At 34.6% G+C, this 109,405-nt stretch overlaps 1 protein-coding gene, 1 long non-coding RNA gene and 2 other non-coding genes across 6 annotated transcripts; 1 reads left to right on the top strand and 3 right to left on the bottom strand.

Annotated features, from left to right (window-relative positions):
• Positions 1 to 19,071: 19,071 nt before the first annotated feature.
• Positions 19,072 to 19,178, bottom strand: LOC124108807 (U6 spliceosomal RNA). The gene has a single exon (XR_006856785.1). It is a non-coding gene; the product is annotated as a U6 spliceosomal RNA (small nuclear RNA).
• Positions 19,179 to 22,352: 3,174 nt separating this feature from the next.
• On the top strand, positions 22,353 to 104,085 carry LOC131425070 (uncharacterized). Of its 3 annotated transcripts, XR_009228925.1 has the most exons (6): positions 22,370 to 22,432; positions 32,706 to 32,746; positions 72,725 to 72,802; positions 83,405 to 83,453; positions 94,422 to 94,497; positions 103,792 to 104,085. It is a non-coding gene; the product is annotated as an uncharacterized LOC131425070 (long non-coding RNA). The 3 variants fall into 3 exon arrangements; XR_009228923.1 differs by lacking the exon at positions 32,706 to 32,746 and having other exon boundaries at positions 22,353 to 22,432; XR_009228924.1 differs by lacking the exons at positions 32,706 to 32,746; positions 83,405 to 83,453 and having other exon boundaries at positions 22,353 to 22,432.
• Positions 35,633 to 56,690, bottom strand: LOC124108470 (caspase-1-like). Its single transcript, XM_046466916.2, has 8 exons — positions 56,655 to 56,690; positions 55,736 to 56,002; positions 53,004 to 53,110; positions 51,881 to 52,054; positions 45,747 to 45,981; positions 44,409 to 44,552; positions 42,935 to 43,041; positions 35,633 to 36,134 (listed from the first exon to the last, which is right to left on the bottom strand). Exons 1-8 carry the CDS (start codon positions 56,659 to 56,661, stop codon positions 36,036 to 36,038), a joined length of 1,140 nt encoding a protein of 379 aa, XP_046322872.2. The 5' UTR covers positions 56,662 to 56,690; the 3' UTR covers positions 35,633 to 36,035.
• On the bottom strand, positions 62,979 to 63,051 carry Trnaa-agc (transfer RNA alanine (anticodon AGC)). Its single transcript has one exon. It is a non-coding gene; the product is annotated as a tRNA-Ala (tRNA).
• Positions 104,086 to 109,405: the final 5,320 nt, after the last annotated feature.

The following is a 109,405-nucleotide window of genomic DNA, read 5'->3' as shown; positions in this document are numbered from 1 at the left end:
AGAAGGAAGTGCGACACTAGTGTAAGGATATAGCAGCAAAAACAGTAAACCACAATTCTAGATTCCCACAGATAAAGTAGATGTTGAACTAACCAAATACATAAAATGGCAGTATAAAAGGAATGCAAACACAGGAAGCAAAAAGAAATTATTTTATAATAAGGGACAGTCAGAGATATTTAATGAAAATAGGGTATGTATCCAAAAAATAATCAATTCTACTTAACAATGGACAGATTAAAAGGCAGACACTCCAAGTTTGTGAAAGCTAAGTCATTCAGCAAATGTATCCAAATAGCTTATCTAGAGTGCAACAGAGGTGAGGAGCTGGAAAATTTGCAAGAGGAATTCAGAGATAGGAAGAATAGAGGGAAGAATTCTTAGATATCTATGATCAAAATTCCAGAAAGACAGAATGGAGAGTGTAGAAAAGAATTTTCCAGAGCTGAAAAAGAATGTAAATCCATTGAATGAGGAAGCAAAATACATGACCCACATAATAAGTTTAAAGAGTAACAGCATTTTTTCATTTTTCCTATTTTTATTGGTGCGGTTATAATTGTCCACAATGGTAGGATTTGTTGTTACCTATTCATACATGCATATAACAGAGTAACTGCATTTTAACAGTCCAGTGAGTTAGGCATGATTCTGGGTTGAGCTGTGTCCCACAAAATTATATTGAAATCCCAACTTCCAGTGACTCAGAATGTGCCCTTATTAAGAAATAGAATCCTTGTGGATGTATTTAGCTGAGATGAGGTCATGTTGGAGTAAGGCAGGCCTTTAATCCAATAAGACTGGTGTCCTTATAAAAATCAGAGAGACTTGGGGACAGAAGCAGACAGGACAACATATGAAGACACAGGATGATGAAAGCAGAGTTTGAGGAACATGCCTGCAAGAATGGATAATGAAGCATAGCAGAAAAGACCAGCAGTGGGAAGAGAGAGAATGGCCCTGCTGACACCTGGACCCCGGGCTTCCCACCACAGAACTTTGACCGACAGTTCCATTTTAAGCCTCCCAGTTGGTCCTAATTTGCTTTGGCAGTCCTGGAAAATGAACACGGGCATTATTGATTCCATCTTGCAGAGGAGTGCATGAAGTTGTAGAGATTAACTACTTAGGCAAGTGACTGAGGAGCATGTTAATGTCGTGGATTTAGATTCCAATAGTAGAGGAGAGAACACATGTGATAGAACAGAAATTGAAAGCTAGGTGACTACAGACAATCACAGATATATTTTCTCTGACCTTCACAGGTTTAATTAATTTGACTGTGAATTATTTATCAGAAGTAAAAAATTGTGAGATTCCAACTAAAATTTTGCATTGCAGCCCTGTCTTGCCTGAATTTGCACATGGCAATAGAGACTGGGAGGCTCTAGTGCTGCATCATGCATTCACCTGTTTTTCCATTTTCCCATGGCCACCTAACCTGGCTAACTCAACCTACGTTCCCTGACAATCTTGAAGGGATGCTTTTATTTTGTGACATCTGCTGGGGAAACTAGAAACCAAATACTGGACTCAACCCATCTTATAATGATTAATAATAATTATTTAATTATTATTAATCTCAACACTACATAAGTGTAATGACTGGCAGTGATAATTATTTACCTTGAGTCTCAATCTTTCTAACTAGAAACCCCCTGCCTTGGAGAAGTTGTTGGATTAATTTAATGCCTGAGAAACAAAAACAGCTCTTGAACAACAGATATCCAGAAATGTTATTTATTACCTTAATATAGCCCTTCAAGTATCTATAATCTAGCAAAGTATGAAGTGTCATAAGAGAAAGGTTTTCATAGGAGTAAAAGAACACATTTCCACAAAGAGTCCAAGAGTGAGCAATTACAATAAAATAAATTTAAGGGATAAAGACCGTAAGTTTCATTAGCAATTAGTAACATTAATTTGCACTATTAATCTGAAAAATATTCATTGCATGATGCACCACTTGCCCACTTGCTTTTAGTGCTTCTAAGGTGAAGAGTTGTCATGTGGTCAGTGTCCCACATCAACACATTATATATCAGTTTCTTTCCATTATCTTCCTGAAGATGTTCACTAAAGTACTTAGGGCTACTCCACTCCATGCAGGAGGACACAGAAATTTAATAGCAGCCTGACTCTGTGGGAAAGTTTCAACCAATGGATGGCAGTAATCACTTAATAAATATTCCTACTCCTAATTCCCCATCATCTAGTAAGGTAGTTTCTACATGATTACACAGGCTTCTTAGCAATGATTAAAATCTGGTTTCTCAAAGCAGCAGTGAATCCATCAATGCAAGTCTTTATCATATTAACTTCCTTTCAGTCCAAATAAGCTGTTAAAGTCTCTGACCCCATCTCTACTTTCAGATGCTTCCAAAATCAGTCATTATCATCATCATCATCATCATCATTGCAAAGGTCTTCATCATTATCATCTTTATTAAATAGTTTCTTTGAGGAAATAAGTATGCTTAATTTTCTATATACATCATATCATGAAATTCTTACTACAGTATGAGATTGGTAGGATTAACTCTCCTCACTGACAAAATCTGTAGCTAGCTAGGATTAATTACACATAAAGTCATACATGAAATAACAAGTATGGGACCTAGATGGATTTGGATACATACCAAGATAAGTTTCCTTATCCAAATCTAGTCTAAAAAGAGTGTCAGATTGGGGCTGGGAATGTGGCTCAAGTGATAAGGTGCTTGCCTGGCATGTGCGGGGTTCTGGGTTCGATCCTCAGCACCACATAAAAATAAAATAAAGATATTGTGTCTACTGAAAACTTAAAAATAAATATTAAAAATTCTCTCTTTTCTCTCAAAAAAAGAGTGTCAGATTCATGTATTTTTAATAGTCCATATTTCTCAGCAATAGCCTATATTACCTCAGCTTCTTTTCTTTTTTAACTTTATTTTATTTTTTTGTTTTATTTTATTTTTATGTGGTGCTAAGGATCAAACCCAGTGCCTCAGACATGCTAGGCAAGTGCTTTACCACTGAGTCACAACCCCAGCCCTTACCTCAGCTTTTGAAGCCTTGGAAATATGTTCCTCATATATCTTATTAGTCTTATCTCCCATTGCATCCCCCAATATGAATTTGTTAACTTTATTACACAATCCAAATTATTGCATAATCCCTAAATATTTGTTTTGTCTGATTGGTCAGGCTACAAGCTTACTGTTTGGGGGTTTGTTTTCTTTTAGTCGGAGGAGGTTCTATTCCTTTGTGATTCCTCCACTACTCTTTGAAGAGACCATTAAATTAGAGTTAAATGGCATTTGACAGGGATAATATATGTAATTTTTTAGATAAATGGAATATGAGACAGAATAGGAAGGAAGCATGAATAATATACAAAACTCCATGTAAACATTGAGACCTTCATTTGAGCTTTCTAAACTTCTTCACTTAGGTGATAGTAGCACATGACTCCCTGATCCTTCCATTTTTTGTTCTGGGTATTGATGACCTTTGATTATAAAAGCTGTTTAAGAAACTGCTTCCTTGGTATTGAAAAGTAGAAACAAAAATATAAACATAAAAAAAAATTCTCTGTTGGGCTTTACCAATTATATCATCAGGGGCCAATTAGGAAGTGTCCCTAGTGAATTTTTAAAATATATTTATTTATTTTTATGTGGTGCTGAGGATCAAACCCAGTGCCTTATACATGCAAGGCAAACACTTTGCCACTGATCCATAGCCCTCTATCTTTATCCAAGCATAGTCCATAGTCTTCTTTCATAAAACACTGTGTTTATGTTGCTTACTAGCACTGATAAGAAGTAGGTCTTGGCATAATTATTCTCATCTTTTATTTTTTTCGAAGTCTCCTTTCACTCTCTACTATTCCCTCCCCTGACACACACACAAAGACACACACACACACACACACACACACACACACATTTACTTGAACTTACTCAAGACCTACTGCCCCATGGTCCCACCTTCCACCAGTCACCAAGACTATATTTAGCTTTTCCTGAAAATAATGCTCTATTAGCACAATACACTTTGAAAATGATAAAACAAAATTAATGCTAGTAGTAAAATATTGGATTAAAGATTCATTTTTAATTTTTCCAGTCACCTTACAGGATAATAGATGCAGCACCCACTTGAATCAAATGTATGAAATATGATATGTCAAGAGCTTTGTAATGTTTTGAACAACCAATAAAAAAAAAGAAAGATTCAAAAAACACTAGAAACATGTTTTGTCTCTCATCAGGCTTCAAGCACAATTGAATCCAATGAAAACAATGACAAGAAGAAAGTTATGTTTGTTATGTCCCCTGTACTAAAGTAACACAAGACTTACCCAGTGGTAGTACTAGATAACGAGGACCTTCAGTTTCTCCTTAAAATCAGTAACAGTTCAAAGTGGCCCATATTTGGAAGATGGTACTACAGCAAGTTTGGAGCATCCATTAGATCCATGAAAATTTTCCTCATTACAATAGCATTGGGATTAACTCTAGCTCATGAGAAGTACAGGTTTTCAAGCCCCACATATACCTGCCATTAAAAGTAGCATTTATAAGATTACAGGTAGTTTATCTGTATATTTAAGTTTGAGAACAGTGTTCTAACTGTTTCTTCCAGTTAATACCTTCTGAGATACAACAATATATCAACACAAGAAAAGTTACCATCAGCAACTCAAAATTCTGGGCAGGGATTAAATGATTTCACACTGAAATCCTATACTAAAAGGTTTTAGAACTACTAAATTTGGGTTTAACTGAAGGACAGTTTACTCATTATAGCAAGTTGAACAAACAGTGATGAATCTTAAATTGGCAAATCCTCTCTTTTCATCTCAAGATTTCACTGACTTAATTTCTCATGGACAAATTGTATTTCCTACCAAAGAACTCAAAAGACAAAGAATTAATTTGTTTTATGTTTTATTGGAATAAAACAAGGAATAAAGTTGGTGAACTTGCTATTTTACTTCTAGTATGTTAAGACTGGGTTGTTCTTTCCTATGAAAATGAAGGAGAAATGAGAGTTAAACCATTGCCTGGAGTAACAGTAGCTTCATTGTTCATACTGTTAGTGTCTACTCACCAAATATGCCTTTATTTGTTCAAGAATAGTAAGAAGTTACAAGAAATGTTGGCTGTGGTGTTCAGCAGCATTGCCCTCAAACAAAGAGGAATGGTCAATGAATCTTGAGATGAATAATGATGGATATTCTGCTTGGTTGATAATCTCCATGATTATGCAATTGATGACAATACTTGATGTCAAAATTAGGTGGCTTAATCATTGTCATACTCTATATTTCAGAATACTAATAGTAAGTATGCTAATGATGAAAATAATGTTTTTGCTCTAATATCCAGGACAAATATATTTTCTGTATTAATTCATCACTGATGTAAATCTAGTTTGCTTCCAAATACTACCTATTGTGAATAGTGTAGCAACAAACATGGATGTCAAGGAGTGTCTTTGATACACTGACATTATTGCCTTTATATGTAACTGATACTGTAGAAATACAAAGGGTCATTTCACACTATTATGAATTACTATACAATAATGATTGGAGAACCTAGAAAATTGTATATTTATGAACACATATGTTCCAAAATTGAGCTATGAAGACATAGAAAACCTAAATAAAGCAATAATGAGGAACGAAATTAAATAAGTAATAGAAAGTCCTCCAACAAAGATACCTTCACTGCTAAATTCCACAAAACTTTTAAGAAAAAGTTAATACCAATTCTTCTGAAACTACTTCAAAAAATAGAAAGCCATGTATTTCTTTAAAACCCATTCTGCAATGTCAGCATTAGTCTGAGACCCAAACCAGACCATGACACAAAATAAAAACAGACTGTAGACCAATATCTCTAATGAACATACATACATAAAAGAATTTCTAACAGAATCCTAGCAAATTGAATTCAGTACTATATGCCAATTGAGATAAGCTCCAACCTATAGAGCTACTGGGAAGTAATGGTGCCTTGGAGAACTGGGGCCTAGTGAGAGAAAGTAAGGTCACTTGGGACATAACATTGAAAGAGATTGTGAGTCTCCAGTCACTTTCTCTTTCCTCAATTCCAGGCTGTGACAAGGTAAGCAGTTTCTTCCTCCATGCATCCCTTCATGGCTTGTTACCTCACCACAGGACCAAAGGCAATGTGACCAATTGACCATGGACTGAAAGAACCAAAACTGTAATCCAAAATAAATCTTTATTTTAAGTTGGTAATCTCAGGTATTTTGTTGCCATAATGGGAAGCTGACTAACATAGTATATCAAAAAGATCATTCATTATCATCAAGTGAGATTTATCCCAGAGATGCAAGAAAGGTTTAATATCTACATATTAATAAATGCAATACATTACATTACCCAAAGGACAAAAAAAATCATATGATTACAGGAATAGTTGTAAAAGAGCATTCAACAAAATTCATCATACCTTCATGATGAAAACTGAAGAAATTAGTTGTAGAAAGGACATATTGTAAAATATATAAAAAATTACAGCCAATTTGTACCGAAATTGTAATGCTTTCACTCTAAGATCTGGAACAAAAGGATGTCAGCTTTCATATTATTCATCAATATAGTACTGGAAACATTGGCCAGAACAATTAGGCAAGAGAAGAAAATAAGAGGTAAACAAATAAGAAGAGAGAAAGTCAACTTATTGGTAGATAATATAATTCTCTAAATAAAATACATGAATCTCCATACTGCTTTCCATATTGGCTGCACCAATTTGCAGTCCCACCAGCAGTGTTTGAGTGTACCTTTCTCCCCACATCCTCACCAATACTTACTGTTGTTTGTATTCTTAATAGCCGCCATTCTGACTGGAGTGAGATGAAATCTTAGAGTAGTTTTGATTTGCATTTCTCTAATTGGTAGAGATATTGAACTTTTTTTCATATATTTGTCAATTGATTATATATCATCTTCTGAGAATTGTCTGTTCAGTTCCTTGGTCCATTTATTGATTAGGTTATTTGTTTTTTTTTTTTTTTGATGTTTTGCTTTTTGAGTCTTTAAATACCTTAGAGATTAGTGCTCTATCTGATGTGTGAGTGGTAAAAATTTGCTCCCAAGCTGTAAGCTTTCTATTCATCTCACTGATTGTTCCTTTTTCTAAGAAGAAGCTTTTTAGTTTTAAACCATTCCATTTATTAATTCTTGATCTTAATTCTTGTGCTATAGGAATCTTATTAAGAAAGTAGGGGACTAATCCAATATGATGGGGGTTTGAGCCTACTTTTTTCTTCTGTTAGATGCTGGGTCTCTGGTTTAATTTATAGGTCCTCGATCCACTTTGATTTGAGTTTTGTGCATGCTGAAAGATTTAATTTTTAAAATTTTAAAATTTAAAATTTAATTTCATTTTGTTACATATGGATTTCCAGATTTCCCAGCACCATTTGTTAAAGAGGCTATCTTTTCTCCAATTTATGTTTTGGGAACTTTGTCTAATATATGATAACTGTAATTATGTGGGTTTGTCTCTGTGTCCTCTATTCTGTACCATTGGTCTACCAGTCTATTTTGGTGCCAATACCATGCTGCTTTTGTTACTATTGCTCTGTAGTATAGTTTAAGGTCTGATATAATGATGCCATCTGCCTCACTCTTCTTGCTAAGGATTGCTTTAGCTATTCTGGGTCTCTTATTTTTCCAGATGAATTTCATGACTGGTTGGGAGGGGGAACAAGGGATGATTAGATAAACTCTAGATAGGGCAAAGGGGTGGGAGGGGAAGGGAGGGGGCATGGAGGTAGGAAAGATGGTGGAATGAGATGGACATCATTACCCTAAGTACATGTATGAAGACACAAAAACTGTGAATATACTTTGTATACAACCAGAGATGAAAAATTGTGTTTTATATGTGTAATATGAACTGTAATACATTCTGCTGTCATATATAACAAATTGGAATAAAAAAAGAAAAGAAAATACATAAAGATTCTACTAAGATATTAGCAAAACTTATAAACAAACTCAAAAATATTTCAGGATACAAAATCAACATGAATAACTCAGTAGCATTTTCATGCACCATGAATGGGATTTCTGAGAAAGAAATCAGGAAAGGAATCCCACTGACAATAGTTAACAAAAATAACAATACCAAGGAAAAAAATTGCTTGAGAAAGTAAAAATTATAAAACTCTGATGAAACAAATTAAGGAAGACACAAGAAAATGGAAATACCTCCTATGTTCATGGATTAGAAGATTAATATTGTTAAATGTCTGTGCTACCCAGAGCAATCTACAGATTGCAATCTGCACTAAAATGCCAAAATTCTACAGAATAGAATAAAAAGTCCTAAATTTTATGTGGAAACACAAAAGATTCTGAATAATCAAAAAGAATAAAAATGGAGATATCATACTACCTGATTTCAAAAGCTAGATCAATCAAACAGCATGGTTTTTGGTATAAAAACAGATGCACAGAGCAATGGAACAGAATAAGGTGCTTAGAAATAACCCCAAGCATTTATGGCCAACTGATTCTAGATAAATGCACCAAAAACACATATTGAAGAAAAGATGGTTTCCTTGATAAATTGCTTGAGAAAATTTGATATCTATAGGCTAAAGATTGAAACTTGACCCCACTCTCACACCCTATACAAAAATAATCTAAAAATGAATGAAAGACATAAATATTGTCCCTGAAACTATTAAAATACTCAGAAAAAAATAGAAAAAAACACTTGAAGACATGAGTATAGGAAACCAGTTTTTGGATAAGACTCTAAAATCATAGAAAATAAATGGAATTATATCCAACTAAGAAACTTCTTTACAGAAAAGGAAACAGTCAAAAAAGTGAAGAGACAATCAATCTACAGAATGGAAATAAAAATTGCACACTATTTATCTGACAAAGGAATAATATCCAGAATCTATAATGAAGTTTAAAAACCACAACAAAAGAGTCTACTAAAAAATCCCTAGGATATATAAAGAATTCAAAAATCTTAACACACACACACACACACACACACACACACAGTTAAATAACCCAATCAATAAATGGGCCTAGGAACTCAGAGATTACATATAATTAATCAACAAATATATGAAAAAAATGTTCAATATCTCTACCAATTAGAGAAATGCAAATCAAAACTACTCTAAGATTTCATCTCACTCCAGTCAGAATGGCAGCTATTAGGAATACAAACAACAATAAGTGTTGGCAAGGATGTGGAGGAAAAGGTACACTCATACATTGCTGGTGGGACTGCAAATTGGTACAGCCAATATGGAAAGCAATATGGAAATTCCTTGGAAAACTGGGAATGGAACCACCATTTGAACCAGCTATCCCACTCCTTGGTCTATACCCAAAAGACTTAAAAACAGCATACTGCAGGGACACAGCCACATCAATGTTTATAGCAGCACAATTCACAATAGCTAAATTGTGGAACCAAACTAGATGCCCTGTAGTAGATGAATAGATAAAGAAAATGTGGTGTATATACACAATGGAATATTACTCGCATTAAAAGAGAATAAAATCATGGCATTTGCAGGTACATGGATGGTGTTGGAGAATATAATGCTAAGTGAAGTAAGCCAATCCCCCCCAAAAAAACAAATGCCAAATGTTTTCCCTGATATAAGGATGTTGATTCCTAATGGGGATGGGGGTTGGGGAGCATGGGAGGAATAGATAGGGGAGGGAGGGGAAAGGAGGGGGCATAGAGGTAGGAAAGATGGTGGAATGAGTTGTATATCATTACACTAAGTACATGTATGAAGATACAAATGGTATGCTGTGTATAACCAGAGAAAAATTGTGCTCTATATGTATAATATGAATTGAATCACATTCTGCTATCATATATAACAAACTAGAATAAAAAAATTTTTTAAATGGTCAAAGAAGATAACTTGAGTTGAAAATGTTGATGGAATTTTCAAGGAAGAAGAGTTTTAAAACTCCAAAAGAGATCTAGTCCTCAGATATTTTGAGGATCACTCAGGCCAGGCCATAGCAACTCTTTACTGATCCTCTTAGATTACACCCTGTACTTTAACTTGAAATAAACTCCTCAAATAAAGATTCTTCAAAATGTTCCTTACCTCATGTCATGTCTTTCTCTAATTACCAGATTGGGGTTGTATGCCATCTTTAGGAGTCAAGTAATTGGAAATATTGACCTTGTCCATCCTCAGTTTTCATCAAGGGCAGAGTTCTTCAAAATTTAAACCAGTTGCAGTTTAAATCCGAAGTTCTTATCACTGAGTTGCTTAGTGCCTTACTTTTGCTGAGCCTTAATAATAAGGACACTGGCCTCGTAAGAAGGAAACATCATTTCTACTTTATGTGTCTAGTTCTCAGTTTATTTATCAGTAATTAACATTATTAAAATAACATATAGAATGAGGGAACAAACATGCATTAAACTCTAAATAAAATTTTACCCAATTTGTTAATAAATATTATAATTATTACTGGTTTCCCTCATGAGAAAATAAATTTCTAACAGGCACTGTTATCTTCAGACCCAAAAATGTGCAAGCATATAATAGGTGTTCTATGACTTTGTTGAATATGGTATACATAATTAATTAATGAATTAATACTTTCCATATACCAAATTATTAAAATTCTCCAAGATTGATACTATCATTTTGGTAATATAGTTTGAAGATGGGCATTTCCACATATTATTGGAAATTATTGGGAATATAGGGAAATCTTGACTATTGACTATATAAATACATAGACACTTTCAACTAGGAAATTCACTTCTAGGAAATTACTCTGCAATTACAGTTGCATACATCTGCAAAGGTTTCTCTACATCATATCATTTGTGCACTGGGCAACTTTGGAAACAAATTAAATATTCACAATACAGGAAGAAATTATATGAACTTGGTACTTTTTAAATGTACTTATATAGAAAAATCTTAAATGATTTAAATGAAAAAGTTAAAATACCTTACAGTGCTAATTATGCCTTACCTGTTTAAAAAATAGAGATAAAAGAAAGTATATATTTGCATTGGCTTATATATTCCATGAAAATCCTGGGAGGTTAAACAAGAATTATATAATAATGGTTGTCTAGGTAGGGTTGAAGATAATTACTGAGAAGGGCAGAATTTTGTGGGAATCTCCTACTTTTTACTTAAGCTTTTTGATGTTTGAATCATTTTAAATTTATTTAAAAATATATTTAGATTTAAAAGGTTAAAACACAATAAAATGTATTTGAAATAACAAAGTAATTAATGATTTATTATGGAGTCTAGGGTTTAAAGAGTATTTCTGGTGTCCTGATTTTCACTGGTGAGAGTGCAGTTGGGTCAGGGTTAATGATTACTAGATGATCTCTTTGGAGCACTCAGGTCAGTTTCAGATGAAAACCATTAGACCTTGGTAAATGTTGTTCAAGGCCATACACGAAGGCATTGAGGAACCAAGGACTGTGCATTTCCCATCTTGGCTGCAGAAGGGAGAAAAATGTACTATTTTTAACATACTCTGTTGTTTGCTCCACTGAGGTATTAGTTAAATTTGACATTTCTCCCCCTAATACCACCTCCGAATCAGAAACAGGTTTCCTGCCAAGAAACAGCACACACTTTCCATTCTATGTGCCAAAACAGGTACTTGGATTTGCTTTTTTCATTTGTGAAATGTTCCATGTCTTCACTGTTGGAATCTATATTATTTTTCAAAATTCAAAATTCTAAAATGACCACACCTAAATAAAAATCTCTCCTTAATTTTCATTCATGAGACATAGTTCCTGGTTTTATAGCACTTATTACAAATTATGAAAATTGATAGATGATAGATTTCAGACAGATAGGTAGGTAGATATAAATAGATTGACAGATGGGTCCATTATTTTATCATCAATGCTCCCACTGCATATAAGCTCTATGAAAGCAGGGAATGTCCTTCATGTTACCACTATATTTGCACCACCTAGCACAATGCTTGCATAGGACAGACACTCTAGATGTTTGTTTAGTGGATATTTTAAGGAAGTGTTTTAAGTGACTTGTGTTTCACAAGTCACAAACCTGTTTTTTTTTTCAATACCAGGGATTGAACTCAGGGGTATTTGACCACCGAGCCATATCTTCAGCCCTATTTTGTATTTATTTAGAGACAGGTTCCCACTGAGTTGCTTAGTGCCTCACTTTGGCTGAGGCTGGCTGTGAACCTCCAACTATGATGTTTTAATTTGTGATTGAAGACCTGATCTTTCAACTCATTCTTTCTAGTTTTTAAACTTGTCTTGATTATGGAAAAATACATATGCCATAGAATTTCACATTCAAATAAAATTAATCATATAATTTAGTGGTTTTAATTACATTTATAATACTGTGTAACAATAATAATATATATGTATATGTATATGAAACTAAAATTTTTCATCATCCCCAAAAGAAACTCTATTAAGTAATAACTTCTATCCCAAACCCTGGTAATCCCTAATCTATTTTTTGTCTCCTGTAATATTGCTCATTTCAGACATTTCATATGGAAATATATAATATTTTGTCTTATTATATCTGGCTCATTTCACATAGCATAAGGTTTTTATAGTATATCCATGTTGTAGCAAGTATCAAAGCTACATTCATTTTCATAGCTAAATAATATTCCATGGTATTATATAATGCATTTGTGCATTGATGAATGCTTGTATTGTTTTCACTTTTTGGCTTTTGTGAATAAGGCTGTTGAAATGAACATTTAATTACAAGTATCCATGTCTTGTTTTAAACTTCTTTGCTGAGTTACATAGTTTTTTTGGAAAACATGAATATATAGTCTTTTTAGTTATATAACACATTAGGATTAATTTTGCAATAATCGCAAAAGCATAAAAAATAATTTGCTATAATTTAGTCCTCAGCAATTCCCCCCTTAATCCTTATCCTCCTTTTATTCCTCTTCTTCTGCTCTACCAATTTTCTGCAGTTTACCTATGGTTTTACTTTGTTTTTAATTAGTGTCTTGTAGATGTACTTAATATTGAGTTCACTGTGGTATATTCATATATGTACATATGAAAATTCATTCAGATTTATTCTATTATTCTTCCTTCTATAGTAGCTGAATAATGTTATGATCCCATCAGAAATATACAAGAGTTCCAATTTACCAACATCCTTGCCAAATTTTTTATTCTATGTTTATTTGTTTGTTTGTGTTTATTATTGTCATCCAAGTAGGTTTGAAGTAGTAGCTTGTTGTGGATTGATTTGCATTTACCTTGTGAGTAATTGAGCATGTTTTCATGTATTTATTATCTAGTAGTATGCCTTCTTTGGAGAAATGTTTAAGATCATTGTTCATTTTTAAATTGGTTGCTTAGAAATTTATTGTTATGCTCTAGGAGTTATTTTTATTGTCTGGATATTAAACCCTTATCAATAATAGAAGTTAATATACAAAGTACATATCTAAATATACTTAAATTTTAGTGTCATATCTAAGAATCTGTTCCAAATCCAAAGTCATGAAAATTTACCCACGTTTTCTTTAAGATTTTAATAGTTTCAGTAGTGGATTTGTTTTATTTTTTTTTTTTTTGGTATGTGGTATGAGGTAGTGTTTCCACCTGCCTTCTTGTCAATATGAAAATCCAGTTTTGCCAGTATCAATTTTTGACATATTTTCCTCCACAATCCTGATCTCTGGACCCCTATGAAAAACTGCCACCTCTTCAACTTAAGACAATAATGTTATTTAATGAATATTTTTTTATTCTACAAAATTATTCTATTGCCTTAATTTGGGGGTAGTTATACTCAGGAACATATACTATTACCATATATTTGTCCTAAATTTTTCTCTTGATTTTTTTCTGTCTTTTCTATCACATTCTCTAATATTAAAAATTTATATCTGTAATAAAAATCTGTACTATATTTATTTGATTTCCAGAATGTGTAGTATTTTCACTTCTAATACAACTGATCATATATATACATATATATATATATATATATATATATATATATATATATATATATATATATATATATATATGACAGAAACAAAGAAAAGGAAGTCTGTCTCTTTAAATGTTTCCTGAATGCAATAGCCCTGGAAATATTTTCAGAAAAGAAATACTTGATAAAGAGATCAAATTACAAAGATAGAATCTTTTTTGTTTGTCTAAGATAAGTCATTTGTAGACAAAAATAATGAAAATTTTGAGTGATAAATTTTGCCTTTCAGAAAGGAAGTTTACAAAATCCTGAATTTAAGCAAATAGGAATTTTGAAGAATCAGACTTTGTACCTAAATTCACACACATACTCCATACCATATCACTTTCTGTCACCTAGATGAGAGAGAACTTTGATCTTGGCAACTAGATGCTGAAAATGTTCAAGCCCAAAATAAATAGAGCTTTGATTCTTGAATCACCTCTTGGAGGACAGCCAGACACTGAATGGAAATATTCTCTTTGGAATTGCCATGTATAAAAAAATACATGTTTGTCACATTTAAGCCATCATACTTTTTTTTTTTTAATTTTTTATTGTTGGTTGTTCAAAACATTACATAGTTCTTGATATATCATATTTCACACTTTGATTCAAGTGGGTTATGAACTCCCATTTCTACCCCGTATACAAATTGCAGAATCACATCAGTTACACATCCATTGATTTACATATTGCCATACTAGTGTCTGTTGTATTCTGCTGCCTTTCCTATCCTCTACTATCCCCCCACCCCTCCCTTCCCCTCCCCTCTTCTCTCTCTACCCCCTCTACTGTCATTCATTTCTCCCCCTTGTATTATTTTCCCCTTCCCCTCACTTCCTCTTGTATGAAATTTTGTATAACCCTGAGGGTCTCCTTCCATTTCCATGCAATTTCCCTTCTCTCTCCCTTTCCCTCCCACCTCTCATCCCTGTTTAATGTTAATCTTCTTCTCATGCTCTTCGTCCCTACTCTGTTGTTAGTTACTCTCCTTATATCAAAGAAGACATTTGGCATTTGTTTTTTAGGGATTGGCTAGCTTCACTTAGCATAATCTGCTCTAATGCCATCCATTTCCCTGCAAATTCTATGATTTTGTCATTTTTTAATGCAGAGTAATACTCCATTGTGTATAAATGCCACATTTTTTTTTATCCATTCATCTATTGAAGGGCATCTAGGTTGGTTCCACAGTCTTGCTATTGTGAATTGTGCTGCTATGAATATCGATGTAGCAGTGTCCCTGTAGCATGCTCTTTTTAGGTCTTTAGGGAATAGACCGAGAAAGGGAATAGCTGGGTCAAATGGTGGTTCCATTCCCAGGTTTCCAAGAAATCTCCATACTGCTTTACAAATTGGCTGCACCAATTTGCAGTCCCACCAGCAATGTACAAGTGTACCCTTTTCCCCACATCCTCCCCAGCACTTGTTGTTTGACTTCATAATGGCTGCCAATCTTACTGGAGTGAGATGGTATCTTAGGGTGGTTTTGATTTGCATTTCTCTGACTGCTAGAGATGGTGAGCATTTTTTCATGTACTTGTTAATTGATTGTATGTCCTCCTCTGAGAAGTGTCTGTTCAGGTCCTTGGCCCATTTGTTGATTGGGTTATTTGTTATCTTATTGTCTAATTTTTTGAGTTCTTTGTATACTCTAGATATTAGGGCTCTATCTGAAGTGTGAGTAGTAAATATTTGTTCCCAGGATGTAGGCTCCCTATTTACCTCTCTTATTGTTTCTTTTGCTGAGAAAAAAACTTTTAGTTTGAGTAAGTCCCATTTGTTGATTCTAGTTATTAACTTTTGTGCTATGGGTGTCCTATTGAGGAATTTGGAGCCCGACCCCACCGTATGTAGATCATAGCCAACTTTTTCTTCTATCAGACGGCGTGTCTCTGATTTGATATCAAGCTCCTTGATCCATTTTGAATTAACTTTTGTGCATGGCGAGAGAAAGGGATTCAGTTTCATTTTGTTGCATATGGATTTCCAGTTTTCCCAGCACCATTTGTTGAAGATGCTATCCTTCCTCCATTGCATGCTTTTAGCCCCTTTATCAAATATACGATAGTTGTAGTTTTGTGGATTGGTTTCTGTGTCCTCTATTCTGTACCATTGGTCCACCCGCCTGTTTTGGTACCAGTACCATGCTGTTTTGGTTACTATTGCTCTGTAGTATAGTTTGAAGTCTGGTATCGCTATACCGCCTGATTCACACTTCCTGCTTAGCATTGTTTTTGCTATTCTGGGTCTTTTATTTTTCCATATGAATTTCATGATTGCTTTCTCTATTTCTACAAGAAATGCCGTTGGGATTTTGATTGGCATTGCATTAAACCTATAGAGAACTTTTGGTAATATCGCCATTTTGATGATGTTAGTTCTGCCTATCCATGAACAGGGTATATTTTTCCATCTTCTAAGATCTTCTTCTATTTCTCTCTTTAGGGTTCTGTAGTTTTCATTGGATAAGTCTTTCACCTCTTTTGTTAGGTTGATTCCCAAGTATTTTATTTTTTTGAGGATATTGTGAATGGAGTGGTTGTCCTCATTTCCATTTCAGAGGATTTGTCGCTGATATACAGGAATGCCTTTGATTTATGCGTGTTGATTTTATAGCCTGCCACTTTGCTGAATTCATTTATTAGCTCTAATAGTTTCTTTGTAGAGCCTTTTGGGTCTGCTAGATATAGAATCATGTCATCTGCAAATAGTAATAATTTAAGTTCTTCTTTTCCTATTTTAATGCCTTTAATTTCTTTCGTCTGTCTAATTGCTCTGGCCACTGTTTCGAGAACTTTGTTGAACAGAAGTGGTGAGAGAGGGCATCCCTGTCTTGTTCCAGATTTTAGAGGGAATGCCTTCAGTTTTTCTCCATTCAGAATGATGCTAGCCTGAGGCTTAGCATAGATTGCTTTTACAATATTGAGGTATGTTCCTGTTATCCCTAGTTTTTCTAGAGTTTTGAACATAAAGGGATGCTGTACTTTGTCGAATGCTTTTTCCGCATCTATCGAGATGATCATATGGTTCTATTTTTTAAGTCTATTGATGTGGTGAATAACATTTATTGATTTCCGTATATTGAACCAGCCTTGCATCCTAGGGATGAATCCTACTTGATCATGGTGCACAATTTTTTTGGTATGTTTTTGTATCCGATTCGCCAGAATTTTATTGAGGATTTTTGCATCTGGGTTCATTAGAGATATTGGTCTGTAGATTTCTTTCTTTGAAGTGTCTTTGTCTGGTTTAGGTATCAGGGTGATGTTGGCCTCGTAGAATGAATTTGGAAGTTCTCCCTCTTTTTCTATTTCCTGAAGTAGCTTGAAAAGTATTGGTATTAGTTCCTCTTTAAAGGTTTTGTAAAACTCTGCTGTATACCCATCTGGTCCTGGGCTTTTCTTAGTTGGTAGTCTTTTGATGGTTTCTTCTATTTCCTCAATTGATATTGGTCTGTTTAGGTTGTCTATATCCTCCTGACTCAATCTGGGCAGATCATATGACTTAAGAAATTTATCTATGCCTTCACTATCTTCTAATTTATTGGAGTACAAGGATTCAAAATAATTTCTAATTATCTTCTGTATTTCTGAAGTGTCTGTTGTGATATTGCCTTTTTCATCCCGTATGCTAGTCATTTGAGTTCTCTCTCTTCTTCTCTTCATTAGCATGGCTAAGGGTCTGTCGATTTTATTTATTTTTTCAAAGAACCAACTTTTAGTTTTGTCAAATTTTTCAATTGTTTCTTTTGTTTCGATTTCATTAATTTCAGCTCTGATTTTAATTATTTCTTGCCTTCTACTTCTTTTGCTGTTGTTTTGCTCTTCTTTTTCTAGGATTTTGAGATGAAGTATGAGATCATTTATTTGTTGGTTTTTCCTTTTTTTAAGGAATGAACTCCAAGCAATGAATTTTCCTCTTAGAACTGCTTTCAATGTGTCCCATAGATTCCAATATGTTGTGTCTGTGTTTTCATTTATCTCTAAGAATTTTTTAATTTCCTCCTTGATGTCTTCTATAACCCATTGATCATTCAGTAACCTATTGTTCATTCTCCAAGTGATGCATGATTTTTCCTTCCTTCTTTTATCGTTGATTTTCAGTTTCATTCCATTATGATCAGATAAGATGCATGGTATTATCTCTACTCCTTTATATTGTCTAAGAGTTGCCCTGTGACATAATATATGATCTATTTTTGAGAAGGATCCATGTGCTGCTGAGAAAAAAGTGTAACTGCTTGGTGTTGGGTAGTATATTCTATATATGTCAATTAAGTCTAGGTTATTAATTGTGTTATTGAGTTCTATAGTTTCCTTATTCAACTTTTGTTTGGAAGATCTGTCCATTGGTGAGAGAGGTGTGTTGAAGTCTCCCATGATTATTGTATGGTGGTCTATTAGACTCTTGAACTTGAGAAGAGTTTGTTTGATGAACATAGCTGCACCATTGTTTGGGGCATATATATTTATGATTGTTATGTCTTGTTGGTGTATGGTTCCCTTGAGCAGTATGTAGTGTCCCTCTTTATCCCTTTTGATTAACTTGGGCTTGAAATCTATTTTATTTGATATGAGTATGGACACTCCTGCTTGTTTCCGAAGTCCATATGAGTGATATGATTTTTCCCAACCTTTCACCTTCAGCCTATGTATGTCTTTTCCTATCAAATGCGTCTCCTGTAGGCAGCATATTGTTGGGTCTTGTTTTGTGATCCATTCTACTAGCCTGTGTCTCTTAATTGGTGAGTTTAAGCCATTAACATTTAGGGTTATTATTGAGATATGGGTTGTTCTTCCAGCCATATTCGTTTATTTATGTTACTAAACATGGTTTGTTTTCCTCTTTGATCATTTTTCCCCCCTTTAGTGTCCTACCTCCCATTGTTGGTTTTCATTGTTATTTTCCATTTCCTCTTCCTGTAATGTTTTGCCGAGGATGTTTTGAAGAGATGGTTTTCTAGCTGCAAATTCTTTTAACTTTTGTTTATCGTGGAAGGTTTTAATTTCATCTTCCATCCTGAAGCTTAATTTCGCTGGATACACAATTAAAAATATGGAACGCTTCACGAATTTGCGTGTCATCCTTGTGCAGGGGCCATGCTAATCTTCTCTGTATCGTTCCAATTTTAGTATATGTGCTGCCGAAGCGAGCACATACATTTTTATTTTATTAATTATATCATACAGAGGGACTTTTAAAGATCCTCCCATCTTCAGTGCATAATTTATTAATTTGTTTATGGATAATATACGTATGTGAGCAGGACCTTAATTTGTCTTGATCATCCCTGTATTTTTAGCCAAGAGAACAGTGCTTTTGATACAGCAGATGTGCAATATGTGTGTGTGTGTGTGTGTGTGTATTGGAAAACTACATTTTATAGTATTAATCATTTCATTCAGCAACTATTATGTATATCTACGATGAACCAGATTTGCTACATTAGGTATCATTGCAAATAAGGCATGCATGTTCACATGTTCACTGTTCTCATTGGAGAGAAAGAGCAATGCACTTAGAAAATAAAAATACAGTGAAATGATACAATGGAAATTACAGTTGCGGAGACAATGCACGATACTGGAGGATCAGTGGTGTAAAATAGGATGGTGGCACGAGGGATAGAAAATGTTCACTTGATGAAAGAACCGAAAATTTTGCCATTGTTTGAATGCTGGGGTCCAGTGCCAGGAAAAGAGGAGTGGGGGGTTAACTGAAATCACTCATATAAAAGGCTGAGTGGCTTTGTTGCCATTTGCAAATGGGACAAAGTAGAATAGGAATCTTGTGGAAAGATGATTTTAGCTTTGGACGTTGAGTTTAAAGTGACTGAAGATTTCAGTAGGCAGTTAGGGGAGAAGATGGGAACTCGGGAGAGTTATCTAGATTTGAGAATTTGATGCAAGAAAAATCATGCTGTAGATAAAACCTAAGCCGTGGAAGTGGAAAAGACAGCCCAAAGAGCATCTGAGTGTGTCTAAGAATCAATTTCTGAAAAATCTCCATTATTCTCTCACTGTGGATCAACTTCATGGATGAGTGTTTAATACTTAAGGACATAGACTCCAAAGGATGTGCTTGCTTTGGAAACAACATTTATTACTGACAAAGGAGGATCATTTCTAGATTAAGAGGATTAAAGTTATTAAAACAGTCACTTATCAGTCCTAAGGATTATTTTCACAAATACTCTGGGTATTTGTCAGTAACAATTCCTTTCATAGGCTGGCTGTTGATCCACTTTGAGATGTGATTACCTGGAAACAAAGACACTTGCTGATTGATGTCTTAAAGTGAAACTCATCTCTCGAAATGGGCATGCGCTTAGGGATCCCAGACTGGCCAGCATTGCATGATAAGTATTTCCAGCATGAAACTCTCCAGCTCAGAGCTGACCAGGATACAGGGAAATAGAAAAAAAAAAAAAGTGTGTGTGTGTTTTTAGCTTATACTATTTGATTAAGATATATGTTAACTAGGGTGATTGAGGGTTTCTGAGCTGCAGGGATCAAGTCAGTAGATACGAAAGGGGCAACTTGGAGTGTGCTACTCCTTTAAATTAGTCATTTCAGGGACCATCTCAGACTTCAGAGCTGCTGTTCCTGGAGCCTTTAATTTGCTTTAACTCTACCTTTAATCCTCACATAAATCAAATGGACTGAATAAGTTTTCATCATCTTGACTTGATCATTTGTAAGTTTCATACTCTTAATAAAGTTAAAGAAAAACTGTGAACTCTACAATTTGGGTTACAATTTGGAATTTCTCTATTTTACTTGGTTATGATTTTGTATCTCTACGAATAAAAGTTTCAATAAAGTAATTCTACTTAAAGCAAAATGCGTTGCTTCTTCACTTGTTGGCAAGCTCTAGGCTTAGCCTTTGCAAGCTCACTTGGTTTTGTCAAGGATTCCATGTGGATTATGTCAATTCAGTTTTACACATAAACACACTGTGCCTGAGAGAGATCAGGAAACTTTTTAAATGATCATAGAGTTTATGATAGACCTGCCTTGACCTTAACCTGTGCTCTTATCACTGAACATACTGACAAACCATCCTCAAAGTGTGTTTCCTCAAAGCAATCCAAAGAAATCGTCTGATTACTATACAAAGAGCCCTGAGCCAATCTCTGATACCTCACAGGCACATAGAAACTTCCTGGTCAGTGGCATATGTGTCGCTGCAGAAGAAAATATTGAAGACCCTCTCTTCCTGAATTTGATGTCAACCCACAATGATTTTTGCCCCAATTTATGACTGACAAATAAAAAGAAATAAAGAAACCACCTTAGATTTCATTTTAGCTTTAAAAAAAGCACATCAAAAGTGAACCAACCTGAAAAATCCAGTCAATACTTTTTCTTCATTCTGAGCCCTCAAACCCTTGCTGTAGTCTTTCCCAGAAATTTTTGGAGTTGGCCTGAGCTAACAAATTAGGAGCCCTCCTGAGCCTTTAGGAAGATAATACTTCATTATTTATTACTATATATGCAAGGGAAAGACAGCCTAAGCAGAATTAATGGCCATTTCCTGCCATGAAGTGTCCAGAGCCACAGGGTGTCCTCATGCTGTGCTGACTCCACCAATCCCCATTCCTCAGGCAGCAAGCCACATCTTGTTGCAAGCTGCCCATTTGGACTAGAAAGGCTACATTTACTATCAGTGTTTTCATGAACATTTATTTGAGGAAGCTTTGTTTCTGGCAATGAAATATCTATCCGTGGGTCTTCTCTATTGTTTTCCCAGCAAGAAAGGTTTGTTTATTACACTGAGTAATTGTAGTTCTGGCTCTGTAAAAGCAGATGAGAGCATTGCAGTAGAACAGATAAAAGCATTACAAAGATTCAATGCTATTGAAAACTTTGAGTAAGGCTTCATTTGGTTCCCCTCAGAGCAGATCTCTGGTGCTAAAAGCATCAAAGTGGGCTATTTGTGTATCTACTGGACTGTAGGGGGATCATGAGCAAAAAGCAAAGGGAATGGAAGAGACTGACTCACTTACATTACAATCATCCATGACTTTCATTGCCCCAGATGGATTGATCTTGTTTGGAATGGGGAGGAGAAAAACACTAAAGAAGCAATGTAAGAGATTTATTAGAAATAGATGGTCACTGTTGACACTAATCAGCTTCGTCTGATGCAAATTATTATTATATTTTTCCTCTTATAAGAACATTTGTCCTCCTGAAGCAGCTTGGAAAGTGTCAGAAGTCCACCAGCAATCCCATCTTTACTCTGTGGACTTGTTACTGAACTCAGGTCCTTGGATTGAGAGTTAATAATTGAAAACTGAACCCAGAAAGAATTTAATACAGTTAAGGCTTTACTGGGGACTTCTGTTCAAGTCAGAAGTGAGACAGCGTGGACCCAGTGTTTCAGGCCAGCTCTCACAAAAGACAAGGTATGCAGCTTTTATGGTGTCCTTGGGGTAGGAGGAGTTCCTTGGTTTCTTGATGTGGTCCCATGTGGAGGTGAAATTTCTCTTCTTCATGATTGCACATGGCAAGTCTTACTATCTGTAAGTTTCCACATAGAGGGGTGTGTTTTACTATGTAAAAGGTTAACTATGCTTTACTTCAGAGACAATGCTATGTATGTGTTTGCCCCTCTCTGCCTGGAATTTGCCCTTCATTATCTGGGTAAGTCTCTGATATTATTTTCAGAGTGGGGCACACTGTTATCCTGTCTCAGTGGCCTTGTCTTGGTGATTTTGCTTTGTCTGGCTCCAGTTTCTCTCTGCTGACCATATAATCTCAAAAGCTGAGCTGACTTTTCTGCCTCCTATCTCCACTCTTGTTATCTACTCCCATGATAATAATCAGAAAGGGCACGCTTCAGAGAATGGCCCACAGGGTGGCACCATGCCAGAGATCATCCACACACATACACATATACAAAGTGGGAGAGTTGACCATCAAACAGAACCCATATGTGATTTGTAATGCAAGTATGATTATTTAATGCACAGTTAATTTTATGCACATATTTTTTTTATTCTCTGACAAACCCACCATCACTATATATTTTAAAAAGTTCCTGATAGGGTTATGGGTTAGGAACAGTGTGGTAGGTAGAAAAAGAGCTCGTGTCTTCTCATCCAATAAATTCATGGTCTTCTTAGGCTCAGGAAGACATTATGCATTAGTTCCTAGGGACATCAAAAGGACTCCAATGAAGACATTCTGATTCAGCATGAACTATCACTATCAAAAGCAACTGCCTACCCAGAACCAGAGATGATGCACTGTAATAAGCAGAGGAAATAGAGAGATAAAGAAGAAATGCCACAGAGGAGGAAGGGCAGGAATAAATGCCTTAGGGCCACGAACACGCAGGAATAGGGGATGAGGTTGAGATCTAGGAAACCTCCTCTACACTGACAAGACTAATGAGGATAACAGTAATTGGGCTCAGGATACAGGAACTACTTAGGTGTGAGGTTGAATCCCTGGACTTTCCCTGGGGGAAGGTCCATCTTCCATGCAAGTCCAGGCCCTTCTTCACAGTGGTGCTTGATGTGGCAAGCCTGACTTCCTTTTCTAATCTCATGACCAATAAAGAATGGAGCCTTTTCTGTGACTGTGGCAGCATCATTTCTCACTTTTGTCTGTCTCCTGGCAAATCACTTCATGCTCTAACAGGTCATGCAGCCAGCATTGACTGCACCTTGCTCACCAAACCAGTCAACAGCCGGTTTATCTACCTGGTGTGAAAAGAATCCTTATTTGACAATTTCACTCTCAATTCACCAACAGCAAAGCAATTACTTTTGTCTTTCCTAGTAAAATTTCCTTTCCACAGGGAACAGTAATCTCAAGGAATAATCTAATACCTTTGAAGTTTGAGGCTTCTACTCCACAAAATTTTTTATGATCCTAACATTATCTACGTATGTTTGCTAATTGACATAGGAGATTGACTTCAGGTTTTTTGTTTGTTAACCTCCTAAATATCAGAAGTCATTCCGGTCTGATACTCCTCGATATTTTTAACTCTTAGGTGGGTTGACCAGCAATTTCCTTGGGAACAGTAGTTGTTGATACCTATCTTGTGTCCGTTCTTATACTCAGCTAATTCTTGACTCTTGACTCTTCAAATTCAGATAAGAGAAGCAAAACAACCAATAGAGTCTCAGACTCTCCTCAGCTATATCTTTTCCTTCAGAATCTCTGAAGTTTGAAAGTGCTTGAAATATCCACCTTCCTTCAGGCCTGACAGGAGGGCCTGCAGGATGGGGTGAAACCACATCCTCAGCACTTGTGGTTAGCATTGCCAAGCTACTGGGCCAGGAAACCAAGAGCCAGGGGCTTCAGGGCATGAAACCCTGACTCAGTAAGGGCCAAAGACCCTTCCAGATTGCTTTCCGCCATGACAGCAATATTTTAGAGTTTCCTCACAATGTGGTTACATCAGGCAGAAGATGATTGGCTTATGGATATTGTCTTGCTTATGTATGATTGACAGGAACACCCCACTCGAACCCTATAACAGTTGTATACATTCCAAAAATAAACTGAGCTACTGGAAGACGACCTGAGGTGGGTCTCCAGCCAGTTCTCTCACCAGCTCCTGGAGTCTGTATGTTGATTCTGTGTCTCTACCTCCCGCGACAAGGTAGCCGAGTGACCATCGGCCATGAAGGGACTTAGGAACACATACACTTTCTCAGATTAGTTCTTCCCCATGACCTTTCCTCTGAGGCTGTGCATCACCAACCATGGCATCTCACACTAGCTCTGGGCGTACAGTTGGAATGACATGCACAGTGGTGCTATTTTATAGGCAGGGCATGTGCACAGGCTTAGAAGTAATGATTACACCTACTTATTTGTGTTTACTAGTATTATTTCCTAAGCAGTTTCTAGTCATTTTCAGTTCCCAAGACACTTTCAGGTCACGGAATCTTAGATTATAGCAGGAACTCTGCCCATAAGAAATTTGTTTTGCGATTCCTTGAGGGTACAAAGTGAGAATAAAAAAGAAATAAGAAAGCCTATACAGAGTTAAATTCATGCAAATAGAAACTTCAGTTCATTGAGGTTTAAATGGAAAGTCAAACCAGATTATAAGATAGTTTTGCCACCTAAGTTATATATAAAGGCTTTTTAAAATGACTGTGATAAAATATAAAAATGCAAAATTTACCATTTAACCATTTTTTTCTGTACCATGCAGTAGTGTCTGACTACAGATGATGGCAAAGACATACCTCTAGGAAGAAAAAGGGTGGGCACTAAGATTCCCAGACTAAGCCCTGGCTTCCTTCTGCATGCGCTCCTGCACTTGCTTGCTTGTTCTCTCTCACTCTCTTTGCTTTTCAGAATTTGTTTACAAAATAAGAAGAAAAAAAAAGAGAAGATTTGCAGCATTTGCAACATTAGAAGAGAATTTTGTACTATAATTATTTAAAATTTTAAAGTATATCTGCTCTGTTTCCATGTTTGCACTTAATGATTCTGCCATATTTGGATATTTCCCTGTTAGGGCAGATCTGTATTCAAGAAAAATTTGAGACTTGCTGTTTTGGTTTTAAGATCTTTATTAAAACATTTTATTACATTTACTAATGCATATGAATTGTTAAAATGCATTGGTTTCCCAACTACATGGCCATACATGCACTTGTTGGGCTCTGATCACATACACCCTCCCTACTGTGCTCTCTTATCTTCTCCTCTTCCCTCTCCTTTTCCTCTCTTGCAGCCCCCTTCTCCTTCCTTAATAGACCCTCTATTATTTCCAGGATGTTTTAAATTTTGCTTTATTCTAGTTCCCCACAAATGAGAGAAAACATGCAATCTTGTCTTTCTGTGTGTGTGTGTCTGTGTGTGTGTTTTCCCCACTAAACATGATGACCTCGGTCGCATTCATTTCCCTGCAAAAGACATGATTTATTTTTCTTTATAGAGAAAAAAAAAAAAAAACTCCAATGTGAGCTGGGAATGTGGCTCAGTGACAGAGCGTTTGCCTTTCATATGTGAGGCACTGGGTTTGATCCTTAGCACCACATAAAAATAAATTAAAAAATAAAGACATTGTGTCCACGCATAACTAAAAAAAATTTTTTAAAAATACTCCAATGTGTATAAATACCATATTTTCTCTACATATGTAGCTATTGATGGGTATCTAAGCTGACTTATAACTTGGAAATTGTGAATGGTGTTGGAATAAAGTGGGTTTCTCTTTTGTATGCTGACTTCATTTTCTTGGGATATATACACAGGAGTCGTATGTCTAGATCCTAAAATAGTTTCATGTTCAGTGTTTTGAGGAACCTCTATTCTGTCTTTCATTGCAGCTATACTAAATATATTTCCACCAACAGTGTATAGGGTTTCTATTTTCCTGCATCCTCACTAATATTTGCTACTTTGTTGTTGTTGTTGTTGTTTTGGTAATATCTATTCTGACTGGGGTGAGATGGAATTTCAATGCAATATTAATTTGCATTTCCCTAATGGCTAAAGATGTTGAGCACTTTTTCATATATTTATTGTTTATTGTAGTGTTAATTTTTTTAGTTCTTTCTTCATTCCATATATTAGTCCTCTGTCAGATGAATCTCTGGCAAAGATTTTCTGCCATTCTGTGCAAAGGCTCTTCACTTAGCTGATGGCTTCTTTGCTGCACAGAAGCTTTTTAAATTTGATGTAAACCCAGTTCTAATCTTCATTTTTATTTCTTAAGCTATTTGAGTTCTGTTCAGGAAATTGTTGCTTATGCCAATAATTTAACATATTTCCCCTATTTTTTTTTTTTTTTTTGTGTGTGTGTGTGTGGTTGTTCGAAGCTTTGGGCCTTATATTTCAGTCTGATCCCTTTTGAGTTGACTTTTGCACAGGGTAAGAAGATAGGAACCTACTTCAGTCTTCTACATGTGGATATTCATTTTTTCCAAATACCACTTTTTGAGCAAGCTGCCTTTTCTCCAATTTATGATTTTTGACAAATTCATCAAGAATCAGATGGTTGTAGATGTGTAGATTCATTTCTGGATCTTCTGTTCTGTACCATCATTCAAAGTGTCTATATTTTTGCTAATATTGTGTCTAGTTTTTTTTTTTTTTTTAAACCATAGTCCTGTTGTACAGTGATGCCTCTAGCACTGCTCTTTTTGCTTAGGTTTGCTTTGGTTTTTCTGGGGTCTTTTGTGGGGTCTTTTAAATATTAGGATTTATTTTTCTAGTTATGTTAAGTATCATTGGTATTTTGATGGGGATTTCATTGAATCTGTAGATCACTTTGGGTTTTATAGCCATTTTAACAACATTAATCCTCCCAAATCATGCACATAAGAAATCTTTCTATGTTCTAGTATTTTTGTTTAATTTATTTCTTCAGTATTTGTAATTTTCCTTGTACATGTACTTTACCTCCTTGCTTAGGTCTATTAATCTAACCAAGGTATTTTATTTCTTTTGCGGTTATTGCGAATGAGATTGATTTCCTGATTTCTTTTTCAGCAAGTTTATTATTTGTACACAGGAATATTTCTGATTTTTGTATGTTAATTTTGTATGCTATTACTTTGTTGAACATGTTTATTGGTTCTAATAGTCTTTTGGTAGAGTCTTTAGGGTTTCCAATTATAGAATCAGATAATATGCAAATAGGTTGAAAAACCAGCCTCTACCTCAGAGCAAAGCCTGTCCAAGGAAGGGGGCGTGACCCTTGTCCTTGGAAAGACCCACAGAGCACTGTGCCAGGTGTCCCTGACTCAGTTAGGCTAGGTGGGGACCCATATCAACCCCCTAACAGCCACCAATCAGCATGAGACAGGGAAATACTGGGATGCCAGATGACCCTCCCAATAGTTTATGGTGGTTGATAACATGTTGGGAAACCATGTACTCCTCTCATGGCTTAAACCAATCAGTTCAAATGAATCCCCCTCTTGTACTGGCCAATCATCCTTACTCAACTTGTTCCCACCAGTGAATGTGCTAATCATGTTTTAGAGTTGTTTTATGATTTTCCTGTGGTGTGTAATGATTTGCTAAGAGATGCTATGATGTATGTGGAGGTCCCCGCCTCCCCCAAAGAGTGTATAAAACTGCTGCAAACCCTGGGCTCGGAGCCTCTCAGCATCACCAGTTGCTGTGTGTGTGCACGGAGGACCGAGCTAGCTCACAATAAACACCTCTTTGCTGCTACATCGATCTTGGTCTCTGGTGGTCTTTTGGGGGTCCCGAATTCGAGCATAACAAGGTAATTTTACTTTCTCCTTTTCTACCTGTACCCCTTTTATTTCTTTCTCCTGATTGATTGTTCTGGCTAAAATTTCTAGCATTATGTTGAATAAGAATGGTGAAGTGGACACCACTGTCTTATTCCTGAGTTTTGAGGAAATGCTTTTAAGTTTTTCCCCATTCAGTATGTTGTTGGCTATGGTTTGTCATATGTAGCCTTTATTGTATTGATGAATGACCCCGTATGCCTAGCTTATTTAGTGGTTTATCATGAAATGATTTTGAATCTTATCAAAGGCTTTTTCTACTTCAATTGAGATGAGTATGAGATTTTTACACTTGATCCTATTTACGTGCTATAATACATTCACTGATTTGTGTATGTTGAACCATCCTTTCATCCCTGGAATGAAAACAAAACAAAAAGAAGAGATTAAAAAGATATTATAACAGATATCACTGAAAATCATAGGATCACTAGAAAATGTTATGAAAGATCATATGCCAATGAATTGGAAAATATAGAAAAATTAGAGAAATTTCTGTGGACATATAACTTACCAAAACTGAACTAAAAGTATATAAAAGTCAAAACATGCCCTCTCTCTCCACTTCTCTTCAACATACTTCTCGAAACACTGGCCAGAGCAATTAGACAGACGAAAGAAATTAAAGGCATAAAAATAGGAAAAGAAGAAATTAAATTATCACTATTTGCAGATGATATGATTCTATATCTAGCAGACCCAAAAGGCTCTACAAAGAAACTATTAGAGCTAATAAATGAATTCAGCAAAGTGGCAGGATTTAAAATCAACACGCATAAATCAAAGGCATTCCTGTATATCAGCGACAAATCCTCTGAAATGGAAATGAGGACAACCACTCCATTCACAATATCCTCAAAAAAATAAAATACTTGGGAATCAACCTAACAAAAGAGGTGAAAGACTTATCCAATGAAAACTACAGAACCCTAAAGAGAGAAATAGAAGAAGATCTTAGAAGATGGAAAAATATACCCTGTTCATGGATAGGCAGAACTAACATCATCAAAATGGCGATATTACCAAAAGTTCTCTATAGGTTTAATGCAATGCCAATCAAAATCCAAACGGCATTTCTTGTAGAAATAGAGAAAGCAATCATGAAATTCATATGGAAAAATAAAAGACCCAGAATAGCAAAAACAATGCTAAGCAGGAAGTGTGAATCAGGCGGTATAGCGATACCAGACTTCAAACTATACTACAGAGCAATAGTAACCAAAACAGCATGGTACTGGTACCAAAACAGGCGGGTGGACCAATGGTACAGAATAGAGGACACAGAAACCAATCCACAAAACTACAACTATCTTATATTTGATAAAGGGGCTAAAAGCATGCAATGGAGGAAGGATAGCATCTTCAACAAATGGTGCTGGGAAAACTGGAAATCCATATGCAACAAAATGAAACTGAATCCCTTTCTCTCGCCATGCACAAAAGTTAATTCAAAATGGATCAAGGAGCTTGATATCAAATCAGAGACACGCCGTCTGATAGAAGAAAAAGTTGGCTATGATCTACATACTGTGGGGTCGGGCTCCAAATTCCTCAATAGGACACCCATAGCACAAAAGTTAATAACTAGAATCAACAAATGGGACTTACTCAAACTAAAAGGTTTTTTCTCAGCAAAAGAAACAATAAGAGAGGTAAATAGGGAGCCTACATCCTGGGAACAAATATTTACTCCTCACACTTCAGATAGAGCCCTAATATCTAGAGTATACAAAGAACTCAAAAAATTAGACAATAAGATAACAAATAACCCAATCAACAAATGGGCCAAGGACCTGAACAGACACTTCTCAGAGGAGGACATACAATCAATTAACAAGTACATGAAAAAATGCTCACCATCTCTAGCAGTCAGAGAAATGCAAATCAAAACCACCCTAAGATACCATCTCACTCCAGTAAGATTGGCAGCCATTATGAAGTCAAACAACAAGTGCTGGGGAGGATGTGGGGAAAAGGGTACACTTGTACATTGCTGGTGGGACTGCAAATTGGTGCAGCCAATTTGGAAAGCAGTATGGAGATTTCTTGGAAACCTGGGAATGGAACCACCATTTGACCCAGCTATTCCCTTTCTTGGTCTATTCCCTAAAGACCTAAAAAGAGCATGCTACAGGGACACTGCTACATCGATGTTCATAGCAGCACAGTTCACAATAGCAAGACTGTGGAACCAACCTAGATGCCCTTCAATAGACGAATGGATAAAAAAATGTGGCATTTATACACAATGGAGTATTACTCTGCATTAAAAAATGACAAAATCATAGAATTTGCAGGGAAATGGATGGCATTAGAGCAGATTATGCTAAGTGAAGCTAGCCAATCCCTAAAAAACAAATGCCAAATGTCTTCTTTGATATAAGGAGAGTAACTAAGAACAGAGTAGGGAGGAAGAACAGGAGAAGAAGATTAACATTTAACAGGGATGAGAGGTGGGAGGGAAAGGGAGAGAGAAGGGAAATTGCACGGTAATGGAAGGAGACCCTCAGGGTTATACAGTGGAGGGGGTAGAGAGAGAGGAGGGGAGGGGAGGGGAGAGGTGGGGAGGGGGGAGGGTGGATGATGGGAAAGGCAGGGGAGCACAACAGACACTAGTATGGCAATTTGTAAATCAATGGATGTGTAACTGATGTGAATCTGCAATCTGTGTATGGGGTGAAGGTGGGAGTTCATAACCCACTTGAATCAAAGTGTGGAATATGATATGTCAAGAAATTTGTAATGTTTCGAACAACCCACAATAAAAAATTAAAAAAAAAAGTCAAAACAGATCAATTATAAGAAATGAGATTGAAACAGTAATAAAAAGTCTTCCACAAAGAAAAGCCTAGGACTGGATGGAGTCACAACTGAATTTTACCATACTTTAAAAGAATTATCACTAATGTTCCTTGAACCATTACATAAGTTAGAAAGGGAAGGAACTCATCAAACTCATTCTGTGAAACCAGTATTTCCTTGATACCAAAATCTGATAAAGACAAAAGCACACAAGAGAAAAGCCTAGGCTGGTATTGTCATTAATGTTGATGAAAATCTCCTTAATATAATACTTGCAAATTTACTTAAACAACACATTTAAAAGATCATGACCATCATCAAATTGATTTCCTATTGCCTAGATTTCTGTCACAGAAAGGGTGAGATATCAATTCATTGTTGTGTTGAAGCCACTAAAATTTGGGACAACGTATTACATGGCAATAAATAATTCATAAATATCACAGTGGGTTACAGACACAAAAAATTTTGGAATAAGGAGCAGAATTTAGACTAACTGTCCACAGAGAGTTTCTACTCTCAGAAATATGTACTTTCATAGCAGTAAAAAGAGGAATAAATACACTCTCTACATGAAAATTTACTGGAAGAAAAGGTTATAAAACACAAAAGGGCAGGTCCCAAGTGATATACACTCAAGGTGCACAGATCAGGTAATTAGAAAATATTCTATAAAGATGAACTTGCCAATAATTTTTATTTTCTTCCTACATGAAGATGCCATACAACTTTTCATTCCACAAGCTGTCCTGGATAATGATAATCTTGAGTTTATCCTTAACACCTGGAACTATTCTAGGTATTTAATATTGTTAATATGATACAATTGGAAATACCCAGTAGATGAGTATGATGCAACTTCTCTCTTGGATACTACAAAATTCCAAAACTAGAAAGTAATTGACAGAACCTCAGACTTTTAAGAATGAAAGCAGAGACTTCTATGTTGACATCGCTTCTTAAAGGAAATCCAGAGTCAGGAACTGTGGACCACAGGAATCATGGTGTGAAGTAGGACAGACAAGGCTGGACATGGAGGAATTAGCAGGAAGCAGGTTTATTGGCTACAGCCAGGTCCAGAGGGAGAAATACTTTTGCTACAATCACTTAATCCTTCTGAACCCCAAGTTCAGAAAGTTTTAGAACTCTATACCCAGTGTTTTAGAACTCTATACCCAAAGGCTCACAATATGTAGAAGTCTACATAAGAGTAGGGTTTTTTCCTATACTTCTGGGCAACTAATTCAGGCCAAGGACACTCTCTGTGAAAATCAGTGCCTGGGAAAGGGAGAGTTCTTCCCCCATCCCCCCTTCCCCAGGATCAAACTACTGAACTTTGTAATGCAAAAGCCTCTGTGAGGACTCTGGACCCAGGTTGGGAGGCCTTGAGTTAGCTTCTCTTATCTTTCTCACCTTCTGCAAACACTCCCCGCCTGAAAATTCTTTTGCAGAAATTCTTGTTGAGAGTCTAAGAACAATTATGGTGAGGGTCCCTGGAGAAGTTCAATTAAGATTTTTTTTTTTTGTGTGTGTGTGTGTGTGTAGGAGCGGGTGTTACTACAGTGAAATTATCAGAAATGAAGCTTGTTCAGTTACATTAATTTAGCTTCTACTCCTTACTATTATTCTCCAGGCTACCCCAACCCTCTTCTTCATGGACAACTGCCACAAAAGGTAATGTGAATACATACCAGTTCATTTGTTTTTCATCTTATTGGGAAAAAAAAAATTGTAAATATCCTACTAGATTGGTAGGGAGTGGTTCCTGTGACTTTCTTCAGAAAAAAGAGAAACAAGAGGACATAATGTATGATAGTAATCTCTCAGGAATAATACCTGAAATAATGAACAGCTTCAACACAATCATGGTAAATCCATCATTCCAAACTATATCTCTATGAGTCCAGAAAGGTTACAGGTATACTACATATGATGAGGAAGAATTTTGGTGATAATGGAAGTAATAAATGAAGTTTATTTCAGAATAAAACTTTGAAGTATGTTCTTACATTTAAGTACAATGAAATATCTCTGTTTCTCAATATAATAAGCGCTATTTGCCTAAATAAGTAAATTTCTGACTCATACATATTTAGAAGTGTTTTGATTTGAGAAAATTCAATGTACTACCATAAGTAATTGAAAAAATGACTCATACAAAATTCTCTGCATAGAGTTTAACTTAATAACCTCTGAGTTGCATCACGAGATTGCTTATGGCATGAGAGCACTATCAACATAAGCAAGGACTAAAAATACCTTATGCTACCTATTAGTACCTGAGCATTAGTCCACTGAACAACTGCTTTCACCAGAGTTGATACTAAGGTGTATTATTATTATTATTATTATTATTATTATTATTTCATTTTTATGTGGTATTGAGGATGGAACCCAGCGCCCCCAGTGCCTCGTGAATGCTAGGTGAGCAAGCTACCACTTGAGTTAAGGTCATTCATACTGATAACTGTAAGGTCCTTGCTTAGCATCTGGATGGCCATCTTAAGAAAAATTTAAGAAAAATTTCACTTTCCCACCCAAGGGCCTTTCTGAAAAAGGCTTACCACTCCCTCATACCAACTCCACCCCAAACTGCCCACATTAGGACCCACCTGGCTGTAATCTCCGAGCCTCCCCCATAAAAGTCTTGAACCTCAAGCCTATATTGGTTCTATTGTCTATGGAGAGATGGCCTTTATTTGTCAGTTCTGACAAGTAAATTCCTGTGCTTATCTCTGCCTAGTCTCACCTTTCTCACTCTCCTGTCTCCTGGTTCCTCACTTTCCTTTCAGTAACACATGAACACAACTTTAGTTGGGTTAGTCCATCTGATTAAATCCCTATTCAAAACTTTTTTTTTTTTTTTTTTTTTTTGGTGCTGGGGATTGAACCCAGGGCCTTGTGCATGCAAGGCAAGCACTCTACCCACTGAGGTACATCCCCAATAATCTCTATTCAAACTTATGTGTACCATCAATATTTAAACTCTTTAATTTGCTCATCTTTGTCATCTTTAATTCACTTTATTGTGGAATAATTGGCACATAATAATATATACCTATTTTAGGTGTAAAGTTCAGTGTGTTTTGCTAAATGTACACACTACTGAAGTCTGCTCATAGAATACTTACATTATCTTAAGAAGCATAATTGTGAACAATTATACCAGCCACTCGCTCAAGGAAACCACAGATCTGATTACTGTCACCATGTTAGTTTTGCTAGTACTAATATTAATGGAGTTATACAGTATTATGTACTGTTTGTATAAGAATTCTTTGGATCAATAAAATACTTTGGAGGATTTTCTACTTTGATGTGTATAGGGAAAGTTCATGCCCTTCATTAGTGAGAAGCATTGCCCTCTATGGATACATAATAATTAGCTTACCCAGTAGCATGGTGACAGATATTTGAGTTACATGTAGATTTTGACCACCTTATTAATATTTTATTGTCATTTCAATTCGCATTTTCCTGATCATTAAAGATGCTAAACATCACTTCATGCAATTTATGTATTTTCTTTGTTAAAATGTCCAAATTATTTGCCCAGTTTTACTAAATAGTTTGTTTTGTTATTATTGAGTTATAAAGTGTTCCTTAAAGATGATTGATGAAAGATCTTTGTCAAAAAGAAAGCATTATGAATATTTTCTTCCAGACTATGGCTTGTCTTTTAATTTCCTGAACAGCATCTTGTGAAAAAGTTTTTATAGAGCTCAACTGTTCTGCTTTTTCTTACAGAGTCCTGCTTTTAAGTGTTGATAAGGTTTAGAGTAGCTTTTGTTCCAGGACTATTTTTTCTGCTCTGTGAAGCCATGACCTCTGTGAGATCTCTGCTGATTATTCTGATTCTTAATGGCCTCATTAGAAATAAACCATTTTCCCTTGCTGTGTGAACATTCAGTCGATGATCTTAGCAGAGCAGTGTTTTTCTTTTTCTTTGGTTCTTGGTCATCCCATGAGTGTGCAGAATGATATTCAAAGACTTGTTGGCACACTCTTTAGCTCTCTGGAGTTCTTTGCATATCTCTATTTCTGGATATTCTAAGAGAATGAATTTCTCTTAGAAATTAATATCTGCCTCAGCATACCTGAGTTCTGTTCTGTCTTCTCAATTCAGTGAAACTCTCATTATTTTCCTTAAATTACCTTGCCCTGAATTGTATGCTAAAATTTTATCATGACATAAAACTATGTATGGTATAGGTGTAATTACATCTTCTGTGATTTTCTACTCTCAATGAAATCAATCCTACTGCTCATTGTTCAGTATTTGAAAATAGTTGTTTCAATTTTTTCCCTAGTTTTTTAATTATTTGCCACTGCAAGACAGGATCAGTATCACCTGCTTGTCCATGGCCAAAGAAAAAACATTATCTATTTTTTTATATAGATTTTAGAAGAATGTAAGAATAAAAGAATTAAACGAAATACAAAAATACAAATATAGCCCATTTGGACACAACCTGTCACCATTCTGTCTCTTAACTCTAAGCACATCAGAATTTATTAACATCATTTAAAGATACTTACACAAAGTATATGTATGAAGACTTGAATTGAGTATCAACACACCTTATATACAAACAGAGATATGAAAAATTGTGGTATATATGTGTATTAAGAATTGCAATGCTGGGGCTGGGGATATGGATCAAGTGGTAGCACGCTTGCCTGGCATGTGTGAGGCACTGGGTTCGATCCTCAACACCACATAAAAATAAAATAAAGATATTGTGTCCACCTAAAGCTAAAAAATAAACATTTTAAAAAAAGGAATTGTAATGCAAAAAAAATGTACACGTATAATGGCATAAATTGACATGAACATACTTTATATACAGAGATATGAAAAATTGTGTTCTATATGTGTAATAAGGATTATAATGCATTCCACTGTTGTCGTGTATTTAAGAAAATAATAAAATCAATTAAAAAATAAAGATACTTATGGATTTTAATTGCCTGGGAAGAGGTAAAAAAGTTTAGTCAAGGTTTGTCTTTCAATTGTGGGCATCTGAGCTTTAACACCTGGTATTTCAAATGATCGTTGAACCTAAAAATAAAAAAATATAAAAAATAAAAAAAAAAAACTTTTGAGTTTTGCCCTTTATGGAGAAGTAGAAAACCTATTACACCGTAAGACAACATGATCATGATTGGGATTGATTCTTGCAGTGATGTGAAGGCCAAAGAGTTATAAAAACTTTAAGAGAAAAACCCTTTAATTACACCAGCAGTTCCTCACTGGTAAACATAACTTGATGCCCTAAGTCAGATACTAAAAGTCACCTTCAAATTGTAACTAATTCCAATACTCCTCCTGGGATATGGTGTTAATTGGGTCTCTCCAAAATTCCTGTTGAAGCCATAACTCCAGTATCCTAGAATTTGACTAAATTTAGAGATAAGGTTCTACATGTGTGATCAAGTTAAAACAAGGCTATTGGTGTGGGTGCAAATCCAATCTAAATAGTGTTCTTAGGAGGAGAGTTACCTTGGGCACACATAGAGACATGGGATGTGTACCCACAAAGGAAAGGCCATGTGAGAACGCAATGAGAAGTCAGCCATTTGCAAGCAAAGGAGATTCTTTTGTAGGAATATAACCTACTGACACTTTGGTTTTGGATTTCTAGTCTTCAGATCTATTAGGAAATAAATTTCTTTCATTAAGACACCCTGTCTGGGGTTCTTTGTTGTGGTGGTCTTGGAAAGCTAATATACCCACCCAATTAATTCTACTTCCAATCTTCAAGTAAAAATGTCTCATTGAGGTAGAATTGTTATACATTCAAAGTGTATGGAGAGGTAGGTTGTTTTTAGTTTTGAGCTCTTGCAAATTTAGCTATTGTGAATATTCATGTTGAAGTATTTGTGTTAACATATTTTAATTTCTGGTAGAATATATAGAAAAAGAATTATTGCGTCTTATGGTAGTCATGTGATTAGCCATTTATGAACCTTCAAAAATATTTTCCAAAGTCATTGTGCCATTTTAACTTCTCATGAGCTGTGTCTAAGAGTTATGGTTTTTTTCACTTACACCCTAGCACTAGGTGTGTTCAGTCTTTTAAATTTTATTCATTCTTATAGATGTTGAATTTAAATTGTCTTTCTCTCATAATTTATAACATTTAACATATTTTCATGTACTAATTTGCCATCAGAACTTTATGTGAAATGTGGGCTCAAGTGTTTTGCATTTTTTTTTAGTATTTTTATATTTCTTCCTTGAATTATTTTCTTTTTATATTTAAATAAAACTGTACATATTATAAAATTTATATATATGATGAATCCAATTTCTTTATATTTTATGAACAAAAGTCATATTTTCTCCTAATCTAGCACTGTCTTTAGCTTTAATTTAGCACTCCTAATCTCCTATGTCTTTAAAAGGGCAGACAATCTTGCTTTTTTTTTTGCGGGGGAGGGTACTAGGGATTGAACCCAGGGGCACTCAACCACTGAGCCATGTCCCCAGGCCATTTTATATTTTCTTCTGAGAGGTGTTCTCCCCAAGTTGCTCCTTATCTTGCTAAATTGCTGAAGCTGGCTTTGAACTCAAGATCCTACTGCCTCAGCCACCCGAGCCACTGGGATTATGGGCATATACCATCATGTCTATCTTGATAAAGTCAAATTTAACATGTTTTAACAGACTGTGCTTTGCATATTACGGTTAATCAAAACTTTGCAAAAATTAAAGTCACAAAATTTTTCTTCTCATTTTTCCTCTAGAAGATTTATAACTATAGGTTTAACATCTAGGTTTAGGATACATGTGAATTTGGTCCTCATGTGTGGTTCTAGAGTGAATAGAAGTTCTTGTCTATTTTTAGCATATAGCTATTCATTTGCTCTAGTGCTATTTACTGAAAACACCATCTCTTCTTTATTTTTAAATGTTTTCTGGATTATTAATCTCCATTATTATCTGTTTTTCTTTTATTTTTCTTTTGCTTAGTTTTCTTTTCACTGACTCTTCCCAGGGATGCTCTATCACTGATCCATATCCCCAGCCATTTTATTTTATTTTATGTTATTTTGAGACAAGTTCTCACTATGTTGCTGATGCTGATCTTTGACTTGTGATCCTCCTGCCTCAGCCTCCAGAGTCCCTAGGATTACAACTATGCACCACTGAGTCCAGCATGATTTTTTCCAGTTTCTTAAGGTGGAATTTGGACCATTGATTTAAGGCATTTCTTTTTATTCTAATTTCTTCATGCAGGGCTCACATTGTCTTCTAAATAATATTTTAGTAATATCTCAGAGTTGATGATATGTTTCATTTACATTTTAATTTCTCTATTGACCATGTGTTACTTAGAAATACTTTATTTATTTCAAAATATTCTAGATATCTTACTAGTTTATTCTGTTCTATTTAAAGAACACATTTTTAATGAATAGTCATTTGAAGTTTATTGAGACTTTTTTTTGGCTCAAAATAGCCATTATCTTTGTAAATATTTTATGTACCCTTGAGAAGAATGTCTCTGCTGCTGTCTTTGGTTGAAATGCTCTATGCCAATTGGGTCAAGTTGTATTGATTATCTTGTTCACATCTTGTCCGTCTTTGACTTCTGGGGCACTTGTTCTATCAATTATTGAGAGAAGGGTAATGAAATCTCTGATTCTAATTGTAGATTTGTCTATTTCTTTGGCAGTTCTGTCCATTGCTGCTCCTTACATATTAAAACTATTATTAGGCATGCACACATTTAATATTTTGATGTTCTCCTATTGAATAGATCCCTTTATCTTTATGGTATTACAAAATTTTATTTCTTCAAGTATTCTCTGCTGTGAAATCAATTTTGTCTGAATCTAATAATCCATTTCAATTTGTTGTTGATTAGGGTAGGTTTGATACACTTTTCCTATACTTGTACTGTTAACCTAGTTGTCACATTGTATTTAAAGTTGATCTGTTACAGTTGACATTTACTTGATTGTATCTGACAATATCTGATATTTAATCTGTATGTTCAGATGACTTTCACCTTCTTTCTAGTTATCCTGATTTTCTTGAATTGTTATGCTATTTAAATGTTCATTTATACTTATTAGTTATAATTCTGATTTTATTTTAGTGATTAATTGTGGGCTTATGGTAAATAACTTTATCTTAACATAACTTTAACTTCTGATGACATAGCCTGATCTTACCACAAGTGTTACTGTGCCACCTACCTATAATGCATAGACATTCTGACTTTAGAAATCTATTTCTTCCAGAATTTGTTCTAGTGTCATATATTTTACTTTCACATCTATTGTAGAACTGATACTATATTTTTATTGCATATGTTTAACCAGATGATTTTCTTTAAAGAGATAGTATATGTGCATGTTTGTATACACATTAACATAAACTATGTATGTGTGTGTGTGTATATATATATATATATATATATATATATATATATATAGTTGCTATTTCCAGTGCTTGTATTCACTTTTATAGACCTACATTTCTAACTGGTATTGTCTTACATCTTCCTGATTGACTTCCTTTAACACTTCTTGGAGTGAAATCTTTTTTATGGTGGAAAAAAATGTTTATTTTACCTTTATTTTTGAAAGATTTGTTTTTATTTTTCTGAATAAAGAGTTTTAGGTTTACAATGACTTCATTGTTCTTATTATTCACAACTGTTTTCTAGCATGCATTATTCTTTCAATGAATTTGTTTATATTCTTTTTTTTTTGGGGGGGGGGGTACCATGGGTTGAACTCAAGGGTCCTTGATCACTGAGCTACATCCCTAACCTTATTTTGTATTTTATCAGAGACAGGGTCTCACTGTTGCTTAGCGTCTCACCAAATTGCTGAGGCTGTCTTTGAACTCAAGATCCTCCTACCTCAGCTTCCTGAGCCACTGGGATTATAGGTGTGCACCATCGTGCTAGGCTTGTTTATATTCTTTTCTTTGTTTTTCTTCATGAAGCATTCCTCTTTCCTCACTTTGCTTTTAGGATTTTCTTATCAATAGTTTAAAAGAATAGAACTCAGGTAAGTCTTGCCGTCTTTTTCCACTATTTTAATATTTCAGCCTTATTGTCTTTCTTTAACCTATGGGTTTATTATATCTTTAATAACCTTTGGACATTTTTTTAAATCATTATTCAACAGTTTTATTCCTCCAAATTTAGAGCATCACTTGCACATGTATTAGCCTCTTCAATTTTTACCACCACTCACTGATGCCTTGGCCATTTTCTGGTGGTGGTTGTATACCTTTTTTGCTCTCTGTGCCTTATCTTATACAATTTACTCAAATCAATTTTTCTTCTGTAATATCTAATATGCTCCTAATTCTATCCAATATATATGTATATTTTTATCTTACACATCCTAGTTTTCACACCTCAAAATTTAATTCAGGCTGGGTGCAGTGACACATGACTGTAATCCTAACAGCTCTGGAGGCTGAGGCAGGAGGATCAGAAGTTCAAAGCCAGCTTCAGCAATGGCCAGGCACTAAGCAACTCAGTGAGACCCTGTCTCTAAATAAAATACAAAAAAATTGATCTGGGGATGTGGCTCAGTAGTTGAGTGCTTCTTAATTTAATACCGGGTACCAAAATTAAAAAAAAAAAAAATCACTATAATCCTTTTTATATCTTCCATGATTCTACTTGGCTATTAAAAATGTGGAATATATTTACAATAACTGTTATATTTTCCTTTTCTGCTAATCCTGACATCTGTGCCAGTATGGGTAAATTTTCTTTGATTGATCTCTTAATACTCAGTTTTAATTTCCTGATTATTTACTTGCCTGATATCTTATTAAATGGATGTCAAATAGCATTTATACACACATATAACTCACATATACATATTCATATAATTATGCTTTGTTTTTACATACTGTAGGTTGAGATTTATTGGATCCTTCTGGATTGTGCTTTTAAGATTTATTATGTAGGACCAGAGAATTATTTATTGTGAGGCTCTTTATTTTCTAAAATTTAGGAACAACACATCTGAGTCCTTAACAGGTATATATTGAGATTTTTCCAGACTGGCACTCTTCCTATTTCTTTATAAATATCATAGTGCTTTTTCTGCTAACCCATCAGTGTGATATTTATTTATTTATTTAATAATTATAACAAGTGAGCTTAACCACTGAGCCACATCCCCAGATTTTATATATATATATATATATATATATATATATATATATATATATATATATATATAATTTAAAAACAAAGTCTCATTAAGTTGCTTAGGACTTCATTAAGATGCTAAGGCTGGCTTTGAACTTCCAATCACCTGCCTCAGCCTCCCAAGCTGCTGGGATTACAGTCATGTGCCACTATGCCCAGCTTTTGGTGTGATTCTTTTCCCTAATTAAAGTAGTCTCCTTATGCACATGCCAAATCATTCTCTGCTGAAGATCTCCACAGTTCTCCACAGTTCTCTGTGTAGCTCCCTGCCCTTTATTATCATGCGCTTTGAACTCTAACTACCTGTTCTGCCTGGACTCTCAGCTCTGTCTTCTCAAATTTGAGTCCACCAGATTCTACATTGCTTCTACCTCCCAGTGTTGTGCCCTGCAAATTCTCAAGATTATTAAATTATGAGATAATTGTAGGACTCACCCTGTTTGCTTCCCATCTCTCAGGGCATAGGGACCTTCATTGTCTAATGTTCAGTACACTGACTATTACTGCTTCATGTAAGTTTTCTATTTTTTATGTGTATCTCAGAAATGGTACAAATTGAGTGTGTTAACCCAAATAAGCTAGAAGAGTCTCTGATCTCTAAATTATAACTATCAAATTTCCCCTCATGGTTTATGTCTTGGAGTCTTAACCCTTAGAGATTCCTTCAATTCTCCAGACCTGCTCCTTTCAATCCTTTTAGATTGGAATCCCAGTGTTCTGTCCCTTAAGATCTTATTTCACATTCTTCGTTTGCTTGTTCTCATTCCCTCCTATACCTTTTTCATTGGTCAGTAAAAACAGTTTTTAGGCCAGTCATAAACACATACTAGCCAGGTGTGGTGGTGCCTGCTTGTAATCTCAATAACTCAGGAGGTTGAGACAGGAAGATCACAACTTCAAAGCCAGTCTCAGCAGCTTAGCAAGGCCCTCACAACTTAATCAGACTTTGTCTCAAAATAAAAAATGAGAAAAGGACTGGAGATGTGGCTCAGTGTTTAAGTATCCCTGGATTCAATTCCTGGTACAAAAAAAAAAAAAAAAACCCATAAAACAAACAAGCAAAAACAATGAAAACATACCCACACCAACACCTATACTAATAATCCTATTCTATCAAGCTTATGGACAACCACGACTAACATAGGACTTATTCCTTCCTTTCACAAAACTCTCTTATTCTTTTCTCTAAAAATATGAAGGACCTATTTTTGAGTGATGTGCTTTTTAATTCTCTATATTCTACTAGAATATTAGCTATGAAAGTAGTGACTGTGTCTGCTCATTTTTATTGCATTGTCTGCATCAGGAATCCACAGTTCTTATTGAACGGGAACTCAACAAATGTAAAAAAAGAAAAGAAGGTTTGCACCAAAGGCATTCCATAATTTGAATATTTAAATAAATATCATTTCATATGACAGATTATATTTGTATAAAGATGCACTTATAGAAATAAATACAGCCTATCCTTACTCATCTCCCAAATTTTAAAAATTTTGATACAGATTTATTTTTTCCTATCAGAATGAGGTAATTTAAAAATAGCTAGAAAGCAAAGTGTGTTGCACTCTGAACAACATCCTATCAAAATACATAACTAGGTTATCATGCACAATCGTTCTGGCTTCTACAATAAGTGAATGTAAGAAGTAATATATGATCTTACCATCATAAATATTTCTGTTAGGTGACAATACCAAGAATGTTCTTGAATATTATTTATGAGTTCTGTGATGAAGATGGAACCATTTTTTTTCCTCCAAGAAAGATTATCTGTGAGTAAAGACAAGGATAAATCTTGAGCTGTAGCCTTCATCCTTTCAAAAAAGGAAGCAATTATAAATAACTTTGAACAGATTTAAGGAAGGAGGAAAATAACTCAGATAACTGTGTTTGACTTTAAACACAAAGGGTAACAAGATGGGCTCTGATCAAACCATAAAGGGTATCATCTGAGGCTTGTAGCATCACAGGTGCAGGAGTAGGGCTCTGGAACCACGGTCCTGTGGTTCAGAATATAAATGCTATGTTTACATTGGTAGTATAGGTCACATTTTCTAGTAGATTTTTTTTTTTTAATCTTCAAATTTTCCTCAAGGCAAAATAGCTGCTCAGTGACAAGCAGTTATTGAACTCATAGATAACAAGCTGGCCAATGAGAGACAGAGGGTGCTCTGTCCTTGTTAACACTGGTTGGTTCAAATTCCATGTTAGTCATGGACAGAGATGTCTTCTGCTAAGGCTATTCTGTTCTATTTTTTAGTAGCTCTTTCCTCAGAACAAAAGTCTGTGTTTCTGACACTGGAATTGCCCAAAGTTGCAAATTAGATAGGCTGTGTATTGTTTTCATTGGTATACCTCAAATAGCCTGAACTTCAGAGTCAAACTAACTTGGATTCATACCTGGAAAATACTGCAAGTGTTTATTCAGGCAATTTATATGATTTTCATGAAATTCATGAAAAAAGAATGACAAAGCTTACCTGTCAGATATGTGCTAAATAGTAAATAAATATACATACCAAAAATAAATAAATAATTTATATTAAGAATAAGATTTTGCTTGAACATTTCATAAATCCTGTTTTTCCCAGGCCACTGACAATTATCTTCTCTGAAATATGCTACCTTATTTTTCAAATGGAATTGCCTTAAATATGATGATTTTTAAAATTGGTTCTCTACATTTTTTTATAACTCCTAGTTTGCAATTTTATTTCACCAAGTGCTGCTTATTATTTGGTGATCTTTTAATGACATCTAACACTTAGGTTTTTTGATTTTCTAAACTAGAAATTTAAATTTTTTGAAAAAGAGGTCACATTCCCTTTTTCATTTAAAAATATCCTCAGTGGTAAAAGCAGTGCATTCATACCAGTAGACTCATCAAACCATTACTGCTGTGAGCCTACTGACCAATCACCTACTAAGTGGATAAGGAAGACTGGCATCTGGAAGGATGTAGAGCAGAAGAGGCCCCTACTGCCACTAAACTGTAAAAGAATGCTACAGTAACGTGGATGGGATCTCCATTCCTTTCCCATTCCCTAGTAAAGTTTTCTGGCCATGTAGGCAGACAGGCCTCCTTCTCACACATCCTAACCCATCCATGCAACACATACATCCAACGAAATGCATACGTGGTGTTGAAGAGCAGAAAGCAACAAAGTCCTTCTCCACATGGGCCTTGTGGACACCATCATGCATCGGGTTCTCAGAAAACCGTGAAGAGCTATCCACCGAGCCTGCTGGAGAATCGCTGACCCACACCTCTCCAGTGTTTCCTATGGAGAATGATATGCTGTTATTTACTTACTCACTGCTGAATACATGTTAGTTCTTTGACAACTAAATAAATGGGATAGAATTTTATAAAGATTTTTCAATTAATTTCACACACACACACACACACACACACACAAGCACTATGGGTCTAGCATAGCCATAGAGGATGTCAATGAATAGCAATCACATTCTTGACCTGGAAGGTACCAACTGAGCAGAGGCAGTATTGCTGCTATAAACATACATTGGCTATGCCTGAGTAAAGAGAGCTGTTTTTAGTTTCATGACAGTTAAAGTGACAATAACACAAAGGTAAGGGAGGAAATAACTACTCTGTGCAAAAACAGACATTAAATTCTAAACCTGTCTTTTCACTTCCTTTCCTTCCTAATTGCTACTTCTTCCTTCTAAACCATTCCCCAAGTGATGTAATTACATTAAAGTTAAAAAAAAGTTATAGGAAAAATAAATGGCATAATAATTTTATTTTATTTATCTTATTACAGTATAATTTACATACAGTAAAATTCATGACTTTGGTGAATTTTAACATATGTACAGTCATATTGCTACCTCTGTAACAAGATGTAGAATAACCCTCCCATCTTCAGCTTCTGTCAATTATTACCTTGTGTTATCCCTATATTTTTGGCTTTTTCCAAATGCCATGTAAAATAGAATCATGTAGCATGCAATCTTTCAGGTCTAGCTTCTTTCACTCACTTTGCATTGTTTAATTATTTTGAGACTGGATCTTGCTATGTTGCTCCTGTTGTTCTTGAACTCCTGCCTCAGGCTTGCTAATAGCTAAGACTACAGGCACAGGTCCCCAGCTTTAATTTGGATCCCTCACTTTCAGGTGAAATACTTCACAGTCAGAAATTGTAAAATTTTAATAACATATTTTTAATTTAAACCCTCTTCATGCCACAATTTTAATAATTCTATGTAAAAAATAATTTAGAATTCATATTATCATCACCACTGAACTGTGGTTCAATGACGATTTACTTTTAAGTTGGATAGCATTTCTCTACTGCCACCCCTAAATGCTCTTTCCAAAGAAATCTGTTTGATATAATGGCACAAAAAGTAAGGTTCATGGCATTTTCACCAGATAGAAAGCACATAGTATAAAGCCTCAGCCTGCATGACATACACCTCTCTTATCCCTGGGCCCCATTGCAACTTACCCCCTCTACAGGCCTGGATGATGATGACCTTGGGTTTGTCCTTCAAATGGGAACAGTTCTGGTTGTTGAAAATCTGGAAGATGGAATCATAAGGCAACACATCTTGTGTTTCATCACCATGTGTGATCCCACAGATCGCATCAAAGATGCCATGGGACATGAACACCAAGAATGTGCTGTCTGAGGACTTGTGCTCTAGGCGGGCAGCAAAATCTCTTAGGACTCTCTTCATGGCCTGTGAGAGAAAACATTTCATCATCACAACACAATACCTACACTTTCCCACGTTAAAGCTTTGAGCAATAGAAAGAATAAACATCAAGTGTCTGGCACATTTCAGAGCTTAATTTATAAAACATACACATGGATGACAACCATTATTATTTTTTGTTGCTATTAATGTTATTGTAGTAATTCAGGAAAATATTTCAATACTCTAATTCTATATGTTTCCCTTAATTTTTTCATAATATACTGGCAAATGTTTTATTGTGGCAAAATGTACATAATCCATTATTTATCATTTTAATAATTTGTGACCTTATAATTCAAATACATTCATATTGTTTGATAAAATCTCACTACTTTCTGTACCAAAACTTTTTCACCATCCCCAACAAAAACTGCATTCATTAATTTTAACTCCTCCTTATCTCCTAGTAAACTCTATTCCACTTTTATTTTCCTATGAATTTGCTTATACTAAGTTTATCACATAAGTCAAAACATAGAACATTTGTCCATCCTTTTCATTAAACACAAAGTTTTAAGACCCATTCATGTTGTAGAAAATACCAAAATCTCACTTCTTTTTATGACCAAATGATATTCTATTTTATCTTTATGCCACATTTTACCTACCTATTCATTTGTGGATGGACACTTGATTTTTTTTCCCACACTAAACTTTTGTAAGTAATAATATAATGATATAAATAACGACATAAAAGTATATTTGCTAGAGTCTCTGCTTTTGATATGTTTAGATATAAATGTAATTAGGAGTGTAATCAGTGGGCCATATAGTAGTGTAATCTTTTAAGAACCACCCCAGAGTGTTTTCCACAGTGACTACATCACTTTACATGACAAACATCAAAACACAAGTTTCTAAGTTTTCCACATTCCGGCCAATACCTGTTATTTTCCTCTTCCTCTTTCTTCTCCTCCTCTTATCATGGCCAACCTAGTAGGTGTGAAGTGGTGACTCATTGTGGTTTTGATTTCCATTTTTCAGATGAATGATGATGTTGAGCATCTTTGCATATGCTTACTGGTTATTTGTTTGTATTCTTTGGAGAAATAACTATCAAGTCCTTAACTTATTTTGTTGAATCAGATTGTTATTGAGTTTTAGGAGTTATTTTGTATATTCTGGATATTAGTCCCTTAACAGGTATCTGATATGCAAACCATTCTTCAGCTTACATTTTCACTCTCTTGTTCATATCTTTTGAGACACAGTTATATTTATCAATTATTTTTTATTGCCTGTGCATTTGATGACATATCCATGAAATTGTTTCCAAGTTTGATGTCATGAAGAATTTATTCAATGTTTTCTTCCTTGAGATTTATAATTTAAGCTCTTAAGTCTAGATCTCTGATTGATTAAAACTTAATAATGATAGTATATATAATTTATGTTAGGACTCCAACTTGATTTTGCATGAGAATGTCTAGTTTTTCCAGTATCATTTATTGAGAAGAAAAAGACTCTCCCTTCCTCACTGAATAGTCTTGGCACCCTTGTTGAAATCAATTAAACACAAATATGAGGCTTTCTGTTCTATTCCATTGCTCTATATGTCTGTATTTATGATGGTATCTGTAAGAGTTCTGACTGTGGAAATATATAGGACAGCGTTCCTCTAGTGAGCCAATTCCCAAGGGATAACAGGCACCCTGTCTTCCACAGTTGGAATATTCTGCAGTTTTCCCCAGGAACTAGAAAGATAACTAATCCACGTGCAAGGCCGAGCTGCTATGGCAATGCCCTGAGGCTCTATGCTAGAGTCTTATCAGCCTCAGCCTTAATGTCAGGTATATAGCTCCTGGTAATAAAGGAATGTGCTATAACTATAATGTTTCACCAAGCTCCAGTGCTCCAGGACCTGCTCACCTAATGCCTAATGGTAACTTCAGATAATGGGCTTTCTTGAGAGCTACACAAAGCTCTTAACATTGCATATTGAACTGTAGAATGTAACTGCAGAACAAGAAAACTTTGTGATACAATAAACAATAATGTAGTTATGGCACTAATGACTCAATGTAACCTATTAGGGTAAATAAAGGTGGCCGCTTAGATGAGCAGCCATTTTTCTGCCTTGGCATCTTGTCTCTGTGTTTCCTTTTATTTCTTTCCTTTTTTTTTTAAGAGTATTCAACTTTATTTATTTATTTATTTTTATGTGGTGCTGAGAATTGAACCCAGGGCCTTGCACATGCGAGCCGAGCGCTCTACCGCTGAGCCACAACCCCAGCCCCTCCTTTTATTTCTTTATAGGTATCATATGTTTTAATTACTTTAAAAAGAAAGCGTTTATGATATGTCAAGAAATTTGTAATGTTTTGAACAACCAACAATAAAAAATTAAAAAAAAAAAACAGAAAGCGTTTAGCTTTCTTTCTCTTTTTCAAGGTTGTTTTGGATATCTGAGCTTCTTTGAAATTCTCTATAAATTTGAGAATTGGCTTTTCAAATTCTCACCCTCCCTCAAAAAAAAAGTCTGTTGGAATTTTGATAGAGATTTCACTGTATATGTAAATCACTTATGACAGCATTAGCATGTTAATAGTATTCCCTTCCAATGCATACACATGGATTATCTTTCTATTTGTTTAGATTTTCTGTATTTCAACAATATTTAGTAGTTTTTGATGTACATGTCTCTCAGTACCTTTGTTAGATTTATTCCTAAGTATTGTATGCTTTTAGGTGTTACAAATAAAATTGGTTTTCTAATTTTCGTTTCAATGTGCATTCTAGCATATAGAAACACAAGACCCTATTTTTATGTTAATCTTGTACTTTGCAACTCCTATGATGATGACTTTTTTTATTAGTTCTGATAGCCTTCTATTATAAAGCTAGTGGTAGAATCTGTGAATAAATAGCATTCCCTCTTCATTTTCAGTCTCTACGCCTCTTACTTCTTCTAATAGTTCTGGCTTGATCTAAAGTACAACGTTGAATGCACTGATGAAAGTGATCATTCTTACTCTGCTGACTGATCTAGGAGAAAAACTTTATCTGAGTTTCTCATGAATACTATTTAGCAGATTGAGAAAATTTCTCTCTATTCATAGTTTTCTGAGAGCTTTCTTTGTGCAGTGGATTTTGTCAAATTCTTTGTATCCATTAATTTGAATCATTACAAATTTGTTGTTTTTGTTCCTGTCATCCTGTCCATGTGATCTATTATCCATTGTTTCTCTTATGTTGAAAAGCCACCACACTCCTGGGATAAATCCCACTTGGTTAAAGTAAAGAATCCTCTTTATTTACAAAATATATTGTTCTGAGATTTTATTTTATTATGATTCTTGTATTCAGCTTTAGGATTAGAGTAATTCTAGCCTCATAGAATGGGATGGGTTATAAATTGTTTTCTCATCTTGAATTTCTTGGAATATTGAGAAAATTGCTGTTAATTTTTTAAGTGTTTGGTGGAATTCATTGGTTAAGCCAGTATTCTTTGTTGTGATGTTTTTGATTACTGATTGAATCTCCTGACTTGTATAGATTTATTTCAAATTTCTTTATTTTCATAATTTAGTTATGATAAGCTGTGTGTTTCTAAGAAACTACCCATTTCATTTCAGTTATCTAATCTGTTGGCAAGTAGTTATTCATAGTTATAATCTTTTAAATCTCTGTAAGTTTGAAAGTAATGTTCTCTTTTTCATTTCCAATTTTAATTATTTGTTTCCTTGTCCTCAATTCTGTGGTTTATTTTAAAGAACTAAGATTTTATTTACTTTTCCTATTAGTTTTATGTTTTCATTCAATTATTGTACTTCTCAACTCCAGAATTTCTTTTTGTTCCATTTTATACTTTCTGTCTCTGTATTGATATTCTCATTTTGTTTAGATATCTTATATCTGGTTTTGCCTATGTCTTTTGTTAGCTCTCAGAGCATCTTCAAGAGATCTATGTAAAGCTTCTATCTAATAAGTCTTCAATCTGTGCTTCCTCATAGATGTCTGCTTTAGATTTATTTTGCTCTTTCCCAATTTTTCTGTAGCTTGTAATATTTTTAGCTAGATATTTGAGTATTATATAATTGTTACCATCAAATTTCTATATAAAATAACATGGGATTTGAATATAACCTACACCACACCCCCAAATACTTCAAATCATCTCTAGATTGATTATAATACCTAATATAATATAAATGCTCTGCAAAGAGTTATTGCTTATAGACTGAAAAAGAAAAAAATTGGTACATATTCAGTACCAATGCACGTCTTAATTGAATATTTTCAAACTTTGATTGGTTGATTGTGTTGATATGAAACCTGTGGATACCAAGGCCAAGAGCAATGGTGTTACTTTGGATTTCCCCTTTCTTTGAAGTTGATGTTTTTACTTATTGTTTGTTTTAATATATCTCTGTGTCAGAAATCAGTCTGAGGTGAAAGTTTAAGATCTTTTCAGGTATTTTTTGAGCCTGGGCATATGTGGTGGCTTCCTAAATTCCCTCATATATGCTCTTGTTTTTAAATGTTTAAAAAAGACTATCAGTCACTGAAATGTTTGGAAACTGTTTATTTGGTGAGGGTTCAAACATGGCATCCAGCTTACATGCCCACAGTTCTCAGTAGGAACACATATCTCCAATATTTGGAGAAAAGGTCTTTTTTTCCATTCTTTCTCCAGCAAGTTGTACCATAAATGCAACTTGCCATCCCCATGGCTACCTGCCTCAGGTTGAAGAGTGGGATAAGGGATAGGTAGCTACCAATATTAACTGCAATTTATCATTCAGTCTGTTCCCTAGAAGATTGAAAGTATTCAAATAAAATCCAGAGTCCGAAGAGTAACTTCATTGCTTTCTGCCAGTATAATTTTCAAGGTACAGCGGTGCTTCTTACTGCTCCAACTTTCCTGATATCCTTCTCCTATAATGCTAAATTATTATTATTATCATTATTATAGTTGTAAATGGACAAAATGCCTTTGTTTATTTTTATGAGGTGCTGACAGGATCAAACGCAGTGCCTTGCACATGGTAGGCAAGCACTATGCTACTGAGCTACAGTCCCAACCTTGTGATGCTAACTTTCAAAAATTTTCATCCCCAGATCAATTTTTTGCTCTTATCTTCCTTGTTTGTGTCTCTACAGACAATACCTATTGATTTCTATTGTCAACAAACTCCATATTGTTTTTGCCCAATAAAAGGCACTGGCAGGACACTAGAGGAGAATGGAAAACAGCAGTAGTAAAAAGTCAAGATATTTTACTCCTCCACATGCCTACATGCCCCAGTGCTGCCACAGTTCTGCTGGGGATCATGACTTCTCTGGCTGCAATGCCTCTGTGTGAACACTTCTCCAGTTCTCCACACATGCTGGCAGAAAGTGTGTGTGTGCTTCCTAAGTAAAGTGATCAGTTTGGGGTTTAAGAATAATAAAAATAAGAATAAAATGAAAATACTGTCGCTGAAATATATACACACAAACACATGTGCATATATGTATGCTTATACACACAGTGTGTGTTTATATTCACTGCTCCAAGGTAACGTTGGCAACTATCAATGACAGCTTTGACTTTTTCATTTTCAAATTGAAAAAATAGCAGCTTGATCAGGTAGTGCATGCCTATAATTTCAATATAATTGGCAATAGGAGTGCAAGTTCAAGGCCAGGCTCAGAAATTTAGCCAGACCTTAACAAGTTTGTGAGAACTTTTCTCAAATAAAAAATAAAAATAAAAAAAGCTGGGGCCCTGACTCAGTGATAAAGCACCTCTGGGACCAAGAAAAAAAAAAGAAGAAGAAGAATGAAAGAAAGAGTTGAAAAAGCAAAACAAGTCCCAGATAAATGAGATGAATGGCCCTCAAACAGAGGTACATGGGCGTATATAAGTATGTGTACCAAATAGGGAAGGGGGCCTTACCCTGGCTGTGAGATTTCTTTCTACAACAACAGTGTAGCCCAGGTCTTCAAGCAGCCTCTGCATCCCTTGGATGTCATATTCAGACCCATTGCGCCTTGGGAGAGAGTCAAACTCTGTGTTACAGATGATGAGGGCCAGGCGAGTGCGGGTCGCCTTCTCTTTGATTGGGTAGATCTGCAGAATAATGCCAAGTTATGTGCAATTAAAGTTCTCAATATATTCACAGCATACTCAGGCAACACTCTCAATGACATGAAATAACTGTTTGTTCATCTGCTAACTTTTGCTGGAACCATTTCTTTCTCTCCTTCTTTAATGGTAGAAAGAGTTTTAGAAAGAAATCAGACAAAATAAGGGGAATAGGGAAAGCTACAGCAAGAAAAGCAAACTCCCAGAGTAATGAATAAGAACAGATGTGGGCTATTTATTCAATGATCTCGTGGAGTAGACTAGAATACTTTTTGTCCTTCCTTGTCCCTTTCCTTATATTTAGCCAAACTTTATCTGATATAAAAGACCCATATCAAAATTCTTGAATACTAGATCATTCCCCACCTTCTTCAGTTGACATTGATCATAACAATCCTTAATTTTATTTTATAGTATCTATATATAAACACAAAGTAGCATCAATATATCATGCATCAAAACATTACTGTTTCATTATTGCACATCTAATTTTCCTGATAGAATAAAATCCCTTCTGTCAAGATCATATTATAATAAAATACTCATATACAGTTATTTTTTGACCCCTGAGGTACTTTCATATATCTTAAAAAAAAAAACCCACTGTCAGCCAGCTATGGTGGCTCATGCCTGTAATCCCAGTGGCTTGGGAGGCTGAGGCAGGAGGATTGCAAGTTCAAAGCCAGCCTCAGCAATTTAGCAAAGCCCTAATCAACTTAGTGGGATCCTCTCTCAAAATTAAAAAAAAAAAAATTAATGCTGGGGATGTTAGGATGTTGCTCAGTGATTAAGTACCCCTAGGTTAAATCTAGGTTCAACTCCCTGGTACAAAAAAAAAAAAGAAATACTATTACTCTTAAGTCCTCTGTATATTTACATCTAGGGAATCTTTCTACTTCATTTGATTCCCTATTCCATTAATTTTCCATCTCACCCTTCCAGCCTCCTTTGTGCATAGTTCCAGGAATTTTTGATGAGAACAAAGCTTGAGTAAGCCTCTGGATTCTTCAGATACTGGCTCTGGTCTTCCATCAATAGCTTCTGCACAAATTTTAAAAGACATGACAAATGTGATATATGGTATCCTGGTTCTATTGGTGCATCCCAGAACCCAAATCACCCCAGTAATAGTCAGAATGTACTAATTATCTTGGAATATAAAAGAAAACTTTGTGGGAAAACTGTTAGCTGGTAAAAACTAGTTGTGTCCAACATCTTGTTAAGTTAGGTAAATTGTGGTCAGGCAAGAGTTGTGGCTCCTTTGTGGGAAAAGTTAACTGATTAAGAGAGGTACTCCAGATGCAGCAATATATGCATGTGACTCTGGTGAGGACTAGGAAACAATAGGTCTAATAAGACTCTATCGATCTGCCTTGGTTTTGAAAACTTCATTAAGAATCTCCTTTGAATCTAATTCAGATTTATAAGGATTGTCTAGCTGGTCCCTAAGAACAGCTAGAATGTGCTTTGTTTTGGATGGATAACTCTCCCAAGTCTCTCTCATTGTATGTAGTTATCAACATTGGATTCTCATTTCTCCTTGATTTCTTTATAAGGCTATTTTTAAAAGCTGAGTGCTTGGCTCTACTGAACAATGGAGGACAGGTTGTCCAGTTGTTTATCCTTTCCTTTCAAGTTATGGAGCAGCCAAGATGCCAGGGCATCAGTGGGGTGGGTGACCAGCTGTCCTTGCTGAGGATCTAGAACTCGGAATATAGGTCCATCGACTGGGCAAAGTGTGTGAAAGTCATCAAAAGTCTCATCAAGCAGGCTCAGGCTGGAGAATATCGATACTCATTTCCTCCCTGAGTAGTCTTTGATGCTTTCTTGGGGAAATAGCCATTTTATCCCTAAATGAGCCTCAAAAGAAAGAAAAAAGTGTGGACAGATGTTGCGGGTTTTGGTTTGTTTGGTTGATTGAACTCAGACAAAAGTAAGGCAATGATTAGAAGTAATGGCAAGTTTGACACAGAGTCACAAGAAACAGAGTCCCTGTGGATCTCTGATTTGGCATCATTGGATAGAAAGGTCTGTTTGCACAACACAATCAGCTTGGCAATCCTCAGGATGGGATTTGGAAGCAGGCTTTACTCCTGATTCTACCGCATAACAGCTATATGAACTTAGATTACTTAATATCCCCTGTTTCTAATTTTCCCACTTCTGAGTGAGAACAAAAAAAATCAGTTTACGTATTAGATTTTTGTGCATATTTAGTGATTTAACACCCAAGAAGTACTTGAAGCAATGTGTGACTATATTAAGTTTTATGTGAGTGTTAACATCATTATTTTTCTCTTGCTACTACAAATATAATGTGGACTTAGAAAACGATGAAATCAGAATTTGGTGTTGTGTGCACATGTATGGTTCACATTAAACCACAAAGCACTGATATGCCTGTTTGCCATTGCCTCTGCAATGAAGGTGAGTTATTCTCATCTAGAGTCTAATGCTACCTTCGATTCCTGAAATTATCCTGGTGCTTTTCCACAGGCTTCCTTTTACTGTCTATTTCTAGTGATCTCATCCAGTCCTAAGATTTCAAATGGATATCATAATTTTATGTCTCCAGCTCTTCTGGGTCCAAACTCATAATCAAGCCCTTCCTTAATATCTCCTATATCTATAATGTACCAGAGCATTGGCATTTATTTAAAGAGGATCAGAAGCTGAGGCTGGAGATATGGAAAGTGTGTGTTAGATTAACAACAGTGGGTTTTATTCTTGGGACATTAGTAGATTAGTAAATGGGCAGTGTTTCAATTGGAATATTTCATAAATTACTGTATGTTGGTCCTTATTACCCTTTAATTGCCATTAGTATTGAGCATCTTTCATGAAGAAACAGCTCTTAGATTGAGCATTGAAAAGACTGTAAGACACATTTCTAATATTTCTAATTGTAATAAAGCAAGAAAAAGAATGATAAATTGCACTTGATTTATGCAGAAGTGATGAAGTGGACTATCACTATTGGAAAACTTGAAGTAATATAGCTGAAGTAATATGGTGGACAAGTTGTCAAGAGAAATGGATTGAAAAAATGTGTGTCATCAAATAAATGACAAATAAGGGAAGGGCATGTGGTTCTAATGTGTCCTCAGGAGACTTCATGAATTATAAAGGCTTAATGTCAAGGACCAAAGTAAAAACTTTTGTCTCTTATTCATTTGGAGAGATTAGAAAAAAAGGCTTCAAAATTATTACTGAAGGACTAAAGGATTATCCACAGATAAAAAGACACTTCAAGTGAAGAAGAGACTAGGAGAATTTGATTTTAACAAAGCAAAGGAGAGCAGGAAGAGCAGGCCAGCATGAATGGGAGACTGAGTGTAATAATATATTAGGTTAAGAGCTGCTGAGTCATCTGTTATCTGACAGGTAAAGAAAGCATGCATTAGATGCCAAGATACAAGGACAGAATTGAGAATGTGACTGTAGTTAATAATAATGTATCTTAGAAAATTATTTAGAGAGTGGATTTTAAGTATTCTAACCACAAAAAAAGGGACAAGCCTGCAATGTGACATATACAGCAATTAGCTTGATTTAATCTTCCCACAATGGACCAATAGAGCAGAACATCGAATTCTACACTGTAAATATCTATAGTTTTGTGGATTAAGTCATTTAGAATTTTTAAATAAAATCTTGGAATCTCACCTGAAGAAAATCCTAATTTATAAGCAAGGCTGGAATCTCTCTTGCAGATGTAGTTAATAAGTTTTTGGCTGGCACAGGACCCTTTTGGAATGACTGAATCGATCAAATCACGGGCTTTGTCTTTAGTTGTAGCATTTTTCTTTTTCACATTTTCAGCCTCCTCTTGGTTCACTACCTCTTCACTTAGTAGGTCATCCAGCAAAGTGTAAAGCGTATCCTCAGACACGGAGATAATAAATGTTTTCCTTTTCTCCTTTAGTCTCTTATCTGTTGGAAGCACAACAGTGTTGAAATTAATTGCCAGCTCAAGAAATACAACCGCCACCTCAATAAGTAGGCTTCTTTCTTCTTTTTTTTTTCTATATTTCCTCTTTGGGGTTCAGATATTCCAAGGGATGGTCTAATTAATGTATTTACTATCACTGCTATTCCTTCTCAACCCATGGGCAGCCACTCATAGAAGTCTAACCCAGCACCCTCAAAAACAAGGCTCTACTTACCTGGTGGTTCTTCTGGTTCTGCCTTAGTGAGTTGCCAGGAAAGGCCTAAGAAGCTCCAACTGTTGTATTTCTTTGATGAATATAAATATATCCATGAAATCGGAGTCAATAATGGTCAGATTTATGTCATTTTCCCTTCTTTTATTTAGAAAGACTCATCCTTGGTGATTGCACTATGCAGATTCTGAACTTCAGTCATGTTTGTAACATGAGCATTCAGGGAAGATCCATAGCTCATTCCCTACGAGGCCATTTATAAGAGCCTGACAGAATATAGCTCAGAGAAGGAGGGCTCCTTCTTTTCTCCTCTAACTAAAAATCGTTCACACAAACTATACAGATTCTAGTAAATAAAAGTTGAAGTGAGTCAATATCAAATATCTTTCCTAATGCCCCAGAGTGATCAAAAGAAGTCTTACCAGCCATGTCCTCTGAAGCTGTCTTCTTAGGATAATAGGAGGAATCAAAGGGGAAAAAATACTAAAAAGAAACAGGATTTTCCTGTTGAGCAGAATATGACTATAATTTGGGGTGGAGCTACTGCATTGCTTATATGGATGTCCTGTGTGTGTGTGTGTGTGTGTGTGTGTGTGTGTGAGGGGGGGGGCAGAATTAAACATTGGTCTGGGAAACTGCTAAGACAAATTAAGTCAACTCATCTACTATAAATCCCCAACTCCATGAGCCCCTCATCTCAGTCTTGGATAGCTGGTCATCAGAGAGACTCTCAGCAGCACCTGCATAAGGGCTGACTACTCCCAGCCAACTCACAGAACTAAAACCTGTCTCCCACATTAGAAGAATCATTATTTCTTTCCACATTAAAAGAATCATATTTAATTGACTTTTTCAGTTGGTATTCAGCAGGCTGTGCTATCATATGGCAGCCTGTGGAATGGTCTCTGCTCTTCTTCTTTACTATAATCACGCATGTTCTGTCACCTGAGAAGAACTCTATAATGTCATTTGATCCCATGAGCAACTTTAATAAAAAAGTGCATACAAGTCTTTTTAAAATATAATGTTTTCTCAGGTAAGCACCTATAATCCCAGAGACTTGGGAGGCTGAGGCAGAGAATCACGAGTTCAAATCCAGCCTCAGCAACTTAACGATCCTGCCTCTAATAAAATATAAAAAAGGGGCTGAGGATGTGGCTCAGTGGTTAAGTGCCCCTGGGTTCAATCTCTGGTATGTATAAATAAACAAACAAACAAACTGTTTTCTCTTGTTCTTAGTCTATATTTTAGTGAAAATATGTCAAAATATTTGAAAAAAAAAACCTGCAGGATGAGTCTTTGCACAATCCTGGTACCTGGCACCTCAGATGACTAGGGATGCCTACTGCAGTTTCCTCTATAGACAGAATCATTCCATGCCTCCAAAGGCCACTTGTAACATGGGGCTAAGTACAGCAATGTTCTCTCTGTTCTGAGCCACTTGTTTCTCTGTTGCCATGTGTCATATATCAAATTTCTAAGTTGATAAACTACAGGCTGATTGACTGCATTCAAATGCCATTAGTCTAGGAATTAGAGAATTACTGCGTTTGGTACCAGTTTTACCACTTTCAATCTCCATGATCATGGACAAATAGCATTCTTTCTAAGTCTCATTTTTCTCCCTAAAATTAGAGGGAATCATGTGTCACCAATGGAGGTGATTCTTATGAAGAACTTGTGAGATATTTTATACTTTAAATGATTTAGTAAACAAAAATACAGAGACTAGAAAATTCACTCACAATTAAATATGTCCCATATATGGTATGGGACCTTTTTCATCTAAATATTTGAGGCATATTTATGCTAAATGTATTTGTTGTTTAATTGAAATTTAAGTTTAATTGATGTCCTGTATCTTCTCTGGGAACATTATGGCATATGGGCCAGATTAGTCTCTATGGTGGAAGGCATCCTCTGCATTACAGGATTGTTAGCTTTTACCTACTAGAAGCAGGTAAAATTCTCCCCATTGTGGCTACCAAACATGTCTCCAGACTTTGCCAAATCTCTCTCACCTCATGATGAGCTTCTGTTGAATTTAAGTTACACATGGGTGTTTAAAGTCTCTGCTCTTTTGCTTACATGTTTTATCACCTTGGAAAAGTTACTTAGCCTCATCCACTTTAACTATGAAATGGGCATAACAATAATATGTTCTTGTGTGGATTAAATTTCAAAACTTTTTCCCAAACATTTATATATGCTATATACATGCACATTTCAACTTTTTACTCATTTAATATATATGGTGCTCCTATGAAGTAGATAGTATTATTAAGACCATTTTATAGATGAAAAAACAAAAACAAGAAAAACGAAGCACAGGTTAAAGCTTAAGCATGTACCCCAAATCACACAGCAAGTAAGTGGCACACTTGGAATTCAAACCCAGGTGGTCTGGCTACTGAATCTGTTTCATCATTATGTCAGGCTTTCCCTAAGAACTGGAAGCAGAATTGATGGCAGGTGGTTTGGTGTGTAATAAGAATTAAGTATGTTGTATTGATTGTTAGATTAGTGTTATTATTTTATACAGCTCTGAATGTGGGTGTTGGGCTGTATGCTCTTTGAACTTTTTAAACTTTGTTTACAAGTACTTTGGAAGTTTGAAGGTATGAGAGAGGAACAGCAGCATCCTCTAGTGAATAATGAACCTGCACAATGGCTAAAAGTATGAGATGAATTCCAGGGAAAATTTAGAGTTTCTCATTCCCAGTCCAGGTCTCTTGTATCACATCCACTTCTTTTTATACCATTGTGCCCAGTCAGAAGGCAAGGAGGTTAATATTGAGGGAGGGTCTGATTTCATAGGTATATGACAAGTTAAAGGACAAAAGTATAAGCACAGGAAAAATATATGCCAATAAAAGAGACTAGAAAATTCACTAAATGGCAGTACAAACAATGCTATAATGGGATTTCAGAAAAAGATGGATTTATAAGTGTTCTGGGCTTTCAATGACTGTTGAATGTACAAATGAAAAAAGAAGGAGGAGGAGGAGGAGGAGGAGGAGGAGGAGGAGGAGGAAAAGGAGGATCATCTATTATTAAAGAGAGCCTACTATGTACCAGACATTGTGGTGGATGCTTTACAAACAACAGGGCATTGTTCACTCAGCATCCCTGTGAAAAAGATGTTAGTGCTAGATTTCCATTTTACAGATGGAAAACTGGCCTTACTCACATTAAAACTTCTCACAGGAAGTCAGTAGTTAATACTAGGAAGAGATCAAATTTAAACTCACTCCTCCATTTCAAAAGCCAAGCTATTTCACATGCAAATGCAAGGCAGGGAAGGGCATCCCATGCCTGCAGAACAGCATAAAATCGGAAGTGTGCAAATCAGAATGCCATAAATGAAAACAAGGACAAGGAAATATAGCTGTTTCCTTTCAAGCAGACAACGCCTGTAATACAGCAAAATAAAAACAAGTTTATTGAGGTAAGGTGGTTCCTTTACAAAGCACTCATCACTAACTGATATTTTCAATTACTTACTTCCTCTCTGTCTTTCTCTACTTTAAAATGAGTCCCCAAGAGTGTCCTTGTCCATCTCCTTTGCTTTTATACACCATATCACACACAGTAATGATTGCTGTGTTGAGAACAATCCAGTATACATTGTAAGATGTGAATGTTAGAAAGGAAGAATAAATGTCAAACATAGCAAATTTGTGAATAAAAATGATTTAGACAAATATATTATAATTAGGGTAATCAGTTTAAAATTCAAAATTAAGTCATGCACAGAATTGTAATCAGGGTAAATATGAATTAATTAATTTAATCATAATACATTTCCTCATTTATTTTCATTCATTACGTATATATTGATAGCATGTCTAATAAATAGCAGCCATGAATAAGAATCTAGGAATTCAAAACAAAAATACAGCATTTTTTGTTCTTAAGGATTGTTGCTGGCTACTAAAGAATGCAGACATGTGAGTTAATAATTGAAGCACAATTGAGGTTTCATAATTGAAATCTGCACAGTATAGGCAGGTAATGCTTGTAATTCATTATTCCACTGCTAGATGAACAGGTTTGGCAATAGCTTTCATTGGAAATAAAAGGGCTATTTTGTTGGCTCATATTTTAATAATATAATCTTAGCCTGTATTCATCTAAACTCACTCAAAAATATTTCTTTTGACCCTATTAAATATCATACTATGTGCTCAATGAGAATGAAATAAATTAATTAGGACATAGAGTCCAGACTTCATAAAGCTTATTTGCTATTAGGAAAGAGACAGTAAGTCTATGGGGCAATAAATAAAATAATTGTTAATTAGAGTATCTACCATGAAGGGAGCACAAGTAGGAAATGGATTAATTTCCTATTGTTTTTCCAACAAATTACCACAATTCAATTGCTGATCACCATGCAAATTTAATGTCTTCCATTTCTGGAGGTCATAGTCTAAAGTGGGTTTCATGGAGCTTAATGATCAAGGTGTAGGCAGGTCCCCACTTCTGGAGGCTCTAGGGGAGAATCATTCTTCCCACCTTTTCCCTTCTGGAGGCTGCCCACTTTATTGGCACATGGCTCTGTGTCACTGTGACCTCTGCTTCTATTCCCATCTCCTTCTCTGACTATTCTGCTTCTTTCCTTCTAAAGTCTTTTTTTTTTTTTTTGTCTAAAGTCTTCTGATATATTGTGATTAAGTTGCCCTCCCTGGACAATGTGGGGTCACTGCCCATTTCAATATACTTAACCACAAAGCCCCTTTTGTTATGTAAGGTAACACATAACAGATGCTGGTGATTGAGACATGGACAAGTTTCACTGAGGAGGTGAAGCTGTATATTCACTAAAAGAGTTGCAATATAACGGAAAAGACTGTTCATTAATCAGCCACTCTCTGAGAGAGAAGGGAGGATGTCCAAGTGCAATGAACTCTTTGATGGAACTGTCATCTCCTTGAATTTAATTTCATGGGTTGTAGATAACATATACCACAAAACCTCCCCTGGCATTCCTGTGAACTAGAAACCAGGATTTCCTAATTTCCTGTTGTCCTTGCTGATGTTGCCATTCTCCTTTCCATACTTTTAGATCTATAGCAAAATATGTAATGGAGTTTAGGGTTATTCCTACTCAGATGATGGACTCAAATCTTATATCACAATCTATTATACTGGCTGGATATTATTTCTTTTTTCTAAATTGGGGAGGAGAGAGAAAGTACTATTGTAATATTTATTCATAATTTTAGGTAAGTGGATATCATGAGAATTTTAGGATTGGCTTGATCTCAAGTATGGAGTTAATGAAAAACCTACAAAAATTGCAGTGGAAAATGGCTCTGAATGAAGCTGCTAATGAAAGACCCTGACTTAGGTCAGTGATTTTAGACTGGCTTGGAATGATTTCATGGCTAGAGCTAGATTCTGTGAATGTTAAAATATATGTTTTGTATTTTACTTTTCTAATGATAAGGGGATATTAATATGTTAACTTTATCCAAATAAATATGGGCACTAGTGGTCAATATCCTCCAAATTTCAGACACTTTATTGTGACTGATATTATACGATCATGCCTTTTATTGGGCCCTTTAGAGTAAGACACATGTGCCACGATGATAAATGGATGAGGCAAATACTTGTTTAGGGGAAAAACTCAACCCCACTTAATTAAACATCAACACTGTAAAGTCCTGGTAACTTCAGAATCCTACTGAAAGTTGTAAGTGGTAGGTAGAAACAGCACAGACAAGGAAAGTCACCTTACAGGAATGACAGAGGGCTTGGCAATGCTGCTGACCTCCTATGTCCATGATGCCTCCTGTAAGCTACGAAGGCCAAGAAGAAACATGCACAACTAAGACAGTTATCCGGGTGCATGTGTATGTGAGAGAGGAAGTGGGAGATTCTCTTTATTTCTAGCTCAGATGAATCTTTCCTAGGCCTTTTCTCCTCCTCTCCTTCTTCTTCTTCCTCTTCCTCCTTCTTCCCCTCTCTCTCTCTTCTGCTTTTCTCCTTCCTCCTCCCCCTCTTCTTCCCCCTCTCCTACTAACCTGATGCAGGGTTCCAGGATATCAGTGTGACCACATGCATACATTGATTTGGGGAAGTGATTCTGTCCTGAGGGAGGAACTCCCTCTTGGCTTCTCCTTCAATGAGGTTAGAGGGAAAAAGAAGGCATGCCAGGTCAAGGGACACAGCCAACTTAGCTTCTCTTTGTGTAACTGTTTCTAACTTTCTGTTCCCATGTTTCTGCAGTGGGAAATGGAGTGGGTGTTCATCATTTGTTGGAAGGCAGCCAAAACAGCTCATGAATTCTCCATTGTGATGCCCTGTACTGAGCATGCTCATTCCTTTTTTCTCTAGAGCCAGTTGTTGGCTTAGGAAAAGTGAAATATTTGTTTGCTTTAGGCCTTAGTACTATATTTCAGTTCACTATACAAGAAAGCTCTGAATCACAAATGAGCTGATATAGAGATGGGCAGAAATAAATCATCCAACAAAACTTACAACTCTACTCTTTATAAGGTAGCAGTTTATTTGAACAAAGATATTGAATGTTATGCACACAGGCAACTACTACACAGAGAGGAGACATCGTGAACCTCTGTGGTACTTCTGTCTTGCCCCTCAAAGGTAGGGGCCTACCAAATCTGAAGAAGCAGCCAATGTCTCCCTTAAAAATGTAGATTTAGGTTACTATTTTTTTTATATTTATTTTTTAGTTGAAGTTGGACACAATACCTTTATTCTATTTATTTATTTTCATGTGGTGCTGAGGTTCGAACCCAGGGCCTCACACTTGCTAGGCGAGCACTCTACCACTGAGCCACAACCACAGCCCTAGGTTACTATTTTAAAGATTTACACTAAAACTCTATAAGTTCATTAGACACATTTAGAAACATCACCTTTTTCTGTTTCTTGAATCAAAAATAAGCTTTTAAAGTACCCATACCCCAGAATAAGAACTTTGTCTTACATTCCACCACCCAAATTCAATATTATTTTACCTTTTCCTTGTGAGAGGCTTCTTACTGAGTGTTTGAAATAATAGGGAGAGTTTTCATTGCGTCAGAGAACTGGCCACTTTCAACAATCTCTTCTCTCTAAGCAAATTTCACTTTAAAGCTTTTTATTTAGGAGGTTCTCAGACCAAGTTTGGTTAAAGAAACACAATTAAAATTTGTTCCCTGTCATTTCTTGCCCTAAATGGACCATGGAATTAGAAACAACTATCCACTTCTTTACCCTGGGAGGCAGAGATATTTCTTAGCATGCTTTACATCTATCTGCTTTGAAAAAACTCTATGGACTTTCAGACCTTTATATACCTTGAGAATTTAAATTTGCATAATCATAATTATTGTTATTGTTTGTATTTTTTGTGTGTACATGTATATGCTAGTAACATGCTCAAGCAATTAAGGATCTGATATTTATATTCTAAAAAATAGTTTAGCTAAATATCTCTGAAAAATATCCTCTATTTTTTGAAGAAAAAAAAAATACCCATGAGTTATTGTAATTTTCTCTTGTTCCAAACACAGGAGTGGTCACTTTGCAATGAGTTCTGATTGTGTTTAGTGGGGAACCATGTTAGAGACAGAAAATTTGGAGTTATAAGTCTGTTCAGACTTCTGTACAGATGTATGTTATAATTTTTTTATGAGTATTCAGGGGAAAATACAGTGAAGTAGAGTGTAATATCTATTTCTAAGACAAATTATTTTTTTTTCCTCCAAAAAGGCCAGAAGATTAAGTTTATGTCTCCAACTTAATTCTCTCTTTTGACCTTGTTCTAATATAAGGACTTATTCTTGAATTTCCTCTTTTTTTCTGCTCTATTTGATTTATCAAGTTGCATATGATCATATCAAGTCATATATTTATATTTCTGTCCCTCAGGCTGAGGAATGGTTATTTATTTGTGTACTTATTCATTAACTTGTCTACTTGTTGGTTTATGACGCAAGCACCTCAGAAATGGACCCCAATTGTAAATGTGTAGGATGTTTCCCCTTTGTCATTACTTAAATTTCAACTGCTTAAAAATAAAAGGAAAATTCAATCTCCCTTCAAGATTTACAAAAAAAATCATCCACAAACAGAAACCACTTGAAATATCCCATCAAATATCACATGGTTAGGCCAAAGCAACAAACTTAAATAATCAGTCAAATAAAAAGAATTGAGATTTTGTAGAAAGCATTCCTTTAAATATTTTCATAGGCATGGACAGCACTGTCTTTTTAGCTAGTTAGCCTGAACATTTCACTCTACCCTAACTAATTGAGTAAATGCAGATATTTATTAATTTAGCAGGGTAATAGTTCTACATTAAAAAAAATCTAATTACAAATGGTGTAATATACAATCAAACTAATAGTAAGAATTATCCAAGTCTTTTCAAAATTTACTAAAAGTTTCAAGTAAATCCACATCATCCAACTCATCGGTGTCCAAATTACATAAAAGAGGAACACAAACTGTGTCCGAACTCAATGGAAGTAAGGAGACTCCCCATAGGAAGGTCAGAGGTAGTTAGTTCATTGATGTGAAGCTTTGGTCCTGGACTCCTATCTTGTGGAGTGCCCCAGGATAGTGTCCTCCAGGTGTCCTGTCAAGAGATGAGAAGGAAACTGAAATCTTGTTACACCACTGCCTTTTTCTACTCAAGTTTACATCACAAGTAGGAAGACTTTAAAATGATAAATAGATGCTTCTGTTTGAGGGAATAATGCCTGCCTGTGGAGGGAGACAAGCTTTACTGGAGACAGAGCTATTGTTCAGGGCCACCTGCTTTGGGCTCTGCTTTCTCCTCCAGATGCAAGTTAAATTCAAGAACCAGCAAGTGCCTTTCTTGCCTTTGCTGCATGTTCATCATCTCCTTTGGCAACTTCACAGGAAGAAGGCGTGTCAATGTCTTTGGCAGCATTCAGACATTTAGCTTTTTTTTTTTTTCTTGTCTATCAATGTTATCATCTTAGAGCGGCAAGGTGCATTACAATGCATGCTGAATATTAGATATTCAAAAAGCTCATTTCATAAATAAGCTAAGCATTCTTTATTATTAATCTTCTTTTCAGATAAGTAAGTGCAGAGAATACCAGGGTGATCCTGATACAGCACATTGTTTTAGACACTTCCTGTGTCAGAAAACTTCAAACTTCAGAAGCAGAATAATCCATTGCTAAACTAGACTAACTGGGAGAAAGACTCTTTATAAATATACAAATCTGTCTTCCATGTTTTACAACTTCTGCTATACAAATTCACAGCATAATGTATTTTATATTCAAGAGCTCTTCAAATATTTCAGAAATCTAAATCGTCCTTGGGTATTCTCTGGATTAAGCAACTTCCTCTCCCGTAACCTCCCTCAACCTTCTTAGTATGCTCAGGGTCACATGGTATGTAAGACAGGGTCACCAAGGCAGACACAATGCTCATCTGACTCCTAACCTAGTGCTCTTTCCATGGTTATGTGGCTTCTCCGAAATAACCTGACAGCATTCTGATTCTCATTTACCTCATGGATTTATTTATCTAACAAAGTGGGTAAGGTTTAAAGGATTCTATTGTTAGAGTGTCCATAATTTGCAAAGGGAATAATCACATTTGGAACTAGTTCATTACGATTGCTTCCCTGCTAAGGATCTTGCAGATAAGGGAAATACTGGAGAAATTGGCCCTCATGTGGTGGAATATCAATTCTTGATGACAGTGTTCAGTGTGCATCTCAAACTCAACTTGGAAAAACAGATTAAACTCCATGGTCAATAATAAAATAAATTGAAGTTAAATTATGAATGACCAGAAGTGACCTTTCATTTATTTGTTTAGTTTTTAAGAACCTAAGGTACAATTCAGAAAACAGCAGCCTCTACAGAAGTGTGCTTCACATTGTCTGTCCCATGAGCTGGGTCTAGTTGACTACTTCAGCCAAATAAGTGCCAAAGATAAGGAGCTAGAGCAGAGTTGTTGCTCTCTTTGGAGAGAGGACCAAGGCAAAGGCAACCTGACTTGGTTAGGGTACACATTCAGCTGTTAGACCGAGGCCACATTTCAGCAGCCAGAACAAGATATCATTTCACTTTTCTCTGAATTATCAATCTGAGCCTAAGTGTTCCAGGGCTAATTCATCAGGGTGTCAAGGATCAAACTTATGCTATTTTGTCACCATTCAAAACAACTGCTTCAGTTTAACTCAACTTCCAGCCAGAAGGAATAAAAATTTCTGCACACTGTAGTAGGTCTCATAAGATTCCCACAATTAATGTTTCCTTAAGTTATAAATATTAGTGAGTTTTAAGAAGATTAAATTTTAGTTATTTTAATAAAATGTTGATCATCACTAAGCATGCATGAGTCACAGAATGAACACTATGTATTTTTGGCATTGCTTCCCTAGCTAAAACCTACCTTTCATTTTCCTTAAAGCAGAAGTTTTGAGATTTGATCTGCACATTAGTGCTTCTTTATCACACAGAAAGGCTTCTGTAAAATTATTACATGCTAGAAAGGTAATATCACTTGCCTCCCAGGGTTTAAGGACTTATGCAAGCCTTGGTGGTGTTTCATAAAATCAAAATCAGATTCCCTGCATCCCATTAGCAGGATTCAGGTGGGTCATGGTAAGGAATTTCCACCAATTAAGCAATTATTATTGTCTGGAAAAAGTATTTTTTTTTTCTGGAGGGAAAGTATACATTATGAGGCTTCCTCCAGCTCTTTTACCTTAAAGTTAGCTTATCATGCGATCTACTTGCAGTATCTGAAGATGTATAATATAGGACCAGGGACAGCAGGCATATTTTTATATAATGAGATGGATTGGATAAGATGATAAAGAAATAACTTTCAGAAAAGAATTAGAGGTCAAAGGAGAGAATTTGGAAAGTTGAATTTTCTCCAAGTGAAGATGAGCTGGATAACTCTGCAGCCAAACAATGACTTTCCAAATCTCACAATGGTTTACATTTCACTCATGGTCTGTGTCCATTGTTGTTTGACATGGCTATAGCTCCTCATCTTACCCTTACTCTGAAACCTAGACTGAAGAAGTATCTTTTTTTACACAATATTCTTAGTCATCATAAAAAGGAAAGATACTTGACCAGCTGTGTTCTGACCCTAAAAACTTCTTGAGAGACACCTATCATTCATAATCACTTTTTATTGGTAGAAGCATGAATCCTCCTGAGTTCAACAGGACCTGGATATACAACATACTGTAAAGTGTCATGGCCAAACAGCAAGCCATTTACCACAGAGGCGTGAGGGAGGGTAGAGCACTTCAAAGTTATTCTCTATGGGGATTGCAGGCTAATAATGTTTAAGCTCCTATTATACACCATACACTAAGATTTTACAAGCATTATTTTATGAATCTTCACAATATTCCTATAATGTAAATACTTCTATTATCCCCACACAATGGATAAAAAGACCATAATTTAAGAGTGTAAGTAACATATATAAAAAGTGACTGAACAAATTCAGGCCAGAGAGAAAATAGAATCTTAAGGCTATCTGTTTTGTAATAATACTCTGTGTTCTTGGAAGTACATAGAGAGGGCAGTGCTCATTCTTTAAACCTTTAAAGGGAATAAGAAACAGATTAAGTGGAAAGAAGAGCTATATTTCAGTGAGATGAGCACAGAGGAAGCTAATTATATCAGATCAGACAAGAATATGCCTTTTACTCTCTATGAACACTTTGCACACAGCAGGACTCAGATTGAAGGCAATGGCCTTCAAGTAGGGGATTCAAAGGTGTGTGCTTGGAACACCAATGGAATTTACATAGCCACTCTTTGGAGGAAGTAATTACTTTGAGGAAGAGTTAACTGAGATTCCAGACCCCTAAGTATGAACCCTAAGAGGACCCTGAAACAGGTAAGTACCTAGAGAAATGAACATGACCCACAGAAACTAAGCAAATGTGAGAGGTAATGAAATACAGAGTCCTCCAAGTTTTTCCCTAAGTCAGACTGATTGGCAGAAGCACAGTGTAGCCCCCAATAGGTCCCCACCTGCCTCAGTGTTTGTTAGTGGTATCTCTTTGTTCATGTCACATAACTAAAGTATGATTCACTTCTTTTTCACAACTACATTCCATATTAAACCTGGAAACTGTTACCCACTTGATGTAACATGCTTGCAATTACACAAGAATCCCAAGGTTCTAAATACCCTCTATCATTGGATGTTTATTTCTCCCACTAAAATTTCGCCATTACCACCACAGTCTTTCTTTGAACTTCCAGTGGTAATGTGTTAGCATTAAAATTATATATATATCTGAAGAATTAAAAGGCAAAGCCTATTCAGCCTCTTTGTCCTCAACTCTGCCCTTAAAGTGACCAATGAAAACAGTTGTCATATTTCTTTTTTTCCTGGGCTATTGAGGACTCCAAGATGAAGCTTTTGGAATATTTCTAAAATTCAAAAAATGAAGATATACTAGACTGAAAATATATCTTGAGCTTCAAGAAGAAGAAAGGGGCCTAGAAGGCATGTGAGGAGCACAGCACAGTGTTAGGTGTAGAAACTGGAGTCTGCAGTAAGGGATAGTGGGTGAACCAGGCAACTGAGTGGCCTCTAAGCTCATCAAGATAATATAGGAGCTGGATGTTGGGCTCTAAGGAACTGTGACTACTGCCTCCCACTTTTAGAAGAATATAGTGATATAAAGAATTCCAGGTTATTAGCAAGACATTGACATTTCCTAAAATACCTTAATTGATAAAAATTTGGCTGACCTGGTACCCTTTCCAAATTAGTGTCAATTAGAGGTAAAGGTCAATTAGGTCCATTGCAGTAATTTTATTTCCACCTTTTTATATCTCCTGCTGATTTAGTGCTGTGACCTCTAACAGGTATGGATTATATTCTTACCTATTAACTCAATAAAAGAAACTATTGCTGAAAGTAATAAATTGCCGTAAGTCATGTACATGATGACAGACATTGTCTAGTCCCTTCTAATCATACTTCAGGGGAAACAAGAATAATACACTTGCAATTGGACTCTCTCCTTTCTCATTTATTTTTTTCTTGCAGATTCATTCCTTGAATTTTAATAATGTCAGAACTGTGCACAAATGTGTTTAACCCTCTCCTTGGTCCTCCTCCTCATCTGATTTCATATTTAAGGATGCCACACCAACTGTCTACCTCATAGAACCCTTGGGTTCATAAGACATATTTCTGATCTCCTACAGAAGAGGAATAAATCCCCAAGGACTTCCACATGAGGTTTGCCATCCATGGTGTTCTTTCCATGCGAAAGAAATGACTTCAGTCAATGAACCATTCAAGAACGCAAAGAACCACAAAGAAAGTGAAAGACCCAGAAAGACCCAGATCCTTCCAGACAATGTCATGCTCTTCAAAAGCACAGTAGGAAACTTGGTTCATCACCCAGGCTTCCTTCACTAGCCAGGGTATATAGAACCTCAAGAGCAAAAGCAAAGTTGGTCTGATAAGCTTCTTCTGGTGAAGGCATTCCTACCTCCATATCTTCGTTACTCTCAACTTCCCTCCCTCTTCCTAGATGTCAGCAGCTTTCCAGAAGTAGTGATTTTGAAACCAGACATTAGCTTTCTCAAAGATATTCTTGAATACCAGCCCTTTTAGAAAGAAAAGACTCACATTCATGACTCTGCTCACAGCTCTTTAAAAAGTAAAGGAGAAATTAAGGAAAAGAGTATTTTCCCTTTCTTTCTGATCAGGATGTTTATATATTCTTACCCTTTTATTCTAGGCCTCCTGTGGAATAGAAAATTAAGCAAATTCATACCTACTTCCTAATTACATTCAGCATGCTCCTTCTCTTTCCCCAGGCTCAATCTTATGTAGGATAACATTGTCCTTTGGAAAGGACAAACCGGTTCTGCAAACTTGCATACCAGAAACTGTCTTAGATGTAGTTTTTCAGAATCGTTTTCCCTGATAAATGTAAGTGGTAGAAGGAAACCACTCCCTGGGTCCCAATGAGAGAGAAGGCACAGGGCCAGGAGATTGTGGTTAGAACCTAGTTAATTAACCCGACACATGAGAGAGAGCTGAATTAGGAATTAAAAGAGATAAGAAAACAGTACCTAACTTCAGCTTTTATGCCTATAAAGAAAATCATGTTTGACAAAAGATGATTGATCAGTGCATCATGGTAGACCTGTAGGTTGAATTTATCTCAGGAGGTATAGAGCTAGAAAGAAAACTTAAGTAGCAAATCTGAAGTTCATTTCAGTTATTGTGTGAATACCACATAGATTAAGAAGTCCAGGAAATTAGAAAGCAAAGATTTGAATGTTGTCCATGTGTTTCAGTGGCCCCAGCCAACACATTTACTCAATTTTAAATAATTGAAAGCATATAGATTCATGCTATGGGTGTTGGAGCAGAATTGGTCTGAAAACCCAATTGAGGAAAAATTGGTTATTTGGTTTGATTGAAAACACTATGCTGCTGCAGGTCCTTTGGTGTTACAGACTTTTATTATTATTATTATTCATTTCAGCATAAGTTGAGATGTTGATACACTTTTTTTTCCTAAGAAAATAAATGAGTCATAATAAACCTTTTCCTGAATGAGGATGGATGTGAAGCACATAATCATTATTTGAACAGGATGTTCCCTTAAAAACCAATTGAGATTGTGGGTCTCAAGGCTCCGGATGGCAACTTAAGCAGCATGTCTGGCAACACAATTTTGTTCCTTTCTGTTTCTCAATGATATATTCAGAGGTCAGGAAATTAAACCCTTTGGGTGACAAATACCTCATCCTGGTCTTCTCTAGTGACTTGACTCTTAATGTTCTTTTATCTGCCTGAATTTCTCAGCAGAATGTGCCTTTTACTATGTGCTTTTGTGCTTTGTTAAATTAAAAACACTTTTATAGAGAATAATACAAAGATTTTGGGTATAATTTCAAATTAAAATTTTAGAAATAGTTACAAAATTCTTTTAAAATTTTAATATGATCCATATATTTATTTATCATTAGTTATTTTGATTATAGTAGATAATATCTAGCAAGAATTTTAACAAGAGCCATGATACTATGATTATAGAACTTTTATTACCCCCAAGCAGGAGAAGTTTTAAATAGAAAAGAAAGACCACCTGCATTTCCAAAATGTGCACATATATGTTTGTTGTATTTTTATTTTTCTCTGCACATCATAATAAAGCTGCATTTAATTTTTATTGTAAGGACTGTTATACTAATGATAAATTAGTTTTAAGCATGTTTATGCTGCAGTTCCAAAATTAGAAACTTACCCAAACACTCACACCGTCCTTTCTCTTCATACTCTGTAGACACCTCTCCAGGTTGAAAAAGTGAAAACATAGGAACAGAGTAGTCAGAAAAAAAGATATGCGGTAGAAATTCAATGTTACAGAATTAAAAATAAATAAATATAAAAGGAATATAATCACATTTTTTTTCAGGCTGATCTTTTCTTTTTTTCTTGTCTTTTCTTTTTTTTTTACTTTCCTTCCACAAGTTGAACTAGATATTTGTCTACCACAGACATTTTATGCAACAATCACTTAGAAATTGTAATGATTTTTGACATGATAAAGACAGAATATTAAATGACATTTGATTCCTCATAGCCATGTTAATTTGATTTGAGCTGAAATTAGTGAGCTAGATTTTCTTTTCTCCTTTGTCTAGTTTCTAATATGTTTAGAGCATTGTGTTTTATTATTTTATGAAAATACTAAAATTAATTTGCTTTTTTAAGTGAATGAATGAAACAAACCGAAGGAATAACTTAAGTTGAATAAACCAACAAAAAGGAAAACAAAGTTGACATTCCTGTAATCCAGACCAAGTTGAACATTGCCATCTCTCTATCACTTTGTCATTTCAATTTATCTTCACAACACATAAGAAAAATATATTTGTTTACATGACATAACGATAATATGGAAATAATATTTTACATGTCTGTGGCCTCTAGATTTGCAATGTGACCTTGGACAAAATCTAAAATAATGAAATAGATCAAAGAGACAATATTAACTCTACAGAAATGAAAAGAGATTTCAAATTAATATGATAAAGCATACCTTGCTAGACAGAGAAATCAATAGGCACATTGTAAAACTACCACTAAGGAAGAGGAAGAAAGATATAAGAGAAGCTCATAATTGCAGAGAGCAGGAAGAAAAAATTATCAAGGACCCAAGGAGCATATTCTTGTTGTTAATACCCCAAGTAGGGTTTGGCATGTGAGAGAAAAATTAAAACAATAATTTATATTTTCCTGATCCTATTATTGTTTTTATACAAATGAGAATTCTATAAGCATATAATAAAATGATAATGCTATAATAGGAAAAACATGTAGTTAAAATTAAGTAATAGGGAAAGATACCAAGGTGTTCTCTAAACCATACTGGGTTCCCATTTCTGGAGGTTAAGAAATATAGTGGGCCACACACAGGGATTAGCTTTAGAACTGAGGCTTTCCTGTCCTTTTCATAAACAAGGCACTGACTCCAGCATCCTAAAGACACCACAAATAAAGTGAAAAGAACAAGGCTGGGCAGGACAGAAGCCCTGGGTAGGTAAGTAGCCCTATATTCCTTGAAAAAGTTTGCTCCATACTAAAACAAAAATTGTGGCGTTTTGAAAGCAAATTTGAACATCTGAATTGTTAAACTCACTTTTATTTCTCTTTCTCAAATTATGTTTTTAAATCTTTAATTTCCTCCTCAGTATTGTTTGCTTTTTTCCATAATTTGATTCTATATTCAAGTTATATAGAACTGGGTTCCTGTAATCAGTTGCATACATATGAACAGAAATATCATAGTGCAATCATCTAAAGATAATCTTCATGGTGTTGTAGTTTCCTGAGCTCTGAGCTCACACAAGGGTTCAAAGTCAGTTTCACCTTACTGTCTCTGAGGCTTTAAATTTCCTATGTAAACACAGTGACAATACTTGGCCCCGATGAAGTATTGAATACCTCTAATCATGTAATCAAACTCACTAAATGAACATCTAGACTATAGTGGATGTGAAAACAATTTCTTTTCCTTCCTTTCAGTTGAATAAAAACTTCAGATGCTCAAATTACTTTACCCTCAATCTTGGTTTAACAGAGATGTGTGGGGGATTATTAGTCGTGAACTATTAGAATTCTTGTTCTTTGTTGATTACTATTGACTATGTGTAAAGTTGCTGGAATTCTAATCTCCAGGTAAGTGAAAGGTTACTGTGCATCCAGATTTGTTTAGGATCACGATCCTATTCTGTATACAGAGGAAGGAGGGGGATAAGATAGAAGGTGGGTGAGAATACCCTCCACAGAACACAGATACTCCCTCCTGCCATTTCCATCACTTTCTGACCTCTGTCCACTTTTTCCATCAGGGTTAAGAAAGAAAGAAAAACAAAAAGAAAAAAAAAGAATACATATCACAATTCAATGGACTATTCACTAGATTTTAATCTTGACAGAAAGTTTGATGCTGTCATATAGTTAGCACCCATGCATATTTGTTGAACAAATGACTCTTTAAACAAATGAATGACATTAACTCATTACCTGATTATTTGACTAATAAGAGGGAGAAAAATTTTTTTTCCTGCTGGCCTTCCCAGCTCATTTTAAACAGATTCATTGTTTATTCCTATAGTTGTGTTAAAATTTCAACTCTGCTTTAACTCAGTAATAGAGCATCCACATCCCCATAACAAACAACCACTTTTCTAAAGTTATTAATTTTAATAAATAGGTAATGCTCATTAAAAGAATTAAAACATAAGTGATAGTTCCCACTTTGAAAACTGAAAAGGACACTTTTTTTGATATTTAATCTTAACCTGTTGGGTTTCTCTAAGAAGTACTGTCATAGATCAAAAAGCAGACGAAGTAACTAATATTTCTTAGCCAGAAAAGGACAGCCGGACTGTAGGCAGTTTTTAGCAGCACTTAATGGGTTCCCTCTCCTGATTCTGTTTCATGGGAAAAAAAATAAATGCAAGCTGCAGCTCTGTGAGTGAATGCTAACTATTACTGGGAGTAAATGGGTCATGTTATTGACCCAAAAGGTGGCTGGCCAGACCAGATGACCAGCAATTTCCATCATTAAGATCCGTCTTGGGCCTAAAGTTAATGGCCCCCAGGTTTCAATGTTCACGTCAATGATGAAGAAAGGAAGCTTGGATCAGAGGCAATATTTTGAAAAAGATATAAAATTTAAACAGTTCCTTAAAGTAATTGTAATTATACTTAAAGAAAAATATGGAGCCTATTTTTCTCTTCTCCTTAAAAGTAAAATAAAATATCAGAAAGAACTCTTTGATATTTTTAGATATAAATGTGGTTTAAAAAATTTCAATTGTGATGAGATACATATATTATATAGATATTGTAATGAATGTAATTTTATATCATAAAACATATATATATGTATGTATGTATGTATATATATATATATATATATATATATATATATATATATATATATCTTATTGTCCTGAGATGTCTTTCTGTATTGTTTTTTTTTAAATTTATTTTTTATTTATATATGACAACAGAATGCATTATAATTCTTACTACATACATAAAGCACAGTTTTTCATATCTGGTTGTATACACAGTATATTCACATCAATTAGTGTCTTCATACCTGTACTTTGGATAATAATGATTATCACATTCCACCATCATTAATAACCGCATGCCCCCTTTCTTCCCCTCCAATCCCTCTGCTCTAGCTATAGTTCATCTATTTCTCCCATGCTCCCTCTCCCTATCCCACTATGAATCAGCCTCCTTATACCACAGAAAACACTTGGCATTTCTTTTTGGGGATTGGCTAACTTCACTTAGCATTATCTTCTCCATTGCCATCCATTTACCTGCAAATGCCTTGACTTTATTCTCTTTTATTGCTGAGTAATATTCCATTGTGTATATATGGCACATTTTTTTTATCTATTCATTTATTGAAGGGCACCTAGGATGGTTCCACAGTTTAGCTATTGTGAATTGTGCTGCTATAAACATTGATTAGGCTGTGTCCCTGGAGTATGCTGTTTTTAAGTATTTTGGGTATAGACCAAGGAGTGGGATAGCTGGGTCAAATGGTGGTTCCATTCCCAGATTTCCAAGAAATCTCCATACTGCTTTCCATATTGGCTGCACCAATTTGCAGTCCCACCAGCAGTGTATGAGTGTAACTTTTTCCCCCATATCCTCTCAAACACTTATTGTTGTTTGTCTTCATAATAGCTGCCATTCCGATTGGAGTGAGATGAAATCTTAGAGTAGTTTTGATTTGCATTTCTCTAATTGCTAGAGATGACGAACATTTTTTTCATGTATTTGTTAATTGATTGTATATCATCTTCTGAGGAGAGTCTATTCAGGTCCTTGGCCCATTTATTGATTGGGTTATTTTTACTTTTTATTTTTTTGGTGTTTTGCTTTTTGAGTTCTTTATATACCCTAGAGATTAGTGCTCTATCTGATGTGTAAAGGGTAAAGATTTGCTCCCAATAGATAGGCTTTCTATCACAGATTGTTTCTTTTGCTGAGAAGAAACTTTTTAGTTTCAGTCCATCTCATTTATTGATTCTTGATTTTAATTCTCGCACCACAGGGGTCTTATTAAGGAAGTTGAGGCCTAATCCCACATGATGGAGATTAGGGCCTACTTTTTCTTCTATTAGACACAGAGTCTCTGGTTGTATTCCTAAGTCCTTGATACATTTTGAGTTGAGTTTTGTGAATGGTGAGAGATAGGGATTTAATTTCATTTTGTTGCATATGGATTTCCAGTTTTCACAGCACCATTTGTTGAAGAGGCTATCTTTTCTCCAATGCATGTTTTTGGCACCTTTGTCTAATATAAGATAATTGTAGTTTTATGGGTTAATTTCTGTGTCCTCTATTCTGTATAATTGGTCTACTGTCTGTTTTGGTGCCAATACCATGCTGTTTTTTGTTACTATTGCTCTGTAGTGTAGTTTAAGGTCTGGTATAGTGATGCCACCTGCTTCACTCTTCCTGCTAAGGATTGCTTTAGCTATTCTGGGTCTCTTATTTTTCCAGATGAATTTCATGATTGCTTTTTCTATTTCTATGAGGAATGTCATTGGAATTTTGATCATAATTGCATTAAATCTGTATAGTGATTTTGGAAGTATGGTCATTTTGATAATATTAATTCTGCCTATGCAAAAGCAAGGTAGACCTTTCCATCTTCTAAGGTCTTCTTTGATTTCTTTCTTTAGGGTTCTGTAATTTTCATTATATAGATCTTTCACCTCTTTTGTTAAGTTGATTACCAAGTATTTCATTTTACTTTTTTTGAGGCTATTGAGAATGGGGTAGTTTTCCTCATTTCCCTTTCTGAGAATTTGTCACTGATATACAGAAATGCCTTTGATTTATGGGTGTTGATTTTATATTCTGCTACTTTGCTGAATTTATTTACTAATGCTAGAAGTTTTCTGGTGGAACTTTTTGGGTCTTCTAGGTATAGAATAGTGCCAATTTGAGTTCTTCTTTTCCTATGTGTATCCCTTTAATTTCTTCCTCTAATTGCTCTGGCCAGTTTTTCAAGAACTATGTTAAATCCAAGAGGTGAAAGAGGCTATCCCTGTCCTATTCTAGTTTTTAAAGTGAATGCCTTCAATTTTTCTCCACTTAAAATGATGTTGGCCTGGAGCTTAGCATAGATAGCCTTTATGATGTTGAAATATGTTCCTGTTATCTCTAGTTTTTCTAGAGTTTTGAACATAAAAGGGTGCTGTATTTTGTCAAATGCTTTTTCTGCATCATTGAGATGATCATATGATTTTTATCTTTAAGTCTATTGATGTGATGAATTACATTTATTGATTTCCATGTGTTGAACCAACTTTGCATCCCTGGGATAAATCCCACTTGACCCTTGTTCACTATCTTTTTGAAATGTCTCACATTCAATTTGCCAGAATCTTATTGAGAATTTTTGCATCTATGTTCATTAGAGATACTGGTCTGAACTTTTCTTTTTTTGATGTATCTTTGCCTGGTTTTGGAATCAGAGTGATATTGGCCTCATAGAATGAGTTTGGAAGTGCTGCCTCTTTTTCTACTTTCTGAAATAAGTTGAAGAGTATTGTTATTAGTTCTTCTTTAAAGGTCTTGTAGAACTTGGATGTGTATCTGTCCAGTCCTGGGCTTTGCTTAGTTGGTAGACTTTTGATGGCATCTGCTATTTTATCACTTGAAATTGATCTGTTTAAATTGTGTATATCATCCTGATTCAATTTGGGCAAATTATATGACTCTAGAAATTTTTTGATGCCTTTGATATTTTCTATTTTATTGGAGTTCAAGTTTTCATAATAATTTCTAATTATCTTCTGTATTTCTGTAGTGTCTGTTGTGATATTTCCTTTTTCATCATGTATGTAAGTTATTTGAGTTTCCTCTCTCCTTCTCTTCATTAGCATGGCTAATGGTTTGTCAATTTTATTTATTTTTTCAAAGAAAACTTTTTGTTCTGTCAATTCTCATGTTTCTTTTGTTTCAATTTCATTGATTTCAGCTCTGATTTTAATTATTTCCTGTATTCTGCTGCTTTTGGTGTTGATTTGTTCTTTTTCTAGGGCTTTGAGATGTAATGTTAAGTCATTTATGTGTTGACTTTTTCTTCTTTTAAGGAATGAACTCCATGCAACGAACTTTTCTCCTAGAATTGCTTTCATAGAGTCCCAGAGATTTTGATATGCTATATCTGTGTTCTCATTCACCTCTAAAAACTTTTTAATATCCTCCTTGATGTCTTCTGTAACACATTGTTTATTCAGTAGCATATAATTTAGTCTCCAGGTGTTGAAGTGGATTTTATTTCTTATTTTATCATTGATTTCTAATTTCTTTCCATTATGATCTGATAGAATGCAGTGTAGTATCTCTACTTTTCATATTTGCTAAGAGATACTTTGTGGCATACTCTATGGTCTATTTTAGAGAAGGATCCATGTGCTACTGAGGAAAAAAAAAAGTATTTTCTCTTGTTGAAGGATGGAATATTCAATATATGTCAGTTAAGTCTAAATTGTTGATTGAGTTATTGAGTTCTATAGTTTCATTGTTCAGCTTTTGCTTGGAAGATCTATCTAGTGATAAAAGAGGAGTGTTAAAGTCACCCAAAATTATTGTGTTGTGGTCTATTTGACTCTTCAACTTGAGAAGAATTTGTTTGATGAAGATAGCTGCTCCATTGTTTGGTGTGTATATATCATTAGGTCTTGTTGGTGTGTGGTTCCCTTGAGCAGTAAGTAGTGTCCTTTTTTATCCTTTTTGATTGACTTTACTTTGAAGTCTACTTTATTTGATATAAGGATGGAAACCTCTGCTTGCTTCCATAGTCCATGTGAGTGGTATGATTTTTCCCACCCTTTCACCTTCAGTCTGTGAATGTCTTTTTCTATGAGCTGAGTCTCTTGGAGACAGTATAATGTTGGGTCTTTTTTCTTTTTCTTTTCTTTCTTTTTTTGTCCAATCTGCTACTCTATGTCTTTTGATTGGTGAGTTTAGGCCATTAACATTCACGGTTATTATTGAGACATGATTTGTATTCCCAGCCATTTTTTGTTTATTTTTGGTATTTAACATGACGTGGTTTCTCCTCTGATTAGATTTTCTTTTAATGTAATCCCTCCCTCTGCTGATTTTCATCATTGTTTTTCATTTCCTCTTCTTGGAATATTTTGCTGAGTATGTTCTGTAGTGCAGACTTTCTCATTGTAAATTATTTTAATTTTTGTTTGTCATGGAAGGTTTTTATTTCATCATCAAATCTAAAGCTTAGATTTGCAGGATATAAAATTCTTGGTTGGCATCCATTTTCTTTCAGAGCTTGGTATATGTTGTTCCAGGATCTCCTGGCTTTGAGGAACTTGGTTGAAAAATCTGCTGAGATACAAATTGGTCTCCCCCTACATGTGATCTGCTTCCTCTCTCTTGGGGGTTTTAAGATTCTATCCTTATTCTGATGCCAGGCATTTTCATTATAATGTGCCTTGGTGTAGATCTGTTGTGCTTTTGTACATTTGGTGTCCTGTAAGCCTCTTGTATTTGGTTTTATAATTTGTACTTCATGCTTGGGAACTTTTCTGATATTATCTCATTGAAGAGATTGTGCATTCCTTTGGTTTGAAACTCTGTGCCTTCCTCTATCCCAATGACTCTTAGATTTGGTCTTTTGATGCTGTCCCAAAATTCTTGAATGTTGTGTTCATGGTTTCTAACTTTCTTCACTGTGTGGTTAACTTTATTTTCCAGATTGTACACTTTTTCTTCATTATTTGACGTTCTTTCTTCCAAGTGATCTAGTCTGTTGATTATACTTTCTATTGGGATTTTTATTTGATTTATTATATCCTTCATTTCAAGGATTTCTGACTGTTATTTTTTTCAGGGTCTCTCTCTCTCTCTTGAAGTAATCTTTTGCTACCTGTATTTACTCTCTTATCTCATTGTTGGAGTGATCAATTTTTGCCTGTATTTGCTCATTTAGGTCATTCTTTAATTCATAGATTATTTTAATTCACCCATGGGTGGATCTTGTATTGTTCTTATTAATATAAAAGTTGTTTCAGGGAAAGAATTCATAGGTCAGGATCCCTCAGTGATAACCTTCTGAACTCCTTCTCTGACATTTCATCAACTTAACTGTCCATGGATTCTGTTATTAGAGTATCCTGGTTTGTTTGGGGCACTTTCCTCCCTCGTTTTTTTTTTATGTTGTCCATGTGTCTCCCTTTCTTGCACTGTGGATCTGAGTTATTACAGTTTCTTCCCTATATTCTTGTAGTACCCATGCATATTTTTTATACCTCACCTTGATGTTGGGCTTCTAGTCCCTGCTGGTATCCCTCAATGAATGCTACTGCATCCTGGGTCTGAGTCCTGTGTGAGTTGGAGTGGGTGGATCTGGGCTGCTGAGCTTGACATCCCCTGATAGTCTGCTGGTTGGAAGGGGGTGGTCCTGCACCAAAGGCTAGGCGCTGATGGTGTCTGCCCCATGGGGGGAGGGGTGAACCGGGCCTACTGAGAACCTGGATCCACTGTCTGGATTACTGTAGTTCTGTAGTCAGTCTTGAAGTCAGTAGTATGTTCCCTAACTTTGTCCTTCAATATACTTTAGAGGGTTTTTAAAAACATATTCATTAACTAATTATCTGGATTTTTTATAGAGATTTCTTTGAATCTATATATCTCTTGGGAAAGGATTGACATCTTGACAATGCTGAATCTTCATCAGTGAGCACAGATATCTCTCTATTTGTGTTATTCTTTGATTTCATTCATATGAGTATTATAATTTTTCTACAGTTAAACATGCTGTACATATTATATTAAATTTATAGAAAAGCATTTCATTTGAGTGGTACTGATATAAGTAGTATTGCATTTATTAAAAATTTCCTCTTCATTGTTGGTTTTGTTTTTATGCAGGAAATCAAATTAATTTTATATATTATTAATTTGTATCTTGCAAACTTTCTGTTTGCTTTTTTGTTTCAGAGTGTTTCTTTTATTTTTGTTGTCATGGTTGTTGTATATTTTTTTATATTTTTTAATTGTTTTATATGAATTTCCTACATGGAAGATCATCATCATTCAACAGTCACAATTTCATTCTTCCTGTCCAATCTTTGTAACTTTTACTTCTTTTTCTTGTCTTATTGTATTATATAATATTTATTGTAGATTTTAAGGCCATTTTATTTACATAATATTCATTACTTTTTTAATTGGCTGTATTTATCTATAAAGATTTAAAAAGTAATTCCAGAGGGCTGTTAATTCCTCCCAAATTAAAGTGCAGACCTACTGCAATTCTAACAATACACCAGGAGAAGTTTAGAGTAATCAAAAGTGATACTATAATTTATCAAGAAGAAAAAAATAATTTAAAAATTGAAAATAAAAGGATGATGAATATTTAAATTAACTATTAAAATATTAGCACACTTATAAGAATAAAAAGTTTTCATACTATCATAAAAATCAATAGCAAATAAAATTTAGAATAAATAACTTCTTGTAAGTAAATTTCTCTGGTTGAGAAAAATTATGGGAAAAGTTCTGAGATTATTGGTTTAATATTTTGAATATTTAAAGTCAAATTATGAAAATTACAACAGAAATAACTAAAGTACAATTTTTAGAATAAGAGTAAAGAAGGAAGAAAGGAGGGAAGAAAGGAAGGAAGGATGGAAAAAGAAAGAGCAAATTGAATGTTTTAGACATAATAAAACACCAAGGATTTTCCTTTATTTTTTAATGAAAAATTTTGTAGAAAACTCATGTATTAAAATGTTATATGTTATAACATGGGATTTTAAGAGCTTTTCAAGTAGTTGCAGATGTTATGATTAATATAGAAAAACTTGTTTTTTTCTATATTAATATTCCAAATTTTAAAGAAACACGAAGAAAATATTTCTAACACTAAATGTTTCTAAAATAGTGGTCAAGAAAATCAGAAGCTACAGACTGAATTATTTGTGAAAAACAAATCTGCTAAAGGACTGTTCTCAAAAATACCTATTCATGCTCAAGAATAAGAAAATGAGCAACACAACTGAAAAATAGGCAAAAACCTCAGAAACAGCTCACCATAGAAGGCAAATAGGTTACAAATAAGCATATGAAAAGATGCTTCACATAATATGTTATTTGGAAATTACAAATTGAAAAAAAAATAGAATACCATTACATACATTTTAGAATGTCTAAAATTTAAAACTCTAGCAATACTAAATGCTGATAAAGACGTGAGCATTTATTCATTATCACTATGGATGCAAAACAGTGCAGCTACTTGGGAAGAGATTTTGATAATTTCTTGCAGAACTAAATACAGTCTTACCATACAGTGTCACAATCACATACCTTGGTGTACAGTTAAAGGAGTTAGAAATTTATGTCAATATGAAGTTCTGTGCACAGTTATTTATAGCAGCTTTAATCATAATTTCCCAAATGCAGAAGTAACCAAGACATCCATCATTAGGTGAATTAAGCATTAATAATAAGCAGTAGTATGCTGAATGAAATTCTCTTTAGGACTAAGAAGAAATGGTTTATTAAGCCATAATAAACATGGAAGAAATATAAATCTCTACTACTAAGTGGAAGAAGCCACTTTGAAAAGAATAAATAATATATGATTCCACTTCTATGCCATTCTGGATAAAGCAAAACTTTGGAGACAGGAAAAATTAAGTCAGTGATTAACAGGGATTGGGGACAGGGCAGAGGGAAAAGGAACAAATATACACAATACAGATTTTTTATGGCTGTGAAACCGTTCCACATAATAATATAAGGATAGATAAATACCCTTATACACTTGTTAAGACCTATTGCATGAACAATACTAAGAGGAAACCCTAATGTAAACTAGTAACTTTGGATGGCCATGAAGTGTCAATGTAGGTTCATCATTTTCCATCACTCTGGTGGGGAATGCTGGTAAAGGGGGAAGCTGGGCATGTGGTGCATCAGGTGCTCCATTTTGCTATGAACTTAAAACTGCTCTAGAAGATAATTATAGTTATAAAAGAAGAATTAAATATCACTAATGTGGATTTTCAAAAGGCTGTATATTTTTCTTATTTTTATTTAATTTTTTATTTGTTCTTATTAGTTATACGTGACAGTAGAATGCATTCTAACACATTATACATAATTTTGAATCTTCTGGTTGTACATGATGTAGAGTTACACAGGTCATGGAATCACATATGCACATAGAGTAGGTAATAATGTCTAATTTATTCTGCTATCATTCTTACGCCCATACCCCGTTGCCTCCCTTCACTCCCCTCTGTCTTTTTCTACTCTTGAAAAATTTGTTCACACAGTTCAATGCCCTTGAGATGAATCTAAGTTATATCTATCAATAGTTTGTTCCTTTGTATTCCATGTTAAGATCATATAGTGAAATGTTTTGTTCATTTATATTTTGAGTGACATTTTAATTTCCAGTTTGGAGCTGTTACAAATAGTTTCTATGAACATTCATATACATGTTTATGCATAGACATAGTTTTCAATTTCATGGAATACAAGTCCAATAGAGCTATTATTGAATTCTATGGTAAGTTTAAGTTCAATTTTTAAGAAGCTCTCAAATATTTTATAGGCTAGCTGTTCCATTCTATGTTACCATCAGCAACGTATGAGAGATACAGGTATGTCATATATTTGCCAATAATTGTGTTGTCCATGTTTTTTATTTCAGCTATTTTGCTAGGTGCATAATTATATCTCAAGATGATCTTAATTTACGTATCCTGTAATGAGCAGTAATGTTAAATATCTTTTTATGTTCTTATTTTCCATTTAAATAGACTCTTTGTGGAAATATGTTTTCATGATTGTTGCTCATTTTTTAAATTGGAATGTTTGGTTTTACCATAGAATTCTGAGAGTTCTTTTTATATTCTAAGTACTTTGACAAATGTGTGTTTTGCAAATATTTTTACATGGTCTGTAACTTGTCTTTTCATGCTCTTGACTAGAGTCTTGCATACATAGTAAATTGCTTTCTTAAATTTTGTAAATCTATTTGATCATTTTTTTCTCTTTTGGATCATGCTTTTGAATTTATGACTAATAAATCTTCACAAAAACCTACATCCCCAAATTTTTCTCCTGTTATCTTCAAAAATTTTTATGATTTCATACTTAAGAGTTAATAATGGGATCCAACTACAATAATTTTTATAAGTCTTAAAGCTTGGTAAAAGTTTATTATTTACTTATTTTGTCTATGAATGTCAAATACTTCAGTACCCTTTAATGAAAACACTGTCCTTCCATTAAATTGTTTTTTACACCTTTGTAAAAAATAAATCTGATGCTTCTACTTGTGTGAGACCTAGTTCTTTTTTTTTTTGATTTTTGTTCTCTTCTTGTTTATATCTCTTTTTCATTATTAAACGATTTTGATTACTATAACTATGTAATAAACCTTGAAACTTGGTAGCTATTCCTACCCCAATTTCATTCATCTTCAAAATTGTTTTAGCTATTTTAGTTCACTTATCTTCCCAATAAATTTAAGAATTACTTTTGTCAATATCTATCACATAATATTTCTGGGGATTTCATTGGAATATCATAAAACTATATCTGTATCAATATGTAGGTATTTATACATATCCTTATATGGAAATATAAAAATTTGGAGAGATTTAATACTTTTTTACTTGAATCTTCCAATCAATAACCAAGTGTTATGTTTTCATTCATTTAGACCTTCTTTTCTTTCTTCCATCAGTGTGTTGTAATTTATACATTAGCATCCAAAATCCAGTGCTGTTTTGACAGATTTATAGCTATTTCATTTTTGTCGAGTAAATTCAAATTGCATTTTACTTTTAATTTTATTTTTCCCATTTTATACATTTCATATTTATCTTTTCACTTGCTTCAATCATGTTCCTAGTTGCTTATTGAAGCATTTTTATGATGGATGCCTTAAGATCCTTATTAAGTAATTCTAACATTTATGTGACCTCCATGTTGGCATCTGTTGATTAGCTTTCGTCATTTTAGAAAACTGTTTCTGGTCCATGGTATGATTAGTGAGGGTTTTGTTTTGTTTTGTTTTAAGTAAAACATGAACATCTGAGAGAAGTAGGTTGTGACACTATGGATCTTATTTATATCGTGCATTTTGGAAGCTTCTTCTGATATTGCCCAACTGAGAAGGAGCACTGTTTTTGCCAGATGGTAGTTGAATTCCAGGTTCTCAAGTCTACTTCTGTGAGCAGTAGGGATGAAGGTACTTAACATTGCCGCTGGGTGGGAGTGAGGATAGGTCTCAGGATACCAACCTGGCTGGGAGGGGAACAGGGCCTTAATGACACTGCACTGGGAAGGCAGACGCCTTACTGTTCATAGGTGATGAAAGGTTCAACTTTCTACTTAGTTTTCTCGGAATTCAACCCAAAGAGAGTGTCAGGGGCACCTGGTAACAGGCAGGTGAAGAGAAAGTCCAGACTTCTCACATGACCTCTACTCACACCATCTTGGGACTAGCAGGGTGACAGTTCTGGCCCTTCATCCCCCCTTTCCCTATATTACCCCATGCATGGGCTGGCAATTTCTATGGCAGCCTGGTGAGAGAAGAAAGTCTAGCCCTCTCTGATGTTCGAGAGAGACATAGTATGTTTTCTGTAGTTCTTGGCTGAAGTAGAGTGACTGTTGTCTAAAGTTTTCTGTTTTGTCAGGCTTTACCTTTTTCTAATTTTTGGTTAGAGAGAACAAGATTTTGGAGAGATTTTGTGTGTGACCATTGGTGTTTCCAGGTTACCATTTTCTCCCAAACCCAGCTTGTTTTATGTGTATGTGTATGTGTGTGTGTGTATTTGTGTGTGTGTGTATATTTGTGTATAAATATATATGTACACACACTCACACACATACAGAGAGAGAGAGAAATAGAAAGAGAGAGAGAGAGAGAAAGCCTGAAAACAGATATTTCCCTTTATAATGATACTCATTGAAAAAGAAATTTCTGACTACTTCAGAAAATGTGAATGTTAGCAGAAAAAAGTCTTGTAGAAGCTTATTATGCAAGCCGACATTCCATTATAAGGAAACTACAAAACTTTTATCTCCTCTTCTTCAAGTCCTTTGAGTAGTTCTGGATTTGAAAGAATAAGACACACAGTTGGTTTAATTCATTTTAAAATGGGATTCCATTTTAAGAAGATGAAATCTACTAAGTACTATCGTATTGAATCAACATCTATTATCTATATTTATTGAATAGTTACCATATCAGCCAGACACAGCTATCTGGACTAGTTTTTACTGTTATATTAAGTAGTTTGTGGAAATTGTTTCTAGAAATTTGGTATATGATTTTTTTTCCTTAGTCTCTTTTGAGGAATAGTTTCCTGGCAGAGTCTCATTTATATTGTCTTTTAAATAACCGAGTTCCATTTGTACAGGAGCAAAGTTCATTTTGGTAAATAAATCTTAAAGCTGAAAACCTAAACAGAGATATAGGCATTATTTTTCTTGAGGACTTAGTGACTTATAGTGGCTGTAGATATCACACATAGTACTTTTTAATTGCTTTCAGTTACATGAACAGATTGCACTGAAGACCTGCAACTGGAATCTACCATGAAGATGGTATAATAAATGTTTCTGTGTCATGCAGCGATTAGAAAGGAGTCATAATTCTTTGGAGATTAGAAGCTAAGTTTCCCTTGAAAAGGCAAAAAACATATTGCAAGTCATAAATATATTTGAATATCCTGTAAAATTGTGTGTAAGTTAAGTATGTATGGCATAGCATATATTTTCCTCATGAATCTCAATGCATTATAAGGTTGGCAAACCATGGGCTGAGAGTAAAGCAAGGAGCAGAAGTAAAGCAATATAGCAGAAGGCTATATTCTGAGGTCTGACTGCTGAAGCCCTCTGCCTTGAAGAGAACTCTTGGGCCTATCTATGAACCTTACATGAATGGGAACTTTAATTCATTCTTTCTTACCATTAAATATATGACCAAATAATCTGTAATAATTATTTTTAGGTGAAAGGAGTAGAAGAGATGGTGGTTCAACTTCCTAGAGGCTGGTTACATTTCCAGATGAGCCTGATAGTTCCATAAATGTATTTCAGGTTCAAGACAGTCCTAAAATTACAAGGAGAGAAAGAGCAAATTATTTCATATGAGTTAAACTTTGTTCCAGCCTCTTTTTAAAAGTGGAGATGCACAATGAATCCTGACTTTATATGGCTAATTAAAATAATAAAAATAATAATAGTGGGAAACCAGTAGATTTGAGCAAGGAGATCAGGGAGAGGATAAAGGTAGGGAAAGGGTAGGTACTGGGAAATGATACTAATTAAAATTGTGTTATGTGCATGTACATATATGGCATAATAATTCCCATTGTTGTGTGTATTATAATGAATCCAAAAAAAGAATTGAAAAGTACTAAAAGATAAAAAAAATTGAATATTTAATTATTGATCTATTTAACATTAATTAATTAAGGGTTTTCAATATATTAAATATATGTCTATAACATATTAATTGTAATTAAAAAAATAGTAATGTGGATATTAGCTTTGTGTATAATTTTTTTATAATCCAATATTAAAATTGAATCAGGGTTTTCTCCCTTTGAATTATCTATGAATGACATATTTTTAGGTTCTTGTTCAAAACATTCTACCTAGTTTCATCATTTTATAAGAATTTATAAGGCACTTTAAAAAATCTTGTGTCAGACATAATTCCATGTGTACCTCAGGATATTTATGCTCATATGCAATCAATAAGACTCTAGGAAAATAATATAAGAACCATATAACATATTCAATGGCATAGTCATGTTTAAAGGAAGGGATATGACACTTTGAGTGATTTCCATAATGACTTTCACAATCGTTGTAATAATGCAGGTAAGAAATACTCTAGTCCATTTTATAAAAGCTAAATATTTGAACTCTGCTGCTACCATTTATTCAGTTTCTTTAGGCCAATAGGTTATTGGTGTTCTTTTAATCAGAACCAAAGCAACCCTATGAACCTCTCAGAGCCTATTGACATTGATGATTATGCATTTACTGGTAAATTTCACAAAATGCGAAGAGCATAACTATATGAACAAAATTAAATAATGTATTATTGAAAAGCAGACTTATATCCCCAGAACTATATTGCTCCTGTGCTTGTGTAGGAGTAGAAATACAGTGTAGCTCTTTACAGTATTCATTAATATTTCAAGTTTAGGGCCATGAAACACCCCAGAAGCAGCTGATTCCTTTTTTTAAGTCTTTTGTTTTTGTTCAGTTTGTCCTACAAATAGTAAATTACTCATAGTACACACTTAGCATATGTTAGCAGTCTTCCCAGAATAACCTAGTTGGGGTGAAATATGGAAAAGAGGTAGAACACATGCAGGGAAATATCCCCAAAGTGGTATGTATGTTCTAGCAGGCTTTTACATTTTTTTAGTTGTTAAAGTCACTTTCATATCACCTATCCCGGCTAGTTTTCTTTCCTTCTAAAGTATTTTAGAAGTGTACTTATTTTAAAAATGGAATATATAATATTTATGATAAAAAATACAACATGTATACTCTTCTAAAAAACACTTCTGCTCTCATTTGCAGGAGTCTTTAACCAAAGAGATGTCTGTGCATATCCCTTTCCAGCAGTTCTGCCACAGTTTCTGTATGTGCTCATCTCTTAAAACTGGTTATCTAATTGTATTTCAAGTCACCGTTATGTTGAAGACTAAAGAGAAGTCCTCTCAAAAAATGTGATTCTTGTAAACACTTAATTTTTAATGTTAATTAATACTTATCCATACACTGCATCAAGCAATTTACTTATGGGCTACACAGACATGATCTCATTAAATGGCCAAAATAACTATGTGCTCTGTGTGCAATTGTGAGCTTCCATATCTTCATTTTAGAAATTAAAAAAAAACTAATCTGTGAACAAGGTCATGCAGGTTTGTTAAAGTCGTAATTGCCAAAGTGAGACTTCCAATGCAGGCCTGAGTCCAGAGCCCAAGATCTGAACCACTCCCAAAGAGTGCATCTTTACACTTGTATTTTCTTTCAAGCGGGTTATTGAAGTAAAAGCTAAGATCTCACCCAACTATTCTTTAGCAGATATTCCACTAAGATAATTCATCACCTTTTACAAAGATAGGAACAAAATAATATTAATGGAAATTCCCCTGAAGGACTTGGCCTTGAGCCAACCTCAGTTTCACAAAGAATGTGAATGATTCAGCCTCTGCCTCATAACTGAGATCCAGAAATAGCTCTGAATCTTATAAAGAACTGAAGATGTAGTCTCCAGCAGACAATAGGCAGTATTGAGATTCCAATGAGCCATGTGAAAGTGGAAAATTCTGCAATATTTTTAACTTGTTTTAAAATATGTTTCCAAAAATACAAACTGTGCTTCTTTTCATTTATTTATTATCATTCAGTGGTCATTCTAAAGCTCTTCATAGTATCATTATCTACCAGTTTATTTTCCAAGTTAAACAATGAAAGGGTTTTCCAACAAAACAATAGTCTCGTGTAGTACAGGGCAATGACATGAAGACTGCTTGTTAAGATCACTTGGGAAATGTGTATTATAGACGCTTATGATCAAGAGGAACCAAAACCAATGAACAGGAAACTTGTCAGGCCCCTGGTCTTATGGGAATTTATCCACTATGCTTCTCAGAAATCATTTAACTCTGAACATAAGTAACAAACATCACCAGTTGTGGCTTTCTGACTTTTTTGAGCAGAAAGAGAATGGTAAATTGTGTTGTTATGAAGCTAGTTGGCTTTGAAATTACTTTTTTGGGGAAAAAAAAAACTTGGCTTTTGAGGAGTTTTAATCTGATATTAGTGCACAGAGTGAAGAATTATCAAGTGTGTTTATGATTTAGAAGTTAAAACATTTATACTTATGGTTGTAGGGATTAGGGGAGTTACTTGCCTTGGAAACTCGATTAAATGCACAGAAAGAAAGAGCCCCATGTGGAAGAAGAATTAAAAAGACAGGAACAGCTTTTACTAGAAAACCCCTGTGTTCTTTTGTTGACATACCAGTGAGGTGAGAAACTACCATGTTTAAACCAGAATAAGACAGAAAAACAATAATGACAGAAAAATACATATATTCATCTTTGATTTGAATTTTTTTACCTCTTCGAAAAAATGACAACTTTTATGTGCATATCACTTGAGCTAAAAGGTAAAGACTTCAGGTTTATGCTGAAGTTAACTATCTATCTAACAAAAATTAAGAATGTGAGAACTATTTAGAAGTACTTTATATTGTTAAAGGTTTAACTCATTATGAAAATCATTTCTACATAATATACATGGCAAGAAATAGTGTCTTAATATTAACTCCATAATTTTCCCCATACTTCAGAATGTGTATACAGCCACCTTATATTTCATTATTAAAGTCCATTTATTGGTCACCAACAGCACTGTTACTGTTATCTAATCTAGACAAAAGGCTCACTCTGAAGAAAAAAAAATATTCTGAATAGAGAAAAGACACAGATCTAACATTTAAGTGATTTTCAAACATCCTGAACTATCCAAGTATACTTCACATTTTCAGGTTTTTAAATCAGATGTATGAGATAGAAGTAACATGGGGTCTTAAATAGCATATTTCCTTTCTTAGGTTATTATAGGTCAAAATTGGGGACACTATTTTGAAAAATAGGATATTGTTTTTTACACTTTGGGGAAGTTAGTTCCTCTGTCAACAGCAATGGGATAGTATGAAAGGGAGGCCTTTTGGTTCACGTCAACTCAGCTGATTGAGGTGAGGAGGTGAGGTGGGGTCTGGAATAAGTGTCACTAATCCATCCTGTTTCACTTAGGTTACTATACACATATATAGAATATAGCATGTGCTCAGAACATATTCAGTGTACTAAAGTGAAGCTGGCACATAGTAGGCACTCCAATGTTTATAGAAATGCAAAATCAACATATAAATTTGTCAATGAATGTTGAGATACATTAATTTATGAACTCTCAGTTCCTCTTGGATTTCTTCAGATCATTTGCAAGAGTATCATCAAATGATTCATTCTCACTTGATTTCCTTTCCCATTAATTATTCTTATCAACAGTTCTAGCACTCACATAATTCCTCTGTGACACAAATCTGTCTCCTTTGGTCATACAATTTTCAAACGAGAAGTTATAAATGCATTTTGCACCTTTAGTATTTATCAATTCATTTATCTATTAATTTCTCCTGGCTTCAGTGTGCACATACATACCAGCACATTATTAACCCTCTTCTCTCTTTGAAAGGTGACTACAATATGACTTGGATTTGAAGCAGGCAATGCAATTGCATGCAGTTTCATGCATGCAATTGAAATTTTCTTCCTCTTTTCTCTAGCTACACTAACTTCAAAGTCTATGAGAAAACATGAGAAAGATACATAGAGAAGAATGAAGCAAAGAGAAAGATATACAAAAGACAGAAACATAGTAGCAGTATTTGTACACCTTACAAAATAGAACGATCAAGACATTAAGTGCATTAGAGGAACAGAAGATAAGAAGCAGTTGAATATATATATATATATATATATATATATATATATATATATTTAGTGTTTGAACTGAGTTTTTAATGTAATTTTTTATTTATATATGACAGCAGAATGCATTACAATTCTTATTACATATACATAGTATATTCACTTCAGATTCTCTTGAGTGATCAGAGAATTATTCATGACCTCTCTTATGCACGGATATTCACAGGGAATTGGGTTGCCAGAACCAGAGAAGTAGAAAATATTTTCCTCTAGCCATATACATGGGTTCTTAATCTGATTAGAAGATTATTGAATGATGGCCTTCCTCAAAGATATATCTATAGGGCTGGGGATGTGGCTCAAGCAGTAGTGCGCTCGCCTGGCATGTGTGCAGCCCGGGTTCGATCCTCAACACCACATACAAAGATGTTGTGTCTGCCGAAAACTAAAAAATAAATATTAAAAATCTCTCTCTCTCTCTCTCTCTCTCTCTCTCTCTCTCTCTCTCTCTCTCTCTTTCTTTCTTTCTTTAAAAAAAAAAAAGATATATCTATAACCTAATCCCAGAAACTTTGAACATGATTATATTTGGAAAATAAGTAAGTGGGGTGCTTTGTAGATTTTAATGGTTAAAGATATTAAAATGAAATCATCCTGCATTATCTAAGTAGTCCCTATGTCCAATGATAAGTGTCCTTATTTAAAAAAAAACTGTTGTGGAAAAGATATGATGCAGGGAGAAGGTGGCCATATGGAGATGGGAATAGAGATGGAGTTAGTGCACAGGACAAGGAGTGCATAGAGGCAAGAAAGGATTCCACCATAGAGGAGACATGACCTGCCAACACCTAGATTTTGGACTTCTAGCCTTTACAACTGTGATATAATGTATTTATAATATTTTAAGCAATCGATTTTCTTGTTGTTTTTAAAGGCAACACTAATAAGTGAGTATAATGTGTACCCTGCTTTTGTAGAATTAAGGTATAAAGCAATAAATAAATAAATAAATAACTGACCATAAAAAAGAGAATAACTGATAATAATACTTAATTTTATTTCTTGCCTACAATCCTTCAAATGCATTCCAAATGTTTAGAAGTTTTATTCCTTCACACACACACACACACACACACACACATACACACACACACAGTAAGGTTCCACAGCAGTTGAAGAGAGCAAAGGTTAAGAAGGAATCAATAATTGAAAATGTGGAAATTGCTACATCATCTTTGAACCCATTGATGCAGCAATTCAAAATAACATTATTGTGAACATTTCTTATCTCAGTACAGCTGAAAGATCACTTACGACGTAAGTACAGGTTCCCTATACACTGAAGTAAGTCAGTTTTACATTTCTTCTCAGAAAAAAAAAAAAACAAGAGCATTATTAGTGTTATAAAAAGCAAGATGAAAAATAATACTGGAAATTCTCTTTGGTTCATCAGCTACTTAGAAAAAAGTTGAAATTGTTGCTGCTAAGTTTGCTATCAGCCTGACAAAATACACATTCCAATTATATTTTTAATTGAGTAGAATTGGAATTCTTATTTTTCCCTTTAATGCTATGTGCAGGTTCATCCAGAATCAGTTTGGCTACAGCTGGAAGCAATTAAGAATATGCAGGAAGAATTAAAACCCTAGGAAATTGTTTTTATCTCTAATAGATTGCAGCAGAGTTAAATCGTGAATTGGTCACAGGAGAAAACTTGTCATGGTGACTCATGTAAATTACTGAAATTGCTTTAGTTTGGGAAATAGACTTCATTAGTCCCAAATTTTACCTTATGATTTTCCTAACTAGCCACATACCATTGCTTATACTAAACTGAAGTTCTTGTTACCATTTATTTCAGTAAAAACACAATGATATTAGCAAATCACTTTTGTTGTAATCTCAAATCTAATAACAGATGGAAGGAAAGCAAATGGTCTCACTTAGAGCTCCTTATCATAAAATCAAAGTTAAAGGCACATTCATAGATAACAGGAACTGAGTTAAGATATTCAGCCTGACTCTCCTATCTCCTGTGACCAGATGCCTCTCTTTCAGTTCTTCAGGGGAAAGAAAAACCTGAATTTGCTACTGATATCCAGAATTGCATATTTGCTTATAAGCTTCTAGAAATTTTTTTTCTCTTTTTAATAGCAGGTAACATATGCTTAGAGCTTTGCAGGAAGGGCTTTGATGCATTATCTAGTACAATTTCTTCATTTAATTAATAGAGAAACCAAAGAGCTTGAGGGTTGATTTAATGTTTAAAACCTCAAGTTGCAAAGAAGGATAAACCTTATCTAAATTTTCATTAAACTCTAACTTCATCATGATATTTTCAACATGGAATTCTCTTTCATATACATATGAAGAAAATAATTAAAGAGCAAATAGAAAATAGGCAAAAGAATACAAAATTTTAGAAAAATATGCTGATAATTCACTAAAACAATTTTTTTTTTTGCCTAGTATTTTACTGGCATCATATTTTATTCTGTGGTTATCTCAGCAAATGATATACTGTCTCTGTCTTTAGGAAACTGAAAACATCATAGTGGATAATAGTGAACAAGCTATTTTGTAAACAGACTATAACAGAAGAATGAGAGACCAGTCAGATGAGGTAGGCTGTATCACAGCTAGATGAACAGCTAAAGCAATACAGGAGGTGTACCTAGAAAAGAAAGAAATACATTTTAAAAAATCCATTTAAATGCAAAACAGTATAAAGTTTACAGAAAACCTAAGAAAATTTTTGTTCATGAGTTAAATCAAGGAAGCATAATAGTAAATGAGGCTGTGGAGATTATAGCTAATAACAATCATACTTGCATAAAATATTAGGAAGTGTGGACTTTAAGTCCTGGGGCTCATGAAACTAATTATGGTAAGACAGAAAAATTGTCAAGTTTTAATTTTAGATAGTTTATTATAAAAGTAACAATCAAAATATATTTGAAAAGAGACATTGTCAGACAGGATAGATAGACTTAAAACAAATAAATCAAAGATTAAATTATAAATACTTCAGTGGACATGATGAGAGAAAGGAAGGGAAAATCTTAAATATTTTCCTTTTTCCAGAAAATGTGAATTAAGGAGTCGTGGGCATCTACTGAACTGAAACACCTGTGAAAAAGAAGGTACCTGGTGTCAGAAGGTGAGCTCAAAATTAGGCTGACTTTGAGATACTTGGGAAATTCAAATTGATATGGTTAACAAAATTGGAATATCTAGCACATGAGCAGGTACATGTGTCTGAAGTTTAGGAAATCAGTCAGGGGTGGAGATTCAGATTTGGGGATCACTGTTATACAAATGGTACCGAAAATAATCATTGAAATTTGGTTGCTTAAGATGTAGAATGTTATTTGGATGCACTGAAGTAAGAATTTCCATTAATTTCAAAGACTGCCAGGAAGACAAAAGAACTAGATTACAGGAACATCATACAGAGTAATGTGACTGAGAAATTGTTAGAAAAATGGGAGGGACTTACAGGGAAAACAGAGTTACAAAATCAATGGGACAAAAAATTTAAAAATAATATGTGTTCATCAAGATAAATGTCACTGTAAAGAATCCATTGGTTTTGAAAAAAAAAGTTATTGGTGATTTTCAGGAGCATTTTCAATAGAGTAAAGTAAACATAAAACATATTATTGGAAAACAAATGGTCGTTTTCAGTTACAAATGTTGAATAGTCACCATGTTTTTATGGGCCTTCTGGAAATATAACTAAAATAACACTTTAATTTTAAAATATATATGATGGAAATGACAAAGGAAACTGATTATAGCATGGTTACAATTTAATTTTGAAATTGACTACATTATGATATATGGTTGCTGACTACATGTATATATAAAAGAAATATCTGAAATATGACTGTGAGGGATGCCTGTCAAATGAACCATCATTTGGAAGCCAGTTCCTTTTTAATTTCTCCTCCCCTGCTCCCAGTCTCTGCTGTGTAGTCAACCCTTGATTGCAGTTTGGGATTGATTCCAGTACACCCACACATACCAAAATCCATGGATGTTCAAATCCCTTGTGTAACATGGCATATGCTTATAACCATCTTTAGATTACATATAATATCTACTATAATGTAAATGCTATGTAAATAGTGGTTATAATGTATTTATTAGGAATAATGACAGGGAAAGTCTGTATATTGTCTATACAGATATAATGATTTTTTTTTTTTTACTTTATAAAAAACTTCAATAGATGCTAAAAGTATTGTAGCACAGTGTGGTAAGGAAAAAGATATTTGTTAGTCTAAAAAAATCTTTCCACAGCCAGATGCTGTGGCACGCACCTTTAATCCCAGCACTCAGGAGGCTGAGACATGAGAATCAAGAGTTCAAAGCCAGCCTCAGTAACAGCAAGGCACTAAGCAACTCAGTAAGACCCGGTCTCTAAATAAAATACAAAATAGGGCTGAGGATGTGGCTCAGTTGTGGAGTGCCTCTGAGTTCAATCCCTGGTATCTCCCCCCCCCAAAAAAAAATCTCTCTACAAATTGCTTAATTCCAAAGTGAAAAATATTAAAATTTAAACCAAAAAACCTATTGGATGTGATCCATGTTAACATCCTCAACATCGAGACAAACCAACTTGCACCTGCTGATATGACTTCTTGAAGCAGACACGGTGTTACTTTAGTGGCATTCTTGCCCCAAATGTACAGCTTAATTTTAATATGGAAAAAAAGAGAGACAAACTCAAATTAAGATAATTTGGACAAAATAGCCTGCTCTTCAAAAATGTACCATATTCAATGAAAATTATTATAAAGACTGAGGTGCTGACCCAGATTAAAAGACAAAAATGAAACAGGCTGTCTAGCTGTATGATCCTGGACTGCAAAACAAAATGATATTTAGACAATTGGGGAAAGCTGCAAATAGACTGTAGATTAGATTACAATGTTTTATCCATATGAAATTCACTGATTTTGATTACTAGACAATGGTTAAGTTAAATAACAACCTTGTCTTAGGAAATAAAATATGAAGTATTCAGAGATAAAGAAGGAAAATAGAGGTTAGCATAAATAAATGATTTAAAATTAGCTTTTTTCTCCAACATATTCTGTGTATGTTAATATTTATATATGTATATATATTCATGTGAAGTGCTCAATAATCACAAAATGAAATGAAGAGAAAAATATCACATTTTCATTGTTATATTTAAGATTAACATTTTTCAAAAAATTCCAAATTTGTGTATGGGTCATTTACATTAATCACTGAGTCTCATTACCAATTGTGCAAAGTGTGTAGCAGATAAACACATTGTGAAAACATTCATGATGATGAGTGAACCAAAGAAAAGGATCTCTATTGCCTGGTGGTTTAGACATTGAGATCTTAAATCAAGTAGTCTCATTTTTAATCTCAGAAATAACAACTAACTCCTAGATAATATATTAGCCTCTGTAAGTCAACTTTAAAAAAAATGTATACAGTGGGAATAATCGCAGTATCCAACACACTTAATTGTCTAAATTAGGCAAGGTCAGAAATAGGTCAGCACAAAGTGTGGAATATGATGAGCAAATAATCACCACCGGCATCATTATCAATAGTGGCAGTAAACATGGCAGATGTTCATAGAGACAGTAGTGCTCTGGGCCAGAAAGATTGGTAGTGGGGGCTAATACTTTTAGAAGTGTGCCAACTAAAGCCCATCAACTTTAAAATCTGATTTGTCTAACCTCACAAAATCACAGAAGTCTATGGTGATATGATCAACCAATTTATATCTTTACCAAGGAAAAAAATGTAAGAAAGAAAAGCCTCTTGGGACCAACAAAAAAAAAATGGGAGAAAAAGAGCAATAAATGTGTAATTTTAAGGTCATCATTAGTAACTAGAGGACTTTCCTCTAAGGGATATCACTGGGAAGCTTAGAGCAGTAACTGGTCATTTGAGATTCACCCAGTGTAAGATGCTCCAGGAGAACATTAGGGGTTTCTGGACTTGGGTGAAGAACTCAAGCTGAGGCAGTCTATATTAAAATTCTCCCACAGCACTGGTCTGAGTAAGATTTAAATAAAGCTCTGAGAAAAGGTCTGAGCAACATTGTTGCAGGACAGTGAGCACCAAGGTGTAAACCAACTATAAATGAAGAACAAAGGCAGTCACCAAACATACTCTGATACTTTGCAAATCCTCCCAATAATTATAAATCTTTACTTCTGTTCTTTCCTACTTTATAAATTCAAGCACATTGTCATATACCATTGAACACATGTGAGACTATATTGTAAAAAAAAAAAAAAAAAAAAGATTAGTCTTCACATCAGAGTTATGAGTGACCCTGAGGAATTGTCTAATTATTTTTTCTTCTGTAGATATTACCAATGCCTTTTATTCACATTTGCATGTACATATGCTCACAACATATTCATTTGTGCTCTCCGCATTTTTAAACAATTGCTTCATGACAGACCTCCTAAATAATTAAACAGTCTCACTCCAGAGGGTGTGAAAACAACCTACTCATACACTCTTCCACTCATAGACTCCTGAGAGAAAAATAGATCAACTCAGAGATGTGATTCAGGAATCTAATTGTTAGTCCATTTCTGCTGCCATAAATTGAGATTTGCCTGGGCATCTTGCCATATTTTTATTCAATCTTCTTTCCTGGTGTTTAGTTCTGATTTTCTATTTCTATTATTCAGTGATGTTGATTTTGTTATAGCTTGGCAAAAAAACTTGCATATGTTTTATTGTTTCAAAACATGAATATGTTATTTTTCTCCAGAGAAGGACAATAAGAAGCTATAAATTTAAATAGATTTTCTTCTAATAACACAGGATCAAGAATACTGATCATGTTGAACAAAGGATTAGAGATTTTAAAAATCTAAGCTTTAGATACTATCATAAATAAATCATATTTTATTATTCATTTAATAAATAGTTATTAAAATTTAATAAATTGCTAGGCCTTTGGGATTATGCCCTGAGCAAGATATTGTCTAACATTGTATGCCAGGATCTAGGGGCTTCCCATTAATATGTTCAGCAAGTAATTTTTGGTCACCTACAAAATGACAAAACAGAGTTTTAGTATAGAAAGATAAATAAGACTATGTTGAAGACTATATTTAGCCTTTAAATATTTAAAGGCTCTCAAATATTTAGTTGGTAAATGTTATACTCATGCCAAATACAAAATAATGGAAAGCACATGGATAGAGGCTAAATAACTCAAATAAGAAGTCAAGACATTATTTTGGAAATGGCAATGCCTGGGATGTGGTCAAAAGCTAAATGAGAAATACAAAATTAAAAGAGTGAATGAAAGACCCTTCCAAGTAGGAGTGCCACATGGGAAGGTGCAGAGCCAAGGCTGAGCATGACTCTGCTATTCCACAAATACATTAGTAAGTATGGGACGTGCATGTAAAGATGAGGTTGGAGAGGGATTGTGCAAACCAAAGAAAGCTAACCTATTCTCAATGTCTCCCCCACTGCCTGCGGGGAGGGTGCATAACCTGGTAAAGCCGAGATACCTCCTTTGCACAGCACCCTATGGAGACCTCAGCTTCTCAGATTGACCAAACTCATATGTGGACACCAAGTTAATTGCTTAACATATAATGAAAAGTAATTCTCATGATGGTCTCTGTGATTATTTAAGTATGAATAGTAAATTCTTTTTTCTCATAGATACACATTCTTCATTTTCTTGCCCTTTACTTCAATATAATTTGCAAATATTATGTTTTTTATAAATTGAAAATTTGTGACAACCCTGTGTTCACTAAGTATTTTAATGAGCTTTTTTTCCACTGAGCCCAAAAGACCTGACAAGAATAATTTTAGAGAAGTAAAAGTTTGTTTGTCACTTATGGTTTCAGAGGTCTCAGTTCATAGATAAGCCAAAATCCTTATACACTGAACAGGTAACCAAATTGTGATTCAAAGGTAAATATTTGAAGGAAATTAAAAGTGATACTCTAATGAACATAGGATTGGTAAAAAAGTGAAATAGCCTTATTGTCTGTAAGGAGAAAGTTTACTATAGTGATCTTAACAGAAGATCAAACAAGCCACAACATGCCCTTAACCAAAATCTATTTCAAAGCAAAACCAATTCTATGAAGGCTAAGAGAGGTGAGGATATTGCAGAATAAGTCTTTCGAGGTAGCAAAGGTTGTTTCATGAGGTATAGGAAGAGAAGCCACCTGCATGACATAAAAGCACAAAATGAAATAGAAAATACTGGTGGAGAAGCTGCAGAAGTAATCTAGAAGATCTAGTTAAGGAAGTGATGAAAATGGCTATGTTAAACAATGGACTTTCATTTTAGGCAAAATGACCTTTTGTTAGATTACTCCATACTGGATTTTCACACCTAAATAAAAGATGTCAGTACCTGGCTTTAAAGCTTCAAAGGATTGGTTGACAGTCTCGTTAGGCAATAATACAGCTGACAACTTTAAGCTGAAACCAATGCACATTTACTTTTCCAATAATCCTAAGGCCTTTAAGAATAGTACTAAAATTTTTATGTCTGTCATTCATAACATGGAACAATAAAGCCTGGATGATAGCATAGCTCTTTACAACATGGTTTACTGAATATTTAAAAGTCCACTACTGACAACTATTTCTCAGAGAAAAAAAAAGTGTTATTGCTCATTGTGCATCTGGTCACACAAGAGCAGTGATGGACATGTATGATGAGATTAATGTTCTCAGGACTGCTAACACAACATTCATTCTGCAGCAGCCATTTGATTTTCAAGACTTATAATTTAAGAAATGTACTTCCTAACACCATAGTTGCCATAGATAATGATTCATCTAATATATTTCAACAAAGAAAATTGAATACCTTCTGGAAAGAATTCACCATCCTAGATGCCATTAAGAATATTAGTGAGCTGGGTATGGTGGTGCAACCTGTAATCCCAGCAGCTCAGGAGGTTGAGACAGGAGGATTGTAAATTCAAAGCCAGCCTCAGCAACCTAGCAAGGTCCTAATCCAACTTAATGATACCCTGAGTCAAATTAAAAAATAGAAAGGGCTGGGATGTCCTTCAGTGGTTGAAGGCCCTTGGGTTCAACCACTGGTACACAAAATGAATGAATGAATGAATGAATGAATGAAGCATTAGTGATTAATAGACAAGGTCTAAATATCAATCTTAATAGCAGTTTGAAAAATGTTTATTCCAACTTTCCTGAGTAACTTTGAGGAGTTCAAGACTTCGGTAGAAGAAATAGCAAGAAAACTGGAATTAGAAATGGAACCCAAAGATTTGAATATATATATATTTTTTATCTCACAATATAACTTTAACAGATGAGGAGTTGTTTGTTATAGATGAGCAAAAACATTGGTTTGTTGAAATGTGAAATATTCCTGGTGAAGATGTTTGAAACATTATTGAATGACAAGAAAGGATTTTTGAATATTACATAAACTTAGTTGATGTAAATTTCAAAGAAGTTGTACTATAGGTAAAATTCTATTAAACAGCATCAAATATTATATGGACGTATTTTTGGAATGGAAGAGTCAATTGATACAACAGATGTCATTATTGTCTTAATTTGAGAAATTGCCACAGCTACCGTAGTCTTCAGTAATCACCATCCCAATGAGTCAACAGCCATCAACAACAAGGAAAGACCCTCCAACACCAAAAAGATAATGACCCACTCAAGCCTTAAATGTTTACCAGCATTTTTATCAATAAAGTACTTTAATATAAAGTGTATGTATACATTGTGATATGTACTATATTTTACATTAAAGGACAAACATGGGTATTTCATACTTGGTAAACTATACTGTAGTGTAAACCTAAGTTTTATAGGAACTGGGGAATCAAACAATTCATATGACCATTTTTATGGTGATGCTTGCCGCACTGAAGTGGTCTGGAACTGAACCCTCAACATCTTCAAGGTGTATCTGTACTTGTAAAGGAAGCCAATCCACATTATAATCTTTTTCTGGGGATAGCAGAATCAGAAATCAAGGAATTTTGAATTGATTCTTACATTAAAGGAACTGACATAACATGTCTTGATCCATTTAAAAATTTGGGAGCTATTTTTTTTTCCTTTTTGACAACTATGAAAACTATATTTCATAGACTAAGGATTGTGTTTCCCTGTGAGAGTTTTTGGAGAGGTTTCAGTTACCCTGGCACTTTTACTTGCCAGTTTTTGAATGCCAGGCTGTGTGCTAAATATTTGGAACATTATTTTCCCTGTAAGATAATACAGCCAATGTATAGCTGGGCTAAGATTTAAATCCAGATCAGTTTTGAAAACTGGTGTAGCATCTATGCTTCAGTCATCAATAAAATTTCCTTCTAATTGATATATTTCATTTAGATAAGTGAGACACCTGGTAGAAGTTGACTGAGTTGACTTTAAACCAAATTCTTTATTTATTAACTATGAAACTTGTATAAACACTAACTTCTTGATCTCCAAATTCTAGCCAGTAATTGAGAGTGTGTGCACATGCACATACACATAGACACACATGTGTGTATGCAGAGTATGTAGAAGGCTACATTTTTAAAAATAAATCAGTTAGAAATAGTTCACTTGCAGGCCTTGAAAACATTCTGTTTTTTTTTTTTTTTTCAAGTTTTTTTGCAGGTATCTGCTTCAATTCACCCAGTCCTTCTCTCTTAGCTTATCTCTCAAAGTCAATTCTATTTCCTCTTTTCTAAGTCTTTTGGGAAACTCTTATTGAAAATCTTCACTTGCCAACATTCCCACAATAGTTAGAGTAAAAGCCCTAAGGTCCCCTGCATTCACCTGTTCAATGGGATGAAAAAAAAATCCCCAAGAAAATATGAGTTATATTTTCTAATTATCTCTTAGGCTAAACATAAAGAGGACTTCTAATTTTTAGAACATTTTGTTTTAAAGGGACTGAAAATTCCTCATAAATATGATCATATCAATTCTCATAACTCCAACTATACACATAAGTTCAGCCATATTTTCATGGAAAAACAGCATTATTTGTAGATGACTCTAATGATAACTTTAAGGCAGTAGGGACTGAAAACAGTTCTCAACGGTGGAACTCAGTTGGGCAGACAAAACACTAATAGAAAATCCAGAAGCTTCTCACCACCCTATAAGTTTGTGTAACATTTTGAAAGCCAGTTCTTCTCAGTTATTTAGATAAAACTAGGCAATAGACAAAATGATTGTCAATACTATCAAATATGTTTTGCAGCAATAGAAACCATGACATCTTACCCAAACTTAAATATAAGCATTTTATGTCATCTCTAGGAGAATTAAGCATCTTATTGAAAAGGAAGGAATTTTTATTTTCAATTTTACTGCTGCAGCATCAAATTCATGGCCGTTAACTTCAGGATAGAGCAGTAAAAATGATTTGCATCCTTTGTATCCATTTATAAGGCTTGAGATACATTTTAGAAAAACTATGTTCATACTTTGTCTATCAATTTTGGTATTTTATGTTGGCATAATTTGCCTAAGTTTTGTATTTATTCACTGTTTTTAGTTACATGAAAAATGAGTTCAGAGATTTGGGGATGATTTCCTAAGAAAGACATTAAACTGTTTGATGTCCATAAATAAATCTGCCAGGGAAGATCTCTCAATACAACTTGCCTTTTGTCTCATACATAGCAGAAGACATTTGAACTTCAGTTTATATGCTTCTCCTTCACAAGTGCACAGGAATCATTTCTTTTAAAATTCTTGCCTCTGAAAAAAGAAATTGTTTCCTTATATTCATTTTATGACAGAGCAAAGCACTTTAAGAATAATAATATTTATGGAGATTTGCCTGAAGCATGTGTAGTGCTAAATATATAAACTAGAAGAAAACAAAGAGGTTATGTTTATATTAAGGATAACCTGGATGTCATCATTAATGTTATAAAGTTCAATTTTGTCTTCAGTATAAATGTGTTCCTATCCGTGTGTTTCATTCTTTCCCTCATTTCTTCAATGTCTACATTCCACTTAAGAAAAGTGAGTTTTGTTTCTATTTTGCATTTGATACACTTTATTTTATTTGAAATAGTTAAATAAGCAATTCTTGTTAAAACATGAATATACTTTCTCTAGGTTTTCCTCAAATTCAATAAGCTGCCATATTACTTCTTGTCTAACATATCAACCTACTTTAAAACCACAAAAGGCTTAAACTATCCTCTAGCAGCAGAATACAACAGACACTAGTATGGCAATATGTAAATCAATGGATGTGTAACTGATGTGATTCTGCAATCTGTATACGGGGTAAAAATGGGAGTGCATAACCCACTTGAATCAAAGTGTGAAATATGATATATCAAGAACTATGTAATGTTTTGAACAACCAACAATAAAAATTTTAAAAAAAGGCTTAAACTAGTAAGATCTTAATGATTGTCTTCTCCACTGACCAGATCTCTTTGTTTTATAGATGATGGGGACCCAAGGACCTGGAACTGGTGTTGCCCAAAGTTACACACATAGTCATTAAGTTGAATTACTGTTATTAACTAGAGTTTAGAAACAAGGACTTCTGCCTCCAATTAATTTATTGTACTGTTTGCATTCTGTTTCTCTCATTCAAAAAGTTCCGCAGTGCAAGAGCATGTTAAGGATTATGTGCTTTTTAATTAGTTGCATTTTTTCTGCCTATTTGGACATTAAGTTCTTGAGCAAAATGCTCATTTGGGCAGTAAGTCCATTAAAAGTCAAGCTGTTCTTTGGATTCTGAGTGGATCAAAATTCTTTTACCCTAGAAAATGGCACCACATACACTTTATAGCAGTAAGTATTTCATTGCATAAATAAAACATATTGAGAGCCCATCATGATAAAAAGTTCTGAGTTCCAGACAGGTATGGACTGGTGAGTTGCTTGAAGGCAGGGCCCTATCTTATCTCAGTACATGCAGGAATAGCTTAATTACGCTAAAAAAAAAAAAAAAAAGAGTACTATAGCCAAAGTTGCACTATGCACTGCCACAGCTATGAAGCACAGTGGAATAATTGCTATAAAAGAGAACATGAAGGCCAATTCTTCATTCTGCAGCTGAGGAGATGAGCCCCTCAAATCAAGATTTAGTTCAGATCACTGCAAACATGAGACTTGGAATGAAAATCTACTCTGGCTCCCAAATGACCTAAGTATTTGCCTAAAACTCCACCTGCCTTTGGTTTCTTTCAGTCATTATTGGCTGACGGTAGTGCTATTAGGTAATCTCCCTCTCACATTCATGTTCTTTCACAGTTTTTCTTTTGCCTCATTAGCAATTGTTGCATTTCCAGGTTTTTTGGCTCCTGCTGTGGTTTTATTTGAACTTCAGCTTCAGTGAATCATTAAAGCAGTTCTTTGATCTGCCCTTCTTGCCTTACCTGAATTTGGCACAAAGAGAAGTTTTATGTCTTTTACTATGGATTATTTTGAACTTTTCCCAGGCTTCCAATCTACTTATTACAAGTAAAACCAACACAGTGAAAATTCCTATCTATGATAAAAGGAATACTTGTAACTCTGGTTCAGTGTTAAACCAATGTCTACTCTCCATATATATGCACCACCTGAAACCACTCCAATATCTTATAAAAGTGAAATCTCATATATTTAGAGGAAGAAGCATTTCTGTATTTTCTCTAAGATCAGGCATAAGTGACAAGGTTGTCACACTTTTCTCAAAGGAATTCCTCCATTTCTTAGTTATCATAATTAATATTGGCTACATTACACAAAAATATGTTCCCCCATTATGAATTATTCTAGAATGTAAAAGGTAGTTTTGTGTACCATTGAAAAACAAATATGGTAAAAACAATTCTTTCTTTTTCCCCCCAAAGAACAATATAAAATAGTCCTTCTCAACCATATTAGTTCTGTGTCCAGTTTCCAATTGGATTTGTCACTTTATTGAATGATTACTTGAATTCTCAGTTCGTGCAAAGTGAAAAAAAAAAAAGAGGGAGAGAGGCAAAAAATCGGGGGATCAATAAGGTTTATAAAACTGTAAAGTGCTAGCAAACACCAACACTTTAGTACTTAACACAACAGAAAATTATTTAATGCTGAAACTCTGGTTGCCACTGGGGAGAAAGTACATCTAAGCAGAGGGTCAACAATCTTTGATCTCCTGCTACCACCATTTTAATCCACAATTTCATTATTTGCATGGCAGATAAAGGGACAAATGGGATTAAATGTTTTTGGAACATTCCACTTCCCTTCATAACCCACTGGTACAATTTATTATATGTTTAGCAACAGGGGAACTAGGAAAATACAGGTCTTTCATACCTGACAGGTAAGGAGAACTGAATATAGAATATAATGATTAATCCTGATTACATAAGAAAATGGTGATTGAAAATATTGGAGCAAAATCACAAATCCATAAATGAAAGCACATAATATATTCTTAAATTTTGTTCTAAAACATATACTGCCAATAATATCTGATATGACAATTCCTTACATGTCTTTGAATCATATTTACTACTTCTCTTTTGAGGAGGACATTATCATTATGGCTTCCTAAGAGAATGGCGAGTGTGGGATAATATAATGACCCATTAATAAGTATACAAATATGGGTGTTGAAAAGTGTAAATAATTAAAAGTTATATTCCTGATTCCAATAGTAGATAATATAACCTCTTTTAAAATTGGTTTTAAATGTATTTGATATGCTATTCATTTTATATTCTAAGTTTTAATTTATAATAAAGTTGGTTAATCTCTAAAATGACAACTGACAGCATCCTTTTACTATGTCTGATAAAATGCTTTACCATATCAGAATTCAATGTTGGTTTCAGTATTTAATATTATTTCTCAAACCAAAAGCAAAGCTGGTAAATTTTGCTACCACAGGGAATCATTCTGTGTAAAATTGGTGAGAGATAATAATGTATGTTTTTAATATAGTCTATACTTGAGACTTATCTTATAGTGTTGTGTGTATGTGTTGGGATGATTGCATTAGCTTTATGTTTGAAAAATAGAGACTATAAGTCAAAAGTGTCCCTGATTTCCTCCCTAGAGTTCCTATTTAGATCTGTTTAGATGAGAAATTGAAACCAATAATACTGGAGATTTAATGAACACAGAAACTTTGAAACAATTTTACAAAAGATTGGGTCTCATTGCTGCTCATTTTAAAATACTCATTTCAACTATAACCCCCAAAATGTCTATTTTTCAAGTTGCTGTACCAATGTACTACTGTTATCAATTTTGGAATTCTGCCAAACTAATACAATAGACCAACACAGATGCTATTTTTAATAAAATAAAATAGATTAAATGTTTAATTCAAATCATGCTTGTAAGAGTTTAGTCATTTTATCAGATTTTCCTCCACTAGTAAATGGAAAAATGCTTCCTCGATTTATTTTAATTGATTAGGATATTTTGGCAGTAAAAGGTATGGTCTATATTTGTTATGCATATTTTTTATTCAAAAGCTTTTTTACAGAAAAATCTTTTAAAATATCTCAACCATTCATATTTTCCTGTTTATGTGAGATAAGTTTTTTGTATGACTAACATAACCTGTATGGTAATAAACATATAGGTGGATTTTGCCATGAGTCTATTTCCAGTTCTACTGTAATACTGAAATATACATATCAGTAAACAAGAATAATTTTCTCTAATGTTCACCAGGTTTTTCCTACTTCTCTACATGATATGCATATGCCCTGTCCATTGCTCAAATCTGCTATCCTATAGGCCAAGTTCAATAAGGAAGAAATACAACTTCTCAAACAAAGGGATTCTTAAATTTATATATGAGAACAAAATTCTATAAATATGTATCACTTCTCAATGCAGACTTGTTCTGAGAAGTGTGTAATGGAGCAATTTTCTCACTGTGTGAGCATAATAGTGTGTACATAAAATAAATGTAGACCCAGTCTACATTCTGAACTTATTGGACCACCCTGTTATATATAGTTTGTTGGTTGAAAAAGTAATCTCATGTTGTTCATGAATGTATTTAAGCCAATTTTAATGACAGTAAATAGTATTAGAATTTATTGAGGAAAAAAACATTATTTATTTAACTAGATGATGTTGGGGAAACTTTAAGCAGGGTCCAATGCACACTGCATACAATGATAAATTCTGGATGGATTAAAGCCCTAATTGTGAAAGATAAAGCTAAGATGTTAATAAAAAAATTGTAGAATAATATTCCTGTGGTATTTATGAGAAATCACACTTTAAAAAAACTAAAAACTACCAATACAAAAAGTAAAATTGGAGAACATCTCTTAAACAAATATATTAGTTAATATATATTAGTCAATTGGACAAATATATTAGTCAATTGGAGTGATGGAAATATGATCCTGACATTTAAACTTATATAAAATTTTAACATAATATGTAAAGAGATAAAATTGGGAAAAATAAATTATAATTTTCTGCATATGTGTAATTTCAAATTATCAAAACATTCAGATTCAGTTATACTTCCCTCTCTTATTTTGCTCTCATTTTGAAATCTTATTCTTTTCACTAGGGTTTATGTATCACACATTGGGAAGACTATGTCTTACTTTGTGTCTTGGCACTGTCTCCCAATCAGTCTCTCTGTCTGGGGGATAATACACCCCTTTTATTGTGATCACAAACTTTTGGTTGAGTGATAGGCAGTTTCACCAAGACTATAAGGAGTTGGGGAGAAACATGTTTTTATTGTCCCCAAAGAAAAATATCTTCCAGGAAGAGAATTGCAATAAACATCTTTAGGCACATAAAAGTAAATGCCCAAGGGATGTTGTATGTGGGCAGGGAATAAATAACATTTGAACAATTATGCAATTTATTTCTTGCATGACCCAGTAGTGCCCCATATTATTTGCACTCTGACCTATAACTGATTTTTCAAGACACTGGACTGTAACAATTTCTAAAACTAAGCAAAACAAACTTATGGTTCAAAACAACAGAGATTTCCCAATTCTCCCATCTTTTCCATCTTTTGTTTTTGGTTGCTTCAATTCAAATTTAGCATTGGCCATGGAAAAATGAAGACAGACTCTTGAAAATTCTTGAGGTCCTATTGCACTTTGACATGTGCCACATAGTGACTACAGAGAATTAGCCCTGTCAGCATATTGACGGACTTCCTTGCTTACTAGCTTAAAGAATCTCCAGTAATCAAGTGGTAGTCAAAGCCTTGGGTTTAATGGAACCCTTATTTTGTCTATCTTCTTATGGAGGAACCAGAAATTCCAGTTCAATGGAACCTAAAATTGTGGACTAGGAAATAGAAGCACAAATTTCTAGGTAGATTACTAAGAATGATGGTAAGAGAAGTCTCTTCAAGTTCTTCCCCTTGATTTTGTCAGTGTGCTCTAATAATCAAAGGGAAAGCATCATCATTATTATTATTATTTTACTCCCAGTTCCACCTGGCAAGATTACTAAAATGGTACTTAAGAGTGCATTTATGGCCTTCATTTTTCTTTTTTTTTCCAGGCTGGATAAAACTGTGTGCTGTAGTATATGGTAGAGATATGTCCTACCTCCTTTTCTTTAAGTGTGTGTGAAACATGTTATGTGAGATCCCATGAATACAGTTCAAATTTTATGTGAGAACTCAGGCCAGGATACCAATGAAAGTCCAAGGCATTCATTCCCATGTATTTGCATTTCCAATAAAGACAAACCATTGGGATGAATTCCACCTCCCAATGTGAAAATAGTAAAAATAATTAGCTTACCACTAGTAAATATTTTAACAAATGATTTAGTCTCCAGAGCTCAAAGTAATTTTATGCCACTAACACTTGGAACATTTGTTAATGGTAGTTGCTACTTCCACTTTGGTTTGGGGGAAATTGTGATATTGAAATGTGCATAGCTTCCATCTTCTCACCATTGCTGCCATGTTAATGAGCCCAGTAGTGAAAGCACTGAGTGGTCAATAAATAAATAATGCTTGAATTGTTAGCCTCAGTACATCAAATTGTCATACCCAATCTGGGGGAAGCTCATCCAAGTTGTTAGACATCTGAATAAGACAACAAGTGGGTAAGGGATAA

The sequence above is a fragment of the Marmota monax genome, unplaced genomic scaffold (assembly GCF_021218885.2).
Source record: "Marmota monax isolate L192 unplaced genomic scaffold, Marmota_monax_Labrador192_F-V1.1 WCK01_AAM20220418_F8-fsc00045, whole genome shotgun sequence".
NCBI classification, from domain to species: domain Eukaryota; kingdom Metazoa; phylum Chordata; class Mammalia; order Rodentia; family Sciuridae; genus Marmota; species Marmota monax.
This window is presented reverse-complemented; position numbering and strand designations above follow the sequence as displayed.

Bases quoted from the DNA above. Each gene is read 5' to 3' on its own strand.
- LOC124108470 (XM_046466916.2), bottom strand. The intron at 52,055-53,003 runs GTGAGATGGAAA...ATTATTCTGCAG, and splicing joins GCACAAAGGAGGCTGGAAGG to ATCTACCCAATCAAAGAGAA. The intron at 36,135-42,934 runs GTAAGATCATAT...TTTTATTTTTAG, and splicing joins TAACAGAAATATTTATGATG to GTTCAACGATCATTTGAAAT.